At 41.6% G+C, this 144,179-nt stretch overlaps 2 protein-coding genes across 4 annotated transcripts; both read right to left on the reverse strand.

Moving 5' to 3' along the window:
* Positions 1 to 27,509: 27,509 nt before the first annotated feature.
* Positions 27,510 to 29,988, reverse strand: LOC109144711 (inositol 1,4,5-trisphosphate receptor-interacting protein-like 1). The gene has a single exon (XM_019286316.2). The coding sequence runs from the start codon at positions 29,801 to 29,803 to the stop codon at positions 27,599 to 27,601; it is 2,205 nt and encodes a 734-aa protein (XP_019141861.2). The 5' UTR covers positions 29,804 to 29,988; the 3' UTR covers positions 27,510 to 27,598.
* Positions 29,989 to 32,834: 2,846 nt separating this feature from the next.
* On the reverse strand, positions 32,835 to 77,320 carry RNASEH2B (ribonuclease H2 subunit B). Of its 3 annotated transcripts, none has more exons than XM_039567288.1 (11): positions 77,225 to 77,320; positions 64,962 to 65,033; positions 61,931 to 62,038; positions 59,578 to 59,654; positions 56,904 to 57,021; positions 50,411 to 50,475; positions 49,101 to 49,206; positions 45,984 to 46,062; positions 45,204 to 45,246; positions 40,104 to 40,184; positions 37,410 to 38,154 (listed from the first exon to the last, which is right to left on the reverse strand). In XM_039567288.1, exons 1-11 carry the CDS (start codon positions 77,304 to 77,306, stop codon positions 38,047 to 38,049), a joined length of 939 nt encoding a protein of 312 aa, XP_039423222.1. In that variant the 5' UTR covers positions 77,307 to 77,320; the 3' UTR covers positions 37,410 to 38,046. The 3 variants fall into 3 exon arrangements, with proteins under 3 accessions (XP_039423227.1, XP_039423222.1, XP_039423214.1); XM_039567280.1 differs by having other exon boundaries at positions 56,904 to 57,024; XM_039567293.1 differs by lacking the exons at positions 37,410 to 38,154; positions 40,104 to 40,184 and adding an exon at positions 32,835 to 34,810 and having other exon boundaries at positions 56,904 to 57,024.
* Positions 77,321 to 144,179: the final 66,859 nt, after the last annotated feature.

The following is a 144,179-nucleotide window of genomic DNA, read 5'->3' on the forward strand; positions in this document are numbered from 1 at the left end:
ACCCCACCCCCCACCCCTACCCTGCCCCAGCACACACACACAGAAGCTTCACAATTTGAAGTTTTTACTCTGGATGAAATTATGATCCAGATGTTGAATTTGGTTCTTCTGGTGTAAATCTGGAATCATTGTGCCTTGACTAATATTCTTTGAGTTTTACAAATCTATAGGAATATAAATCATTATTAAATCTTGCTATAGATGTTACCTTATGTGGCATATTTTATACTTAATTTTCCTCTTGATGTGCTAGGTAAGAGGTAAAATGTAGGTTGAACCAGAGGGAGAAGAGAAAACACATTTAATCAATAAACTTGCGTGGGATTTGACACAGAATAATTTACTTTAATCATTAGGACATAATATGAAGCTATGACTGCTTTTAAATGAAGCCATCTAAGAGTCTGTTGCCAGAGTTCTTCAACAGCGAGTGCCAGTGCAAATTTTTAATCAAGAAGAGTGCAAAGAGGGAGAGAAGCATGTAGTATTTCTTGTGCTTCAGAAGCTTAACAGCCCAAAGAGGAAAATAGGAATAGACACAAATTTAGCAAATGGAGGCTTTCATAAAGGTAATGATTCAATAATTTACAGAAATGAGGAAAATTGCTTACAATTTTCTATTCCAGTTTGGCATTTTTTTCATCTACCAGAAATATTTCAGCGATAACACACATTATAGCCTTGAAGCCTAAAGAGGGATGGGCATGAATGAATTGGATTGTCTTTTATCTTGCCATTCACACAGGGCAATTGTCTGTGAGCTAAATCAAGTCAAGTGACTGTATTTTATACAGGTGTAAACGACTGACGGCTACTTATCAAGTGTGATTCAGCTGTCATATTTTGGATGTCTATTTTCAGATGAGATGAATTGCACTGCTGAAATGCTTGTTTCTTCTTATTGGCTATAAAGGGAGCCTGGGGTGACCAGCTCAGATAATGGGAAAACATAACAAAAATGTGCAAGAGAGTATTTGAGAATAAGTGTATGAGCATGTAATGAAAGAATGCATCATCACCCTTTTGCAGACTGAAGCAAAATGGATCTTGCATACACCACTGCCATCTCATGTTTATTAAGTGCTTATCTTTCAGCCTTCATGTTATCTAAGTGCATCATGTTAAAACAGTCTACTAAGATGATTCATGTCATACACAGGAACATGTGCACACTCACATATGCTCTTCTCTATGCTGTTCCCAAGACAGCACAAGCTGAAGCTTCACAGCAGACAAAGGTCTGTTCAACATTGTCATGAAATTGAGAAAAGAAATCCTACTGGGATATCATGCAGAGTGTGTGAAATTAAGGCAAGGTGAGAGAACATCCTCTTTATCTCCTGTACAAGGATCAAAATGAGTTATGGGTCTCAGCAGTACAGACACTTTCCTATGAGGGAGACAGCCTGCTGAATATAAATATTGCAAGCAGTGAGTCACCAAAGGTGATGTCATTGATTTATGCAAGGATTGCAGAGTTTGGATTTGGTGGGAGAAGTTTTTATGTCTAAATGCAGCCAGACCATGATATGCAGTGAGTTTATTTTCTTCTGGTTGTCGCAGACTTTTTGTTTAGCTTATGTTTGTGGTGTGTTGGGTTATCTTCTCAGGAAAAATAAGTATTCTGGATCCCCCTTTGCTTCTTTCAATTATTTTGTGTACGTGTCTCCTGAAAGGCAGTTGGTTTTTTAGCAGTTATATAATTGCTGTGATTGCTTATACAACTAGAGAAGGAGACAAGAATGGTCCCATTAGCTTTCCAGAGAAGTGTCTGAAGTGAAAAAATGCAACACATCTTTGATAGCTGTTGTCAGACAGGGAATTGATGTCTGGAATGAGGATGAAGAGGAAGAAACTGTTTATTCTTTGTCAGAATGGTAATTCCTTAAATTTTAGATATGCACTGTCAATGGCTGTCTACTACCACCACTAGTGCTTATATGCACAGGGACATACATGTACACTGGCTAAAGGAAAGATCCCAGTTTCAAGGACCATTGACCTAGAACGTGCTGGGATTTATGTACAATATGTATACATTCCCAGACGTGCTACAGTTCAGCGTTTTTGGGGGACTGTCTTTGGCTTCTTTTTCTTCTTTTTGAACTCTTCCACTGGTCAGCCACAGAACTTCAGTAGGCTGTGGCAGCCAAAATGCTGCCTTTTCTACCAAACCACATGAACTGCAACTATTGCTTTTCTGTGTTCATGAAGAAAGAGTCATCTCACGAGTCACTGGAGGGAGGCAGTCTCCAGTGTTATACAAAGAAGTTCTGTATAGCAATAAAAACCCCATATTTGTGTTACTATGTTCAGGATCTTTTTCTGTCACCATTTTCACAAAACTTGTTTTCTGGACTTACTACAACCTCCAGAAACCACTGTTTTCTAGTTTCCCATAAAAATCATCCCATGAAAAAAATTGACAAGTTTTTACAAAACAGTTTTGTTAAGATATTCTGTTTCGTGGAAAATAAAAATATGTTTCTATTAATCAGCTGAGACTCCGGTACAAGTTTATTACAGATAAAGAAGGTTTCCGAAGCTACAAAGAACAGAAGGACATTCAACACCTTCAGCAAGGCTTTTTTTTTTTTTTTAGCTCCATTTATGCCTCTCAAAATCCTCTCCATGGTCTTCGTGTCCCTATTTTGTCTTATTATGTTCTTTTACAGAGAACTTTTAACTTATTTTTAATCCCATTATTCAGAGAAGCTTGGGGCTAAAGATTAGAGATTCTGCTGTGCATTTGCTTCCCAGTCTGTGTTTGATGGAGCAGCAGGCCAGTATATTTATAGGTTAACATGGAACTTAACCTTTATTTCAAAGACACAAGTCTATGGGCTGGCTCCTTACCTGCACAAATTGCCCCAGCCTTCTGTAAAATTAATGCACTCTTTCTTACCGGGTGTTGGAAATCAAAGAACACCACATTGTCAATTTGCTGCTTGCATTAATGTACCTGGGAAATGAAAATCAGCTTAGACAGCATTCCTAAAATGAGATGTGTTTCAGGGCTGGGAGACTGGGGCTCTGTCACCTTCATCATTAGTGTTTCCCAAGGGAAGGGGCTGAGTCTGATAGAAGTCTGGTGTCTGTGGAGACACAAATCTGTTAAAGATTGAAGCACAGAAATTAAGGGTTTGGCTGGCCAAGGACCCCTCTACAGTCAGTAGGGAGAGGAAGATCTTCCAGAACATCCTCCTCAGAGGTTCAGAGTTCAGAGCTTTTCAATTGCCTGTCTTTATCCCTTGATTACAGAGGGAACTTAGAGGGACCATTCATTTTATTGTGTGATGAAGTCCTTACATTAAGTGGCTTAAGGTGGCATGAACAGTCCTGATATAAACATTGGTCTCCTGAGACCTTTCCTCAGGACAACAGCAGCAGCAGGCCCTTCCAAAGTGGGGATGAGAAACAGGGCTGCAGGTCATTCAGTCTTCCCTCCCCTCCCCTCCCCTCCCCTCCCCTCCATATTTTGCTGTCATCCATCTACCAATTACCTTCCCCATTTTCAGCAGGAAAAATGTATTGTCAACTTTTTTTCTCAAAGCAAAGGGAAAAAAAATTAGTCTCACACAGGGAGAAACACTGTCCATGCTAAAGCTCAGAAGTATCTTTTTGCTTGTGTGGCTGTGGAAGAAATCAGAGAGAGGAGAAGATTAAAAAAATCCCACGACTAAACAAAAAAAAACAAATCTAACAAACAAAAAGATTGAGCAACTGAAGAATTTGTGAAGATATGTTTTATATAAACTCAAATGTTATGCAAAATATCAGCTTTTCTGGAGATTTTTTGTTAGCACCATCCATTCCCAAGCACCTGAGATCCTAAATGTAATTTTCTGACATGATATGGGGTTTTTTGTTGTTTCATTACATGGTCATGGCAGCTCCCAGTGAAAACTTTAGTTCTGACGTCAGTGGGAACAAAGAGAAGTTGCCAATGAACACATTAAAAAATCTTTTCATTAATGCAGCATTACAAATGAGGTTAGCTCCACCTTTGTTCTTCTTTTGGAACATCCTGGCCATGTCTCCATGAAAATGACAGGTGTTGATTAAAATGCCTGGAAAACCTTCCAGGTGTCTTTGATTGTCCTCCATGAAACAAGTCCTGCATTTATTGTGTCATAGGGCAGGAACTGAAGATAAAGTGTTGCAGCAAGGATAGGATTTGTTTCCTAGAAAGCCTTTTGGGTATACAGAGCTCTTCCTGGATGTGTAGATATGGTCTTCTTCTGTTCTGTGGCCAGGTGCATCAGCCAGATTGATAAGGAAGTTGATTGTCTACTTCTAGGACATGGAAAAAAAGAGAGAGTATAGTGTCTCCAATGAATGAGGTATAGCTCTCTCTGTGGAGGAGTGTGATGAGCTGAAGACACAGCTATGCCTCAGCCTGTGCAGGAGGCTTTCCTCAGTTATTTATACTACCTTGTTACTGCAACTTTCCTTCCAAGGAATCTTGGGATAAGTATAAAATAATAATATTAAGCATAGCTAGACTGTGTTGTTTCTATCACACACTAATCCATGGGTTGGAAAGGTGTAAAGGAGCAAAAAAAGTGTGCACTAATATGTCATTGACCCATGCTTTTATTTAAAGGATAACCTGGGATAATCTGGGTGGAGTCCATGCAATGTATGATGCACTTGTGCTCCCTCAAGATTTGCAGTTTGGTGTAACTAGAGGAGCTGAAGGTGAAACTGCCTGACACTGCACCTCATGATGCGGCAAAAAAAAATCTTCTTGTGATGAACCAGTGGCAGCTGGCAGAGATAGAGCTTGCAAACCATCTGGAGAGGAAAAATAGAAGAGGTCCAAGAATTTGGAGGCCGAAAAGACAGAGAACATGCTGTACGCCATTACACATTAGGTTAAAGAAGCTGAAGGAATCAGCTTAAGGAAGGGAAAAAGGTGGATGCAGGTATTGGAGGTTCCTTCCTTGTCCTCTCCTTATGGTTCTCCTAATATATCTGGTCTTAAACTTTGCAGCTCCCTCTGTAACAGCGCATGTACCAGAGCAGTTCCAAGGTATTCTTTTTCTGCACACGATGAATTACAACACCCAGAGCATACAAGCATCATCAGGGACACTTGCAGCTGTGATGATGGGGAACAGATGGCTGCACATGAAGAACAGGCCTTGCCTGGGAACTCCTGCTAGGAGAGTTGCGTTGTAAATTCACGCCTGATACCACTGATACAAAGCTTTTTAAAAGAGAACCCTGTTACGAAGTAGAGGTCGAAGTAGATAGTTCGTAGCAGGAAGGGAGGGCATTTCCGGCATAGGAATTGCTTGATCTTCAACCTGGAATATGCCAACTCAGCAAAGTCCCATACAAGACCTGCTAAGCAAGCCCTTTTTAGCCACTCCAGCTAGAGGTGTCTGATTGCTTCTTGCTTAGCGCATAGTAATTTAGTGCCCACTTGTTGCGGGTTGGGTTTGTAACCAGGCAGAAACACCAATTTAGTGTAGTGGTTTGGTCTAAAATACTCATTACTGTTTATCTTCTGTGAGATAAGAATTAGGAGAAATGCAAAGCAGGCACCAAACTTGAAAGAATATAAAGTTTATTAACAGACCTAAAAGAGGGAAAAAAAAAAATTATACCACCTTAAGAACTCTCCTCCTCCCCCCACCTTCCTCCCTTCTCCCACTGACAATGTAAAAAGACAACCCTTGAGATGTTCAGTCTGTTTACCACTTCCATAATAACCTTGTTCAGTCCATTTAGAAAGAGACGTCTCTTCTTGCTCATGCTATGAAAACATTATCACAACGAGACAGCTGCCCACTTCCAAATATTGTTCAGTCCATTTAGGAAGAGGAGTCTCTCTGCTCGCATGTGAGTCCCTTCCCCCGACTTGCAGCTTTTCCCGCAACTGCTTTCGAGGGTCCACTCTTGAAGGTTTTTGGGGTACAATTTTAAGGTTGAGCTGTTCAGAAACAAAAACAGAGGCCCTTCTCCTTCCCTGGGAGCAAAGGGTCTTCATCATCTTCATCGTTAGGACTATCTCTGGGAGCATCTCTAGGAACTGAGGTTTCTCCTTTCCCATTTGGAGCAAAAGTCCTCATCTGGTCCATCTCTAGGGACTGAGGTTTTCTCCTTTCCCATTTGGAGCAAAAGTCCTCATCTGGTCCATCTCTCCCTGTCCAAACTTCTCATGAAATTACAGCTGCGTCAGCATCTGCCTATCTCAGCGCAGGTGCTTCTGCTCACGAGTTGAACACTCCACCCCCCATATCTTCATGAAATTACAACGGGTACTCTGATATATCATAGCTTCACAACAGAATTTCAGCTTTAAGCATCTCCTCTCTCTCTTCCCTCAGGTTTTCAGCTCTTCACAGCAATAAAAGGGTTACTCTCACCTCGGCCTTGCAGCTTTGCAGCTGGAATGTTGAATGTTATCGCAGTGGAGAGGGGGGAGAGCCGAGCCGCTCCGGCTGCCCACGGCAAGGCAGTGGGGGGGGTTCCACGGCTGGAACAGGTCCATGGCTCCAGGATGGCCGTGGCCCAGCCTGGCCTGGCCTGAGCAGGGCCTGGCCGGGCCCGCTTGGCCCCCACACGGGGCCCGCAGCCACCTGTCCCAGCGCCGGAAACGAGAGAGAGCTTGGGGGGGAGTTTGCCTATTCTTAAATGTGGATCACAGAGGTGATCACAACTTTAAGTGGCTTAGAGAATTGTCCATATTCAAACTGGCCAGCTGATAGGTTCTATCAGGTCCCAGAGGAAACTGTAAGCACCCCTTAGCAAGGACAACCCTTCCGGGACTATGCTTGCTAACCTATGACACCACTGTGCATGTGTTTATTTGTGTTAGAATTCCGAGCTTCAGTGTGTCTGCATAAAATGGGGAGGGTGGATGTGGAGTTAATGCTGCAAATTTATGCCTCTAGAATAAGGTCCCCTGTGTGGCTCTGGGCACTTGCACTTCTTCAGGCAGCTCCAGTCTATAAACAGATGCAAAATAGATTTGACCCAAATTCTGTCCAACATGGCTGAGGGTATTAGAATACTCAGGCTGGGATGTCAAACTTTGAAGGGAGATGTCCATACTTCAATCAGTATAATTCAGCTACCAAACAGGGAAAGATGGGAATTTTTCCTATCCTTACAGTAAGCTTTTCTTCAGCTATCCAACCAATTAATAGAGTTTTGGCAAGTTACAGAAATCTGTTGTCAGAGTCTATTACTGACTTAGTCAAATAAGAATAAAAGCCTTTATGGAGAAATGTACATCTAAGAGCTGACTTCTTCCTCATGAGAATTTAATTCCTGCATAGTACTCTTCAGTGATTTATGACAATCACAAATATCTATTCTGTCTGGGAGCCCTTACAAACAGTGGCTATGATGAATTCAATGTATTCCAAGTTTGATTGATTTGGCAACGTCCATCGAATTTACAAAGTAAATGTTTCCATTATTGTTTTCTTTGGTGGGTGACCCTTTTTTGTGTGTATTTTGTTTGTTTGGGTTGGGTTTATGACAAGCTTTCTTCTGTCTAACCCAACACAACCTGATGTCATCACAGAAAGTGAAACCGGCTGAAAATGTGGGGTGTACAGAGTTCCTTCAGAACTTCAAATATCAGTTCTTGTAAATACTCTTTCGCTCCTTTCAGTTCTTTGAGATATGAGTTTAGAGATCTCTTGGATGTCCCTTTCACTCATCTATGTAAAAAAAACCCAAACAAATCCAGCTAACTAAAACCTTGGGAAAGTTTTGAAATTATATTTTAAAAATTGCTTGTCCATGTTAAGGATAACTACTTATCCTTTCAATGGCTGATACCCATGCCTTCAATGACAATGGAAGCATTTAGCACATCCTAAGACTGGGACATTGTCAGAGTCCATCTCTCCCCTATGGGAGCTTTACCATTAAATTCAATGGGTCATACGGATTGAGCATTGCTTGACTGTAGATTCCTGCTATTCAGATGAAACAGTAGGAGATGATGGTTGGAGGCATCACAGTCCCCAACATCAGCCATGCACGAAGAGCAGCCAATCTTGTATTTGGCATGGGAATTGCCTCCAAGAGATCATGAACCCCATGGCAGAGGAGCCCAGTCAGGGAGGTATGACTGGATTCTTGCTCCTAAACAGATGCTAGATACCAGCAGATATTCAAGCAGGACTTCAGGTTCCAGTGAATGTCAACATACGTGTACTTCAGGTTGATATTCATGTGTAATGCCATGCTGAATTCAGGCTGTGATACTCTAATTTTGCAGCAGGAACACCTTCGCAGTCCAGAATCCAATAATGCACTAAAACATGCTATTAACCATAGCCAAGTAGACAGTTCACTGACAATTTAGGGAAACAAGTACTAAGAAACAAACTCTGTCTTTATTGCTATTTGTGCTCAGGGGTAACCAGAAAGTCATTTAGTAACTCACGCACAGATGCAAAATAATTGATGTAATGATTTATTTTGCATGTGCTTTTTGCTTGCAAGAGCTGCTTATACAAGGACACATTAAATTGCTCATTGAAAATATGCAATTTTACAACTCTTCATTAGCCAGCTACAAAAGCAAAACATTAATTGTATAAACACAGAAGGCTGACTTTAGCATGTTGGGTTGTGAGGGAGAGAGAATAGTTCAGTGGAGACATGTTCAAAGTGATGTTTCTCATGGGTGCACTGGGGCTGTAATCCCTTCTTCCCTTCTACCAGGATGGCCAGAATTGCTGTCCCCAGTGTGACAGTCACAAGATGCTAGGAAAACAACTAAGGTGCTACAGTCTCAATCATCTTCTCCTTACAAACACTGCCCTCTCTGTCATTAGCCCAAGGCTATAGCTTTGTTTCTCCAAGGAAGTGCACAGGTTCCTACAGAGGAGTAAGTTGTTACTTAGGCCCTAGAATGCCAAGTGGGGACCAGCCTGTTCAAGTTTCTGCAGGGCATGGCTGTTTACTTTAGGACTACTAAATATTCCAGGTAGCGACAATGAGAAGCTGATAGGATATTTCCTTTTTGATTCTTTACAGCTGATCAGAGTTGGGATCTGCTCTGGACCAGTTCTGGCTGGGGCTGGTGATGAGAAAATGCCACAGCACTGCTTGTTAGGAGACACTGTCAACAGAGCTTACTGGAGAAAAAGTCATAGTCTTCCAGGAGCATCCACCTCAGCTCAGCAGGTTTTAGGTACAGAAAAAGAAGTGCAGATGGAGCAAACCTACCTGAGTATCTTCTTCCCTGTCGCTTTTTGGCTAGAGCAATCATACAGCAAGGGTAATTTTGGAATTATCTATAGCAGGCTACTTTGGAGATTTCATTTTGGGGATGTCCCTAAGGTCAGTCAAATCAACATGAGTCAGTGGAAAAAGGTAGGTGATTCAGGGGATAATCCAGCAAGTCTAAGAGAGACATCAAGGGAAGTTGTAAGTGGAGGTGTGAACACTGCCACCCACACACACATACCATGTGAAGAGAATTATTTTCACATTACTTAATATTTCCACCCACCACCTAAAATCCAGGTGCTTAAATGGAGGAGTAAGATTCTCCTAACCCTCACCTTGTAAAAATCCTAGCAATTGCTTTACTCACACAAGAACAGATTGTTGGCAGACAGATCCAGACCTCTCAGCAGTAGCGTGCTTCCCTGCCTGGACAGGTTTCCCTGGGCTCAAGGCCTCTCAGAATAACAGGGTGTACTGAGTGAGGTAATAACTTGGAAAGGGTGTAACATCCACTGGCTTCCGTGTTTGGACTTTTTTGCTGGCAGGCTCCTCTCTTTCTGCTCAGCTTTCTACCTGGAGAAATTTGAGCGACACCGGATCTAGAGATTCCTTGAGTATCTTAGACTTGTCCTCTCTAGAGCTGCTTGGAAGGAGTTCTGCAAGATTGGTGCAATACAGCAGTGCTAAATGCAGGACAAATGAGTTGGAACCAGACTTTCTGTGGATGTCCAACAAAGGGAAAGCACAGAATAGAGTGGTAAAGAAGGCAAAATATATACAGAATGCAGAGGAGTTTTTTGGGCACATAAACATGAGTTCTCAGCAGTTACCTAAAGATTTTGTGGAATAATTGAGGCAACTCCCTTGAAAACAACAGCTTTGGATTTACACTTACCCATACCTGCAGAAGAAAAAGGAACCTATTTCCTAGTAGTCTTATTCTGGTTTCCTATTTTATATTCTCAGGGTCTCCAGCAGGAACGTGTTGTCTTTGATTTATGATTCGCACATTTTTTATTGGTCATGGTCTTTCAGAATAATTCACAGCTAAAGCAATTTTTGGGGCATCCAAAAGAGGAATGCTTAAAAATAAAATTTCCATGACCTGCATTGATTTAGTACCTGGCACAAATCCTAACCAACCCCAAACTCAGCAATAAATAACTTACAAGAACAGTTTTCTTACTGTGGCATTACTTCGTCCCCTAGTGAACAAATAAAGAGTCTTACTCTACATTCCACACCTAAGCAAAATTTCTGTTGATGTTAGTGGGACTTTTTCCCTCAGGAGCCTAAAGTCTGGTCTGCAGTTGTCATAGTGGTGACACTGAATTGAAGATGCTCCACTCTGCTCCCTGTGTAAACCGGAAGTTCTCATCTGGCTCTTAAATCCCAGTCACACTGGGCATCACTTCAAATCATGCAACCCAGAACGATTCTGGGTTTATCTGCAGGAGAGACAATGCCCAGTTTGTGAGATAAAGTCATTTACTCGTTGTTGTAGAAAGGAGGAAAAAAATGCTCTTGTAATGCACTTTCAGAATTGAGCATCATGAAGTCTTTTTGACTTGCTTTGGGCATTACTGACACATGCTCTTGCACGAATAGACAGAAATACTGATGAAATAAAGTCATGAAATGCTGCTTGCTGTGCTTGACATATAATACCTTCACATATTTCACACCATCAATAACTACTGTAAAGTGCAATAACAAACAGGAAAACAAGTGTGCAAATGAAGACTTAAATGTCTAGAGCAGATCCCTTTCTGAGAAGCCTTGCAAAGCTCCCTTCTGCTCAAAAAAATTGCTAGCAACAAATAATTTTTACTAGCACTGCAGAGCTAATGGTGCTGTAGGAGAGAACTCTGGATTCCTTTCTGATTCATGCTTCACAGTGGAATTGTTAAATTCCAGTTGGAGGATTTTTTTTTTCTGGTGATGATGTATGAGCCAGAAAAGAGCAGAGGCCAAATGGTTGCAGAGCTGGCATTCATGATAGCGATTTCCTGGTAGAAACTGAAAAAATCAGACCAGAATCCACAAATATGGACCCTCACACTTTCTTTTTTACCGGCTCATTTTTTCCTGGTTTATGTGTGAAATTTGGATACTTACACGAAATATGAATTACAGAAGGCTTTGCTGAGCCCCAATCCTGCAACATGACATGCCTGGTCAGAGTGCTACATGTACAGGGAGGAAGGCAGAAGAACTCCATGTGGTTTAGCTGTCTACCCATGTGCTGTGCATTAGAAACTACTTATTGAGGGGTTATTGAATTCTACTTACTGAATTCTGCTTGAATTCTTTTGTACAGCTCTTTAGTATCTTGAAATCCTGTCTTCCATCCAGCTTTTTGGTGTCCTCTCTCAAAGTAAATGAGTTTTTTGGTATCTCTTCCAGTGCAGGTAGATCCTTATCAGAAGTAACAAACAGTGGTGTATTGGCTCCTTTGAGGTTTGGGGCTGACACTACCAGGTGCTTTTATGCCATGCTGTATAAAAGATCATAGTACATAGGAAGATATTTGCACCCAGAACCAACTACAGCACAAACTGACCTAGAACAATAAACTATTGCCTTGGGTACCACTGCCCTGGCCATCAAAATGTACACAGCAGTAATGATGGTGCTCTGTCATTTCAGTTAATTTCCTTTCAATAATTTTTCGTCCCCATGCTGGTATAGACTTCCTTATCCTAACTTCCACATTTTCTCTTGTGCAGACATCTGCCAAATGGCAAACTTTAAAATAGATAGAAGAAGAGAAACTAAAGAGGAAGTGAAAGGGAACAGGGCTTTTCAGGGAAGTATCTGCATGCAACTGAGAATGAAATCAAAGCCTCCCTGCAGCCAGGCTGAACGGAAAGGTTCATACAGGAGGCCTGCTGGCCCAATATAAAGCAGCTAAAACAATATTGCTCTGGATTCTGGGAAAAGGTAGCAAGCTCAATTTATTTTGAAGTGTCAAGCAATTCAGCCATTCTCCATTTAAGGCCCAAAGAAAATCTCTCCAGAAATTCAATTTATATTCCAGTGCCCAGTTATACCTTCTTTTCCCCTTTCCTGTTGGCTGTCAGTGAACACACTGGATGATATGAAAATGAGATAGCAGGATGTCTTTTGAAAGTAGGTATAGAGGAAAATGAATGCAGCAGACATAGAATTAGATCTATGCCTCACCATGCTGTGGAAACCATACAAGAAAAAAGGGGGAAACACTGCCCTGGCCCAAAACCAATAGTGACCAAGCACCTTGAATTGGAGGACACAACACAAAACCTGTGTGAATAGGATATGAAATTACATAAGTGCTAAAGTTTCTTTGCTGCAGTTACTTCAATATTTTTTGAGTGTCAGTGGAAGGGGAGAGGAGAGCCAGAAAGCACTCAGAGGCAGGAATAGGGGAATATGTCTTGAAACAATCTGGGTAAACCAGTAGAAAGACATGTAGAAGGACAAAGAAGCAGGCAAAGAGCTTGGCAGTGGGTCAGGAGCACAAATAGAAATTTTCTGCAGGGTATAGGGGAGGGAAGTTTAAGGGATAATTAAGATTTAGAAACATGACTCAAATGGCTGCTTTTGAGTCCTTTTCCAGCCCCAGGACATGGAATATGGACTGCCCCTCACCTTCACAGGCAGCAGCCTATGCTTACACAGACAGGTGTGTCTCACTGGACCATGTACACCCTACTTTCTGCCAGTGGAAGCCAGACAAAATCTGTCTGTGACTAACACATCTCTGCCCCTGAGAGGAGGGGATTTCACCACATCACGTGCTTAGTGATTTGTCTTTGAAATACCCATGGGTGAGGCATTGACTCCTCCCCTGCCATAAATGAAACAAATGTCAGCAATGTACCATGAAGTGTCCCGTGAACCTTGGTCCAGATCCAAACACTTGGCCTGTTTGTTGGCTCATACATCACTGCATGTAGGGACGGGACCTCACCTTAGAGTGAAATTCTGATGGAGCAGGAGCACTCATGGCAGAAAGCAAGTCAGCAGGATCCCACTTCACATCTAGAGAGATGAAAACCTATTGTTTCTGGCAAAGACAGTGTTTTGAACCTCAGGACTGTGAAAACAGTAACATATTTATGAATTCCTCCTCAATGCATGCAGCCACCAGACTTTAGCCAGCACATGTGAGGAACGCATATCCTATACAAGCATTGAGCATGCTGGGGATGTTGCTGGTGTTGAGGAGGACAGCACTTACTCCCCACCTTTTGTGTCCATGTTATCTACGGGAATAACAACATGAAATTGGCAGAACATGATCAGAACAAAGGTTTGTCTAGGTCAGCATTCTAGAAGGAGGCAGTAGAAAATCCTTAGGGAAGATCTTTAAGAATGGGAAATGCAGAGACTCAGGCTCTGGTTGGCATCCTGTCCTGGCTTCCAGCAATCAGCAACTTAAAGGCTTTCTAGGCCTGGGGTTGTGTCCAGACCACCAAGTTTAACAGCCACCACAGACTTACCCTCTCTGAATCTGTCTAATCCCTTTTTGGATACATTACTCCATAGCTATGTGATAGCTGCACACACAAACTCAACTTGGCAACTACACATGCCTTTGTGTGGATGTGAGGATCCAAGCAAGCCTGTACTCATTAAATGAAAAGAAAACGTGAGAAAATTTGGCCCTTAAAAACCTTTCTTCCCTCCTGCTTTGGAGTCTGTGTCTTCCTGGCTTCAGGGCACTGTGTTTTGTCACCCCTGCTTTCTTCTTCCCCTAAGCCCTTCAGGAGGCAGGTGGTGCCAGAAGCCTGGACAGGGAAGTGGTCACTGTTACAGAGCACTCTGATGACGAGCAGCTGCTTACCACAGGCGGCACTGCCAGCAGGGAGTTTGTCAGAGGCTTGTTTTAAAATGGTCCTGATACTTTATTTCACACAAGGGGAGGTGGGCTGAGGATGATGAGATGAGCCTAGTAAAGCCAGGTCATACCTCATCTGGATGCTACAGCAAATAGCTCCCTGAGGGCCAAATTCTTTTTCTACAGCATTTATGTGCTCCACTCCTCCTGATTAACCTGGAAGAGAGGGAACTAAGCCCCCTTAAAATCTGTCCCTTTGGCTTTGCTACTGGAGTCCCCACATCCTTAACGACTTACCTCATCTTGAGAGACTGGAGAAGAGATGGAAACTGTGGGGTTTTTTGCCGACCTGGGTTTGTACCTGGGCCTTGTCTGTTTCTAGGGCAGAGATTCCTGATCACCAATGCCAGTGGAAAGCTCTGCTCCAGGTTGGCAAGCTTGCACAGCAGCAGCGGGATTTGGCAGATGGATTTATGTTAGTGCTGAACCCAACCATAGTTAAAGGGCATCACTACTAAGTTCCCATCACAGAAAGCCATGCTAAACACCAGATTTCCAACTCTGTACCATGTGGGACCCACAGGTGGAAGCAGCTTTATAATCTGATTTGGCCTTTTTCACGCTGAACACTGTGCATAAAATACATTAAATACAGTACTAATCTGGTCTGATCGCTGCAGAGCTCACACCGTTACAGGTTGATGATGGGTGACCATGAGGGCGATTTACATTGCGTAGAACAAGGCATCATCTGCCTCTCCATTAGCCATTTGCCTCGCAGCAGCCTCACGTCAAAGTCACAAGTCACCTTCATCACTGAGTTTTCAAGAGTGTTATTGAAGACTTTGGAGTCTCCTGGAGACATTGTAAAATTGCTACTGGCTACATGGGGAATCGAAGGTAGAACAGTCAGACAGCTCAAAAGAAAAACAATGGCTCTAAGGATGTGGACACCTTGTGCTTCTACAACATGGCTCCCTCAGCTCCGGTCTGCTGGGTGATGGCCACAAAAAAAAAAAATTTCTAGGGCTTTGCACTCCACTTCTTCATTCTGATATGGTCCTTCAAACCACCTCACATGCATTTGCTGTGCCTGGTTATGGTCCACCTCCACCTGTCTTCCTCCATCTTCCATAAGGCAGTTTCTAGCACAATTTTGCTTTGAGGTTTTTGGGTTTGCTGCTTTTGCTATGTGACCTGTAGTATTGGTGATATCGCAGATGACGAAATCAAAAGCAAAGTAGCAGCTCTGTCAGACAGAGCTGAGTGCAATGCATCAGCCCTGCCATGGAGAATGAGCAAATCCCACAGGACAGCACATGCATAGAATCATCACAGAGTCAATGAATGGTATGGTTGGAAGGAATCTTAAAGATCATTAAGTTCCAACTGCCCTGCCACAGGCAGGGACACCTTCCACTAGACCAGGTTGCCCAGAGTCCCATCCAGCCTAGCCTTGAACACTTCCAGGGATGAGGCACCCGCAGCTTCTCTGGGAAACCCGTGACAGCACCTCATCATCCTCACAGTAAACAATTTCTTCCTAATATTTAACCTAAACAAAACTCCTTTCAGTTTAAAGCCATTCCCCCTTTTCCTACCACTATATATCCTCGTAACAAATCATCCTCCAGTTTCCTTGTAAGCCCTCTTCAGGTACTGGAAGGATGCCAGAAGGTCTTCTCTTCTCCAGGCTGAACAGCCCCAGCTCCCTCCACCTGCCTTCATAGGAGAGGTGCTCCAGCCCTCTGATCATCTTCGTGGCCCTTCTCTGAACTTGCTCCAGAAGGTCCACGTCCTTCTTATGTTGGGGGTCCCAGAGCTGGGCGCAGAGCTCAAGAAAGTGTCTCATCAGTCTTACCAGAGTTTTCTCCTGGGGTGGCAGACATGCTAGATCTGTTCACACTGAGGACTGCTTGGAGATTTTCCTGGCACTTTTTTAACACTTCTTTTTGTTCTCACTTTTTATCTGCCAGCAACTAAAGCCAGTTGGCTTAATGGAGAATGAAAAAAAAAGGAACAATGAAGAGTGGCTTTCCAATTAGCAATGGCAACAGACATTCTAGGATTAGTGTTTTGTCATAATACATGGAAAATAAGGAACAATAAATTGAAGAAAGCCTGATATTCGGCACTTTAATGAAAAAAGATGATGAGTTTTCAGTCCAGACTTTAGGAATGCCAATACTGTGCAATAAAGGTAAACAGAAGTGTTCAGTGCTTTTGTTCTCATGTCCCAAAATGAAAAAAAGATGAAGTTTTATTACCTATATTTTAAAAATCAAATAGTCTACAGCCTTTCTCTTTGGCTGCTAACATAAAGCTCAACATGAACTATAATGTCATGACACAGTGACTGCCCTTTAAAAGAGGAAAGGGCCCCCAAATTTCAGTTTGCTAATACGACATTCACTGAGAGATTATTTTAATAAAAAACATACAGCAAGAGGGCAGGTGTCTTCAAGCTGGATCTGGAGCCATAATCCAAGTCCTTTGTGTGAAACAGGAAGTTCAGAGTAACAATGACCATGGACTTTGGCTCGCCATCCTTAACTTCATTCACAAGTGAAGCAGAGCACAAAGTTAAGCATGATGAGCCAGAGGTCCGGTAGTAGGTGACCCATGTAATACCTTGGCTAAGAAACTGAGATTGTGTTGTCCTATAAAGTCTGGAACAAGAAGCACCTAGGAGTCATTACTTACAGCTATATCAGATCTTCTACCTGAATTCTTTGAGACCAGGAATGCCTCTTGTCAGCAGACTTAAATTCTCTATAAAGCAATATGTCTTTCACTCAGAAAAACTATGAGGGATCTGTAAAAAGGAAGAGAAAAGCTGGAAGTCTTGAATCTACAGAATTGCGTACAGCTATGATTACGGGCCCTGACAGCTGCATCTCACGGTGATGGGTTCTATCACTCCTTGATGTCTGCACTGACCCATGTGAATATTTTGCCAATGACTTCTTCCTTTCCTGCTGCAGGCATTTCCAAGGTCAGACTCTATAAACAGCTCATGGTAGCTTGGTTGCTCCTTGAAGCAATTTAGATCCTGCATTGTAGGAGCTCCAGATAAGTGACAGAAGGAAAATCCTGATGCCATCTCATCTCTTCACACTTCTGGGGGATGCAGAGATGAGTTTAGAGAGGAATGGGGTAATTGTGGTACAGCTTATGGGCTCTGATGGGGTTGGAGAAACAAGAGACCTGTCAATAGCATTATAGTGGATCAGAGAAATTCCCATGTTATGGACCAGCTCAGTGGGACAGGCAAGGAGGGGACCAGGTGTGGTTGGATGGCCACAGCCATATGGTGAATAAGCAGCCAGCAACAGGAAGGAAGAAATGGACTCTCAGGAAGGAGATGTTCACCTCTAGCAGCCCAAGCTTGTGCCATTCCATATATGTGTTAAATGAAGCAGAAACATTTTTGTCTTCTGGCATCTGGAGTTGACTCCAATGCCTCTGAAGGATATTCCAAAGAAGTTTTTCAAGCTCTACCACTATATATGAAAAAAAGAGCTTGGCCTCCTATTCTTGGAGAAATGTTGTCTCTATGACACAAGGGGAAAAGATGAGGATGTTGTAGTCACTAAATCATTAAATTATTCCTAAAGGGAAGAACTTTCACCCCAAGAGTTGAAGAGGGATATCAGTTGTGAACTTCAGGAGTATTTTAGCTTCTTGGATACTCCATTTCTATTTCCTGTTCACTGTCTTATCAGAGGGTGCCAATATAAACAGAGAATAGGTCAAAAAGCGTTTGGATTATTTACGCTAATTACAAGAGTTGGTGGCTAAGCTGCATTTTCTTGCAATGTTAGATCACCTGTGATCATGAGCATGAAGCCTCTCCCATAGGACACCCAAGTACCTTCTCCAGTTATCAAAGACAGCATGCCAGAAAGCCAGGCAGCAGAGCAAAGGCCACAGCCCTAAACTGCAGGAGGACTCATTTGGGAGCAAGGAGTCTGCTGCCAAGGCACCCCTCTGCTGTTTTGTGACCACCAGGTGATGAGCAAGCTGCTGACAAAGGAGGCCAGTCCTTTGAAAGAGGGGCCAGAGAGTACAGCAGAGTGGAACTGCAGATGTATGACTGGAGGGCAACAGGGAGCCCTGAGGGGGAAGCCAGATGTGGGACTTCCCTGCTCAGTCAATGAGAGATGCTGTGTGTGCACCCAGCGCATACACTTTTGGCATTTCTGTGATACAAACCAGGCCGTGGGAGGAAGCAAGGGACTACAAACCTTCTGAGCAGAAAAGAGTTGCTTGAGTCCTTTGAGATGTTCTTTACTCAGGAGAGCTGAATGACCTCCTTCCTATCTCCCTCCTCCATCTTATGGACTGTATCTGATCTTAGCAACACTGGTAATGAGTGTGCCTAAATTAAGGCCACTGAGAATTACTGATTTTCCACTTGGGTAGGAGACTATCCATTAAACTGAAACAGAAAAAAAAAAAAATTCCCAATATTCAGCAGAATGAAACAATTAATTCTGTCTGACTGAAGAATTTGAAGTGACCCCGAACAAATACTTTACTTCCAATGCCTTGGGCTTTAAAAAAGTCAGAGAGGAAAAGACAGACAGCCAAAGAGGGAGGCTAGATATCCTATCCAAAGCTATCAAGACAAATGCTATCATTCTCCTCACTTTGTGGCTTAAGGACTTCAGCAGTGATGGAGGGTGGGGGGGGGTCTTGCCTGGGATGTGTACAAATGGGCTTCAAATCTTTGATCTGCCCAGTTCAGGCTAATGAACTTACACTGACATCTTATGAGAAGATGAGAGGATGGACACATGCTCTGGGTGTTGATATTTTTCCACTTTCTAAAAGGTAAATGTGTGATGAGGAGGACTTGAGACTGGAGTTGAAGGAAGTGAGATCCAACTGCAGACAGCAAACACCCATCTTCTTTTGCCTGACATTGAGGATGACTAAAAACCATAAATGAGTTAGGACAACTTTGACCAGGATTCTGGGGAGAACATCCTGATGGTGGGAAGATTCATCTTGGGAGTCCCTGCGCAGAACCATGCAGGAGGCAGAAGGGGTGTTTTAACCTCTCTCCTCTGTAGTAGGTAGACAGGGAAAGTTCCAAAAACAGCCCCTCTTTGCAAAAGGGGCCCAAATCCCCCTGAGAAACCAAGTTCAGCAGATGGAAACAGTTTGTACCAGAAATGTCAGCACAGAGGATAAATAATGCTGGTGGCCACTCTCTGCTGTCTTTTGGCAAATCAAAGGCATGCCCAACTCCTCATCTCAGAACACATTCCTTTTATCAGCATTGTCACAGGTACAAAATGCAGGACAAGCACAACATGAGAATTTAGTGAGACTTTCAATATACAGTGTGATGGCACATTTGTTACCTAGACCCACTGGCTGCTAACTGTGTAATTTACTTGGGCTGCTTGTTCTGCAATCAGTAGAAATGCGAACATATTTCCAATTTTTTACAGGCCTTCTTATATTTTGCTTCTATGGAAAATACATTTTTCTGTCATTTTGTACCCGGAAGTTTTCCTCCTACACATCATGCAGACAAATAAACAACCCCACAATCCAGCCAGGGAGGTTGGCAGGCTTGATACTGTGCTATGTCTAACTGAGCCAGTCTTTTACATATGTTATATATTCACCTTTTCTCTGGCATCTGCATTGCACTTGGGAAAATACTCGCACGCAAAGGGATGGGCTCTGGGGAATGGAGAAACATTATCTAGCACGGGAATACTCAATTAATTTTCAGCAAGCAGCTTTTATAATACATAACATACACTTAACATAATACACTTTGGTCTTGTGCCAGAGATTCTAAATGATTAGGCTGTATCAATTTACTCTTGAAACACTGATTAAAATCTTAAAACTTTCATAGCAAATGATGCATGAACCAGAATCTGAAATGTGATGATTGAAATATTGCAATGTCAGAGATTCATCACACAGTCTTTCCAAATCCACTCTCAGTTTCAGCTGGCCCCTTAAATGTTCTACTCACACGTCCTAGTGATCAGCTTTTTTCTCCTGCTCTGTCTCACCCTCCCCAACCCTCTGCCTCTTGGAAAGATAATAGCCAGGCCTTAATTGAAGCTAACAGGTCATTAAAACAGTAATTTTGTAGACATTCGCAATGACAGACATTCATTCACTGCCAAGGACAAGTAAAGAGTCGAGGACTGGATATTTCACGCACATTAATTCTACCATAGACCAAATCAAAGTGAAACGTCCTCCTCACTTCTTACTGTGAGAAATTTCCATTGGGAACAGAATTTAAACAAAGAAAAATGAAAAATAGCTATTCAACTCTTGCCCTGTGAATGGTGCCCTAGCCTTGAAGGAGGTCTTAACAAATGGTGTCACAACTTCTCCAAAGAGAAGGAAGATTCTCATCTCCTGTTTTTTGGTGCACAGTCACAACTCATCATTTGTTGCAGATAAGAGAGGTCAAATCACCCCGATTATTTTTACAACCTCTCTGTAGGACAACCCTCATCACAGTGTCACTAAAATGCACTTAGTTCTCACTGGAATCCAGAAACTCCAAGCAAAATTGCCTGCTGCGTGAAGCACATTGTCCAAAGATGATGTCTCTCCTAGGAACCATTGTACCAGAGCTTTTGTGAAATGATACTTTAGCAGCAAGCCAACACTGTAAATCTTGTATTGGGTCTCGAATGCCTGTACAGATAAGTGCACTTGGACTTCTTCAAACTGTCAGCTACAGGTCTCTTCCTTCACTGTCAAACTGTGGTGTCTCTGGGGAGAAGCCATGTGTGATTCAGATAGTCTGATGGTGAGGATGTCCTGACCTGCTCTGGCAAAGGACAGCACTCATCACCCTGAGGGGAGACATCTGAGCCTGGACTCATCCCATTTCACTTCAGGCCAAGTTGAGAGTCCTATTACACTAGGACTTTTTCCCACAGTTTGTAGAGAGAGGCACCACCGGACTCCTTGTCAACACTCAAATGAAGACATGTTTTTGTCCCCAATGACCCTGGAGGAAACTGCTCCTAACTAAGTGTTCAGTTAAATGCCCAAAATGAGATGAGGTGGCCTGGACCAGGCAGCAACCTGGTGTAGCTGTCTCCACATGAACTGCCAATGTGCTCCAGTGCCAAGTCCAGTCTTGGCAGGCTAGGACCAGGCCATGACTGGCATCACACTAGCATCTGAGGACACTAGGAACTGGGGCCTTGGGGAGATGACCTCTGCTCCAAATATTTTAGGGACCATCTGAAGCAGGGAGAAGTCCAAGGAAGGAGCACATCATCATTTTAAGGTGCAGAGTAGACGCCTGGCTAGACCCAGTGGCTGTCCCCCAAGGGCTCCCCTCCTCTCAACTGGCAGTGCTTTCCACTGTGCTATTGGCATGCTTGAACCTGTGTCCGGGAGCTTTCCTGGTCCACCACACACCACCATTAGTGGACAACTTCTGTGTTCTTTTCAGAGCTTTTACTCTGCTCCAGCTCAAACTGTACGCATGCAAGGAGGAAAAAAAACCCAACCGAATGAGATCATTTTTCTCTTCTCATCTCAGACATTCAGCCTGCTAGCCAGGGTTACTGGAATAAAGCAGAGAAGCTCTTTTTCCATAGCAAGCCATCTGGTTGACATAGACTCACACTGATGCTAATCTGTTGGTTTCTTTCTTTTTATTATTTTTTTTTTTTCCTGAGGAACACTTCATCTGCAGCTGTAAATTCAGACCTGCTCCCTCTGTGTGCAGAGCATTCATTTTGCACACATATTTATTACCACATTATGCCCCATTGTAGGTGTCAGGAAATCATTGTTATCCTTGGTGTGTCTACGTTGTTCTAATGTCAGGGATGTACTTTCAAATGGAAATTAAGCAATTATGTTTCACATGGGGAAACCTGACAGACGCGTAGATTTTTACACCACTGGCAATGTTGCTGTCACAAAAGCAGACATTGTTCTCAGTGGACTGTCAAAGAAATATAATGTATTTCAAGAGCACAGTGGGAGAGGGAGGAGAGCACGAAGGGGGAATGTGGGGTAATTAAGTGTGTGATTTGAGTTCATAGATCACGGAGCTGTTTAACTTCAAAATGCAGAAGCGACTTGACAATGAGGCTACTTAACTCATCCTTGAAAAGGAGTCTTCCAGTAGCCATTTAAAACACAAATAAATGCTTTCAACACTATCTTCAACTCCTGGATAAAACAGGATGCTACTGCATGTTTACTATTTGTACCGCTTATTTAGGAATTGGTCTAATTAGCTACCAAGACAAGCACTGTAGGAGCAAAGAGCCATGCTGGTTCCCAGTTTATTGAATATCAGCCCCCTAGCCGAGTTGACCAGGTGGTGTCCTTGGGACAGGGAGCTGGGCAATCCTTCACCTGGCGAGGAACGTATACTGCAGGTTGGTGCCATACATCCTCTAGGGATGGGAACCTTCCCCTCTCCCCCCGTGGCTCTATCATTGTAATGCGGCACACAGGGCCCATCTGGAGCCTCGTGCAGCACCACCCGCCTTCCCTCCTCCTCCTCCCACCTTCCCCCAGCTATTTTCGGTTTGTTGCAGGCTTTATTCAGCAGCTTTTTGTGTAACTCTCCTCTGCCCTTGGTCATTAGCTTCATACTACTCCCTTGGGTTTAATAGACCAACAGCAGTCCAAAGCCAGAAGCCAGTGAGCTCAGGCAAAGGGCTGTACTCGTGCCCAGTTAAAAGCAATAGAAATCTGGGGCCCAAGGAAGAGACTATCTTAAAAAATGAAGTATTTTAAAAATATTTCAATCAAATCCTCACATTTTAGAAAAAGGTCTGTTAAGAAGCACAGCAGTGTACATCCAAAACCAAGCCTTCAGTTAAATGGATTTCTAGAAAAGATCAAAAAAGCACTTAGGACTCTTCAAGGAGAATTTATTTGTTTCACGGATGCAAGAGGGGAATAAAGCCCACAGCTGTTTGTTTGGGTCCAGCTGGCTGCAGATATCCTGGGCCTGCTGCTCCTAGAGATGCAGGGCAGAAACACTTGTGGGCACCTGGACACTTCTGCTGAACATGAGACCTTGCCCCATCTCCGCAGCCCAAGGAGGCTCAGTGGGCAACTGTGCCTACTGCCACCCATAGCTCTCGAGCTGGGAAGCAGTGTTGATATCATCTGCTTTCAGATGTGAACCCTTCTTTTCCTGTCTTCTGCCTCCTCCTGCCTACTCACCAACCCCAGTCACAGGCTTTAGTTTTAATTATTTTCCTGCTCTTGTTCATTAAGACACACCATTCCTCATTCTTCTTCCTGTCTCATTTATTTCTTTCTCTGTCTCCTGCAGAAGATAAACCATATGAGACCTGGAAGTGCTCCTTGAGAGATTGAAGATCACTGGACAAACAAGTGCTGCTCTAACACCAGTAGATTAATACTACATAGCTTCATCAACAAGAGGGAAAACCAGTGTCCCACAGATCAGGTGGGAAAAATGAACCAACAGACACAAATGATAGTGTTCCCTGTAGGTGCAGATTGAGAATCAGTATCAGCATCAGCTGGGCTTCTGTCAAGCAAGGCTGGGATGGAGGGACACAGGACCTTTTTTGGCCCTCTGCAAATATGTATTTTACAACAACTCGGCAAAATGTCCAAAATGTTTCCTAGGAATACTTGCATCTGATAGAGTGCTAAAGGAGGTAAACAAGTTAGTGACAGTGTCAGGACAGTGGGCCACAAGCAATCCATGAAGTGCTGCCAAATCCAGGTGTAAAGAGCACAGGCCATGCCAGGAAGCAATGAATGTGAGAAAAAGGTGTGGTGTGGGCCCAGCATACTACTGATGGACCACCCTCACCATCCACAATACTGTGGCCAGCAGGGAGAATGTGATTCTTGGATATCAAATTGCAAAATCCTGAGTAGGATCCAGATTTTGAATGAAAATCTCCAATCTATTCAACTTTGCCCCAAAAAGCTGAAAAGTGACAACTTGGGATACAGAGGGTGGTTATATTCTTCACCTCACGAACAAGGAAGAAAGCAAGCCCATCTCTTCCTCAGAAGAGCTCCATACATCCAAAAGGCTGCTACACATAGACAACAATCACTCTCTTCATCTTCCCTGCTTTGCTCCTGAGCTTGTATCAATCCGTCACAATTCTCCACTTGGGCAAACTCTCCCCTTTGTCAGATGGGTCCCACCTATTCCTATCGGGTCTCAGTCTGCAGAGTGGGTTCCATAACTGTCAATGTTGGCAGGTTGATTCCTGTTGGCACCAGATGTGCAGCCAGGTGTTTATCCATTGAAGCTCTGTTCCTTCCCAAGCCCTTGCCTTCACTCATGGAGACCAGATATTGTGAGCATAATGGCTTAGGTTCTGCCAACCTAAAAACAAACTGTTTATACACACTGTTAGTTTAAGCTCAATGTTTCCAAACCCCAGGGCAGAAGTCAGATACACAACTCCCTTTCTGCCCAATAGGATTTGTGTGGTTACACTTTGGCAGAGTTGAAAATACACACACATAGAACAGAACACATGGACACAAGTATGAGGACATCTGAGAATGTCACAGTTTGTAGTTATTCTGTAAGTCCACTGGGATAGATACCTCATCTCTCAGTGGCTTCAAAGCCAAGTAGGACTCATTTGTACACTTTAAAAATAAATACTCTTCTATGAAGAACTGCTGAAAAAAGCCTTGGCAAACTGCACCAAGAATCTTTCTGATCCTTGTAAGTGCTACTGGCAAACTCATTTCTATGGTGGTTTTCTCTTAAAAAGGTCCAGTAACATTTTCTTCTTGTCATGGAGTAGCATGTCCATTCTAATGAGTTACTGCTTTTTAGTAGTTGTCTGCTACCTAGTGGTTTGCACATACCACTGGCACAAGTAAAGAAGAACATTTAAAGCACAACTTCCAGACAAAATGAGAGCACGGAAAAGCACTGGCCCTCTTTGCTTCCCTGTGCTATCTAAGCTCTCTCTTCTCCCTGCCCTTCCTACCTCTACTCCTTTATTTCTAATCTTACCAGAGTGACAGAATTGTTGGGGTTGGAAGTGCCCTCTGGAGATCATCTAGTCCAACTTCCCTGCCCAGGCAGGGTCACCTGGAGAAGGTTACACAGCATGCATCCAGGTGGGTTTTGAATATCTCCAGAGAGGGAGACTCCATGACTTTCCTGGGCAGCCTTTGAGCCTTTTTTTTTCAAGCATATCTTCCTGCAAAAAAACCCCCAACAACAAAAACCTCTGATCTCTGTAGATCATTTGGCCCATGCTGCTTGTCACTAACCAGTAATTCTGGAATGGAAACGTTCAAGTCAGGCATATGCACACAGGGACAACTTGCTTTGGAAATAACAACCACAGCAAATAATCCTGTTATTCATGAAAGTATGGAGTTGGTTTTTGCATGGTTGAATGCTTAGATTTTGTAGGTTTAATTAATTAAGAGAATTAAAAATAATCATTTAAGTGGTTAAACAGGGTTGATAATTGTTGTTGATCCTTGTTATTCCCTGTTAAAATTGTTTATGTCCCCTAGTTACATGTTTGATGGTGATCACTGTTCACATCCTTTTTGATTACCAAGTTTAGTGGTTATGTTGAAAATTAGTAATGAAGTCGTGTTGGCTGGGTCACTCCTTGCATTAAATCATTTATTGATTACAGTGTTTAACAGTAAAATTAATAGTCCTTTGTAAGTGTCTCCCCCCCCAGAGACTTCAAACCATCCCCACAGGCAGAACCCCCAGAGCTATCCCTGAGGGATTGCAACTTGACTCCACGACAGCCATGCATAGCAAGGGAAAGCCTTTCCCGCCACAGAAGGAGACGACACCGCCCCTTCCAGCTGTCCCCTAGCAGCAGCGAGCCATTGGAGGAAAGACAGTACATCAGAAATCCCCTCACCAATCATCTGAAGCCTTGGAGGCGGGACTGTGGGTGGACTGTGGGCATATCTGGGAGGGCACAGAGGATATAAAAACCCCGACACCGACTAGCCGCTGGAGAAAGCTGATGCTCAAACATTCGGTCCTGAATCTCTATCTAGAGACTTTATTAAAGAATTCTGGCCTCAGACTAGCTGAGGCTGACCCAGCATTGCTGGCTCACTGAATTGAGGCATATAGCCTGTTCAGCTTAAAGGCTTTTCAATACCTGCGCCTGGACTTTTTACCTTTTATTTTAACCTTTTCTTCTCCATAATAAACTACTTGTTCTTGGACTACCACACACCAAGAGTTGTTGTTTTTTATAACAATCCTCCCTGAAGGTCTCCTTTCTGCCAAAGCTGCACTCTCTAACCAACGGGCTGGGAAAAAGGTACATACCACTCTTGCTGCAATTCTTTGGTGGCACAGCCATTACAGATTTAACTGAATTATAGAACAGCCCATGATGGAAGGGACTTCAAAACACTGTCAAGTCCAAACTTTTATGGAAAAAGAGCCTAAGTGGGATCGTCTAGCACCCTGTCAAACTGCCATCTTGAAAACCTCCAGTGATGGAGTCTCTACCACAACCATGAAAGGTTGTGCCGGTAAATGATTGTTCCAATATAAACAATTTCTTTCTATGTCAAGACAAGCACTCCCAGTGGAACTTACACTTTTTGCCCCTTGTTTTATCCATGCAACACCTCAGGAAGAAAGCCACGATTCTCTTGGTGGAATGTGTCCCTGCAGCACCACTAACTTGATGCAAGTGGTACTCACTAATTAGGAGCCCTAAAGGCACTGGTGGCACCCAGATATTTTGAAATAGGACTGTTCCAGTTTGGCCAAATTTAGAAATATATCCTCTGAGAGAAGGCACAACCACCCCTCCCCCCACCAGGTTCGGGAAAAAATAAAACTTTTTTGTCATCCCAAGACAAGGACAAAGGGCGTGGTCCAGTGGTTGCACCACCAAGAGACAATGTGATGGGACAGGATGCTGGGGGGAGGGAATTGAAGCCAGGAGAAGGGTGAAACACATGTAAGGAGTTGTGGACACCACACAAGCCGCCGGCGTCATCTGCCGCTGCCTGGAGATGATGTAAGCTCTGCACAGGGCATGGCACTTGGGGATCTACCTCATATGGAAGAAACAGCAGGATTGAGCTCAGTGCTGCTGCATCTGCATCTGGAGCAAAGGTGCAGCAGCAAATTAACAGTAGACCGATCTCTGTATCCGGCGTGCCCACTCAGGTGGCACCAGATGCCTGGCGAGGCCGTAGTGTGAGTGATGCAGTAGAGAAATTCAGCAGAAACTAACCCACCCGCCGAGTTCCAGCTCATCATGTGCAATAAGATGGGCTGGGTGCAAATAGGCTGAATTTCTGATTAGAACCAATTCAGCACTGTAGGTCTGGCAGACTACATAACCACCTGCAGAACCCAGATTTTGGAATAATACGTTTTATTGAAGAAACGGGAAGGCTGCAATACATGCACTAACTATCCCTACTGGGGATAAATCCACTAACTACATGTTAACTACCTATCTATTGGGGGGCGTTAAGTGCACTATCTACCTATTAAATACTTAAACATGGACTACTCCTTTTATATACAGAGCCTGTCTTCAGGCGTGAGCCCCCAGCAGCTCATCTCTGTCTCTTAGCACTGGCCTTCATGGCTGCAAGAAGCAGTTGTTTGAGCTGATGTCGCAGCCTAATATACTCCTGCACCACCTCTCTGTAGGCGTCTGGATCACACGCCAGGTGCTGGAACAGGTTGGGCGGTTCAACCCTTTGCAGCTCTGGCGGCAAACTGATCTCCCTGGGAAGCCTCTGGTTGCCTATGACAAAGTGGTCAAGGCGTTTCTTGTCCAGGGAGCAGCGCAGGGAGTCCACAATGTCCACCAAGCGCTTCATGAAATCCCTCCTGCTCCACTGTGACAGGGGTCTGGTGTTCAGGAGGTGCATGACGACTGTCTTCAAGGCGTAGGCAGAAAAGCCTTTGCCCATTGCAACGCCGGTGAGGAACTGCAGGCATTTGCAGTGCCAGCTGTCCTGCGGCGCCCGCCTGGCCACGTGCCTGAAGAAGTTGGCCTCAGCCACGGCGTAGGTCTCGTGCCAGGTTGTGCTCGGCATGAAGTGGACTTCCGTGGGCTGACTGCTGACATAGATGTCCGAGTCGCCTTGCCGCACCCCAAACAGCACCTCTACCACCAAGCTTTCCTTGCCCTTGCTCAGCTGCATCTTGCAGGAGCGGCTGGAGGGCAGCAACATTAAATTAAGCCTGTGGGAGGACTGAGGCAAAAGCAACCAGTCTGCTCTCACCAATCGGTACAGCCAGCGGGCAGTTTTCTCCACATCCAGGTAGGGTCCAGTGCAGAGGGTGTCTAGGAGGCTGGGCTCCTGCTTCCTGCTCAGCTCCTCCTTGGAGTGGTGGAGGAAGCACAGCATGGCGTTGTCGCCCAGCTGCTCCCTCACACAGGTGCACTCCAGGTCCACGCGGACACGGAAGTTCCTCCCTGGCATTTTTACTCCAGTGTCCGGTTCCAGGTGGAAGGCGTGCCCCGGGGGTGCACTCAGGGGTACAAGCACGTGGTACAACGCACCTTCTGCGCAGGGCCTCCAGCCTTCAAAGGCATTGCCCACCCCGATGGCTTGTTGCAGAACTGGGTAGAAGTGATTGGACGAGCCATATCCAAAGGCACGTGTGAAGTTGTCCATCAGGAGAGTTACCGTGGCACAACCTCTGTCCAGGTCCACGAGAGGCCATTGCATGTGCTCCTGCACAAGCCTTTCAAGCTTGCCTGCAAAATCCCACTCTTTGTCTTCATTTGTGTCAGATTTCTCTCCTTCGTTGCCAGCAGCATTGTTCTTCTGCACATCCGTGTTGGCATTCACTTCTTCCTCATTTGTGCCCTTACTGCATTTTTTTCCACCATGTCTGGCCTCCTTGTCTTCTTCATTTGTGTCAACATTGCCGCCTTCTTCCTCATTTCCGGCCTCAGTGTTGTCTTTGATGACATTCTCATCATCCTTTACTTTTCCAGTATCTCCATCCTCATTGCCTTCTTTTTCCTCATTTCCAGCATTGTCTTTTTCATTTGAGACAGCATTGCTGCTTTCTGCCTCCTTTCCGGCCTCCTTGGTGTCTTCCTCCACGTTGACATCATCACCTCCTTCTCCAGCTTTTGCCTCCTCAGTGCCTTCTTCTGCTTCATTTTCAACATTGTCTCTCTCATTTGTGACAGCATTGCTGTCTTCTTCCTCATTTCCGTCATGCTTCTTATCTTCCTCCACATTCACATCATCATTTCCTTTTCCAGCTTTTGCATCCTCGCTACCTTCTATTCCTTCGCTTCCAACATTGTCTTTTCCAGTTGTGCCAGCATTGCTGCCACCTTCTCCGCTGTCATCAGCATTGTTGTCTTTCTCCACATTTGCCAAGGTGATTTCTCCTTCTTTCTTTGCCAGAGCATTGTTTTCTTTATCATTTGCCCTCTTGTCCACATTGCTGCTGGACTTCGTCTCCTGGCCACTGCTCTCTGGCTCACAGCACCTTTTCCGGGGGACAAAGCACAGCACCAAGAGCAGGGCCAGGACTGCAGCAACGGCCCAGAATGGCCATTGCTGCAAGGCAGCCCAGAGCATGGCTCCCCAGGGGCCACCACTCTGCTCCAGGGTTGCCTGCTCCAGCTCCTGCAGCTCCTGCAGCAGCCGAATCCTCTGCAGCTCCTCGTACTTGGCACGCAACTCCATGAGCAGGCGTGTGTCCTCATCCAGTCCATCCCCGACCATCTGCGGGTATTGGAGAAGGCTGTGCACAAGCAACACCAGGAACATGAAGGCTGCCATGGCTTCCAGGGGGAGCAGAGAGAGAGGAGGAGGGGAGCTACTGGCGTGGAGGTGGGGATGGGAGCCTCAGGGATGTGGGGACGGGAAGAGAGAGAGCCAGGCAGCTGGCAGGCACTAAGGCACCAAGGCCCAGCTGCAGCCACAGCCACAGCAGCAGCAGCAGCTGCGCTGTGCTGTGTCCAAGGAGCTCCTGCAAGGGGCTGGGCCCTGAATGCAGGACGGGAAGCACTCTCTCGGATGCCCGAGTTTGTGCTCCGGCTCTCGTCCAGCACAGATTCTGGCTTGCGTGAGCACTCGACGCTCGCCCAGGCTGGACTGGGGCAGCGCTGCCTGCTGGTGTTGTTTCTATGCACCTCCCATTGTGACATGCCTTGTGATGACACAGACACCAGAGACACCACAGCCAGGCCAGCCCCGCCCTTTGTTCCCACCCCAGCTCAGCCCCTCAGAATGGCCCCGGGCAGCCAAAGCCCTGACACCCACAAAATGCAGACCCACGGCTCTGGAATGGGCCCCCAGGGCTTTCCTTTACCAAACAGGACAAAGCCCCCGCAAACCCTTGTCAAATATACAACTGCATGATGAGATCCAGGGCTACTTTGCTCCTGGACATCCCCTGCAAGGAGATGGGATTGGTTCCCTTAGTGCTGAGCCCTGTGCTTGTGGGGGTGTTCTTGGGGCCTTTGCTACAAGGCTCCAAGTTTGATACAAGTCTCAGGGAGGACACAGACAAAGGCAAAGAGACATCTCTTCCACCTCTTTTGGGAAGCTGTCTCCGCAGCACCACTAACTTGATGCAAGTGGTACTCACTAATTAGGAGCCCTAAAGGCACTGGTGGCACTCAGATATTTTGAAATAGGACAAAGGGCGTGGTCCAGTGGTTGCACCACCAAGAGACGATGTGATGGGACAGGATGCTGGGGGGAGGGAATTGAAGCCAGGAGAAGGGTGAAACGCATGTAAGGAGTTGCGGACACCACGCAAGCCACCCGGCGTCATCTGCCGCTGCCTGGAGATGATGTAAGCTCTGCACAGGGCACGGCACTTGGGGATCTACCTCATATGGAGGAAACAGCAGGATTGAGCTCAGTGCTGCTGCATCTGCATCTGGAGCAAAGGTGCAGCAGCAAATCCCACTGCAGATAACAGCTGCCCGATCTCTGTATCCAGCGTGCCCACTCAGTTGGCACCAGATGCCTGCCGATGCCTGGCCAGGCCGTAGCGTGACTGATGCAACAGAGAAATTCAGCAGAAATTACACATAGTCTTTTTCATTTGCACCAGCATTGCTGCCCCTTCTTCGTGTCCAGCTCCATTGTGGTCTTCTTCCACATTCACCTCATCAGTTCCTTTTCCACTATTTTCCTCCTCACTGCCTACTTTTCCTTCATTTTTAACATCAACTTTTTTATGTGAGCCAGCATTGCTGCCGCCTTCTTCATTCCCATCCTCACTGTTGTGTCTCTAACCGTTCTGCTGCGCTTCTCCAGCTTAGGATTGACTACAGATAAGGATTGACTACAAGATAAGCGTAGGATTGACTACAAGATAAGAAAGTATGTCAGGCTGGGGTTTTTTTTTTCACTTTCACCCCTACTGAGTCAAGTCAAGTTTTGGATGAACCTGTAGCAATGCCAGCTTGCACCAAGAATTCAAGAGGAAGTGGTAATGATTCTATTCACAACCAGGGCTGCAGAGAGGTTTGATTTTGGTTGTCTTCATGAATGTGGATTCCTGTTCTCATACAGTTTGCTCGGTTAGCCTGAAGTCAAGGGGATATGGGGCTATAACAAATTAGCACCTTCTGAAAAAGAATCAAGCTCTCAGACTGAAGAGAGACAGGGTGAACAAAACAATGAACATAACCCTAAATCAGAACCCAAATTTTAAAGCAGAAGTTTTCACCTTTCTATTACTTTCCCCTTTTAAAAACTGATGAGCCTCACTGGGGCAGTGTTATACCTGACACAGTATTGCTTGCTTTGCAACTATCTCAGGGTATGCAATGCATTTTAAAAGGGAGCTTTGGAAAAATTAGTGCAATTTGCAGTGCCTAAAAAGACAGACCCTAAAAGATGACAGTTGTGCAGAGAGGGGGTACTAGAGAGCTCAGCTGGAGACACCTGGGCTATAGAAGATCTTTAAGAAAGTAAAGCAATGTGCTCTTTTCCTTAGTCTTTGCAATGCCGCGCGAGATGACTTCATTGAACTAAGAAGTGTAAATGCTACTTCATATTTAAGTAGACACTGCCCTATTGCTTTGTCGTTTGCACTTCTCTTTCTTTGGGTAAGCGCTGGTGAGTGATGGGTATATGAAATGGTACAAACCTTACTTCTTTTCTTGTTTGGTTTTCATTAATACCAATAAACCAACTTGACAGCCAAATAAAATACCCACCACCTTTGCTTTGCCCCTTGTTGTCTTGATTTTATAAATGAAATGGCTGTAACTCTCCTAACAGCCTTGAAGCCTCGTGTCAGCACTTAGAGTATCAGGGTGATACCAGGATAATGTTTTGGCAGAGGAACAGCTTTCCCGCTGTGTTTGATTAACTGTCTGCCATAAAAACCATGGAAAATAATTGTTTATCAGTTCTCTGTAAGTCTGTTACAGAGCACCTATGTATCACATATGTGATGGCGAAGAGTGTGAAATATGTAAAAAGTTACACAAGTATCACATCATTTTCTTCACCCTCACTCTCCTCATCCCACCATTGCTCAGGGATTCACCACCACATTCACGAAAATGAAAATATCCAGAGTACGTAGGCCAACAACTGAATGTACACAGAGATGGGTTCTCTTTAGAACATCTGTACAGTAAGGTCCTCAGGGATTAGCCTAATTGCATCACTGAATCTGTCTTAATGAACTTTTAGATTCATATTTATATCAGGATTCATTATTTCCTTCAGCTCAGTCCAAGAATTACTGACTACTCTGTGGAGGGTAACAGCATCAGTAGCTGGACTGCACCACATTTTTCTTTGCATTTCTCTGTGATGCTAGTGAAGAAATAATCAACAAATTACTCCAAAGGAATTTATTTCTTTCTTGTACATGAATTAAAAATAAAATCTTACAAAAATATGGAACCACATACTGAAATATATCATCTTAATTCATACATCAAGCATTTTTTAATGTAAGCTAGAAAAATAGAAATTTCATTTTGGACCCATATAATATTCTTGCAGTATTCCCAACAATTATGTTAAAATAAATACTTTTTTCCTTAAAAAGGGAAAGTACACATTGCTAACCAGACTAACAAAAATAATTCAGTGCAAATTCCTAAAATAGGCATTCAGATTACATTTTCTTTCACATATGATTTCTAAATAGTTAACAGTTCAGGTTTTTCATATTTGGAAACAGTTGAACAGAATCAGTTGAAAAGAAAGTTGAATAGGCTATTGCCTCTTGCCTTAGAATTTAGTTTTCAGAAAGGTAATGATAAAGTCTTCTTCGAGCTTTTCTTTACTCAAAGTTAGGCAAAATTTGCCAGAGTTGATGTAAAATATTTGTTTACTTTTTACCTAGGATGCTTCAAATACATTCAAGCTTTACCGAACATTTTGGTCATTTGCTGTAGGCGTCTGTGAACAGGGGTGACAGTTGGAATTCACAGAAGTAAACATTCATTCTGTTCAAAATCCTGTCAATTATTAATTTTAAAAAGTTTTCTAGCAAAGAGTTAGATATTATTAGTAGTTTGATATACAGGTATTTAAGTTAAGAACATCAGACTGCATCTGACAGAAATCACTTCAGGATCTCATTAACATCCACTTACTGCATGTTTTATGTAGACTCAGGGTGACATTTTGGTTGAAGTTCACTCCACAGAAAGTGTCACTTACATTAATAAAAAAAGGATAATTAAATCTTTTTTTTTTTTTTTTTAACCTGAAGGATTACATAGGTTTTGGTTTAGTTCTTAACACAAAATGTACATGTTATTTTATACATGTTTGTTAAGGTTTCAATTCCCTAGAATAAAAGAAGTAAAATAAAAAATACAGCTTCTCCATCTGCCCTTCTGAACACACAACCTACCCAATGCTTTAGTACTTAAGAGTCAGACTGTCCACACAACCCAGGCTAGGTGACACCTTCTGTATAACAGGTCAGCATTGGACAAAATCATGTAAATGAAACTCAGTGAAATTATTTAAAAAAATGCAAATGTCCTAAAAAGAGTTAACATAGGGGGTTTTTTCATTTTGGCTGATTTTATGTCTTAACATTGGACTCCTAGTCCAAAAAGGCCACTTTCTGAATTTGGATAGATTTTGAAAAAGAAAGAAGAAAATTACATACAACATATTTTCTATACAGATTCTAAAACGTAATTACGGTCACTAAAAGCGTATATTCTATTAAAAAAATGAGTACCAAAAAAAAAATTCCTAGAAAATCAAGCATTTAAGACTTGCTCAAGGACGTAGTTGGTCTGACCTTGCAAAATACTTAGGCAGGTGCTTAATTTTAAGCATGTGAGTCATAGTGCCAAGAGAGATTTTATGGTGAACACTAATGCACAAATATTAGACTGGCTCTTCCACTTCAAGATAAGCATGGACGTAAGTGCTTTGCTGGATATGGATCAGGATGCTCAGCACCTAACAGGACTTCAGGCGCCGATCCAGCAAAGCACTTACCCACACGAACAACACGGCTGACTTTAGGATCCCTGCTCATGTGCTTAACATTAGGCATGCTCGTAAGTGCTTTCCTGGAAGGGCCCGATAGACCAATCGAGTGTAAGCTATAAAATTTGAAGCAGTGTATGTTTAACACACCGCGTATTTAACAATGCTAATCTGCTGAGATTTGCTTTTTCTTGGAACAAGGCATGTCCAATGTCAAACATTTATTTTTCAGAAAGTGCGTAAAAAAAGCCTTCAAAAGCAGCTCTGTGATTATGGCAAGTTAAAATAATATTAGTGAGTCTCCTTATGCTCCTTTCATTTCTTCTTTGCATGTCTTTTCTCAGGCATCTACAAAGGAAAGAGAAAACCCTAGTCAAAAACATTTCTTTATTCAAATAACCATCCATGCATTTAATTTTGCTCCAATAAACATCACGTCAGATGCAACTGAACACCTGAAAACAAGCACACTGAATCCTTCCAGATTTCAGATCTGAATGCAAGTTCTGCCAGCTATGCCACCTTTTCCACTGAAAATATTCAAATCACCAACTGTCACTTCTACAAATAGAACTAGGTTTTTAGAACTAGGTTTTATTACTTAAGACTGAAAATTATGCTCCAGTTTGACCCTTACATGTCCCCAAGTCAGTGCTTGTATTTTCATGTTTTCCATGAACACTGATGTCAATCCATTTGCTATGCAAATCTAAAAAAGTGAAAATGTAAGAGTTGTTTAATCCCAAATAAACAACTATGAAAGCATCACATCTCATCAGATATTTACATGAACATGTAGAGAAGTCATGCTAACCCAGAAAAAGAAATAAAGTAAGACCACATTTCTATAATACTGCTGGCATATTGCTCCATATTATGCTAACCAAGGAAGAAATAGCAAAGCAGCACTTTGTAACGACCTACTGCTACTGCTGCCCAGGCAGAGTAACTATATTTAAATCCTTATTGTGGTAGGAAATATTGTTTTATGCACTTGGCACCATATGCTCTTCATAACTTCTCACAGCTACATGTCGAGGAAGTTTCAAAGTTACTAAATGTATTTCATGCTTTCCTAAAGGGAGAAGAGTTTTTGTTTTCACGTGAAAGCTCTAATGGTTTTTGGAAATGGCTTATTTTTTTTGTCACGCACAAATTCCTGCTCAACCAAAAACACAGTCACTAATAAAATTACTATTGTGGTAAGTTACGACATAGCTGACAGCTGAAGTAGAGATGTGGCACTAAAGCACAATGCATCCTTGCACAGAGGAAGAACTCTAGACTTAGTCCTTGAGCACAGCAGCAGATGTGAAAGTCATGTATAGAGCAAGAAAAAAGCTCGTACCCCAGCTCAGAAGTCAGCACGAAGGACTCTCATCTCTACCAGATTTGTTCTGTCTGTCCCAAATTCTGAACAGAGTAACTGGGACTTTTTTGTAGAAGGTTCTTGAACAGTTCAGTCAATGGAAAGGTGCATTTGCAAAATGTATTTCACTAAACTTTTGAACTGTTAAAACCCAAACCCCTAAAACTAGCATATTTAAATATCCAGAAGAGCTTCTACCATGTATCTGTTCTGCTTCATAGTTCCTATTTCTAACATAATTCTCTCCCATTCTTGGTTTTCCAACAAACACCCATCCCATGCTTGTCTGCTTTCTCAGCATCTTCTAGTGCTGAGCTGGCTTTTCATTAACAGATACAGAACTCCTTTTTTCTATCAAAACACTCCCTAACTTGTTGCTTACTGCACAGAGCTTCTCCATTAACATGACAGAATGTGCCTGTTCTTTTTCCTTTTTTCCCCGTAGCATTATCCTGCATTTTTGACAGGTGTTTTTCAAAAGTTGCCATTACTTCTACATCCCTTCTATTCACATGAGTTTGGGAGGTTGAATGTTTTCCAATATTTAACCCTTCCAGTTCATAACCAGAATTGCTCATTCTGGGCTCACCAAACACTACTTATTATCAGAAATAATAATTCTATCAATTTCCAAGTATTTTACTCTATCTGGAATCCCAACCATGCTGACTCTCCGGATTTACAAACTACATCTGACACTTCGTAAAAACTACCAGTTTGAAAGGCATACAAAGCCCAACAACAACTACAAAAATGCACAGAACACATGGCAAGGCTTCTCTTTCATGTCTGGTTGGAAGAGAGTGCCACAGAGCTTTTTAACCTAACAGACATCATTGTAATCCAAGGGTTGTAAATGGCAGCAAGTAAGTCTGAAGTGCAAAAATGACATAGTAACAACTCAAACAGGGGGATTTCCTAATTTCTCTGAAACTCACATTATCAAGGGATACAAGCAGATTCTCTACTGAGCTGAAGTAGCAAAGAATGACGTGTTTTAAGTCTTCCAAAAACACACACTGTAGTTGATCCATAGTAATGACTCAGTACGTGGATGACACCGAGTATTGTGCAGAACTGGCTAGATATGTACAAATGATCCCAGTGACTCCATCTCTTTTTCAGTTCTGTGATTCAGGGAAGCTGCAACATCAGCAATCCCTCTAAATACACAGGAATACTCTAATGATGAAAGAACACAGGAAAGAGTGGGTAGTGCATTTTAAGTAACAGTCCTACCTTGTGCAAAACTTTATAAAACTAAACCTTATCTGATAAGACACTCATACTTAAGCTTTTGAAGCCAACTCCGAACAGGCTTCTTAAAAAATCCCCCGCCCATTTTTGCCTTTAAATCAAATTTTCCCGATTATTTTCATAAGGACCTCTTGACCTTGGAACTAAACATAAAAATGCCCCTCTATTGCTGTGTGCTAAGAGATTTATCACAAAAGCCAAGGAGATGCCATAACTCTTTAAGGATTAAAATTTATTAATAGGAAAATACCAAAACCGCTTAAAAATGTGCTGAAACCCAACCTAACTCTTGAAGCATACAGTAAACACAGCAAGCAGAAGTTTGTTACACAAAGCACTTTATTGCATTACATGTACATTCACTGCCACTGGTTTCCAGCATATTGAAAACAACACAAATCCCAATACAGACTGTATCTTTGCCTCGATAAAACGCCGCCAATGACAACGCTTACATCAGCACTTAATACTTGGGTCAAAATAAAAATGCAATGATGCCATCCTACTCTGGTGTAATACCGGGTAAAAAACTTCAGAAAGTCTAAAAAATAATGTTCCTTATCAATTAAAAAAAAAAAAAATCACCAAAGGTGGGCACATTTTCAGCCCAGAATAAAGTGTAATGGAGAAAACTCTGGTCAGCTTGACTAGGCTTGCTCTAGAAGGAGCAGCAGCACAGTATGGTACCCCGCTAAGCCTTACTTCTCAGCTCACCACACCATGTTATTGCAGCTGGGCCATCTTCCCAGTCCAGGATGGAATATCTGATATCATGGTGCTGCCTTGTCCCACTAAGGCTCAACAGCTCTGTGCCCTGCCAGCTCACAGACCTCTCCATCACACTCCACCATGTACCCAGACGTGCCCTGCATACACTATACTAACAAAAAACTCCAGGAGGCATCTTTAGCTTAACATAAAAATAACCACTGTATAAAATTCTTCCAAGAACAAGTTTTTATTTTGATGTTTTAGGTTTGGAGCTGAAGAAAGCAGAAATGGATTTCATTCCACTCTTATCAACTTTGGCCAGAGCCTTCTGTGCTGCAGACATCTTGGTGTTTGCCTGTGAGTGAAATGATAAACAGAAACAGTTAAACAGCATCTCCATAGGGGGGAAACAGATGCTACAACCTCCTAAATACAGAAGTCAAGCACTAAGTTGAATTGAGTTTTTAGTATACAGCCATAAAGATAATGCTATGCAGGCTTTGAATTGTAGGACAAAATCGTTAAAGAACAAATTTGAGATTATTCAAACTGAAGAATACTTGTTGTGAATTACTTCACCTTAGACAAAGACAGAAAACCAACGACAAGGACATGGACATGAAACATCTTTCCTTTCTGCACAATGAGGTATCCCAAATCAAACGTTTACTTTGGGATAATCCCTGAGTGTACATTAAGAGGAATAATGCATACAACAGAGCAGATGCATTCTGTACCCTCCGACTCAATCTCATGATTATGCTGTCAGCAGGCTGAATTACAGACTTGCATTACAGATGATGAATAATTCACACTGATTTACTATCAAAGACTCTATGCACAGTGAAATCAAGGGAAAAGAGATGGAAGAACAAGGAATGAAGAAGGTAACTAACATTTGCAAAGCACTTTTGAGGCCACTGGGACAACTTCCCAGACTCCTACACCTAAAACACATTTTATGAACCACATTTTATAGAGCCGACCTCTTTTCTTTCTTGTATTTTATAGCGTTACATTTTAAATCTCTAGCTGGTTTCCCTATTAAGAAGACTTTGCATTGACCTTTCTTTATGATAATCCTCAGTCTGCAGGACTTCACAATAACAGTACTTGGGATCAGCTAGATGGTTATGGATAGGATGGAGATAGACAACAACAGTATGATTGTCTGTGTTACTCTACAAACAAAACCACTGCCAAAGGATTTTAAAAAGAGCAGTATACTGTACAGAGTCCAAGGGCTATCTTTTCTTTCCCATATTCTCTCATCAATGTGCTTCATTATTTCAGAAGTAAATCATATTTAATGTTAAAATGAATTATCTCTCTTCAGTTTATTTCTATCCTTATGCTAAGTTCAAAAGCTATACTATATAATGTGGAGTGGGGGAAACATGCATATTTTAAACTATTTATCACCTTCACTTAGGGGGCAATCCTCTTACTTCAAAACTAGAATGTGCACTGAGTACAAAAAAATCTGGGGTTTTGGGGGGAGGAAGGAATGCATCTGTCACCAGCTGCTTCTCTTTGCAAAGGGATAACGAGTAGTCAGCATTAGACTGAAGGTCACAAGACCAGCACAGCGGGCCTTTTCGGTTCCCCACGGATTGGAGGAAGATTCATTTTCTTTCAATGTTCAGAGAAATAAGCCAGTACAAGCCTCACAGCTTTGGCACACACAGAGAGGATCTATTTCTTTTCACATCTCTGTTGCTCTCCTAGGAATAGTACAGTGGCAGGCACTGCTGGACTCAGATTTGGACTGGCCTCCAAACATGCGTTGGAGCTGGCAATCAGTAAGTTCTGTGTTGATTTAACTTCATTAAGTTGACATAAGTAAGTGCACAAGCAATATTTCTAGGTAAAAATAAAGCATGTCCTAGCATCCCTTGGAATTTAAGTAAATGCTGCCATCCTCGTTTCTTTTTCAAGTAACTGAAATTTAACAGTTGCTATCACTAAGCCATAGGATTTCTCATTTAAAGATCTCAAAGAGCTTTACAAACATTAGCTGAGCACCTTAACACGTGTGTCTGAGTCTGCGAGGCTCACTGGAATGTTCACTGGTCAAATATAGCCCAGCAGAAATAGCACAAAACAGTTAAGAATAGGAAATTAAAATTGTCAAAGTCATATTAAATCTGAATGAAAAGTTCAAAGAGATATAACTACAGACGTCAGACAATTTTGTATTTAGTTTTGTGATGTGTTTTGAAGGGGAAAGTTAAGCACTCTGTGCTAATAATTGCTATTAATCTACGCTTTCGCAAAACGTGTATGAATGCAAGACTTGCTTACCTTTTTGGTTTTCAGATTGTCACTGTTAAATTTAGTATAGTCTTCTTCTGGTTCCACAGGGACATCTGACCATTTCCTTTTCTGAAATGTTAGAGTGAGGAAGTTGCTCTGTCAACCACTTTTATGATGTACACACATGGAAGTTCAAAGCTTTGGCTTTAAAACGTAACCATAGCACCAAAACAGGACTGGCAGTCAACTGAAGAATCAGCAGCAAGAGTGGAAGATTTCTGTCTGCAGTCGTCTTCTTTACATGTGAATATTTACCATCTTTACAGCATTCAGAAGAGACCATTCAGTGTCATGGGAAGCATTTTCTTCCCAGCCTTCTAAAGAATGACTGTTAGAAATCAGCCATGATTGGGACTTTGGTATCAGTCTATTTAGAGAACTTTCTGGAGCAGCTGTTGGAAGTTAGTGCCTAACAGTCAAGGAGCTGTGGTGCTCATGATCTCATGGACCTGCGCAGCAACTCCAGTGTTGTAGCTATCTGCCAACACAAGTGGATCATCATCCACTCTGTTGTCTGTTTGTTCACAGCCTTTAGAATTAATTAGCTTCTACAAGCTGGCAACAGTGAAACACTGCCATAGCTCCACTGACTTGATTCATCACTTGAATCCAACAGTATATTAAGAAGTTTGATTCTGCATGTGCTGTGTGCCTTCTAACTTCAGAAATAATACAAGTGAACAGTTCTCGGCACTTCATATGATCAGGCCGTAAAAATGAATATTTCTTTCCATAAACTGTGAGCATGTGTTTAGTTTAAAGGTGAAAACTTTCTGGTATGTTTCCAAAAGTGAAAAAAAAAGTATGTAGTATTTTACAACACTGTATTTTTATTATTATTATATATCTGATATTACTACCCTGTCCTTAATATCCTGTGAAATCTAGACTGTGGCCTTCCCAGCTTTTGTGCCAAGGAGAGTGATTTTGCAAGCAACTTGGATGGTACCACACATTTTAAGATCCTGTTTTATTCATTTTGTTTATGGTGCTTGTGATATCTCTCTCTCTCCCGCTCCCTCTCTCTCTTTGGCACACAAGCCAGGTCTGCAGCTTAGATTTCTCAGCTCTTGGAACCACATCCAACTGCAGCCTTTTCTTTTGATTTCAATGGAATCTGGATCAGCCTCTTTAGGAGGCTGTTTACTGTGCTGTGATTACATTTTCAAATGACAATCTAATGAAAAATTACTTTTCTTCTCTTTTTGGAGTCTGATAAACAAGTTTTTAAAACTTACAACAAAAATGTTTGCATTTCAGCAAAACATTTGCTGTTTAGTTGTAGCAAAGCCTACGTACTCTTTGTAAATGTCTCTCATCATCTGCCAATGGCCAGACTCCCTGTGCTGACAAACCGGACAGTGCGATGATTACAACACAAGATCAATGGCTTACAATTAATACAAAGAACATGCAATTTTGATTTAATCATCAAGTCACAAAGTCCAGGCCATACCCAGTTTGCTCTTGTTCAAGAAAAGAATGTGTAGTTGTTTTTCTGCTAATCACTGAAGTTTCTACATCTCTCCTCCCTTCAGAGTTTAACATAATTTCCAAACATGCAATTACTTTTCCGAAATAGGAAATACATGTCAGAACCTTCTTACTTGCAATAACCATATATTATGTCTGTTAATACACCTTGCCCTCATGAAGAGAAATGTCAACACAAGTGATTAAAAATGGCCTGAAGGAGACTAGAAGTTTCCGTGTATAAGCCTACCTTGCTCCTCTGAGATTGTGAAATAAAGGAATGTTTTAATCTCTGAAGTTGCAAAGACTTAAATACAGAAACATCATACACACCCTGGTCAGTGCTCTAGAAATTAATCAGATCCTCAGCAAGATCTCACTGCCCAACAACTGAACAGTTCTAGGCCTCATTTCCTCTGTAACCAAACTGCTGAAATAAAACTGTTTTTAAAAATAGATTCTCAGAACTATCCCAACTGTATAAAAGCTATTCGTACACAATATGGAATGTACATCACATGCAGTTTAATACAGTTGTTTTAACATGGCTATATAGCTAATGACTATCAGTTGGCTCCTGATGTGTGCTTAATATTTCTTACAATGCATAAAGATAATTCTTAACTGAATCAAAGGGCCAAGTAACTCTGCAGCCAGAACAACTGTCCAGCCACATGGAAATAACATATCTGCGGATATCCATTGGAGAACAAATGCTATTAATAACAGTAGGGCTCAATTATTCCTCTATGTGCTAGCTGACATGCTGCTAAACAGAACAGTCAGTGAATCAGCCAGAAAGGAGGTTATTTTAGACTTTGTTTCGGTAAGTAGCAGGGACATTGCAGGAAAGGCCAGTGTGGTACGTAATCTCCTTTCAGTAGACATACGGTGCCTCAGTTTAAATTAAATGGAAAGGATAATCGAAAGAGGGGTTATTGGTTCTAGGGGGACAAACTTTGCAAACCACATGCCTTACTTGTCTAAGGCAAAGCAAAGGGACTTGATGTGTGAGGAAGATGCTTGGAAGGTAAAAGACAGAAGTAGTGATTTTGGATCCTTTACTTCAAACAGGGTGAAAAATCTTGGAGGGAAAGCTTCTCAGACTAAGCAGTATAAATGCGGCTCCTGGCTCACACAGATGCACGCATATTCCACCACCCACCCCCATCCCCCAAAAAATCCAACTGACACTATGTGTAAGCAGAATTCTGCAATGGATGGGGAAAAAAAAAGACTGGGGGAAAAATAGATATTAAAAAAAAAGATCAGTTTAGGAGTCAGGTAATACTGGGATTAAGTAAGAGCTGCCAAAAAGTCAAGCTGAGTTAAGACCTTGGAAAGGAAATTAAAACAAACAGTACAAGGTTGTTTAGCCACAGAGGCAAAAAGGGAATTTAAAAAAGAGAAAGTGAAGCTGCTATACTGTAAGGATTGGATAGATATTAAAGTTAACCTATGTGTGGACCCAAAATGGATGAACTCCTTTGCCTCCGTAAATCATTTTCAATAAAAATGATGAAGTTAAGCACAGGGGCAGAAGAGAGGACAAAAATCACTCTATTCAAGATAGAAGTAAAACTCAATATGCTGACCCAGCTGGAAGACCTCATCAGAAATCACAAGATGAGAGGCAGAACCTGGCATATGTTCTATCAGGCAGGGACCATATTAGTGCAGAATAGCCAAGGACCCATCTCTAATGTAAGAAGAAAGAAAAAGTCATAGTAGGACTCAGGAGAACAGGGTGGGAAAAAAAGTGAAAGAAGGAAGAATAATTAAAGAGTAAATGAAACACAGAATCATAGCGTGATTCGGGTTCAAAGGGACCGTAAAGATCATGTAGTTCCAACCCTCCTGCCATGGGCAGGAATATCTTCCACTAGACCAGGTGGCTCAGAGCCCCATCCATTCACCCGGCCTTGAATGCTCCCAGCGATGGGGAGTTCACAACATCTCTGGTCAACCTGTTCAGTGCCTCACCACCCTCACATCTAATTTAAACCTACCCTCTCTTTCAGCTTAAGGCCATTGTCCCTTGTCCTGTCACTACATGCCCTCGTAAAAAGCTTCTCACCAGCTCTCCTGTAGCCCCCTTTAGATACCGGTCTTCCTGGAGCCTTCTCCAGGCTGAACAATCCCAACTCTCTCAGCCTGTCTCAGCCTGAAAACTAAACACAGGTAATGCCCACTAACTTCTCTTTATTTTCTCAAATATAACACATTTTCTGGTGACAGAATGTGAAGGACTGCCAGAGGACTTGACATGGTGCCACTTAAGCAGCTGAAATTACAGAAAACAAATACTGCATAAGTATTTTAAGGTAGGTGAGAAACTGGGAAAAAGGGAAACAAAGGCAAATAATGCAGAAAGGGATTGGATCAGATGGAGTTTACTAGTTAATTGCTAATTGAAGATAATAATAGAATGCTAACATTTGCTGAATGTACACCACTGAGTAGCATTATGAATACCTAAACACTTTTTAACGCTGTGAAAAAAAGCCAGGGAACCTTCAAGACTGGAAATATTAAAACCAGATTAAATGTAAAGAAGAAGTAAAAGGTCATGTACACAGCAACTGACTGCATGAATTTCTTGTAAATCTGAGAGCTGATCAACTAAAAACTGCAGTGGGAAAAAAAAAAACCCCAACTGTGTGTCTTAACTATTCACAGCATGACAGAGAGCTATCTGGTACATCACACATCAAGAGAGGCAATTGGGATTCTAGTCTGTAATGGGACAAAGTATTTCCAGTTAAGACAAGAAGGGAAGAATACCATCATATTGTATGAGTAAAGGTTTTATCAGAAATAATTACACACTTTTCTGGTCACCTGCTTTGAAACAATTGAATTCAACTTGGAATAGGTGTAAAGAAATGTTTCTAGAATGAGGGAATGGAGAACCCATCTTACTCAACCAAGTTGGCTTCTCAAAATGAAAACGCAAAGCATATATGTTTTCCCTTTACACATTGAAAGAACTAATGTTAGGGAGAAAAGAGAAAAGAGCCATTTCAATTTGAAAAAACAATGATAAAGTTAGCACAAAAGGGCAGGGGAATAAATTGGCCATGAATAAATTCAAGGTAGAATTTACAGAAAGGTTTCTGAGCATCAGAGGAATGAGGTTATAAAACACTCTTCCAGGAGAAGTAATGGAAATAAAAAAATCCTAATGAGACTTACAGTGAAGAATGGTCAGTGTATGAGAGATTATCCAACATGGTTGTCTGGGAATCCATGACCCAGGAGGTCCCTTTCAGGGTCCTCATAAATTATATATGAAAGAAAACCTATGAGGTCATATTGTCCCATCAACCTCAATAAAACTAAATAAGCAAAACATGTATGAAAAGACTGTTGACCAAACCCATAAAATATGCCTCTCTCTTGCCCTCCCCTTTTTTGAAAAGGAAAACCAACCAAAATATTCCTTATTAAAAAATATGAGTTACCTGCTAAATTTCTTGTGTTGTTTTAGACTGGCTTTTCACAAGGCCACCTTACTTATTGTACCCAGTGCTTGGTCTGGTCCAATTTCAATAATAATTCAGAAAACTTAACTTACAACACAATGTATCTATCAATATCTTAATGTTCTCCTACCTTCAGTGGTGGCTCTGGTGCTGGGCTTCTAAGTTCTGTGAGGCTGCAGAACAAAAGATTTTAAAATATAAATTAAGACAGATTAATTGCATGGTTATCAGCTGTTCACATGTGGCAAGCACTCACAAAAAAAAGCAGCTCATGGACTCTGTATTTCTGATTTACGAATCTGTTCAGCTATGGGGCTTCAACTTTTCCAAAGGCCACTATAACAGAAGCCTTTGAACAGAACTGAACTGATAAGGAGGTGCAGAGTCCCAGTGATGCTCCAAGCCAAGTCTGCTGCTGGCAGGGAACACCAGGATGAGGATGTTGGCTTACCTTCCAGATTTAAATATAAACTAACACAGGTTAGATAAGTAAAGTCAAACCCAAGCAGCACTGAGTGAGTAGGGGAAAAGAAAGAGGACTGGGGATGAGGACTCTACTCCTGGCTCTGCTGTTTGTGCTTGACAATTCTGGACAAACTAGTTTTTTGGATTTTCTTCCCACTTGCTTTAAAAGAGGATATATCACTCAGGGTTTCATCATGCAACAGTGATAACAGACATATCTGACTTTAATATTACATCTCCCCCAGCTCACAGTCCTTAACACCATAGGAAAACCAGAAAGACATAACCTACATTTGAAAAAATCACATTTGAAGTGTCGCAAATATAATCTCATTGCGTCATTCACTGCAACCTTGATGAACAAATCTCAGTATTCAACAGAAATGACTGAATGGACATTAATGCATGACATGTATAGCTATAAGCTAGCTGGAACAATACTTACCCCAAGTATTTTAACAACTCCTTACTCAGATCTTCAGGAATATACTCTGATATTAACCCATGGGCATACCGTACATAGTCTTCAGGAAGAGGTCAGGGAGTGGGAAGAAGAAAAAGAACGTTCATGTTACATAGTCATGTTGCTTTAGCCATGTTGCATGTGCTACCATGAAGCATAAGGTTGAATCAATAGTAACAGACTTCTAATGGATACACTGTGATGCTTCTCTGTGTTGAGTAGTTTATGTTATATGACACTTGTAGGTTTATTTAAAAAGTGAAGACTTACTACACTCACTTTGTCAGCACATGTTATTAATATCTGCTGCATGTACTTTACAAAAGCTGTTCACTTTCTGAGAGTACTAGATATCATGTATTTTTCCAAAGAAATTAAATTTTAAGAACCTGCAAAAGTAAAAAGCTGACTCAACAGAACATGCAATCATTAATTTTAAAGCATCTGGATCTCACAATTATTTGGCAAGGGATTCAGTACTAAAGAACATTTTCTGGCTTCAACTGAAAACAATTAGATGAGACAATGAGTCTATTTCAAAGTCTTGTACTTAATTTTCAGTACTTTATAGAAAATGCCAAGGCCTATCTAAACATCACTGGCAAGACAGGATAATTATCTGTGGAAATATGAACTACTAGAAGCTGTTTTCAGTACAGGGCACTCCTGCTATAAATGTTTTTCTGAGAGACTGAGGAAAAAAAGTGACCCTTTTATAACATGAAGTCCTAAACCAGATCTTTTCCGGTCACGTTCTACACAAGCACTTACTGATCGTGGGCTGGACTTTTTAAACTTGCTCTTGTTGAGGCTGCCAGGGAGTAACTGCACCCATGCACAGGAAGCATTTGCTAGACAGACATTAAGTTAAAATCTCACCTCTGAATTCCAACTCCAATAGGCCAGTTTATCTGCTCATATACCTACAAACACTTAAGAGAGTTCAGAAGCAAATGGTATACCAACCTTAAGTTGGCAAAGAACTATTTCTTTAGTGCCAGAGATAAATTTCTCCCTTTTTTTCTCCATTTTCTTTTTTTAACCTAAAAAGCCCAATGCGAACTGGCATTGAAGAAGAAAGCATTAAAAACCTGACAGCAGCATATGCATTTCAACTATATTGATAATAAATTCTTGCTATCACCTATCTGCACTTCTCCTTCTTTCATGGCCTAAATTCATCATGGATTTGCACCCTCTAAGCCCACTTTAGGCTCAGGAGAGAACAAGAAATAATTGCAACCCAAGACAATTTCACCTCAGTACTTAGTATGTCCAATTTATTGCTTAAGAAAAATATTCCCATAATTTCACTCTTTTCACTGTGACACTGAATGGTGAGTCTAAGTCAACTGCTATTATTTCATACTAAATACAAAATCCATTCCTTTTGCATTTCTGACTCGAAGCAATCTTCACTGACTTCATTTACAAATTTGAAAATACCACTATTTGCCTCCTAGGGAGTCTGTGTTCTCACCCTAGCCTAGCTTTGTTATTAACCTTTTGTCAAACATCAGGCATGCTTGCACACCTCCCTTCTTTGTCTTCTGAATGAAATATTCAAGTCTCATATGATAAACCTCCCCAACTTCCGTATTTGCTCTCATTATATCCTCCCCTAATTTTGCCCTACAACATTTGTAGATGCTAACTACATATACCCACCTATTTTTAAGGTACTGAAATTTCATAATAACCCCTATGAAAGCAATTCTCCACAGAAATAAATTACACTGTCACAGCAATGAAAGGATCAGACAAGAAAATGAGCCTTATTAGAAGTAAGTGTTGAGTAATGTCCATATGACTTCCTGTCATTCACCCTGCCACATACAGTGGGACTACCTCCAAAACTCACCTGCTTTCAACCACAGTATTCCCAATTTCAATGTTGCTCTCTTATATATGAAAACCCAAGGTTTTTAAAAAGACTATTATTACCATGTCACTATAAATAAAGAGAAAGATGGAGAAAAACCACTACAGATGAAACATTTAATTACAAATTTCATAGAAAAAGTATTTAAGCACAGTCAGGATGGTTGTTGCCAGGACACTTTCCCCTTTTTTAAAAAAACAGGGGTTGGGAAAAAGATTAAAAGCTACTGTGAAGTTAAAGTCACAAGTTTTGCAACTTTGTCTCTTTTTAAAAACCGTATATTACATCTCTTTCTATAAAACTATTTGCCTCTTAAATCTCATTTATGTTGTTTCCTTTGATATCAGTACTTGGTAGCTCATTTTCCACTTTGTCAGCAAGCTGCTTTGTTTCTCCTTAATTTTCAACAGCATGAAGACTTCTGAATGTCTTTGGAACAAGAAACAATTTGCTTTGGTTCATCTTGCTCTAAACTTTTCTTAATTTTCATTAACATTTGAAGATTTTATTCTGAGTCCATTTTCAGGTTTCTCTACAAAATTTGGTACCAGTAACATTCAGGACATTGCCCTCCTCAGCAAAATGGTGAACAGAAGCAAACAGGATCACACCAGACTTTTTGGTAACAGCATTGTTACAATTTAGTACACATATTACTAAAATTTTGCCCTTAATAATTACAGATTTGTGTATTCTATGCATTTGTTGCCTAAAGTAATGTTTGGACCAGGAGCTTTTTCTCTGTGATTATGACTTCCTAAGATCCCTTCACCATTTTGAAGAATTCTGTGAATGCTAATATGCTAATATTCCATGCATCCCAGTAAAAATAATAATAACAAGACACACATTCTAATACAGAGAGACTTACTGGGTGGGAACTCATAAATATGTGTCCTATTATTTAAGACAGTCTCAATTCAGCAAAGCACTTCAGCATATATTTCACTGAGAAAAACATTTTCTCCTTGAACTGTGGAGAAGTTAAGAGAACCCCAGCTGAGACCTACTGTTAATTACAATGTCATCTGATGAAGATACCAAAGAATATGGAAAAGCCAAAGCACACAGTCACAACTTACATGGAATTTTCTGTACAAGGAATAAATTTACTGCAAAGGCCAATTTCAATATAGTTTAGTTTCTAATCATGTGTTTTATCTCAACTTATGTGACTTCACAAAAATGGAATTCATTACCATGTTTAGTTTTCTTACCTTCTTGAGTGTCTGTGATCTGTTTACTGTTGATAAATGTACTTGCAAGCACCCTTTCACCTACTGATATACTGTTGCTTTTAAGTGCTTTCACTGTTTGATTAACCTACAGAAAACCAAAGAATGAAATGTCTGTATCAGTATTGTTATGCACATGCTAATGCAGTGACAAAGCTCTTGTAATTTTGTTTCAAGCATATAAAACACTCAAGTTATGGACTGTGGTGAAATTTAATATACATTTGTAATGACTAGCATATGAGCTCAAAACACTCAAAGAAACTAGCATGTCTTTGAACATGTTGCCTTGGAAACACAGAACCACTTTTGCAGCACCCTAAGATGAGCTGAGCTACTCAGATCCAACAATCATGATTATACAGGTGAGAAATACACCTGCTCAGAGAACGCCTGAGCTCAGGAAGATGGCAAAGGCAGTCCTGGTGGAAATCAAAGATTAAGGACTTTAAAGGGCACTGCTGCACTGGATCCAACAGAGAGAGAACTGTCAGAAGCAGGTATTTTCAACAACACAAACAGGTACCTGTTCACATGTATATATTCAGGTAATCATTGCAAAATAGATATTTCCCATCCCTCATCACTGTGGAAAGTAGACCAGATTTTGTGCTTGTATTGATTAATTTAAATGACAAGGCCTTCACATCATGTGATGCATACCATCTTTTTCTACAGAGTGCCATCATATTAAGGGCACATGTGCATGAGTAAAATGAAATTCACCTTCTTTATACCAAAACAAAGACCCCATCAAGCTTAGCTTTAACACTAGTTTACTTCTGGCATACTGTACAGACCTCTTGAACAGCATGATTGGATCAGGATAATAGCAACCAAACTAGGACCATTCTGAGTGAACTCTGCCAAACCTTCAGGAAACACATTTGTAGCACAAAACCAAGGCAGTTCCGTCCAGCTTCAAAGCATGGCAGAATTTAAAAGCTCTAACAATCAAAACTCTCCTCTAGCCCATCTAGGAAAGGGACAAAGCAAAAGGCAAGCCCCTCACCTTATGCAAAGCCTACAGCAATAAGCTGACAACTTCCTCTTCCTACCCACATCCCTTTCATGGCCAGTCCCATCAAAAAGAGAAATGCAACAAGCTTTTAATATCTCTAACACCTTATCACATTCCCAAGCGCAGCAACTTTACTGTGATGTCTGTCCTTCTTGGACAGGACATGTACCTTGAACCTTCGCACATGGCTGAAATGCAAATATGGACAAGCTAATAAGCATTTCCATTTTAAACATATAGCAATTTTTAAAGCAAAAGAGAAACACAATACCTTTTTCTTTAACCACTTCAGTGTCTTCTCTTGGCTGTATTTGTGGAATTTCTGACTGCCAATCTCTGAGAAAAAACAAGCAAGGGGAAAAAGTCGTGTCTAGTTTGGATTCCATTTTCAATATATTTAAAATCTTTTAACTTGTAGATACAATATAAAAGTTAATTTGCGTTTTGTACATGTTTGATATCAGGGCAGTAAGTCTCAAAAATACTGGAAACAAAAAAATAAACAGACTGAGCTGATATGAACAGGTCTGAACAATATGACAGTTCTTTAATGAGGACCTAATCCAGCAAAGCATGTATTTTATTTATGTGTAATCTTGGGCTGCCTGAATTCACTAAGACTCTTCTGAAACCCTTGTACTTTCACTTCACCTTCACTGTCCTGTGTCACCAGACAGGTGATTTTAACTACATAGTTCACAACACAAAATGTTGGTACCACAATTTTCTTTTTTTTTTTTTCTTTTAACAACATATTATCTTAAATCTCTATGTGCTGAATCCCAGCACCTAGTAAGGGGCCAAGACAGGGAGTTGGTTACTGAAGCTAAACCATCCACCTCTTCAATAAACTCTTTCCCTATCAGTTCTTCTCTCTCATGTCAAGAGTGACTAAAGCAGAATTTTTACTTCTATCCACCTTTTACATAATTCAATGTAATGTTAAAAGAAAATACGGAATTCAAAATAGCGAAACACACTCCTTGTGGGAGGAAGTACATGATTCACTCATGATTTATGGAGCAACACAAATTAACTCAATGATGTAAGAATTTCAGAGAGTGCTTCCCCTGCGATAACGAGGGTATCATGAACACTTGCTATTCACAGGTGATCAGCTATCTGGAGATACGTGGGTTCAAAACACTCAGGCAAAAGAGAGAAAATTACAAAGGCTCGGGGAAATTTCAGTATAAAAATTCAGAATTAACTCGCAGAAAGCTACATTTGGGAGATGGAATGAGATGCCTAATAAGATTTCACAGGAGATTTTGGAGCGTGCTGCTTCAGTCTTTTTCTTTAACAGGTATTTCAGTAAGTTTTAATCTCCTCTATACCATTACCATGAATACCTACATCTGTTTCATGTCATTTACTGATACAGTGTCATATTCCAACAGTCATTTCATGGATTTTCCTTCTCCCTGGCAAACAACAACATATTATTTATGATTCCTTCAGCATTTCCTTCTTTGGAGTTTATCTTGGCTCCTTCAAATTGCACACAAATAGTGAACTATTATGTGCTCTTTCTGTATGCATGGCAGGGGGTATGGAGAGGTTGAGGAAAGCTATCTGCAAGATAAAAGTTTAAATCTGTCTCAACAGTTGGACAACAGCAAAATACAAAAATTCGTCAGAGCAAAAATGAAAAATACACTAATACACATTTTGCTTTATGATGAGTTGCAGGTAAAGTAATTAGCTGTGGCTTTGTTGGCTGCAGCCCTCAGGACTTAGAAGTCTTTAAATGGCTCTGAAAATGAAAGAAAAGAAGCAGAAAATGGAGAAACGGTCTGGATACTTGAACCTGCTTCTCAATGGGCTAACAGAGTTTGGGTTCAAGTACAGTGAGTACAATTCATGGATTCCTCTCTTATCTAAGAAAGTTCGAGGAAGAGACATCCTCCGGGCACCATTCCCCAACCCATGCTGAAAAGTAATTCTGGCCTGGATTCCCAGGCAGACTCCCCCACAACAGCATGATTCAGAGTGACTCAGTTAGGGAAAGGAAACATAGAACTGTGAAGCCGTTTTCATTAAAACATGTGAAAAATAATTACACTGAACTCTTCAGAGATCACTTTGTTTGAAAATATTTTGTGTGCTTGACAGTTTTGACTATTAAACTCTAGAAACTGACAATATTTGAGACCTCTGAAGAATTAAACTGAGTTAAGAAAGTCACAAACTGCTGACAAAAGGATTCAATATTGGAACATGGATTTAACATGTGATGCACATTTGATATTGGTGAGAGTTAGTGACTACGTTTGATAATATGAGTGTATATTGGAAAGCCTTTTGTTCCCTAATGTGTCTGGTGCCTATAAAACTGGTCTGAGACATCTGGAAAGATTGGGTTTGAGAAATACAGATGGAATATAAGTGGTTCTACAATTAAATAATATGTTCAGTGATCGGGTAATCGCTATGTAGACTTGGAAGTTTCCCTGATGTATTGTTGAGCAAACTGCCTAAAGCACATTTTAAAATCTATTTCTTCAGTGTTTTCCATAACTCTGAAACTTATATGGCCCCTTTTTTTCCTTCCTTCTGGGAATACAAGCTTGGCAATATTATTTAGTTATTCTAATCAGGTAAGTTTTCTTGGCTCTTCATGTTAATCACATCAGACAAGATCACAGTGCAGCTTTTGCCTTGCAAAATGAAACAAAGAGTAACACTCTAGAACTGGAATGCATAACCCTTTCCTAAACCATCTCTACTGTACTTTCAATCCAATGTCGAAATTTATTAGCAAACAACCTGCCTCACCCAGACTTAGTGAGCTGCAATGCACCCTTTCCACAACTACTAAAGCAAGTAATTCAGAATTTAATTCAGCTAAATGAATTTTCAGTGCCCTTCAAGAATGAGGCCAGGGAAGGTGGATTTTCTGCTAATTCAGTAAGTGTAAACTGTGAGTGCTCTGGGGTAAGAATTTGTTGGACAGATGTTAAATGTCTTAAGACTGAATGAAGAGTGAAATAATTATGTTGTTAGGTTCTGTCAAGCAGAACAGAGCTGCAGAAGCTTTAACACAACTGATACTTCTTGCCCTAATGCTCTACTCCTTAAACGAAAAAGGCTACAAAGTGGACAACAGGTCTTAAGAGCGAGAAAAGAGTGAGTACCTTAAGTCATAATGCTGGTATTTTTTACAGGCAATAAAAGACATGAGAATATGAAACACATAGAAGTGGATTAAACAGAAAGGTGATGTGTGCATGACAGGCAAGCAAGTGCCAATGGTTTTGTTGCATAACACTACTCTTGGTGTTCTAAAAAAAGAAAGAAATCCTAAGAACAACCCTCACTGTTACTTTGAACCCAATCCAAACCTGAACAAGAAAAAAGTAGCATGTACATGCAGGTACATGCCTGGGAAAATCCAAGAATATCACATAAAGCTGATGTGCGTGTGTGTGTACAGCTTTTATGACAAAAGCATTGTTCACCTCACATTTCAAAGCAAAACCCAGCAAGTGAACACAACTTCCTTAACAGCTAATATAATCTGTTGGCAAAATGACACAAACTTAGAGGTGTACTTAATACATTACTGAAAGTGAAAAAAAAACAAGCAGTAAAGCATCTTCACTACTGTCTAACAGAATACAGTTTATGGGAGGATGCTCCAACAGGTAACAACTGCAAACACAGTATCAGAATGGATACAGAAGTTAGACAAAGACACAAGCTATTGTCCATAGCAAATACTTTTTTCTAAAGTTTTGTTTTGGGAGCATAGATACTGCCCAAAGGCTGAACTGTTGTTTGGAGGAAGTGCCCCTTCAAAAAAATAAACCTAAGTTCCTGTGCAGACTTAGGTTTGACAGCCAAAAGGATGTGGCACCATATTTCACCTTCTCAGAAGGGTGACCAACCTGGCCTCCATTATGACAATGTGATCCACTTAGTGTATGAGGGGAAGACTGTGGATGTTGTCTATCTGGACTTCTGAAAAGCATCTGACACTGTCTCCCACAGCAGTGTCCTACAGAAACTGGCTGCTCATGGCTTGGACAGGTGCACTCCTCACTGGGTAAAAACCTGTCTGAATGGCCAGGCCCAGAGAGGGGGGATGAAAGCAGTTACATTCAGTTGGCAGCTGGTCACTAGTGGTGACCCCAGGGCCAATTCTTTATCTAGTATCTTTACCAATGATCTGTATGGGGGGGATTGAGTGCACCCTCGGTCAGTTCACAGATGACAGCAAATTGGGCAGGAGTGTTGATCTGCTGCAGGGTAGGAAGGCTCTGCAGAGGGATCTGGACAGCTTGGATTGATGGGCTGAGACCAACGGCATGAGGTTCAACAAGGCCAAATTCCAGGTCCTGCACTTGGGTCAACAAACCTCTGCAGAACTATAGGCTGGGGACAGAATGGCTGGAAAGCTGCTCAGTAGAAAAGGACCTGGGGATGCTGGTTGATGAGGCAGAGTGTGCCCAGATGGCCGAGAAGGCCAATGGCATCCTGGCCTGTACCAGCAATAGTGTGGCCAGCAGGACCAGGGCAGTGATTGTGCCCCTGTACTTGGCACTGGTGAGGCCACACCTCAAATCCTGTGTCCAGTTCTGGACCCCTCACCACAAGAAGGACATTGAGGTGCTGGAGCAAGTCCAGAGAAGGGCAGTGGAGCTGGTGAAGGGTCTAGAGCACAAGTCTGATGAGGAGCAGGTGAAGGAGCTGGGGGTGTTTACTCTCAGTGAAGCTCAGGGGGGGACCATATTACTCTCCACACCCATCAGAAAGGAGGTTGCAGTGAAGTGGGGGTCGGTCTCTTCTGCCAAGTCTCAAGTGAAAGGACAAAAGGAAACGGCCTGAAGTTGCACCAGGGGCTGTTCACATTAAATATTAGAAAAATTTGTTCCACTGAAAGGGTGGTCAGGCCTTGGAATAAAGTGACCAGGTCAGTGGTGGAATCACAGTCTCTGGAAGTGTTCAAGAGGAGTCTGGATGTGGCACTTGGAAATATGGTTTAGGAGTGATTATGGCAGTGCTAGGTTGACACTTGGACTAGATCATCTTGAAGGCTTCTTCTAACCTTGATGATTCTGTGACTCTGTACACAGAAGTTTAATATATCTTCTCTCACCCTGGCTACTTATCCAGTGTTAGACAAGTTGCAGGGCACAGCAATTGCCTGAAAGCTTAAAAATACTTTTTAATGGACATACTTATCACTTCATGAGAAGGAAAAAGGGGTTTTGCATTTCAGATGCACCTGTCTTTAAAGAAGCCTTCTCCAAGGTCAGAACTCACACAAAGAAAAAGGTTGTTTGGTCCAAATGATACCAAATGTCACTAAATGTTTTCTATAGGTTCTTTCGGAAATCCAGCAGGAACAGTAGTATTACTCCACAATTACGTGCTTATGGAAGCACATAATTCCAACTACCCCACTCCCAAACAGAATTTGACAACAGCCTTGCTACTTAAATTTTCTTCTCTCTTGTTAGTGAGCATTTTCAATGGAAACATGTCCTGCTCTGAAGTTCAAATGCAGCTTCCCTACCTTATTGCATACGCACCATATCAAGTCCGAAATAGTTAAAAACTTGTGCACCTAAATCAACTTACAGCTTCCATCCCACACAAATACCTTAATGTTCTATACAGCTAGGAGGAGGTCTGGTCTTTTACTTAGGAGACTTTTTATTCTTCCATCGCCTTTCCTTAGCCACTTCCCAATTATCTGTAGATCATTTAAATATTTCTTCATATATATATATAAATGACAAGGGCCAGCTTGCTTCATGAAAGAAAATTCTTAATGTAGGTAGCTTTCAATCTATCCTTTAACTTTAACCTCAACTCCTTGGAGGAGCTCTAGTGCATAAGAATCAGACCGCTTACTGGTTTTGCACTTGATGGTGCAAAAGATTCCTGTACCTTCTCCTGTAGATCTCCATGTGCATGCAGGGAGATCTCCATTCCCTATCAAGGAGTTAGCAAGCCTAAGCAGAATGCTATTTAAAGGACCAAAAATAAAAACTGAGGTCTTGCACCCTTTCAAACCTGCAAAAATTATGTCATGCTCCTTTTCCCTTCCCTAGAAAGCACATTTTGTCCTCATATAAAATGCAAGCCCCCACACCAAAGGGAATTCTGAGCAAAGGTTGAGGAAACTATGTATAGAATTGATAGCTTGCTAACTTTTTCCATTTGAGTTTTCTCTCTCATATCCTTATGCATCCCAATCAACTTTTGTATTTTAAAACAATTAAGTCTTTAAGCTTAAACCCACACTAAATTATGCAAAACCAGAAAACTTGTGTTCTCCTTTCTCAGCAGCATATGCACTCTTCTCCAGCTTTTTACTACTTATTGTTTCAATGCTTTGGAAGAAAAGGGTGAAAAAAAGTAAAATGGACCACTTCTTCCATGCCAGACTATCCTACACTAAATAAAGAATGTAGAGAGGTAAAATTCTGATCCAAGTCAAAGAGAGTTCACAACATATACAGTAATGTCAAGAAGCCAGCTCTGATCAGTTTATCATTTGTATGACACCTAGCAACAAGACTGCATGAGTTTTGCAGAGTTGCAGCAGATAATCTGAGGTCCACACATTTCTATTCACAAGACTGCGATGACAAGCTTTAAACCTAAGCTTCTGTTTTTAAAGTACAGCTGTGTCCAGCACTTTGGTTGTTTAGTAAAACAAAAAACAATATTTAAATCTTTCTTGTAATGAGGTGACACTAACAAATTGAGTATTTTTTTTTTCTGCCCTCCCCCCCACCCCTTTTTTTCACCTTTTTCTTCTGTTACGTGCTGTATGTACTGTTTAACATCTGCACACTTCAGCAGCAATGGGCAGTTAGGGTATTCCGAGTCTAGCACAACTTGATCAAGTGGCTGGAACTTTCCTTGCTGCTGAAAATACATCAAAGGGATTACAAAAGCATTACTAAAATGTTAAGACACATATATACACACTACACATATATATATAAATATATATGCATGCAATGGCCATGATTTTAAAAAAAAGGATTTAAAGAACATCATATTTTGAATGGTAACACATGACACATTGCGAAACTGATTACAAAGCAAGCTATAAATATTTATTTCAGACCAGTAAATACCTGCAAAATGCTGAACTCTTCAAACACTGCACTTAAAAGGCCAAATTTAGAACAACATGGGGAGAAACTAATGTGAAGTACAGCAGGATTTTTTGGAAGATGACATAAGACACAGTAGTCAGTGTGTGCCAAGAGTGTTTTAGACCAAAACCTGTTGGATTAAACCCAGTGTCATAGCTTCCATTCAAATTTTGCTTTTCCTTCGACAAAGAAATCTCAAAGGAGCAGGGCAGCTTCTGGAACACAGTGTTAACCTTTCACCTCTGCAAAGTCAATTCCAGTTTCGCCAGAGTAGGGATATAAAGTGATTTTGGCACAACTTAAATAGCTCCACACATGACAGAACCATCTAACAAATTTAGCCACTGCCAAACAATGCATAATCATTCAGCATGGTTTGGCACAACTGGCAACCTTCCCTTTGGAAAGATCCCTTAGCGCATCAGTACAAAGACTCTGTGAGCTTCTCATGCTTAAGAGAGTGCGTGGTCTCTGGAGCCAAGGCTGAACTCATTATATTGGTCTGCATGAAAAAGCCCACTTGGGGTATACTGCTTTCATTATTAATTAATTCTCTTGCTAGACAGTCAGAGGCTTAATAAAAGCAACCATCTATTGTTAAAAATCACAATAAAAACAAGAAAAAAATCCCAAATACACAAAAAGCAAAACCAGAAAGTATTTAGAGTGTTTTTTCTCCTTAAAAAGGAAAAGGCACAATAACAGTGGCAAAAAGAAGTTAGGAGACACAAAAATAAAACTGCAATAAGCTCTTTCTTATAGATAACTTGCCCTGCTTGTGTCCCAAAGCAAGGCAGCTGCATTTACATCATGCATGGGCACAGAGCCTAAGCCAAGCAAGGTGCTGTATAGGAGATGGCTCCGCTCAGAGACATACTAAGCAATCCTGCATCACACTATCAAAATCAAAGGACAGTGCAAAGGATGATCCTAAGATATCCAGTGATATCCATTAGTTCAAGCTAGAAGTGATTGTGCTGCATTCAAGCGAACCTTACAACAAGACTTCCCTTTACTTAGAATACACTAACTTAATCAAGGTGCTGCAGGAACGCATTTGCCCTTTTTTAGGACCCAGAACACCACTGTGCATTTTTCTGGCATCATGCCTCACCTAGAAACCAGAAAACAATGTACTGAAAAAGTGAAGGGCAGCACAGGACTCTTCCTATGCACAGAAACAGCAGCAGGAGTTGTCCTTTACTCAGGCACCCCTCCACATAAAGAGAGGAGATTTACTGCTTCCCTAATTTAAGTTTGATATAAAGCTTTCAAAGGTGTGATGAATTCAAACAGCGCCCAGGGAACAAGCTGAACTACTCCTTGTAGAATGACCTCTTCTGGTGGACCATCTTGACCACAGAAACATAGAATTCATCTATATCACACCCTATATCTTAAACCATTAAAAACGATTACAGAACAATAAGTTACTATTACAAAGGTGTAGGAAGACTTTATATCTTCACCATAAAAATTGTTCTCCTGCATTTTCCACTTGCAATCTAAAGCAGAAAATAGCAAGCAACCTTGTAGAAATTCTTTTAGAGCAAAAACCCTTAGGCTGCATAAAGTGAAACTATTGTCTCCACAAGACAAAACAAATAAAAAAAAAAAAAACAACATCTCCATTTCATTTTGTGCCCTTTTTTTCACATGCTGTTTATAAAAATAAATCAGTAAATTTGCCTATGACTTTTGACATATTTCAGAAATTTAAGTGAGGTTTTGCTACACCCACCATAAAGCAATGAAGCCATTTATTAATTACCCAACTTTTGGATACTCGATCATCCCATTGCTCTTCTATGATACAGCACCTCTACAAATACTGTTTCTAAAAAGGCAAGGTTTCTTTTTAAGTTCAAACTGCCACAGAAATGTTCCTCTTTCCCGCTCCATAGCATCCAAATTTTTCTTTCTTTTTCCCTTTTTCCCAAAATAACCAGTCTACTGATGTCTCAGAAAGGGCACTAGTTTGTTTTGATCTGATGACATGTCAGCATTTTAAATTCAATAGTTCTGGGACAGGCTCTCACAAAAAGACAAAAGAGAATCTCTTATTCTCTTGAAAAAGGAGGTGATTAGTGCTTGTTGAGATTGAAAGCTGACTCTTGTAACATAATTTAGCGACGAAAAAACTTGATGCAAATAAAAATACTTCTAGGTATTAAGATAACTCTGCTTTAAATGCAAATCAAATTTCCATTATTATGGAAGCCACTCTTTGTAAAATTAACATAACTTCTCCAGAACTGAAGTCAGAAATAATGTTTTCTCCTGAGAATTAGAGAGAAAAAAAGTAAAGCAGGCTTACCTCCTTGTCTGCCTTTATGAGGTAGTAAAGTATCAGAAATAAGGGGTCCATTGGTGTAACAAACAGCAGGCGCCCATCTAGGTGACAGAAATACAAAAATAAGCTTACACAATATACTGACTTTTTTGAGGGTTTAGGATGCTTTTTAGGAGTGTGAAGAGCCCATTTTTTTTTTTTTGGAAGTATCCCATATTTTAATAAAACAAACAGGAGAATTGTATCTGTAATTTTACATTAAAAATACGGAGATAACTCAATTCTCTACCCTGCCAAACCAAAGCAAAAGCTCCACTTCAGGACTTCTGGCTTCATGTACTCTGAGTTTTCCCTTTTTTCTGGACTGTATTAAAACCAGCAAAATTGGAGCTGCCCTCTATTGGCAGATTTGGGGGCAACAGAGATTTGGTTTGGGATACCGGAGAGATTCAGCAATACTCAACCTCCAACACTGGGCAAGGCAACACTGTGCTGGTGGAAGAGACAGGCAGGACAAGAAAGAATTTCAAGAACTAGTTACCTTAGAGCTGCCTCTCATCAGTAAAGGCAGCATCTGATGCAGACTCCTAATGGAACACCCAGATGAGAAAATATGGCTCAGTGTGCTGCATTCAAGGTTACACACAAAGAAAGACCGTGGTCTCCCATTGAAACAGACACCTCTGCCCATCTGGAGTTCATTGCAGGACAATGGCTTAGTCAGGCTTTTTGTATAATTGCAGATAATTGGAAACAATGTAACATCAAGGAAATTCACTAATGAGACCAAATAATTGATGACAATTTGACAGTAATTAGCAAACCAAAAGCAAATAAATGTAATCTTTTTGTTTCAAGTCACATGACTAAGATCATTAGAGAAAAGGAAATGCTATTATGACGGCCCTAAAACTAACAAAAGATCATGTTGGAAGAATGTGGTTTGGGCAAAGCTGATATCCAACCTAACGTGTATTACTAACATGATGCTCCATGTGAGGCAAAGCAAGCATCAAAACTACTTACAAACATGAAAGCTTTGATATTGAAACTGGAAGGAAACAACACCCACTGCCACCTTCTCAAAGCTTCTACTCAACTGCTTTCCACTGAACCTCCAGGAAGAGTTATTTTTCTTTGTTCTAAAGATTCAGACTCACTAGAGGTGTATAAAGACCTCTGCCCTTCTCTGCAGATAACCAGGTAATTTGTTTTAACTGCAAACACACAGCATTTTGTGCTGTTCTTCTGACCGTTTCAGAGATACAGCAGCCATAACATTCAGGAAACATTTTTCCACTGTATTTTAAAAAAAAACCTGAGGGCATGATTCCTTAAGGCAATCCAAGTTCCTGTTTTCCAAGGGCCAAAATAAAGGTTAGAAAGGGAGAGAGAGAATACAATGTGGACATGACTGGGAGAAGGGAGCAGACCCAGTCTGTTGGCTCATCCCCAAGACGGAACAAGGAAAAGCTCAGAGACATACTGCTTGCATTGCTTTATGTGCCTGCAGAGGATGTTTAAAAGTTAGCACACACTTTGGGACATTACCATTAAAGAAGGCATATGTCTGGAAGGGCTGCTTTTATTTATTATTATAAATGGACTTTTCTCTAATGAAAAGGAATAAAATAAATATACCTTAATGTCCCGAATTAATACTTATGGACATGCTGGTCTGTGGACATGGTGGCAGAGAAACACTGCTACAATAACATCCTTACTGAAAAGGCATTGTGAAAGCCGTCACAAGCAGTTACACAAGTTTCCTCCTCATTTTCAGAACAGCGAGCAGGATCACAGAATGTCCAAGATGGTACAGACCAGCTCACTTCAGAGAGAACACTGAAATGGCAACTTCAGACAGCAGGCCTCTCCTGAGAGCCCAGCACTCAGGCTGGGGACTAAAGACATAATTAAAAGAATGCAAGACCATACATTCCAGTGCTTGGAGCTCTAACACACCACTTTGCTCAGCTAGCTAAGGCGTTCTAGCCCTTTTTTTTCTTTCCCATAGGATAATACTTATTAACTTACACAGAGGACTTGCTGGTGTGATTGACAAGGAAAGCTAAGTATTTTATGGCACTTCAGTTTAAATACAATTGAATTACTTACCCCTCCTTTCCCCTTCAAAAAATGACAAATGAACATCTGCCTAATTGAGGCTGCCAAAGGCAACCTTTTAAAGAGAATTGACAAAGCCCCAAGCCCTGGTTAAATCCATATGGCAAATGAGTCTATCAGAAGGTAGGGATATGATGCAGCATGCCTCAAACAACAAGGAAAAACACCTGTAAATTTACTAGAAGAGAGAGGGAAGGTCTGTGTACAAACATTAGTTAAAGATGGGGGAAAGATTCATTATCCAACTCACCTTGTTGAACAGTCTGACCTATAAACCAGGACCGATGTTCCTCGTGAAAAGCTTTTACTTCAAACAGCTGCTGTGCACCACTGCTGAATAAGTAAAGGGTTGCTTCCCCTGTTGAAAAGAAATCTGGTTTGTGTTTGTAAGCTTTCACAAAAATCAAAAGAATACCCAATATGTTTGAAGAATGTGCCTTATATACATACAGACACACAAACATACACACTTTCTACATAAACTCACTACAAAGAGAGCTCAGACAAAAAACACTATTATATACAGATGTTCATTTACCAGCTCTATAAACGAAACTGAATTTGAATCAATAAATAAGATGTGTGAATAGTTCATCTTACAACACAAAGCCTTTGATCCAAACCCAAATCAAAATCACTCAAGAAATCAGCTTTTTTTCTGTAGTGAAGGGGGAAGGTGGAAAACAAGAGAATTCCCTCTCCTTCCATCACATTTGTCTTGAAGATCAGACTCTGGGTTAGGGGAACAAAAGTTTCAAACCATTCATGGACAATTTGAAATACTTTTTCTTTGTGCACCAAAATGGATTGTGATGACTCAGTATGGGTAGATGCATAAAGTAAACAAGGAAGCTAGAAGAAGTTGGTTTGAAGTGCCCATCCGAACCTTAAAAGTTTGGAAAGGAAAAGACAAGGTTTATTTTAGGTCACCCCATAGCACAGCTCTTTCATTTCACATTAGTTTTGGGTTACAATGAAAGGGTGACAAACACATTGCAAACAGGACTGGCATTTTCCATATCTAAAATGGGAAGTTGCCACACCTACAGAAGGGGCCACTGAAATGTGGTCTGCTGAGTCTGTTGGCTGGTCTGCTTCTGTCTTGGCTATCAATCTATCTTCAAGAAACAAGAGCAACTACAGCACGGCTGTCCTGCTCAAAACACATAAATTGCAAAGCTGCACTGGCTTGCAGATCATGGGCTGGCTCAGAGAAGTCTCAGTGTAAGCCCTGAAAGCTGACATCAGCACTGCTCTTCTCAGTCTGCAGACACCCCCAGGTGTGGAGGGAGGTCAGCTAAAATGGGCAGACACATGAATTCCCAAAAATCACTGATAATGCATTTTTTCCCCCTTTATCCAAAAGGCTGGCCAGATGTTTAACCTCACTTAAGGATATAATTTCAGTTCTCTGATAATTTTTCTTTTGGGTAGGGGAGGAAAGGAGCAACGAGTAGTCGTAAGGGGGAACAGAGGTTTCAATCATTACCATGTGCACCCTCAAAAAGGGTCTACACCACAGTTTGATCAGCACCACATCAAACTACTCACAGAAGTGCTGACTGAACAACTTAAGACTCCTACAAGTGAGTGTGCTATCCAAATCCAGTGGTGAGCTACAAAATCTTAGGAAAGGGACCCTTCTTATTACCTAAGTACAGCTTCTCAATTTATGTCATTATGCTAAAAGGACAGTCACCACAGTACTGTTAGACAGAAATTCCAGGGGATGGGGAGAGAACTTGGGCAGCTTTGCTCACAACTTCTCCAACGTTTATTGTGGTACTTCTGAATTGCAGTCTGATTCTACTTTATAGTCTTTGTAAGGGATAGAAATTTGTCCTTTTTACCTGTCTATATAAAGGACGAAGCATGTTTTTATTTAATAACGTGGTTAGCATGAATTCTATAGTGCTCTGAGCCCTTCAGTGCCTATCTATACAATATCTGGCATCAACAATTCATCTGTTAGACCCAAAGGTAAGGAAAATACATTAATAGTGTGGTCTCAGTTCTTCCATTTTCAGACTTCGTATTTGTAACAGGCAACATAACTGAAAGTTTATGCAGGCCTATAAATAAGGTCCTGTAAATGCTAAAGGAACACACCCAGGCAATCATTGCACTTTAGGTTTTCCCCAGAAAACTTTCCCAAGATCTCTGATTCTACAAGGTAAACAGATCTCTTTTCACACAGAGGAAAAACAAATTAACATCTGTGCTTTTAAAAACATATCAAACTACAAAGTCAATATGCTACAGCAAGAAATAATAACACAGGTGGAAAATAGATATGGCTTTATATTCCCACTGTAAATCTGAGCAATCAAGAAATAGGTAACAGGATGAAGAAGTGATTTTACCTTCTGTATTATTATTTTGGACAATTTTCCTCTTTCAAGAACAAGTACGGTTCCTATACTGTCACACTAAAATGTATCTGAAGACTTCAGTTACACATATATATGTAAATACATAGAAATACAAGCAGTCAATTTCAGACCAACACCATAAAACTTAAATCTACAGAAAATAAACGAGCTTAAGCAAAGATAAAAAACCAGCATGAAACATCTTGCAAGCACAGACATTTTTCAAACAGAATGTTAACCCTAACAAAGGCTTACTGCAAGTTTCTGTTGCAGTATCTTATACTCCAATTATTAATTGATCATAGAATAAAAATCCTTGGCAAAAAGAACGATCTGACTAGAAGAAAGTAACCACGGGATGGTGGTGTCATTTTATTGCCTGCATTTGCTGGTCTTTCCAATGTATTTTGAATTCAAAGTGCCTCGTCCTCTATTAAGGAGAAAAGAGACACCATGATCTGGGCCAGGAAAAGAAAATTAAGACTTAAAAATGAGAAGACCCAAAAAGCTCGGTAAGTACAACTGAATCACTTCTTCTAACTCTATTTATTTTAAAGCATAAAATGAATGCTAAGAAGACCAAATTTGGATTAAAAAAAAAAAGCCTGGACTCAACACCCAACACTGTAAGCTCCCCAAAACTAATGCACTTAAAAACAGAACTTAAATTACACCCCTTTTTTTGTGCTGCCAATATTCCTGATGAATAAACAGTTTGACCAATTAAAATTATAAAAGAAATCCTAAATGTTTGCACAGCATTAGCTATCTGGCATAAAGAGCAGTATCTTTGGCACTTAAAACTTGTATCTATCATCATTATTTCAGCTTTGCGAAATATGAATCTTTTGGTGGTGGAGAGTATCAACCAGAATTTTAACAGGCTCATGTCACAATTCCAGAACTTGCCTGTGCTTGGATTGCGCAGTTTTGTAAACAAGGGTTCGCTGTCAGGTGTCTTAGGGGGGTCAATAGCAGCCTCTGTAAGGGGAGAGGAAAAAGTTATGAACTATTAAGTTGTGAAGTATTTCACATCTGCTTCTCCAAGACATTCAGAATTAATTGGATTGACACTTTTTGAAAACACACACACACATCTGCCTAAAAGTTATATGCCTCAACCCAAATTCATCCTACCTGATCAAGGCACTTAAATTATGATTCCAGACTTCCTGGCACTCTCTATCTGTCACAGGAAAGATATGCACCTGGGGATGATTTAGATTTTGAAAACCACTTCCCCCTAGAGAGCCTTCAGGCAAGAGAGCTCCTAAATTTGACATCCCAGTTAAGTAAGATGAACTGATATGCTGCCCTGATTAGTCACAAAGACAATGAGAATGCTTTGGTTAGTTAGGCCAAGCACAATCTGGACATTAAAAAAGTGCAATAGGTAAAATAAACTTGGGAAGAAACTGTGATCCTTTAAAGCTTTCAGGAAGTCAGATTATGCAGGAATTAGCTTATTCTAGTTGTTACATCTGTGAAAAACATGCACACTTATTTATCTGTTATGTACAAACTTGAAAAATAAAGACTGCATTTAATTCCCCCCACAAGTAAAAGATGCTGAGAGAATACAGCACCTCTGGCTTAAGCTCCTTACAGTTATTCTCTTTTCTGTATCTTTGAACAAACAGAAGACAAAAAGCAGAGCCACAAAAGTATATTTTTTCTGTGAAACTGAAAAAAGAAGGAAACAGCTACCACAAGGACGCTGACTCAAGTACAAAAAAACACATCTATAAGTAGTTAATTATATTCTATCCAAGTCCTCTTTGTAGGGAATGTCTAACTTATATTTATGAAAACAACTTCCCACATCTCAGTAAAGAGCACCATGACAGCATCATCCTTCTTAGCCTGCACACTGCCAGTTCAGTCCCAATTCCTTTCATACAGGCATTCATCAGAGCAAGGAAAATTACTAAAACATTTCACATATATAACCAGTATCCAGACCCCAGAGAATGGACTGACAGGGATCAGGCTGATGTTTGCGTTATAGTGCTGCCGAGGAAAGCAGACAGGAGCAATAGCAGCAGACCGCATGACTATTCAAAGGAACAGAAGTGCCACACTGTCCTTCCCCTTTCAGTAGCATCCAGCAGGTTTGTGAAGAGGGAGCTGGCAGAGCTCTTTGGCAAACAGGGAAGTAGGAACAACCGAAAGTAGCTGTCCTCCACCCTGGCTGAAAGCCCCAACATACCTGAAAAGGACAAGTGGACTTCTCACACTTGGCTGCTCATTGACACCTCAGGGGCAAAAAAAAAAACCCCAAATAACTCTCAACCTTCATATTCACTCCTTGTTATTCAGTTGTGTCACCAACAGAAGTTGCCCAGATAAAGACATATGCAGGACACAAAAACCAAATGTATTTAGTGATAAAAGTGCTGGAGAGTAATAGTTCTCAGAGTGGTTCAGAGGATTTAGAGTAATTTTCTTCCCTTCAAAATTTAAATGAGTCTTCAGGTGGCTTGAAAAACTGCTTCAAAAAGTTTCAGTAAAAGTTGAGGGCTTTTAATGGAAAAAGTCCATATTTGCTAACCAGACTTGCTTCATATGCTGATACGTAAACACACGGCTGTCAAGCTACATTTGCCCTGGCAAAGGCGACCTTCCAATTTCTAGAGCTGTGTATATTTCAATTCTTGACCACAGTTTAACATTAGTGTATTTTTTGTTACTTTTTAAAACACTGAAGTGATTAATGATAGTGAAAGAAACATGCTGCATGTGTTTACTTTGATGTGTTTCACATGAACATGTTAAAATATACACAGTAAATGTGAGTTTCAAAATTTAAAACAAAAAGCAAAACAAAAAAAAAAACCCCAAAGGAACTTTCAGCGCTCACTTGCTCTGCTTTCTTCATGCATAGATTGATGAACACTGGGAATGAGTCCAGCTGAGCCTGAAGTTGCATCTTGTGAACAATTAAGACGACAATCCTTCCTAATTTGCTGTTTTTAATGACATTCGCATCTTTACTAGGTTGAGATGTTCTCTTCTGAACACTGAATTCATCCATCTCTGCTAAGCCTGGGAGACTCCTACAGGTAGGGAGCACTCAGTGTAACAAACCCAAGGATACATTGTCCCTTCTATTCCTCATCAATCCTCTACCTTCCCAGCCCAGATAACCGCCCTCCATCATCCAGGTCTGCCCCATGCTATCCCCCAGGCTCAGCACCCTCTGCTCTGCCCCTCTGGCCCTGCCAGAAGCTCCTCCCCATGTGAAGAGCACTGCCCATGGAGTTCTTTGGTGCTTCTCAGGCTCCAAGGGGGTCACCACTGCATGAGGACAGCAGGGATCAAACCCTAACAAACAGTCTGAGTTGCAGGCTTCTGTCCCACTATCTCAAGCCGATGGGATCAGAGTTTATGTCACACTCTCCACACAGCTGCCATGGAAAACAGTTTGCCTGAAGGGACATGCACACACACAAGAAGAAGGGAAGGACTGGGCAAAGGCAAAAATGGTTGCTTTGAGTTTCTTTAACATTCAATTTCCTCAAAATGTAGGCAATATTCCACTCCATTTCCAGGGGCATCTGAAGAATATTTTTGTTATAGATTGGCTTTACTATATGTCAAGTTGGCAGACAAAAAAAAGAGGCAGCTGGGAGAATGCCTGCTTGGAAAACTGGATGCAATATCAACATGGCCTTAAGGGCAAAGAAGGCCCTATTTATCTGAATTTAAATACTTCATGGCTAGGAAAATGCTGAGCAAGGGATTTTTGATGTTAGGTGTCCAAACCTAACTTATTTGTGCTCTGGACTTTATCCAGGAAAGGTAACTGGATTTCTTTAATGCCATTACATTTATCAGTCCTTGTATTTCAGCAAGGATCTCTCACAGCTAAGTAAACACAGACTTCTTTAAAAGCAGTACTGTAGCCATTTTCTAGCAAAACTGAGAGTTAAACTAGGTTGGGAATTTGTTTTCAATTTTAAAATTCACATCCAGATAAGAAATCACCTTACAGAAAACAAACAAAAAAGTAACATTACAGGAAGAGCTGTTTTGTTAAATTCTAAAGGAAAACATCAGATGACTGCCACTACGGTTATTTTAACAGTTCCCATAGCTCAGCCCTGAGAAACTTGCTCATCTACAAGAATACTTAGGGAGAGAGGCAAGACCTTTCTGGAGAGTACACTCTCTACCAACAGTGACCCACAGTCAGGTCACCTTACTAACGTGTCATTACAGCATGATTTTCTCCTAGGACAACAGACTACAATGATATAAAAAACTGATAGAAGGGTACAGAGGGGCTAAATTAATCCTGTCTCAAGGAGGCCAGCAAGCAAGCCACTCTTTAAACTGCCTGGAAAGACAGAAGGCAGACACTTCCAGGAGGCAGCTGAACCCACCTAAAGCTTAATTCCACCTATTATCATCCCCTGCAAGTGTATGGCTCTGTCTCCTCGCTTACAGACACCTCTGGCACTGCAGTGCTATCCGGATGCAGCACCACCACAGCTACACCAGCGGAGGGAGTCCCGAGTTAAACACAGTCCAGGACAATTCCAACACTGGGCCAGTAACTATGTCCCCTTTGCTCAAGTTACTGTCTACTGTTTGTGCACTGTTAACCAGATCACACAAAGTCCACCTAAAAATGTGCACGATGTATCCAGCAGTTTGGAGTCTACAGACACATCCTCAGAATCCTGAAGCTGAGCAAAAGAGACTATGGAAGCTTAAATGAAGCTTTCCACTACAGAAAAGGAGAAAAGATTATTGTATTTCATGGAGGTCAGACATACAACCAGGCAAATTCTGTAAGATACATAAACAGAACAAATTGAAAATGAACCAGCTGTCAAAGGATTTCTGGCAATAATTTCTTCCACAATGGATAGATATGAGGCACTAATGAATTTGGTCACTGAAAGAAAAAGTGTTACCTGGTACAGGAACATAAATACATTGAAAAACAACGTAAAACTCCCACTAAGATCTGTGAAACTGTTATGGATGATGCAAAGTCTGTTCACCTTCTTTTTTTAAAAAAAATGCTTATAGAATACTATATATAACAGACTAATATCAAGTTATATGGAATTCCCATGCAAAAAGCTGCCAGCCAAGCAAGCAAAAAGGCTGTAAATATCTGTCAATTGCGTAAGAGGAAAAAACCCTCTGAGAGCACAAATTTCCCAACCACCACCACCCTGCAAAGAAAAAGGACTATTTAAGTCTGGAAATATAAAGTTAAGATTTCATTTAAAAACAGATATTAAACCATACGTCACCTACACAAGTCTTTTCCATTCCCTTCTTAACTTCTAACTGTGCACGAAAGGTGTGTCAGATGGAGACATTATGATGGAGCCCATTAAATAGACATTTTATGGAAGACTTTAAACTATGTAGCCTAAGGATATAGATAGGTTAGATCTAATAAACATTTTGTTTGTGTTCTTTTTAGAATCTCAACCCTGAAGAAAATGGCTTCAATTCAGTGCCCATGTCCTTTGTTGTGCAGTATGCCCTGAAAAAAGCCCAGTGAAAATTAATTAATAAATCCAGTACTTTGTATCACCCAAATTTTTTATAATTTTTCTATGTTACAAGGTAATTAACTGTAAGCATAATACATGAATTCAGGTATGCACAGACTGAGGATACAGTTTCATAAATGGCTTCAAAGGATCAAAGACCACAGGCTGATACAGATCTGGGTTCCTACAACAGGCCATAGAAGAGTGCAGTCCTGGGGTCCCCAACTCTGCTCCTTTTTTGTTTTGCATCTCTGCTGCTTTTTTCCACCAAAACTAGCAAGCTCACGGCCCCACAGCAAATCAGCTCAGTTCACTGATCCAGCTGAGAAATAACCAGCCACAATGAAGAAGTAGTTTTCAATCCTATCAGTAAGCTCAATGGAACAAGAGACAGAACCCACGGCAGGAGCAGATGGTATAGAATATATCCTACTCCGTATGTGACACAGGTGTCTTTGACCAGTGTAAACTAATTAGAGAACCAAATCATACGTGAATTTACAGAGTTGAGAAAGCAGGAGATGAGCCACAGGACTACATTGCTGCTTCCCTGGCTCACAATACTCAGGGAAGCATTGAACAGTACCTCTGCAAATAGCCGGTATTTTGCAGGTGCTTACATAGAGGGTAGGGGCTTGTACTTGCCCACACTTGATTTTTGGAAATATCTTAATTGTTATTCAGTTATGTAAACCTGATGTTACCTCACCACCTTACTCTTTCTTTGACTGTACATAGCACTCGCTTCAGTAAGGGGACTTTTTGCATGCCTATTGTAAGACATAGAATGATTATCAGTTTGGTTATCATGGCATTTATTATTTGGGGCCGTAAGGAAATAACGTTCAATGTGACATAATATAGAACATTCTACAGTAAAAGATAGTATCTAAAAATGGCACTGTTTTCTATCTTAACCACTGCTTCACAAAGAAATGCTACTAGACAGTTTGAATGGTCTTTTGCTCCAGGACACAGCTATGCAATACAGCTAAATTTTAAGACTTATGCCTGAAAGCATCTTTTGGCTTCCCCTTACGCTGGCACAGTTCACTTCTTATGTCAAAAAAAGAAACAAAAACATGTTCATGGACTCACTAGCAATGGACAGTACTAATTTATCCATTACTGAAGTCTAGATGCTTGGCAGAATGTGTACAGTTTCAGCTGAATAAAGGGGAGGTCAGTCTTGAGAAGTTCAAGAAGTGGTTATCACTCGAAAGGATAAAAACTACAGACTTCCCTTCTCAATATTTATAGGGTCACCACTGGTGCAGCTGTATTACTGGCTGAATCAGCCCTATTCCCATGCGCAGAGAGGCCTAAGTTGGCATAAGCTGGTCTCTTCCAAGCCAGATGGCAGAAAGCAGAAGTGGGAGATGGTGTTACACATTAAAACATCTCTTTTCAGTTATTTTATTTGCTATGCTTCCTTCTGGCTCCTAAGCTTGCCAGTTTTATCTGCTTTATTCACAGCAGAGCTCAGTATGCCTTTTAGGAGATGACATGTAAGAAATAGTGCAAATTACCTGCAGGCAAAAGGCTTTGTTCAGGAGATGCAAATGCCAGTTTAGGGGGAGGTTTAGTAAAATATGCCCACAGAATGCTAACTTCTAAACTAAGCATATCCACATTCAGCTTATTAAAAAGGTATATCAATATGTGCACATATTTTATATAGGCTTTCTGATGTTTTGACTCAGCTGTTAAAACCAATACATATTTGTTTACCATAAACATTATTTCCAAGTTCTTTACCTAAATTATTCTGGAAAGTATTAATGTTCAAGTGTTCTGCCCAATTTTGACAATCATTACAATTTTTGATCCAAGTACCCTAACATCCCAGCAGTGTGATCTACTTCGTAGCAGATAAACTGAATTGTTTTTTAAACACTAAATGAAAGCATGTATCAAAGTGCAAGGATGGAAAAAAAAAATTAATGCAAAACCTACCTACTTCTGTTTTTAAAGCAAACTACTTTCATGAATTAAGTATTCCACAGCTTCTTTTGCTATGATGCTTTCTCTCACTATGACCCAAAATTTTCAAGTCAAATACTTCCTCGGTTACTGCATGGAGACAAAAGTTTCTTAGTCTCAATTGAAAGGATGGAGGATCAATTTAATATGTGCTGATGCCCCATGGTTTGGCATCACAGTCCATTTATTTCTGTCTCCATTTGACTTTCGGCATATATGAGATTTGTTCAAACAATTTGCCAAGTCTAATGTGAAACTGCTCCTTTTATTTTTGAATAAGTAATTCCTAAAAATAATAGGATTGTTAAATTTCCCTCCCCTGTTGCAACCCTTTCAGTTCTATTCATATGGCAGTTCCCATAAAACAATAAAAGAGCTAATCAATTTACTGTTGAAGAAAACAGCAGACTGAAAAAATGTGCTCAGTTAAACTTGTCTAGCTCAGAAAAATAAATGTTGAAAATGATTTTCAGCATGCAGCTAACCCCTACTTATTTTCCTAATAGAGACAAAGACAGAATATATTAAATATATCAGTCTTAACTCCAGGTGTAGAGTGGAACACCACACTTAGAAAACTGCCTTCAGTTCCTGACCTCTTTGCTAAAGCCAGTGAAGGATATAAATAGTTCCAGTTCTGACGTAACACCTATCCCTGAGGAATACTGAAAAAGAGACTGTCCTTCACACCAATCCTGTTAAGCAGCTAGTGTGATTCTGGTTAAGACTGGTTCGAAGCCATTATGTAAGAATGTTTATTTGTTATACAGAGCCCAGATCAGATCTATGTCATACACAGTGACTTTACCACAGTATTCAAGAGTTTTCCAAAGCCCTGACCTTAGATTTAGATAGCCCTAAAATTACATGGGGTCTCAGCCGTATTTCTCAGTCTAGAAAATAACTTCTAGCTCTTATGATTTTCAGAGAACACATAAAAAATGGTAGCTCCATGGGCCCAGCTCAAAAGGCAAGTAGAAATTTCCTATATTCACACAAAAAAGTAGCAGGATTTTTTTTTTTTGAAGTACATGGATACTGAGTAAATACAGACAGAATCTGCTCTACTAAAGCACATCATTAGGAACTTTGTAGCCATGAGAGAGCCACGGTTTAATCACCAGGAGCTACTACTTTTCTCTTGTACCTGTTCAGTAGCTAGACCAACAACAGAAAGCCTGTACAGGAATTTCTACATTCTCAAGGGTAAAGCAGAATTTGGATACATGGGTAATGTAACAGCCTTGATTACCCAAGTACCACTAGAAATGCAGAAAAGCACTATCTGGAAACTCAGCCGTCCACCGATGAAGCCCGTTTGGGTCCTTCAGGACTCGTTAGCACTTTGGTGTCTCTGTACCATGATTCCTCCAGAACTCCAGATTCGGGAGGTCTTCTTAACCATCGACGTCAACTACTCTGCACAAAGCAAGCTCGGATCCAGATTTCCAGCCAAGCTAATAAAATCTCCTGGAACATGGAGCACAGCACAGAAACACCCAAGTGGGTCTACGCAGAGCCAGCTTGGTCCATCAGGACTTATTAGTTCAGACACTGCCTGAAAGCAGCTGCACAGCAAAGCTGGTTCTGGAAACAGCAGAGATGTGTTAACATGGCACAGCACTTGAACTAATAAACTGCTAGTTCTGAGCCGAGCCTGCCCCAGGCTAAATGTGGTGCCTGTATATCCACTGCACAGTTAATCTGCAACTGCAGAAATAGCCTGAAGAGTTGACTCTATTCCAAGCCCAGCATGCACAGCTCTACCACTACCAACATGCCCAAGTTTTCTTTCCTTTCACCTTCCTCCACAAGACCAATCCCTCCATCTACCCTCTTCCTGTTTCTTCATTGTTTTCTCTCCTAGCCATTCACATCCATTTCTCAGTCTTTCACTACACATTCCCAATAAGGCCGCACAACGTAGATCAGCAGCTTCCAGCCTCTCTGGAGTGATTAACATGGTTAACCACTCTCTTCTCACCCAACCTTCTCAACCAGACCAGCACTTCCTAACTCCTCTCACACCACTTCTGGCTTTCCTCTTTGTTCTTCCCTTGGTGGTTCAATCCCTAACCAAGGAACCATTATGCTTTGTATAAAAACAAAACAAAAATATGATTTTATTTGCATGTCGAATTGTCCTGCCTTCATGGAAAAAAAGCAAGTATCAGCAGAAACGCTATCACAAGACATCTCAGCAGGCCAAGGGCAAGCTACCACTTCTAATGGTAAAATTTGCTATCTCACCTAGAAGTTGCTTAGCAGTCAGCTCAGATATGACTGTCTGAGACTCTCCTTTTCCCTTCCTACTTGGGACTTCCCTTTGTGCGATTCTCCCATGCCAAACAGCCCAAGTCTCTTGGTGTGGCAGAAGGGTTGGCGAAGGCAAGGACTGTCACCAGCCTGCTGATAACAACAGTGGACAAGGAAAGAATGCCATAGGAAAGATTGAGGGCAGGCAAATACTGACTGAAATGGAGCACAGGAAGACTGGCCTGCTGATGGAATATCAGCTCTGTCTCTCAGCTCAGTCAACTCTGCTTCCCCTCCCCACCTTCACCCACCTCTACAAACCATGCAAATTAACTGCTGAGCATATGGTTTGTACCTATGTCTGTGATTTGTAGGCATGAGAGGGTCACTAATTATCAAATTTTTACAGTACTGGAAACATGACAGAATTAATCACTTGCTACAGAAAGTGACAGTCTGTCCCTCTAAAAACAGTTCACAGCATTGGTAAAAAAACCCCACTCTGACTGCATTATTCCTCTAGCCAGAATCATGACTTCAGCAGAGAACATGGGCAGCTCTACCTGACAGAAGAGATTCCTTGTTTCTGAGCTGTTTCCAGAACACTGAAACCAATATAAAAACTACTAAATCAGAAATAGAACTGAAATTTATCTCCTCAGTCATCACACATGCTCTGAATGGCAGAGCAGCAATTTATTGTCCATGCAATATAACAGCAAATAGGTGTGTACTGAAAAAAAAAAATAGTAGTAATTTCATAACCTTCAATACTAAAGCAGACAGCATACTCTGCTCACTTTCTATGGCAATTAGGAAATGAAATCTGTGTGCTTTCTAGCTGCCGTGTTTGGTATCACTCTGATGTTGTCAGTCACTGAAAGCCAAGTAAGAAAGGATCTCACCTTTGCTTTACAAGTATTTTTCACAGCTAAGTGTTTCTACATGTCACATCAGCAGTCAAACGGATTCTCAGCACACAGTAACTAAGGAATCAGAGCAACACATGCACCATCACTCAGACCTCCAGCTGTATCTTTGCCTTGTTCTAGGAAGCTACAGTAGAACTTCTAAGTCTGAATGACTGACAAATCCTGACACTTAAGATGGCAAGCTTCAGTTCCCACTGTTTTATTTCTATACTCCTTACAGACCTCATTCTTTTTTAGACTAAGATATCTAGTCTTCTTGCAGAACTAGTCACAATCAAAGCAAGATAAATGACATACATCCAAGTGGAGATGCTATTAGGTTGGGCAGGATGGTGTATGTTATGAACCTTTCAAGGTGTTCTGGGAGACAGGCTACCCAGGTGACTAGTTCAAACTAACTTAAGCACTTGAAACCAAGACCTTAGAAAACGCCTTTACTTCAAGAAAAGTCTTGGAGCTTCTTGCTTAGAATGAAACCACACCTTGCCTCTTCTTCCTGCTATGCACAGGATAATGGCCACAGGTACAAGAACATAAACAGGCTGCATACAACCAGAAGGTGCTGGTAGACTCAGTAACAAATGGCATTCAACTCACATCCAGAAACAGATCCTGTACTTATTTGCACCAGTTGTTTTTATGTATGTATGTAGCACAATGCCATACAGGTATGATGAAGATACAGATTGTCATATGAATAGAATTTTACCATCAAAGGGCATTTTTGTTCTAAATCCAACTGCAGCCATCTTTATTCCTGAAAGTAATCAGGTCTTCCTACTACACATTCTGCTAAACAGTGAATGAAAAATTTCTGAGATTCATTCAACAAAGCAGTTAAGAAATACAAAAGTCTGAAAAGTGGTAACATTAACCTAAACTCTTTTCTGAAAATGCTAAAACCAAACTAAAATCATTAAATGTTTCATTTCAGCAGTCTCATTCATATGGCTGGCTAGTCTCATCAGCTGTGGAGTTCTGAATTTATCAGCCACAGACTTTTTTTAAAATCACCATGTGCTTTGAAGTTCAACTAAAGCTTAATAAACTTTCTTACAGGTCTGGAGTACTATATAAATTTTGTCAGAGCTGCGCTGGCATAATTGGTAATACAAACTGTCTGGCTTCATGAAAGTTACAAGCTCTGGCTCCAATCCTGCAAACACTTACTGAAGAATTTAACTTACTGCACAGAACTGACTACTCATGCATAAGCTAAGCATATTTGTAAATATTTGCACAGTATGGACATCTGTTGGCATAACCAGTCATCTGATACAAGATTCAGCTTTAAATCCTAGTCTGCATAGAGTCAGTATTAAAAAAGGAATTCCTCACTTTATTAATTCCTTTCTTAGGCACCAAGCATGTCACATACCAAAGGGTGGAACCAAAAACAAGAGGAAGAGAGGAATCAGTGAAATCATGACAGCTGGTTCTGTTTCTCATATAACTAGAGAAGCCTGGTTTCTTATGGGTGTATGTCTCAAGACTGAGCTCCTGCCTTCAACCTTTGCTGAACGAAGCTCTTGCTATACCTCTCCTTCAGTGATGCCATTTACAGCATTTCTCACATCATCACAGGCAAAGCTCATAAAATTACTCCAAAGAACTCCTCCTTTTTATCACGTTTGGTTATTAACACTTTTAAGTTATGGGTGGGGCTAAGATATAGCCACAGTACAAAGCCAGCCCACAGATAATCATGGAAGTCACATTTCCTTAAAAAGCAAACTAGAAAAGGCAATTATGTCTCCTTCCTCTTAGTGTCTTGGCATTTGAGCACATCCTGTTTCACTCATCCTCTTTAACAGAAATGCATTTTGTGATCTCCTTGTTTAAACCTGATATATGGCAGAAATACATGTAAGGGAGCAAAGGCATCCTCCCATTGATTCAGGGCTGAGTGGGAGAGACCAAGCCTCCACTACACAGAGCTTAAGGCCTTGGTGGTTATTGCACCTGAATATGGCAGGTGGATACCTGCAGAGCTGCCATGTGGAGCTCTGCTGCTTCAGAATAAAGACAAGATCTCACTCTGGCTTAGGGCTGAAGCTAGTTTGACAGCTGTGGCTTAGGGCACTAAACCGTTTCCTTCAAAAAATGCAGGAATGGACTGAGGGGATGGAGGCAAGACAGGCCGCCAGCTCCAGGGAGGGGACAGCGAGACCCATCAGGGACATCGGTGGCAAGAGCACGTGGCAAAACCCTAACAACACGTACTAATCAAACGCACTGATCCAGCGAGGGAAACCGGGTCCCTGGAGGGGAAGGGCGGGTACCCTGCGGGGCCTCGTGCAGAGGCCGTGTCTCAAATCGGCCTTACCACACCCGGGCGGGGACCGGCCGCACGCAGCAGCCCCGGCACCTGCCCCAGCTCCCGGGGAAGAGCGCCCGCCTCCGGCCCGAGCCGGCCAGCGGGGCGGGAGAGCTCGGCGCTGCGGCAGAGCCGCCCCTCCGCGGAGCGGACCCGCCGGGTTACCTGGGGCAATGAGCACCCACTGCGCGGGGTGCGCGCCCGCGGGACGCCGCTCCGCGCCCTGCCCGCTCCGTGCGCCCCGCATGCTCCGTGCGCCCGCCGCTCCCGCCGCCGCCGCAACATGGCGGGCGGGGCGGGCCGCGCCGGGAAGGGGCCGGGCGGCAGCGGGGCGAGGGGACGGCTCCGGCTGCGCCACCGCTCCGCCTCTTCCCCTTCCCGACACACACAGGGAGTGGGTGGTACGGCCGTGGAGGGCGGGGCCGCCGGCGGCAAAGCTCCTGCTCTCCTGCAGGCCCGCGGGATTTGGGTGGGTGTGATGTCGCGCCCGAAAGGCGAAGGGAGCACCCAGGGCTCGTAAACGCTTGTGGTCCAAAGGAGCGATAGAAGTCACAGGGTCCGCGAACAGTCAGAAGGTTTCATTAGTGAATTGCTCGCTTGGCGTGGAAATTGTTTTGTTAGTCCCTGACCTGTTATGTAAGCACACGGCTTAGTGGGTTTTGGATATAGGGGTAGGGTGAAAGGGAAGAGAGAAAGGAAAAGATGAGTTAAAGAGGGGGAGAGAGAAAGAGAGAGAGAAAGAAAGAGGAAAAGAGAGGGGAGAAGAGATGGCCAGACCTGATTCCGGCATTGATCCCGCTCATGGTCCTGTGGGCTGCTGCCCAGGCTTGGGAAGGGTACCTTTTTATGGATAGGTTTTCTCCACCCTGAAGACAGGTTTCTCACTTCCCATGTAAATTAGTTACCAAACGCAGTCCGATCTTTCAGACCTTTCTGGAAATGGGTTGGAGGGCTTTGGGGGCCTTGGGTGGTCTTGACGTCTCTCTGCAGTCCATGCCCACTCCCTGGCTCCATCATTCCCGTGCTTGCACTGTACTCTGTTACGCTCATCTTTAGGAACTAGAACAAGTGTGTTTGTCCAGGAAAAGTGCTGCCCTACCTTCGCATGGCCCCCATCTCCAGCCACACCTTGTTCTTTCTCACGACTTGTCAGTACTGTAGTAGTTCTTTCTCACAGTGTGACAGGGCTTGACACAAAGGGCACAAACTGAAATAAATTCCATTTAAATATAAGAAGTGTCTTTAGTGGAGCAGGTTGTCCTGAACAGCCATGCCATCTCTATCAGTGTCGGTATTAAAATCCAGACTGGGTGTTCCTCTGAGCAGCTGCTGTAGCTGGCCCAGCCCTGAGCAGGGGGCTGGACTAGACCCTCTCCAGAGGTGCCTGCCAGCCTTAGCCATTCAATGGAACCTCAGTCCTACAAGGCTGGTTGTGGGCAGAGCCACAGTTCTCTCACAGCAGTCATCCTACCCAGTGTACAACATGATCCTGCTAAATAGGTTCTTTGCCTCCAGATCGCACTGAGGAGCCATAGCCACAACACAAAATGCATATTTCATGCATGTGTATATATATGTACATAAACTTGGCTTTACCCACATAAGACTGGAGGGATGGCCACCTTCCCAGAGATTTAGGAATAAATATTATGTTATCAAAAGTATTAAAGTATACATATCAATTGTAAATCTCAGAGATATGAAACAAATATTAAAAACATACTAACATCTATTCCCCAAAACAGAGCAGAATTAACCAAGGCCAGCATATGCAAAACAGCTGAGCTGATGTAAGGCTGAAAAAAATAATTTCCTGAAGTTTGAGCATATACCTTCATCACTGAGATTACATTAATCTAAATTTGTTTTATTTTAATTTTTCTGACTTTTTTTCCACTGATTGAAGTAAGGCAAGGTTTAAGTGCCAAAGACCGCATTGCACCATGTGTTTTGAAGTCCCCAGAGAAATCACTTGCTCTTAGAGTGATTGCAATTTGCTGTGGCGTATGCCTGGATTGCAACACTCACTGATGGGTCTTGTAAAACTCTCCTCACTACTTGTGTTAGCAAAGAGAGAAAGATGCTTGCCAGTTCCACTGTAATCTGTACAATACCACAGGATGAGCAGAACAGAGCTGATTGCTGTGTTTGAAACCTTCCTAGAAGGAAAGACTTCCATGCGGAAAAAGGGTTCTCCATAAAATTTGGCTTCTAGTCCTGAAAACAACAGCGATTTTAGCATGTTGTATACCACTGAGCTTAACAAAGCTCTGGAAAAGACAGGAATCCAAGTCTGCAAGCCTCCAGATGCAGTGTGTGTCAGGATCAAGTCTAGAAGCATAAACTGCAGTTGTTCCAGAGCTCCTATTTCCTCCCTGAATGTAGTGGGTGATGGAAATACTGTAGCAAACATTGCTGAATGTTTACAAAAGTGACTTATTAAGCTCACATTTTTCAAAGTACCAATCCATCCTTATTTAGGCATCTGGTAAGTAAGCTAATTTTCAGAGGTGCTGAGTACTCCTACCATTAATTGAGCTGAATGAACATTTCAGCTGTTCATTTCTTTTGATTTATGAGCATCTCCCACAATCTCTAGATGTATATTGGCCTTGGGATCTATAATGTCTTTTTCCAGGAACTTTCAGATAGAAATGTTTTTCTCAGATACTTTGAAATGGCCTAAACAGAAATTCTCAAATAGGCCTGGACAAGGCTCTAGAATGACATCAGTTTTGGAATAAAAATAATGCAGTAATTTATACATGTTAAATATTTAAAACTTTCTGTTGTTACTCCTGCACACTTGATATAAACTGTTCCCCTTTATAAACAGAGGATATACTATATCATTATAAGCAAAAGATAAACTAATTAGGGATTTCTGTCAGGAGCTAATGATACTAAAATCTTATTTGCTTAAGAATTAAATACCTTACCTTCAGGCTTGCCAACATTTTTAAACTGTAGTGGTGTCTCCCTGAAAGAAAATGCTGAAGTTTAAAACACTAGACTGATCTGAACTGATGTGGTGGTATCATTTTAAATACTCAGATCTTAATTTCATGCACATGGGTATTCTCATTTGGGTCCATATGACTCATTAAGTCCAGAAAGTTAAATGCATCCAATATGGGACTGCATCCAATCTGAGGACAATTGTTTTCCACATTTCAGAACCATTTGATTTGCATTCAGACTTCACCTGCATGCTGTCTGTTCATTCATTTCTCCTAGGGCTCCTTCTTATAATCCAAATATCTGTGCAAATACAAGCATCCCTTTTTGCCAAACAAAAATTACTTACTTTTGCTGCCAAAGAAATGCTACTTCTGTCCACCTTCAGCTGCAGAATTTACCTCTTCCTCCTCCCCACACTAGTTTTAAGTGAAGGCACTTTTAAACTTTGCTCGGAGCTAGAAACAAAAGAATGTATAGAAAGAAGCGTGATTCATTTTTAAGTCAAGGTTGACATTTAAAAGACAAAAATATTTCCACATGATTATGTTTCATTGTACACTGTTTCAACAAATATGGGCCATGTTTATCTATATTATGCTTCAGTGGTTCAAACATTTACATGCATAGCTTTAAATCCATTGCTCTGCACATTTAAGGGTCACCTATATATATGGATGCAAGGGTTACCTTTAATCCCAGTAAAAGGCCTAGTGATACATATAACTTTAGCTGATGTACCAAGATAATTATAATTCATTTTAAGTTATCTAGTATAAAATACTGCTCTAAGTTCATCACGGGCCAAATTATTGCTTTGTTTGGTTTTATTCAAAACAAAGCATGTGCGGCATTGAAACAAATTGAAAATATGGAGGCCAAACACAGAGGTGGCATTGACCTGAAAGAACACATACCGGCATTGCAAACCAATAAAACATCATTTGAATTTCTAACTGAAATTTCAGTTCAATCTGTCAAGCTGAAAAATAGTTATTTTAAATAGTTGTTCATAACAGCATTCGTCTAAGCAAGTACTTCTCTTATTGAAAATAGTCCATTTTAAGGAAAATAACAGTATTCATTTAAAAGCACTCAAGCAATGGTGAAAAGTATTCTAACCAGCTCTGAGCAGAAATCACTTTGTCCTTTGCAGTAAACAAGGTTATAGCCCAGTCTCCTAAAGAAGTAGGGCTTAGGGGAACATATTGTGTATTTGTATGCATGTCTGAGTCCTCCATCAGTAAGTGGTCACTGACTTCAGACACCTTTGATGCAGCTCCATATTTTATCAGAGCACACACCTAGGCTGAGGAAAGAAACATCCTTCAGGTGACATTGATCTCCCCCTAAAACAGACACCCATCTCTGGACAGCCCTTCAGCACTCTAAAATTCATGGCATTTGTTGACTGCAGGCTCAATTTGGTTGCAGAGTGGGAACACCTGGCCACCCGATTCTGGTCCACTAGGGCACTGCCTCTCATAGGTCTTTTGTCATAATCTCTAGTTGCATGTACATGTGTCACATACTTTAGGGTACCTTAGATTACATTAGCGACCCTTCTAGGGAAGAAGAGGGTTGTGAGATAAAGAAATACAAATTCTACATGGCTTAGTAATGGGTTTTTTGATGTTCAAATGCCATAAGGCAGTGGAATATAAGTATCACAGCCAAGATTTCTCCCGTGTAATTATTCTTTCTTGTTGTCATGCCTTCAGCTGCAATAGGGTTCATTTTCTTCTGAGTAGCTGGTACAGTGATGTGTTTTGAAGTTGGTATGAGAATATATGTTAATGTTGACAACACACTGATGTTTTAGTTGTTGCTAAATAGTGCTTACTCTGAATCAGGGACTTTTCAGTTTCTCATGCTCTGCCAGCCAGCAGGTGCACAAGAACCTGGGGGGAAATGTGGTCGGGACAGCTGACTCAAACTGGCCAAAGGGAAATTCCATACAGCAGAACATCATGGCCAGGATTTAAACTGTGGAGAGCTGGCCAGAAGAGGCTGATCACTGCTTGGGGACTGACTGGGCATCAGTCAGCATGTGGTGAGCAAATGTATTGAGCACTGCTTGCTTTTTGGGGGTTTATTTCTCTCCCTTTCCTTTTTCATTACGATTATTGTTTTTATTATAATTATATAACTTTATTATATAACTTTATGTAATTTATAAATATAGAATGTATATATTATATTATATAATTTTTATTATAATTAATATTAGTATTATTAATATATTTTCTTTTGTTTGAATTGTTAAACTGTTCCTACCTCAGCCCATGAGGCTGAAGATTTTCCGATCCTCCTCCTGACCAGGGAGGGTGGGAGTGAGTGAGCAGCTGCAATGGTGCTCAGCTGCCAGCTGGGGTTAAACCACAACACGTGGAGGTGTGAATATTCCTGAAGGCTTCCCAGCTTTGAATAATAGCATTTGTAAAATGGCTAACATATGCATGGATTATGTGATGTCTAACAAGAACTTGAGCTTGTGCCATAGTTCAAAGGAAATTTCAATCACCTACAGAACTCAAATTCATTAGAAAATTATCTTCACTGGTGAATTTGGAACTACTGTTTTGTTGTTATTCTAAAACCCAAATAATAGCAGGGGTTATCTGCCTATGCCTGTCTGTGGTTATGCATAGAAATCCCTCCATGGGGCCAGAAGTGTGGGCTGCTTAGTGGTTGTGTGAGAACCGAACTTTGCCTACAGGTGAAAGCAGGGTGAGCTGTAAGCAGAAGGCACAGGCATGAGTGAGTTTAGAAAGAACAGGAAGGTCTATAGCAGTTTGAGACACCTGAGTTTTAAGTCCAAGAAGCTAATTTAACGCAGAATACAAACACTGCCCTCACAGATGAAGAAACATTAAAAACAAATTGTTGGTTCTTCCACTGTTGGAGTGGCCAAGTCCCACAGAACACAGATGGCTTTGCCTGCCTCTTCCATTATTCCTGGTTGTGACTTCTTTACTGTAACTGTGAGTGATATCAGGAGAAGTAAAATAAACAGGGTTAGAGCATGGCCTCAAACACCATCCAGAAACCATCTGTATTGTCTAATTGGTAGCAACTCCAGGCTTAGTCCTGTGCCAACTAGTAAACTTCCCAGACACTGCACTAGCACAATGCCAGGGACAAGACGACTTTGCCCCAGTAAGTAATATAAGCAGTGTGATTTGGGTTTCCATGGTAAGATTTTGGTACCAGGAGGGGCTACAGGGGTGGCTTTTGTGAGAATCTGCCCATGTCCGAGAGATCCAATGCCAGCCGGCTCCAGGACAGACCCTCCACTGGCCAAGGCTGAGCCCTGCAGTGACAGTGGTAGTGCTTCTGCAATAACAGAGTTAAGAAGGAGCAAAAAGCTGCACCATTGCAGACAGAAAGAGGAGTGAGACTGTGTGAGAGGAACAGCCCTGCAGACACCAAGGCCAGTGGAGAAGGAGGGGCAGGAGGTGCTCCAGGCACCAGAGCAGATTCCCCTGCAGGCCCTGGTGCAGACCATGGAGAGGCAGCTGTGCCCCTGCAGCCCATGGGGATCCATGGGGGAGTAGAGAGCCACCTGCAGCCTGTGAAGGACCCCACCCAGAGCAGGTGGATGTGCCCAAAGCAGGCTGTCACCCCACGGGAAGCCTGTGCTGGAGCAGGCTCCTGGCAGGACCTGTGGCTCCATGGAGACTCACACTGGAGCAGCCTGTTCCTGAAGGACTGCACCTCATGAAAAGGACCCACACAGGAGCAACTCATGAAGAACTGCAGCCTGTGGGAAGGATTCACGTTGGAGAAGTTTGTGAAGGACTGTTTCCTGTTGGAGGGACACTACACTGGAGCAGGGAAAGAGTGAATCATCCTGCTGAGGATGTGTGATGACAATGTGTGATGAACTGACTGCAGCCCCCCTTCACCATCCCCCTTCACTGCTGGCAGGGAAGAGGTAGAGAAATTGTGAGAGAAGTTGAGCCCTGCCTGGAAGAAGGGAGGGTGAGGGAAGGGTGTTTTAAGAATTGGGTTTATTTCTCGTTTATTTCTCATTACCCTGCTCTGTTTTGATTTGTGATAAATTAATTTCCCCAAGTTGAGTCTGTTTTGCCCATGACAGTAATTGTAGAGTGATCTTTCCCTGCCCTCATCTCTATCCACAAGCCTTTCCTTATATTTTCTTTCCCCTGCCCAGCTGAGGAGGCGAGTGACAAAGTGGCTTTGGTGGACAGCTGGCACCCAGCCAGGGTCAACTCACCACACAGGGCCACCCTGTTTTGTGGAAAAAGTACAGCATCAGCATCATGCTTCTTCCCTTGGGTCCGTGGAAGGCGCTCTGGGTTGATTTATTTACTGGTTTAAACACAGCCATTCTTCAGTATGGCTCATAATGTGCCTAGTGAGAATTTTTGCCAAATAGGACTCTACTGCAAGCAGGCATGACAGGTCAGTAGTCAAATAGATCTTGCAAGGCTCACCCATTTCTAGGACTTGTGAGTGAAGATTTCATAGAAATGGCCAGTTAATGCACTGTCAGCTTGACATTTCTGGAAGTGCAAAACTTACTGCATATGAAGAAAACTTACTGTACATCTGCATCTGTAATGTGTGAAATAGACTGTGGAACAGCTGCAGATGAGTGCAGGTACTGATGCATGCACTGTGTCCATTTGCCCAGAACTGCCAGCCCAGGCAAAGTGATTGCCATGGCTCCAAATGGACAGCCAGGCATGCAGGAATCCTTGACCATGTTCTTCTTTTTCTGACTGTAGAAATTTCGAGGAAGAAAAAGGGCTCTTTTCTGTGGAAATATGAAGATATATCTAAGAATTTAAGATTTTCAGTTGTTTCTGAATTAATGGTTTCAGCTCCTATACCATACAAAACTTTTCACTTCAGAACAGTTTTTCATTTATCTTTTGAAAGTCTCCTGAATTCATGTGCAAAATGAATCTTACTGGTAATTAGGTATTTGGTGAATTCTTAGCTTGCTGCATGTGTTAATCATATTGAAACTAGCTATACTCTAATGTTGCTTTTAATTCAGACTGAAAATCAGTATTCTCAGTTGAATTGTGTATTGGCTTATGAAGTGTTGTGTCTTCACTACTGCAAGTAAGTCTTATTTTGTGAGCTCTGCAAAAAGATTATATTGTTAATATACATAAAATTTGATTTCAGCCAAGTATGTTCTCAAGGGGAATTCCAGGAGGCAAAGGGTCCTTGTTACTTGGAACATCATTAACAGTATTTTGTGACCTTCAAGGCAGATAATTAGAAGAATAAGTTGTTAAGGTTTATGTACCATCCATAGCGTTATTGAAACAAAGGACCTGTGTGAGATGCTTTTTCAAAGATTCTGCACAGATCAAGAATTGTTGTCTTTGACATAACCCTTATCAAGAACATCATACCAGAAATGAAGAACTGGCAGTAAAACATCCCCTGTACTGGATTTGGGAAGTAACCAAACTGATTACAAAGAAAGATTGTAAATTGATTTAAAATGTGAAAGGGTTGTATTAAACCTAAAGACTGCTGTACTTGTTCCATATCTTTAGAAGTGACTGGCTGAAGACTGACTTGCCCATAGTCTGAAACAGACCTTTTATCATCTGTCCGCTGGATGGAACAATACAGGCATGTTTCATTTATTTAGGATATGGCCAGGGGCCAAAGAAAGATTAAAAATGTAAGCAAGAGTCAGTGCAATGGTTGTTCCTGTAAGAGTTAGGCATTTGGATTGCAATATCAGCAAATCCGCCCACAAAAGATATATTCCTACAACAGAGGATTTTCATTTATGTCCTGGAAAAGCTATTGGTATGGTAAGGACAGGCTTACCCATTACTCCAGCAGCTGAGTTTGGAATGCATTTGGCATTTACGAGAGTAAACAAAAGCAATTGACATACTTGAATAAGTTGTTTTGTGAGCAGCAGAACTAATGAATGCAAACAAATTCTAAAAGGAACAAATTGTTCCTTATGGAATTCTGTCTTTGTTCTTCAGCCTCCCTCATCATAACCCCAGCTCCCCTGCCCAGGTCCTCTGCACTTTTTGAGCCAGCTGAGACTCATCACATGCTGCAGCTTACTCAGGGCTGGGGTGTGCTGTTGGCCCCCTGGCCCTGCCATAACTGAGCTCACTGCGTCTCTGTCTCACTGAGGGCAAGTTGTCTGAGGACCTCTGTCCTCCAGAGAAACTTCATTGTTTTGTAGATGCTTGAGAGGGGTTCAAGCCTGCCTGAGGGACCTAACTTGAGCTTAAATTCAAGAAAGCCAGCCTTGTTTCAGTTTTTCTGCCCTACCAAAAGCAACAATAGATCATCACTGCTTGTCTGAGACCAGGCATCTAATTTTTGCAGACAAGGTCTGCCTTCAGAGAGATCCAAAGGTATTCAACTGTCTACACTGACTGTAGAGGGAAACTTTCCTTTAGGAGAGCTTATTCTTCAGTTTCCTGAAATGTTTGGTCAAGGTAAAAACCTAAGGTAAGACTCCAATTTGAGCCTTATTTTTTCTATTTTGATTGAAACTGTCCCTGGAGGTCAGCAGAGGCGGACAGACAGATTGCCACATTGTGGGAATTATGGGAAACTATGCTAAAAGTAATAACAATTAGGAAGCACGTGTATTTAATTGTAATGGTTTATCTGCTTGAATATTGCTCTAGATAATGTAGAAAAATACTGCAAAAATAGAATAAATTTTCATTTAGTTTCATTAGAACTTTTTTTTTTTAATAGTTGAATACAAGTCCAAATCTTGTGTCTATCTGAAACAATTTAATTCAAAAATGTAGAAGAGTTCAGTCCAAGATTTCATTTCAGGTAAGGGAACTGATCCTGCTACATACACTGTTAGTGAGTTGAACAGAAGACTAAAACTTCTTGAACGCAAACTTCTGTAGAAAAGCCATTCACCAGTTGAACTCAGCTTTTCTAATATACCCGTGTCTTCTGAAAGTACCCAGACCAGTGGCTGATGTGATTCCTTAATCTTTCTCCAAAATACATTTTTAATTTTTCCTTGACACTCAGGTGGATCAGAGCTCTACTATTTTATGATTTAATTCTCTTCAGCTCTTTTGGAACATGCACAAAAGAACTGGAGAACTGCTGGTTCAAAGGGATAGTAACAGAGCTGGAAATAAGTCAGTTTGAATAAAAGAAGAAATCAGCTGAGCCTGTAGTGAAAAAATCTGACTGATTTCAAGCTGAAATCTTTGGCACATTTGGATAACAAAGAACACACTATAAAATGACGGTTTGTGCCTTCTTGTCCTCTTAGGATGAAGCCAGAGCAAGGAGATACTCTGATGGCCATTCCACTGTGCTAGCTCAACCACAAATGTGACTGGGAAGTGGATGAGGTCTCACAGGAAGCCTGTTTTGAGCTCAATTTTACAACAGAAGAAGTGAGCTGTTTAGGAGTAAGAATACCTAATTTTCTTCAGTGAATGTCTGAAGACTCTGCTATAAGACCTTGACATTCACAGTATGGAATGCCTGTCTATTTGTCCGCCCATGCTCACTTTATTTTTTTTTTAATTAAGTGCTGGTTTGGCCAAGGTATGCATTCATGAAAAGTGCTAATAAATCTCTGATCACCTGGGCTGGCTTTGTTTCACAGACAGCACTCACAGGAGTGCTGAGTCTTCTTCTGTGAGCAGTGACATTGGCACAAGGAAGAGCAGTTCTCCTTGCCACCAAAAACCAACCTGTCTTCAGAAGGCAAGCGGGTGAGTTCCTTCACTTGCAGCGAGGCTTTGCTTCTTCTCTTCTCTACCATGCAAGTACTCTCTAAGCCTTCTATGGTCTGGCTCTAGACGCAACTGCAGTCACATTTTTCTTCACAGAGTTGAAATAAAATTTTACAAGTCAGTTTTGCTTAAGCAGCAGAATGGTTGGGGGACCATCCTGGACTCAAGGAGAGGTATTTCCACTGAGGTATTAAAACTACTGAAGTATTAAACTATTATCTGAATATTTCTGAAAAAGAAGAAGCCTAAGAAATATGTAAAAATCCACTTGCTTTATTTGTGCAATATATAATTTGTGAATTACATAAAACACATCTAGGACAGTATCAGTCCTTGGGGAGGATATCTTAGTTCTGCCTCACAGGACTTCCACATTTAACTTAGGAGTAGAGTGGTAAACCAAAGCTAACACTTTTTTTTTTTTTTTTTTTTTTTTTTTTTTGCTAAACTAAGACTTCTATGCTCAAGTCCTAAGTGGTTTAATGTGGAAATTCTGAGGGACAAAAAGCAGAAAAAGGAAAGAGCAATTGTAAATAAACCCACAAGAAATAAGGAGGATTTTGGCAAAGGAGGATAAAAAGAGAAAGAAACAGAGAAGTGAAATACGTCTAGTGAGAGAGAAAGAAGGAGTAACTGCAGGGAACACCAGACGTTTCCTACCCATGGGACCATGTCAGTGGCTCAGACAGAAGCAGCTGTACTCAGCAGAGACCCAGATTTGTCTGAGACCCTGGGGCTGTCTTGACAGAAACTAAACCCAACTTTCAAATGCCAAGCAAAACAGGGTTAGAGATGAAGAAAGCTTTTTACCTTAAATGAAAAGCTTTGCCTTAAATAAAAACTTTCAGAGTTCAGAGTTCTCCCTTCTCCTCTACTGCATGAAAAATAGAAAACTTTAGCAATCAATGGCTGTTGGGCTCTGTTGTCAAGGTCTTGGTTATAATGCAGCTTGGACAGCCACGGTGGATGAGGCCAACGGGGGATTCAAATGGAATGACCTTCTTTTGTTGCATTTTGGTTTTCAGTTTTTATTTGAAAAAAGCTCTTTAGCTTAGGTCTCTACCTAGGTTTTTTTTGTAACCGAGATATAAAACAGTTTGGCTCCATCTTAACTGGCCAGCCAAACTGTGTTACAAGGTCAGGCCATAAACAAATTTAACAACTGTTGTTAATTAAATAGTTATTGTAGTATAGATGGGGTCAAACAAAGGGTATGTGTGGGAGGGGAGGGAAAGAGAGGGCCTAAGTGGCAAAAGGTGGGGGAATCTTGGCTCCTGACTCAGAAGGCGTGAACAAGCAAGAACTCTGTGGAAAAGACCTCTGGGACATAACAATAACAGTTAGCGTTTCAAATTTTGGTGCAAATATTAAGAAATTAATAGCAAAAAACCCCAACCCATGTTCTCTCATTTACACTTTCCTATTATGTGAAACCATCTTGGTAAGACTTGGCTTTTCTCCAGCAGAAATCCTGTATCTGCCTCTATCAGTGGTATCACTTCAATGACATATTAATGCCTCCCAATGCCAGGATGTTGTCCAAGTTCCAGCTGTTTGAAAGAGTTGTTACAGAATGGGAATTCCAGTTGGAGATTTATAGAACAGCAACAGAAAAAAAAAAAAAAGGGTTACATTTAATTTTAATACTCAGAAATGTGCTTTCCTTGTCATGAAAGTGGAACCCTGCCTGCATGTCTGCAGCCTGCCTTGCATACTGATTTTGTGTGTGCCTAGCTAAAACCAGTGCCTGTGATATGATCTGATTTTGACTGTACAGAAGAAGGTAGGAGGAGCAAAATTTATGCTTCAGGTCTGTAAGGCATTTTAAAGTTAATCGGGTCCTTTGGGTCTGATATAATTTGTGTAAGATTGCTGTTGATGATTAGAATAGCTATTTAAGGTTTTTGTTAATAGTCTGTTACATGGACCCGGTGGAAAGATTCCAATAGCAGTCTGTTAGTTTTTCCCTGTCACATTCAGGTTACAGACCCTTCACAGATGTTGTAAATAGACATCAATACTAAAAGGGAATATTACACAAATTAAAATCATAAGTGTGCTCGAAACTGCCAACATAGACATTTTGTTAAAAACATCTGTCACATAAAAGCAAACATTTAAGGCCATTATATTTATAACAATTGTTTTCATTTTTAATATGTACTACATATTTTTCTTTTCTTCTGTTATTATTGATTTGAATATTTTTTCTTAGACTTTAATACTTATTTTTTCCAACATTACTTATGTTCTTGACCATATAAACAATAATGTGGACTTTTAATGAAAAGAAATAAATCTCAGTGTTTGGAAATCTAGTGGATACTTGCACAATGAATGAGTCAACTGAGAATCCAACACCATGTTCTCCAAAAAAAAAAAATATATAGTTATCAAATGTTACAAACAAAAGTATTAAGCTGGATGTCTGTTCAATTACATCCAGTTATTTAATTCTGTTCTGAAATAATTTCTTAGGTGAAAAGGATAAATGACACATAAATGTCCTCTTCTGGGCCTTTTTGTTGCATTACTGCTGATGCAGCTGTTCCAATTGTACAAGTACTCACCAAAACACTGTGCAACAGACCCCCCCAAAGCTGGACAGCCTTGAGGTGCTTTCTGACTAACACACCTACTGCACCGGTGTTATCCACCCTTCCTTCCCCCTTTCCACCGCTGCCTGCAGTTTCTGTGTGAATCTGTGAAATCTCTTAGCCCAAGCTGCTCTAGGCTCATCTCACCAGTGCTTTTTCTACTACAAAATAAAAGAGAGAAACCATCAGTGCCCCCATTTAGCCTGCTTACAACTCCTCTCTCCCTCATGTTTTCTTTGGGGGGAACTATTTTGAGCTAAGGCAGAAAAGGAGCTAGCAGTGAAGAAGTGGGGACAACTGCACCTCATGCTCAAGCTCAGCCTTATCTCCTTCCATTTGTAGCAGCACACCTTCACACTTCCTAACAGCTTAAATTTGTCAGAAGATTATATAAATACAATGAATTGTCACAATCAGGAAGAATTTCCTGCTCACGGAACAATAGTCTTGGTCTGGTTAAAATCAATACCTGCTATTTTTTTGATTGCCTGTGTTCTGAAAACCACTTAAATACATGATCAGCTTTAAGGTAATATTTAGCTTTTCCTTAAGCTGGTGATATATTTCTCAATGTAAGGCCTCCATATAATTAGATGCAGTTGAAGAAGGACAGCTGCAGTCTCTAGAAGCATTGTTATTTGTGTGGCACAGAGGGTATGCTGGACCTTTAAAAATGTAGAGACAGAGCCCATGGCCAGGGTAGTAGTTGTTGAACCAATTCAGACTCAAAAAAAAGTTACGAAAAATGTAAATACTGACTTCAGGTTCCAATCAAGAATGGAACAGATCTCTTGAAGAGATTATGAAGATGCTCTGTTGTGTAGGACTGAGTAAGCCGGGCCCATAGCATCATAGAAATGTCAGTTGGAAGAGATGCCTAGAGATTTCCTGGTTATCCAATGTAACCTCCCTCTGGAAGCACGATTACCACCAGTGCTAGAGTAGCCCTTAGTCTGAAAGAACTGTGGGTTTTTTTTTTTCATTGCTGTGCATGATAGGGTATCATTGCCCTTTGAAAGTGTCAGGTACAGCTTCTTCAGAATTATCCCGCATGTCAGGATCAGGCCCAGATCACTCAATAAAGACACGATATGTTGAAAAGTGCAATTATTATGATCACAATAAAGCCAAAACCAGGAGTCACTGGGCTTCACTGAGTTGGTGAAACACAGTCAAGAGTCAGATAGTAAAGGGTATCTTTGCAGCATCCTGCTGCTGCTGCTGCAGCGTTCTGGTTTGCTCTAAGTCTGATCTGAACTCTCTGTCACGTCTGCCAGCCTGTATAGATGCCTCTTTATGGAATCTCAACTAGACACCTATATTTAGGAACTCCATTGACAGTAGCAAATAGATTTCAGCTGCCTGCAACAGGAGCTTACACAACATGCTCCCAGATAAATACCTGCATATAGACACCTGTAGGATCCAGGTCCTACCTGCAGTTGAGAAGTAGGAGGCTTCTGGAAGAAAAGTTTTGAGCCCTGAAGAACAATATGTTCATCACCCATCTTTATTGTGGAGGTACATATCCCATGTCCCTAAATTTCCAAATGAAATATTGAGGAGGCCATGCTGTATAAGTGTATGTAGTAAACCAGCCTCACTTCTTTCACATATTCTACAGGGTTTCTATGCTGTCTAGCTAACACTTGACTGTATAATCATTGTAATTTTTAAAATTTGAGTATTTAGTAATAAGTATTTAATAGTATCTGTTCGATTGTATTATATTATTTTTCATTTAACAGAAGATCCCGGAGAGAAACAATAAGAAAAGATAGTGAACATGCATAAAAAGAATGAGCTATTACAGTTTCACCCTCAAAAAATGACATGATGTATTTTTAGGGGTTTTCAGTGGGAAAATGGAAACACAGTGGGTCAGAAATAAAATGTTGCTGTCAGAATAACTGCTTTTATGAACTGCAAACCAGAACCACCACACATTTGGGCACTGTGTAGGTAAGAACCATCAGCATCGAGGCACTAAATGGACAAATTCCTGTAAAGCACACAGCTCCTAGGTATGTGACCTGCATGGGAAAAATACACAATTCCTGAAATATGTCAGTTCCTCTGTTTTCTGCTTGTCTTAATTTTTCTGTGTGTCTTACTTCAAGATGATTAATTTGCTGTGTTCAACATTAGTTTCGGCAATGATTTCTCAGCATGTGTGTGTGCCTTGTCCCTTTATTTCCACATTTTGCTCTGTGGACACAGTTACTGCCATTTGCAACATCAGTTCTGGTAGTATTGTCTATCTCTGTTCTTTATGAGCTTAAAAGTGCATGAAGTCAGGCATTTATCTACATGTCTTTCTAATTTATTGTCAAATTATGCTGTCCTCTAGACCATACCAGGTATGTCAGTAGAGATTTCAGAGAACAGATTTAGAGTGCTTGTACTTCCAAAATATTTATTTAGAGCTAAAAGAAAGAAGTTTTTTTGGGGTTTGTTGTTGTTGGTTGGTTAGTTGGTTGGTTTTTTTTTTCCTGGGCAAATGAATGGGAAGGTTTGGCAGGAAACAAAATGTAAGAATCAAACTTCTAGGTTATTTTTTTCAGAAAGAATGAAACAATAGAGTCTGTGTTGAGAGGTAGGTGAGGGCCACTGTAACCTGTGCAGGGGTCTGGGGGAGATTTCTCCCCTAAGTGATTTAATTGTAATGCAGCTTTGCTTTGCTACTAGACTGTGCTGGGACAGAAGTAAGCTACCATGGGGGAAAAACAGCATGCAAATGTTAGCTGCAAATCCACTGACATCATCTCTCAGTAACTCCACGTGCCCTTTTGTCTTGCAGAAAAGTGGTCCTTTGAAATTTCTTGCCTGTCAGCCAAAACCAGGTTGAAAAGTAACAGTCCCCTGGTACCAGAGGGGAAAGGCTGTGCTGGCCAGCAGACTGGCAAAACATAGCTGCTAACTCTGCTCTGACAGGTTGGGAAAACACAATCTCTGGGGCTTGTTCTAGGTCCTTCCAGACCTCAGTAGGAATGTTCATGCCTTTTCTGGTGCTGGCTGAGATCAGCTATGCATAGATTTTCCCAGTACTCGGTTCAGATCCTATTTCAGACACTCCCTGGCAAACACAATATTGTAAATGCTTTGTAGCACTCTGCCTTTGTGCCTGAGTGTTGTGTCTATGGCTGATCTCTTCCTTCGAGCATACAGCTGCACAGGAACCTGTATTTATCCTCATATTCATTCTGCTTTCAACTGTGTTCAGGTCTTACAAGTGTCTTCTATTTGTTATTTTTCTGTTGAAGCCTTTGTTTGCCTAAGTCTTTGATCTCACATATCCAAACATAAATATTCTCTCTAACACTGTACTCAGATGGCCAGAGGAAGGAACAGTCTTTGCAAATATGCATTGTGTCAGTATCTCAAAAATCAGGCAAAGTCACATTCATAAAGCCAAGCATTATCCTCTATTTATAAGACAGTAAAGAGCAGGGAAGGTTCTTATCACTGCACAGGAGGGGGGAGGTTCCAGAGAGGATCAGTCCTGTGCTGGTAAGGTATTGTGGTGACATGGTGGGGATGAACAGATCCGTGGGAGGGCAAGAAAGTCATGAAACCCTTTTCTGTTCCAGTCTCTTCCCCAGCAGAAGGCTGAAGTCCCTTACAGTCCCCATACTGTGGCTTTGGGGTGGCAGTGATTAAGACCAGTCGGGTGTGGCTGGGGAGTGCTGTGTCTTCCAGGTACACTTCATGGTTGCTACGAGGGAGGCTCTTAGAGCCAGCTAGTTCTTTGGTCTCCCCAACAGGACAGCTGCCACGTGGAGTGGGAAGGGGCAGTTTTTGCTATTGCGACTTACTTTTGTGCAGTAAATTCGAGTAAGAGACAGAGATGCGTCTTGCTTCAAAATACCTGGACACTCTGGGAGTCCTGTAAATGCTATGACTAAGCTGTCATTTCATAGGGGAGAATCAGAGGATGGGCTATTTTGGCATCATGACTTCTGCTGTGGCATATTTTTGCTTTCCAGTAGAGGTCTCTTACAAAGATGACCTCCCAGTTTCTTTGGAATAAACAGAATGAATGTGACTAAAAGCCACCCCCACAAAATGTTACCTGATATGATAATAAATTAAATGAATTTTTAAAATGAAATGTATATGTTTTTTCATGCCCAGAAGCATTAACTGAGATCTGTTTTGTTAAGGGTCTCTTTAAAACGGATCAAATTCTAGACCCAGTTCCTCCTCTGGCATGAATTTCCCTAGATGCCTATGCAAGCACATCTGCTTCCATAAATTGTGGATCTGCCCCTGGCAATTTAAAGTGTAAGTTTTAATTTTGGAACAATTAGACTATCTGTCTTCTCTGGAGAGAGCCTAAGTCACTGGGGTTTACATGTTTTCAACACCTAGAAACTCTTTACCCATACACTGGTAAAAGAGGAGGGGGCTCAGTGACTGGTCAGAAAGCAGTGTTTGTAATAAGTCAATTCTAGTAATTGCTCTTTAGTTTTAAAAAACCACTAAAATTTGGTTGGCAATGACAGTGCCAAAGAGTGTTAAAGAAAAGGACTCTGGTAGCCTTCAAGACATAGCTGTGGAGTGCATTTGCAAGCCTGCAAGCCTCTCTCCAAGGAGGATAAAGAATCATATAGTCATAGGATGGTTCAGTTGGAAATGATCACCTAGTTCCAGCTCCCCTGCCATGGGCAAGTACACCTTCCACTAGACCAGGTTGCTCAAAGCTCAATCCAGCCTGACCTTGAACACTTCCAGGGATGGAGCATCCACAACTTCTCTGGGCAACCTGTGCCAGTGCCTCACCACCCTCATAGTAAAGACTTCCTTCCTAATATCTAATCTAAACCTACCCTGTTTCAGTTTAAGGCCATTCTCCCTTGTCCTAGCACTACATGCCCTTGTAAAAAGTCCTTTTTCAGGTCTCCTGAGCCCCCTTTTAAGTACTGGAAGGCAGGTATAAGGTCTCCCCAGAGATTTCTCCAGACTGAATATTCCCACCTTTCTCAGCCTGACCTTGTAAGAGAGGTGCTCCAACCCTCTGATCATCTTTGCCACCCTCCTGTCACCCTTTCCGACAGGTCCACGTTCTTCCTGCATTGGGGCCATTCTCTCACACAGTGCCTTCCCGAGCCATGGCCCAGCATGCATGCCATACTGGGCAGTACCAGTGCACCAGCCATGAGGAAACCAGTTATAATGAGAAGACGAGCTGTGTTTTCTTTGGCAGTGTACAAATTGCCTAAGTATGGTTGCTACAGAAGCAGCTGTCAGCTACCTCATGAGTTTGCCATGCAAAGTGGGTAAGAAGCTCAATCTTTATTTTGTGTCAGTGTCCTGAATAAACCGTCCACCACTGCATATGGGATCCATAGGGAAGTAGGTTCTGTGGTGCCTCACCTCCTCTAGAGCATAATTTAATCTCTCTTCTGCCCTTATTCACATGCTGCCATTCAGGCTTTCCCTGAGTACCTCATCAATGGAGAGTAAGTGCAGCACAGGATTTGGTCCTTTCACTTCAATTTTTACGGTTTGTTCTTATATAAACACATTTAAAGGAGTTTTACAAAAGCTGCATAATTCAAGATAGCTTTTGGCATGATGAAAAGAAGTGAAAAGAGAGGAGAAAAGATCCTTTCACTCTGATTTCAAAATGAAGGAGTAAAAAGTGTCCCAGACATCTGAGATGGGAAGGTCCAGAAAAGGCTTCTTAGCAACCCCTATCTACATAAACAGTGAGACAAATGAGCCAGTATGAAATACTGTGAAAAGTCACAGTTGCCCCAGACTGTACTTTTCAGGATCTCAGAGGCTGAAAAAACCCCACCACTTTTTCAACATAGAGCTTGTTGGGAATTTTTTACTTGGGCTGACCTTCCAGACAAGAAACAGTACTCTGCAAAAACCTATACTGGAAGGCACAGCTTTTGTTAAAAAAAAAAAAACAAAAACAAAAAAAACAAAAAAAACAACAGGTTTTGTTTGGAAAAGTCTAATTAAATATTTCATTTGAGGTTATTTATTTAGTCACTTAAAAGTTATTCAAAATCACTTGAAAAAATATAAGTACAAGGCACTGTAACAAAACATTAAAGAGTGCACATTGTTGCTTAAATGTAACCATACAGCGGTGACTGAGATGTGTTGCTGTACCTCTCCTGCTTTCCAGCTGCTGCCCTAGACAGGTGCAGGTGGCTGGTCTGCCATAGCCCCGTGCCTCATCTGTCAACCCTTTGGGGATGTCTTCGGACCCTTTACAGCACCCACTCTCCTCAGAGGCTGCAGCTGACCCAGACCATTTCTTCCTTGCCACCCTTTTTCAGGCCCAAAACTGAAACTCGTTCACTGATGCATGTTCTGTGGAAGCCAAAGATGAAGTCGCAGAAATCTGACATCCATCTGGTCGCTCTGTCTGGTCCCCACTCACCTGCTGAGCAAATTGCTAGGTCTGGTTTGGGAGCCCTGTTTGACTGGTTCTAGCTCTGCCATGAGTATGACCTACAGAATTAGCTTTACATATATTTCACACAGTCTGGGTGGAAAATTCAGAGCAAAAGCAGACAGATACCTGGACAGAGTCCCACATCTTTGGGAGGGGTCAGGGAGAAGATTTCTGCAAGTTTTTTCTACTTGTGAAGAGATAGAATATGTATTGTATCCAGTGCATGTGTTTCTTTTACAAATGTTCTTACATTAAGTAACTATAACCATCCATAATATAAACTCTAAACTCTAAATAACCCACCATATGGTATGCATCTATAGGTAAGTAAAATCAGAAATGGTTCAAATGAAGTCTGCCAGAACCAAAAGTTTCCTTTTTTTTTTCCCTCCCCCTGCCCCCCCTTTTTGGCCTGTAATGGAAAATAGAAAATTATACCCCTGGACTTTTTACATCTTCCAATTAACTTTCAGCATGACCATGGGGCATTCAGGTGAGTGAAGATACAGAGGATTCATTGTAAAATGTCCAATAGTGTATTACAATTTCAAAAGTGCATGAATGAAGATCTACACAGGAAAATTAACCACTTCCTCCAACTATTCAAAAAAACTATAGCATCTTGCCTATATGAACAGGACCAAAACATGCATATGTGTTTTACAATCCTGTTAACACATCTAATAGAATCTGATTCCATTTAGGCACATTGCCTTAGTAGAATCATAGAACAAAAAGGAGACATTGTGTTTTGTCTAAATTTCCACTCTGAGGAACTCAGTGCTCTTTGGTCAGGGACATACCTTAGCAGTGGCAATTTAATTGAATTACAATTTTTAAATGCTTACCTGTCCAAACCATATTGCATTAAATTAACAGAGCAGCAAAAATAAAATTAAATCTGGGTTAATTTTCATATTATAGTAGTGGGATGTTAATTTATAATTACATTAAAAAGCAAATCATCTACAGCAAACACCAAGAAGTTGTCAGTAATTGAGGAGGGTTTTTTCCTGTTGCAAGGACTATTTTATGAGGGACTTTCAGGGTCAGATATAGCTCTGATCTGGGAGGTGGCCTGCAGTGGAGCTACACAAAGGCTCCCATGTTATGCTGCTCCTCTGGCTGGTGATAATGTTAAGAGCACAGCCGTATCATCCTCACCTTCCCTTGTAAGTCCATCCCTGACTCCTGCCATCAGTTTGACAGTTGTGTTTTGGTTTTTTTTTTTTCCTTTTTTCTTTTCTATTCACTTTCTTCAATTTGTCTATAGAAATTGCACATTTGATTGTCACACATCTGATTGAAAAATACAATGTGAAAACAGGTAATGCTGTATTTGTGGAAGGGCTGGCATGCACTTCCATGGATCTAAGCCCAATCCTGCAAACTGCAGGCTCTTACCTGAGATGCAAAGCCATACTGAACTTAATAGCAGCTCATGACAATGTTTGCAAAATAAGAACATGCACTGCACAGGGCCCTCTTTCTAGAGAAATCAGTTTTGTATTTATAGCCTTTGTAACAGCCTCCATTTTTACCTTTAGAAGAAAAACAAAAACAAAACCCAAAGTTCAGTATTTTAAGCAAATCTCTAAGGAAACTCTCAACTAAATTATGCAAACCATCAAGTTTATGGCTATGGCTGTTAAACTCAGTTGCTGTCTAATTGTATTAGTGCTTCAGCTTTAGGAAAGGGACTGAGCCATAATATAATTGGATTAAAAATATAGTGTGCCCCATGTAGAGACCCTGGTCCTCTCCAAGACTAGATGATAGAGGGATTTGGATGGAAGTGAACGGGCTGTCATCACTTCTTCCTATACTGAAAAGCTAACTGCACGTATAAAATTTTTCTTCCAGACTGACCCTATTTTTGCCTCACCACTTCATAATGGATTCTTCCAGCTGTTTGTAAAAGGTACAGCCTTCCTTCTTCCCTCATTAGGCAATGGTGAGGCATGGGAGTTTAGGGACTGTCTTTTCTGAAGCTTCAGCAGCATGGGCTGGTTGACCTCCATACCCTATATGTAGTTACCAGCACGGCCCCAGCTGTAGGGTCTGTGATATGTTCCTGGCAGCAACATCCACCACTACTCCAAGAAAAACTAGGGTTCATTTGAAAAGCACCTTAAGCTAAAGGGAAGTCAGGGCATAATCTGAAAGTTGGAACAGATATAATCTCCAGTTTCTATTAATCTGGACCCTGTCAAAAGGTCTAACTAGATTAAGAGTGTCCATTTAGCAGGCAGCAACTGGCTTTAGTCTACACTGCATGGGGCAAGCCTTCTCCCAAGCCATGCCACCTTGGCTCAGGATTTCCTGCAGGCTTCATGTTGTAGATCTTACCCTCAGGTGTCAGCATTATTCTGTGCAACCTTTTCAGCTGAACTTTGCCAAAAAAGTGTAGGCCAAGCCTGCAAGGCCACCAGTGATGTTTTTACAGCAAGACTGTGAGCCTGACATTTCATGCCCTGGACTGTGACATAAAAGTATATGGGGGAGTTTGACAATGAAAAGTCTGCTGGAATAGCATTAAGGAGTGGTATAAGATGGAGAGAAGCAAAGCTTGCACAGGCTTGACTAAAACCTGTGATTGGGCACTATCTTGGACAGAGCTATTTGGGGTCCAAAATAAAGCCAGGGAGAAAATAAACCAGTATTTAATAGAGTGGGTAAATAAAGGATCCAGTACTGGAACTCATTCCTGGTTCTCTGTTCCTTAGCACCCCACAAATACTCGGAAGTGGCATTGCATAGCTGTGTCTGCTGCCTGCAATTAGTATCTGCAGGCAAGGACAGTCTGTCTGTAAGTTACACTGGGCCAGATGCTCCACATCACTGCTGGATTTAAGTTGTGCTGCTTGTACACAGGCATGAAGAGAGTTTATCCTACCCACTGAGTGCCCTGTGCTGCCCTCCCAGCTCAGAGAGGCTCTCCAGCAGCAGGAGCAGGGGTGGAGGGACACAGCAATTCAGCATTTAACTCAGCTGAAACTGTGATTGCAAATAGAGGCAGGTAGTTATCCACCAGGGTCCCACTGGACCATATTCCCCAAGGGCAGAAGTTCAGGCTTGCATCCACCTTCTTGCTTCTGGACTGCCTGTGGCGAGTCCAGACCCCCCTTTCTGGCATGAGGGCTTGGCAGCAGGTGTGACACAATCCTCACATACTCACCTGACCAGCTGTTGGTGGGTTGATGATGAGGACAGCACTAAGGTCAGAGGGATGGGCTTGACAGAATTCAGGAACCTGATGTGTACATCCTGAGCTATAATAACCCTTGAACCCATTTCTGTGGGTTGAAGCAACTGAGCATTTGTGCACTCACTGCCAATGGCTTCGCTTTTCTACTGTCTTCCATTTCTTTCACATATGACTTCCTGAAAGGACTGAATAAAATGAACTGTATTACAGTTTCATGAAATAACTTTGGTTTATGTTAGTACACACCTCAGGATTGCCAGCATAAGTCCCATTTCTGGGTATTTTTAGGCTGGAGTGGACAAGGCTCTGAAAAATACACATGGGAAACCATCAGAGTTAGCAGAAGAGATGTCTTCCTGTGAAAAATAGTGACACTGAGTGCTATCAAAACCAGCTTAAAACCCCTCTCAAAAGATCCTTGATTTAATCTCAATGGCTTAGAGAAACCTTTCCCATTTAAATGTTCTCTAATTCTGTAAATGAGCAGTATTATTCATCTTAGGTCTGACAGATAAAAAAAAATGTGCATATGAATTTAATCCCTCAGTTGGTTTATAACCTTAGAACTCAGGCAGGAGAGTCACAAATCCATGTAGACATCTGAGTGCTGACTTTTGCATTCGGATTTCTGATTTAGTTGAAAAATATATAAAAAACTTCTGTAGCCAAACAGCTCCCTATTGGCTACACATCTGTACAGGCTCAAGAGCATTGTATATTTCTGCAAAGATCTGGAATAAATTGTGCTCAATGGATTGGCCCCTTGCATGCTTGTTCCAAACAGGAGACTCGGATGAACTCATGTATCGTGGGAGCATCAATGGCAAAACAATACCTCTTTGGTCAAATCTAGTGGGGGCTGCCATCATAAATGTGGAAGATGGGTAGACGCAGAAATAAATAATTTTGGGGAGATGGAAATGTACTGCATTAGTGACTGCAAGCTACATTCAGCTTCTCAGGCATTAGTTTTACATTTGAAAACTCCACAATGACTCTGAGGAAAAGTACTTTCTGTGGTTGGGATTCATCTACTTAAACTCAGCCACCAAGGAAAAAGGTACCTACTCTGAGCCACCCATCTATAAACATCCTTTATAGGGAGTTCTGTGACAGTTTGACAACGCAATATGTCCCCATGTGAGATTGCCTCTTTTTCCTTTGAAAAAGGGAAAATATACATGACTCCATTTAGAGTGGTACACTAAAGTTTTATCCAGCTAAAATCAGGAATCTACTGATGAATGTGTACTCAGTTGGCCCCTTACCCAGCCCACATGCATAAGTGGCAAGTGTACGATACTGACAGCAGATTTATTAATGTTTTTGTTTATGTAACTTCTTCCACACCCCACTCTGAAGTCCTGATTCAGCCCCTTTTGTTATATAAACAATGTCTTATCCATTTTATTCACCTGACCTGACCTTGTTTCTTTAACAGTAGGATATTTGTATGCCATTCTTTTCCTGTGAACATAAACAGCTCTCTGTTTGCAGTCACTAACTCTTAACCAAGAGGCAGCCTCTTGTTCAGCTGCTCAGCTGAGCATTCACCCATAGAAACTGCTCACATGTTGTTGTGCAGATGTCAAGCATGAAAGCTTAGTTTTCTTTCATGACTGGGATTTTTCGAGAGCAGGTAAAAACTGTGCACAGATTTATGATTTCTGCTGTTCACCCAGCCTAAATTTTGGCTCTGCTTCAACCTCTTTCTCTTCCTGTTTTCCCAAGAACATTTCCCCTTTGAAAGCCAGCTTCATTATTGCAAAATTCCAAATTTTTCAGAGACTCCCTCCCGCCTTTTTACCCAGCTCATATCCTCACTAGGAGACTTACAGGTCTGTCCCTACTAAGCCAGTCTCCTTTCCAGGCCCCTCTGGTCAGAGTCAGTTCCTCCTCCACCATCTGATATCCTGTGTTCAGCACAAGCTCAAGTCTCTCAGGTCTTTTAAGCTCAGTTTCCTCCCTCTGGACTCTTTGCTGAATTTAGGTGACCCATAATGTTTCCCAGAAGGTCCAATTATGAGTCACTTGCTCTTAACATGTGAAACATCCTTCAGCACATCTGCAAAGTGAACTGTGGCTAACACAGGTGAGACTGAGCCTGTAGCAACTCCCTTCCATGCCAAATAATGTGTATTTAGACTTCCAGAAAAATGTGAACCATTCTCATGGCCCCTCTTCTAAAGACACAGAACTATATTTATGTGTGGTTTTTAAGAAATAAATACCTACTCCCACTATTACTGGCTAATATTAGTATTTCTACTCTTAGGTTAGTTGTGGTGACAGTCTGATGAACACTGTAAATTGGCAAAAGTATTGCTAAGGAAAGAAATCTCTGATATTCCATCACTTGTTCATGCCTCACAGCGTTCCTCCCTATGCTAGCACAGCAGCCTCCATATCTGCAAAATTAGCTTTTCTGGGGAGGGAATCCATCTGAAGTGTTTTTGCTGGGTAGGTTTAAACCTAGATCAGCTTCTCACTCCAGTTCTTTGCACAACTACGGCGGAGGAGGTGATGCACAAGCAGGAATGCGAGGTCAGATTGGGAGAAGGTAAGGCTGTGTCTTTCAGCATCAATGCCCCTTTATACTGACTTTCAGTGACCATTGAATTGCAGCTTCCATTAATATACCTGATGTTGCACATAAGGAAAATTACAGCTCTTTCAGAGACACAGAAAATTTTAAAAAATAATAACCTTCTATGGTGGAAACTGTTCTGAGAACAAAACAGTCACTTCAGGTAATTGCATTTTCTTCAATTCCTGTCAGATTTTACACCCTAGATTTTATGTGGAGCTCTTAATGGTTTCAAAATTTAAAAAAAAAAAAGTTTCTGTGACTTATGAACCTTCAGTTAGTAATTTTAAAAAATGTATACAGCATATGAAACAGTTAATGCAGAATGATAAAGTTGTACTTCACTCATCCAGGAACAATAACAATCCTTTCTTTACTCCAACATCAACATGTTTACCACTGGGCTGGAGGGAAGACAACACCCCTAGGTATACTCGAAAGTTATTTTCACTTGCAGGAATTTTCATTACTTTTACCCTCACAAATACAGTACAGATGTGGATATTAGGAGAAAGCATCTGAAAAGCCATAAAACTGCTACTCATTTTATCATGTACTTATAGTGTCTGAATGATTACACTGTATTTAGCTACAGCAGTGCATTAGTCAGCTGTGCTCAGCACTGACATATCACAGATGAACCACTCTGTGAGCTGCTCCTGTGGTGCTCTAAAGCTGATAAAACTCAGCAGCTGTTATTTTCACTGGCTTATGCAGCACATAGTGGGTGTTCTGGTCACTTTATAAATATCACCTTTACACTTTCAAATGCTTATAAGCACATTTGTTTCTAACAGAGTATCTCCACTTAGGTGTAATGTGTATTTAGTTGATGTTATATAAAAAGGTCAGCTCTGAGGGCAAAATGTCTCCCCAGAATGACACATATGAGACTGAAAATATTTTTGTGTTTGTATCCTAGAAACATACACCTAAGTCTGGTCAAGTGTTCCCCACAGGAAGAGCCACAGTGGTGGAAGAGGCTGCAGCACCCAGCTGCTGTGCCTGGCCCTTGGCTGCAGAGTCCAGACCCCAGAGCTGAGCCAGCAGAGCCAGCCATGTGGGCTGTCTGCACCACACCAGAGCTAAGCCACCCATGCTAATTCAGTTGTTCATAGTTTTGTGAGTGTACTGGGCTGACTCCATGCTTTCAGGAGAAGGGACAATCCCAGCTGGCCCTCTGTGGGGACACTAACCTGTAGAAGGAGAATGGGAAGAAGCTGGAAAGGAACATTAGGAAAAAGAGGTCTGCAAAATGCTGTCTGCCGAGGAGAAGGATTGACTGTTGACTTGTCCCTTTCAGTACAAGACAGATCTGCTATAAGGGAGCCAGGTTAAAAACAAACATAAGGAAGTGATTCCTCAAGTAGCCAGTGGGCATGACTTTGTTGCCAAAAGACATTGTGTCTGCACAGGTTGAAAGGGACAGTGGACAAACACTTGGAAAGGGATCTACTATGGGTTACTAAACAGAAGAAATTGTCACAGGCACAAAAAAATGCCTCTAGTTGAGAAAGGTCAGAGACTGTGGAAACACTTCACAGCTTACTTGCCTCTTCTCGTTCATCAACAAGCATCCCAATGCAGACACTGTTTTTCTTTTTCCCTGGGAGAGACCACAAATGTGGACCCCCATTGCCACAATTCTGGGAGATGAGTTGCCTGTTTTGGGGACAGCCGCAGGATGAGTGCTACCAAAATGCTAGGGATGAGCCTCATTCAGGGAAAACACTGAGGGTATCCCCTGTTACTCTGGGAGTTGGAATGTGGGCTTGAGTTACTCAGATCTAAACCATCACAGCTGTCAGCATCCAGCCAAAGCAATGGACAAGTAAATGGCAGAAATTATGTCTGTGCTCAAAACCATGTTCCTGAAAACCTCCATTTGTTTTTCCATAAGCATTTTACTGGGTCTCTGAAATTCTCTGGAACATCTGTAATTGTTCAGCACCTGGCTTATGCCTAAGCTCTGTTAATATGCACTGGGCAGGTACTTCTCTGGACAAATACCTAGAGGCTTATCTCCATGGGCAGTTGCACAGCAGCAAAGCAATCCCCAGCATCTCCATGCTGGGCAGCAGTTTCCACCCTCCTTTGTATAATAACAGGGAAGGGAAGGGAAAGGGAAAGGGAAAGGGAAAGGGAAAGGGAAAGGGAAAGGGAAAGGGAAAGGGAAAGGGAAAGGGAAAGGGAAAGGGAAAGGGAAAGGGAAAGGGAAAGGGAAAGGGAAAGGGAAAGGGAAAGGGAAAGGGAAAGAATTAGGACAACCTAATCAAGTTCAAATTAGAACAGCAGAATTCTGGGAAGACATGTAGCACATTTCCTGGAAACATAGTCTGTCCTGAGCATAAGTACTCCCTAAGGTCCTGCTCCCCAGGGGCCATGCCACCAGCACTGTAATGTGCAAAGATCAAAAGCAGCAACCAAGAGCAGTGCAGAACCCAAATTTCTGATAAATACTACTATCACCAGCTGAGGACAAAGGCTTACTGACTCACAGCCACTTGAGCTTCTTTGAAATTAGTATCAGGTTGGACTGGGCTTTGGAGCCAACTGCTACAAAATCTCAGCCTCCCCTTCCCTCCTCGCAGTCCAGACACTCAAGGGCAGGGAGAGCATCCCAAATCCACACCACCAAACGCTCCAGCATTATGTCTGCAAGGCCTCATAGTCCCGATACCTTCAGCGTGTGCCAACTCAAACAAGAAACAGTGAGCACGGTGCAGGTGGGGGAAATGTGCTCCTCCCCATGCGCCAATGGAAAAGGAGTGGCACACAGCACCAGCCCGGCAGCCCCTCCTTGTCCAAGAGGCACAGAGCAGGGAGGGCAGACTGCTGCAGGTGCAGGAAAGACACGGAGTTTGAGTCTCCCTGCAGATTTCCTATGTTCCTTCCAAAGTCACAGTATTTTAATTGATATTTCTTATGAGAATTCAACAGGTGCAACATAAATCCCATGGATTGTGCTGAATCCCACAAAATCTTGACTTTCATTTTGGAAGGGCGAGGGGGGAAGAGGACTTTTCTTGCTCTTTGGGTTTTCAGCCTTGAGCGACATGAGACAGAAAAAATGCTGTATTTGCTCAAAGTGCTGCCAGATTAAAATAAGCAGCTATTCATCTTATTTTTCTGAAAGGATGGTTAAGTCATTGAGAAAAACTCATTGAGTATAGAAATACTTTCAGTTACAGCACAAGTACACGGGACAAACCTGGCTCTTCCCTTTATGTCCTGGAGTAGGAGGCAAAAGCTCCTACATCCATTTCTGCCCCTTCAGGCATGCTTGGCAATGCAGATGGGACAGCAGCAGTGCCAGGAAGAGAACCTCTGGGCTTGTGGATACCCACTGGAACCATGCTAAAACCAGTTAACTAACCCGTTCTGCCAAGGTTTTTGTTGTGAGGTGAGAGGTGCTAGTGGCAACAAAGGTAGTTGTCACAACATATGATTTCTTTAGCATTAAGTCATGATGTATCTCGTCATGGTTTACTCTCTACTTGACCAATGGCTGAGTATCTGCAGGACTCCACATGGCACATAGATAAACAAAGAGCAAATAGGGAGGCAGATGCTGGAAATAAAGACACACTTCCACTTCTCATTTTTGCAATTGGCCTTGTATAGTATTTCTTTAAGAAAATTCCTGATACGGGTTTGTTAGATGGTTTGAACATTTTTAAGTTTCTGTATTAAAAAAAGTATTATAAAAATGTTCATCCAGCCCAAAACTTCAGACCACCTAGGAAGACCATACTTCTAGCACTTAGAAAGTGATCAAGCTGATGAACTGCAAATCTGCATGTTTTTCTCCCCACTCCTGTACCCATTCTCTACTATCTAGCACATTTGCAGTTTGGTTTGAGTGCCTGACATGGGAAAGGACTGAAAGTCCTCAGTAGGAAGGAACAGATATCTATCTGCTGACAGATCTTTATCAACTGATAGATGAGGTTTACCTCTTTAGGAAAACAACTATTTTCTTCTAACATCAACACTAATGCTCAGCACCACAACAACAGCAACAGTAAAACTGCTGGCAGTAGTAATAAAATGCTAACATTGATAATAATAATGACAAGCTTTACTGAGAACATACTGAAGACCCTTAAATCTTATCATACTGAATTCATTTAGTACAATCAAACATGATTTTAAAGCAGAAATAAAAAACTAGGCAGAAAGGAAAATCTCTCATTTCCTTTCATTATATGTAGCAGAGAGGAAGAAATGGTGCTTTTTCATTCACCCCCCCAAAAAAAATCTGAGATTTTTCACTAGAATAAAAAGTTGGAATATCAAAAATTTTTTGTAAATGAAAATCTAAAGCAATACAAAACAAAAAATATGGATCAACACAAGAAAAACATTTATCTTACTCCTTCTTGGTGTCTTTTGTCTATACCTTGACTTAAAAGCAATCTAAAAAACTAGCACTAAAATAAAATAAAACTTTCCAATATATGCTTGGGTGTTTAAATGCATTATTCTGACTTTCTGTGCATTTTTCCTGATTTTTAAACCAAAAAAAAAAAAAAAGAAAATGGCTGTTCTCCAGCATATAGTGCATGTTCATGAATGCAGAATTTTTGACAACAAGACAACTGCTTAATTCTAAGTCAGCTTTGCCCTCCTCTAAAAGCCTGATTAACTCCAATACCTGAAATTTTCACTGTGCAGGTCCTAAAACAGGCCACCATGGGAATCAACATCATTATTCTCATTTGCCACAGCAGAAGACTGAGGGACTTGCCCCAGGACAAGCAACAGACCATGGAGTTGAAATGAGAACTTCCTCCTGCTAGTTGCAGCTCAGTGCTCTTTTGTCTTACCTGTGTAACCAAAAAATGGTCTCTGAACTGATTGCTTGTAATCTAGCCCTGATTTTGGAAGAAACAGTGACAATAAAGCCCTTCTCTAATGAGCAGGAGAAAGACCAGCACTTCTCCAGTGGGAATTATTGTGAGCAATTCTGCTGAGCGAGTGAAGCAATGTAGTGGAGGGGTCTAAAGAGATTGGGACCTGGCTAGCCCCTCTTAATTTCCCCCTAACAAAGCAGATTTATCTAAATTTATAAAAAATTTAGCTGAGAGAAGGTAACCCAAAATTTAAGTAGGAAGCATATGGAAAGCTTAAATAAAAGTATTTTTGAGGAAAAATAATGGGCAGAATTACAGCAGAAACAGTTGCTATATGGATAAGGCAAAATATTTGACAAGGAAAACGTGTCTGAGAAGAAAGCACAAGGGTAGAGCTATTATAGCTCAGAGGCCTTTTCCCTCAGACTTCTTATTTTATAACATATTTCTAAAACACAACACCCACAACTGTTTTTCTTCATCTATCAAAGCATAAAATTGCCAGTCCTTTGACCTAACTTAAATGAAGGAAGTAGCAATGTTAGGTTTAATTAAAAACAGCAAATATTTGTACAGCTGTCCCTGGTTTCACAGCACAGAAATAGGTTTAGCATCAAATCTTACAGTTTTAAGTCCTCTGGGAACTATATACAAAAACATATAGGATCCTTCTGGCTGACTTGCTAAAGCCAAAAATACGTTTTTTTGAGTTATTTCAGGTGGGGCTCATTCAGCCTTCCCGTTTCCAACCCACTGTTTTCCTACTTCAGACTTGGGGTTTTTTTTTTCCATGCTCCAAACGGGGTACTCTCAGCTTGACAGGCTTGGATGCATTTGATGGGGTTGTGAATAATAATAATAATAGTAATAAAAGTGAGGGTAGTCTGAGAAGTTTTGACTTATCAGCAGCCTTTTGGATGGAAACCCTGATGGCCAGACCATCTGGGCATTTCCAGGGATCTCTGCCTCTCCATGTGGGTGTCACTGGGAGGCACCTGGCATGGGATGCAGCAGTATCAACAAGATCCATCCCCAAAACTGGGAGGGGTCTGGAACGAAGGGGTTTGCTCCTGGTCCTTGCTCTTGTTTTAAATTACACATTCAAATACACTGTAAAATCCTTCTGCACTGAGCTTTATAATGCAGGCTCTGGAGGGCTCACTCCACATGCACCTCACCGCCTTGACTGGGCCAGCCATGGCAAGCCCACTCCCAGCAGGGACCACGGGAGGATTTACACCACCTTGTGCAAGAGGCTTGGCAACCCCAAGCTTTGGACTCACCTGCCTGTTCCTCCCAGGGACCCACAGCTTTCAGCCTTCCAGGGGGTGCTAGAGAAGCAGGTGGGGAAGGTGGCTACCCACCACAGGGCCAGAGATAAGAGGGAAGAAGGAGAGAAAGGGCCAAACTGGGTTTAAAAAGCCTCACCCAGTTCTGGAGTAGGAAGAGAGGTGGGAACGCTGATGGCTGGTTCAGGTGCTCTGCTTTGTCTATCAGGCACCAGGCAGGGACTCTCCTCATCCTGTGGGCTGCTGCAGCCCTTCAACTCCCCCACCACCCCCACAGCACCCAAACCTCCAGCAGCAGCAGGTCTGGCCCAGCTCAGCACAGACCAGAAGAGGAGGGGGTGGTGTCCAAGCATGGTGGAGCTCAGGGGCTGGAAGGAGAGAAAAAAGCTCTGGGGAAAAGCCCCAAGGAAGGAGAAGAGAGTAGAGACCTACCTCTCAACCCTGGTGAGCCCAGGTCAGGTGAGCTGGCCCAGCCAAGGCTGGAGAGATGTGAGACACTTCAAGAGAGGGCTCTGTGCAGCAAGATGTCCCTACTAGTAGCAGCAACTTCTCATCTTCCACATGTAGAACATCTCCTGTTGCCTTGTCTACAGCATCATCCTCTTCCTCTCCACCCAACCCTAAGTAAGAGAGACACAAGAAGTACACTGATCTTGGGTTTCTGACAAAATGGCAGTGGACTGCACCCATTAATTGCATACACTGGGTCTTGCCACGTGAACTGGAAGAGTTTCAATTACAGTAATTTTCAGTTAAGTAATGCAAGTCTAAAGCCTGCAAAACAGAAAGCTACTTGACAGTTAAGTGCAGCTGTATCACAGGAGTTCAGGGGATAAAAAAGGTTTTTTGGCAGAATGAAGGCTTACTGACATGCTCAGTAGCCTGGAAAGATTATTTAGAGCTTTCTCAGAAGCCAGTTTCATATGTCTGAATTTCTAGAAATACACATGAAGTCTTAAACTGTGAAGTTTAAGATGCCTATTCATGTTCTTCTGAGCTCCAGTCCTCAAGGAGCCAAAAAGCAACACATGATGCAGAGATGTAACCTGCAAGTAGAATATGACTGACCTCACAGACCAGAGTTCACAGTTGTTCAAAACTGACACACTATATATCCAGCATCAGAGGCCAAATGAACATATACTTGGAAAAATCCTCAATTTTCCAGTAAATACAACTGTTATGCATATTAGCCCAGGAAGCAGTCTAAGAAAAAGCCTAGGTATGGGCTTGCAATTCATAGGTTTAGTTGTTAGAGTCCAATATCACTCCAATGTCTTCTCCCCAGTCAGTTTACTTTGGCATTCCAAAAGGTTTTTACCTTATTATGTCTTGGGTATACCATGTAGAACAAGATGGCAGTTCTTATCCAATTTTTAGTACCAAAGGTGCATGCCACAGAAACACCATCAGTAGAAGACAACAATTGCTGGGCCAGGTGAGCTAAAACTAAAATCTGCTCTTTTGCTTCTATGCCAGCCTTCCCAGTACAGACCAGTACAATGTGGGAAACTGGGGCAAACTGAAGCAGCAAAGACGTTACTACTTTAAAGTCTCATCTGGTGGATAAATACTTGTGAATGAAGTTTTGCTTTTTTTTTTTCTCAGCATCTGGGTGATGAACTTGACATATTGCAGGATGCTGTTTTCATGTGTACTGAGTACAGCTTTGTGATTGTTCATAATTTGTTAAAAATTAAATCCAAGCTATCTCAAATCAAGATACGACTCACTCATAAGCTCAAGTCACCAAGAATAAGAAGCAACCTTTAAACATTTAGATCTAAATATTTTCAGTCTCCAGGAAGAGCCACCCAAGATCCCACTAGAAATAAATACATGCTGAGGTGGAAGGGATGATACTGGAAACTAAAAGGAGTGTGTTAAAAAATCAAATTAAATAGTTAGACATTATTCTTAAAAATGAGAGAATAGTAACGGATTGGAATCCTGCAATACCAATTTTCCAGTAAAACTTCTTTGTTGCTCATAATTTAAAATAAACAAGGCTAATGACATTTGGGTTTTGCTAGCTTGATGAAATACAGCCATCTCAATGAAGGTTTTATTTTCTTTCTCTTCTTTCCCAGAAAAGCTTTAATATCTACTTGTATGAAAGCATGTATTTAGATACCACTGGGAATACAGTTTACTTTGGGTTCTGATTTTCATATTCTACTTGAAGCTAAGTTAGGTCCTATTTTTGCTGAAAACCCATCATCATGAACCGTTGAGCTCTGAGACTTTCCATCCCAATCCTTCTTCAGTGAGGGTATTCTACAACAGGTTTCCTCAAACGCTGTGTCACAGGTAACTAACACCTTTAATTGCAAGTAGTTTCACTGCTGCAGATTTGAATTTGAGGTAAATTGGATTCCAAAGGATCCATTTATATTAGAACCTGTTTGTAAATTCCAGTGAACAAGCCCTTAAAGGTAAGCTCTAAGCTGATGAATTGGCCAAAGTCCCTTCAAAACGGCAGCCCTTGATAACATGTTCCTCCACTCATTGTTTTTGAAGGAAAGCTCCAGGTTTTTGTCTCAGAGACACTCACTCATGCTCATAGTACTACTCATAGTAGTACTACTCATAGTAGTCAGTATTTGATATTTCTCATTTATTGCTACAGTTCCATCTCTTTCAGTTCCTTCTTGGGAACCCTGATTTTCCTGTTAGGCCTTTGCTTTGAGGTTGTTCCTTGTTTTCCCTTAATTATTTGATTTATCAGCTGAACTGGTTCAAAAAAATCACTCTATAAAATAGTCCCAAAACAGACAGACATAGGCTTGAAGAAAATATAGAATCAAGGAATGGGAAGAACACACTGAAAATAGCTCATCCTCTGTAGGTCCTGGGAACATCACTGTGTGCTGCACTCCGGTGCACATGAGACAGTGCTAGTTCTCAACCCTTAAAAGGCAGGTGGTCATTTCTGATGAAAAGTGACACCCTCGCAAGAATTCGGAGCAAACCCTTTGCTATCGACAGCAAGCGTGTTGTTACCGAATTTGCAGTACGACTGTAGAGATGGCTTAGCCAAAGGGAAGATGGGAGATGGGGAAGGGCAAGGGGCCTCTTCCCCCCATCCTGGGACCCAGGTGACCCCTTCACCCCGCTGCCTACCCAGCTGATTACTGGCATTGCACCCGCAATCAAACTCCTCGTGCCTTCTGCCTCCACAAAGGCGCCCTGTATTAATGTCCACGCTGTCTCTCTCCTGTAATTACACACTGCCAAGGTGAACAGAACAGACTCTTTTAAAAATAGATTCTGTATTTTAAGCAGCAATATGAGTGCTTTTGAAAAGGAAAAATACAAGGCATAAAAGCTTCCCAAAATAGCAGCGTGCGGCTTGCCCTGGCTGTGCTCAGGTGCAGCTATGCATTACTCCAGCTTTTTGATAACATCCTGTCTCTTGTGCTGAAGTTACCAAGGGGTTGTGAGGGCGGTACTAAATCAGAAATGTGTAGTGGATAGGACTGGTCCAATCTCAACGGCAGCCAGAAGGGAATGGAATATAAATCATGCTAAGTTAAAATAGCCATCCCAATTGCAAAACAGTCATGGTGTTTTCTTTAAGGGGGAAAAGAAAACAGTGTCCTTAAAAGGTGCCAGATTGGCAGGGAGGGATAATAAAAAAACTTCTGACTGTGCAAGTTTCTCCTGCCCCTACGCTATGATGCCTCTGCTCTGCCAAGCGCAGAGGAAGGTCAGGGCAGAAGGCTCGGCACTCCTAGACAAAAGGAGCAGCATCAGAAGGCTCACATATCCACCTGTAGCTCCCTTGCCCTGGATCTTCCATCCTGGTGAAACAGTGCAGTTGCTGTGAAATCAGCCCTTAATTTGTACTGAAAGTGAGTCACACCACCAAGACTCAAGAGATGGCAGAGGCAGCTCTGTCAGGCTCCTTGCAGGCAGACGGGGGGCAGTGCATTGCCTCTGCTAGGTCTGCCCACAGTGGTGCCAGACACAGGCTTTGTTTTCCTGCTATAGAGAGACCCGTCCCTAGGGAACAAAACAGAAACCACAAGTTCACTGAAGGCCAAACAACAGCATGTCATCAATTGCTGGCTTTGGCCACAGGTGAACTGAAGATCTGGAGATGCCCTGCTCCTCCGGAGAGGATCAGTGGGGGCTGGTGCTGCCAGGCAGCTTTGCCAGCTGCTCAGCACAGCATAAGCCCAGGGCTTTCACCCAGGGGATTTGCCCATTTTGGGTGAGGAATATGGAATGCATGGCAGTTGCTAGATGACATTTCTAATGGTAGTTAATAAGCTGGTTTTCTGGTTCCTGATTTCCTGCCACAAATCAGAGATTGGTTCTCAGACCAAACGAACTCATTCTTCTTTATGCAGGAGATCTGATGACTGATTCATAAATAATGGCTTCGGGTCGGCGGAAATGAGATAAATTGCTTTCATTAAAATTCACATAAAACAGCAGCATAGTCCCTGTTTGCCACCAGATTGAACAAATGTGCCAACATGCACGTTTTTCATTTTGCAGCCACTGATACTATGAAGTTGTTCCTGGACCTAATAGTTTTGAATGTTCATTTTTTAAAGTAATTAATATAAAGAGTGATGCTGGAAAAAATTGCCTCACCCTCCATAAAGTTATTTGCAAGCTGTAGGCATCAATACTCGTTTGTGTGGCTATTTTTTTTTAATACTGAGAAATGCACAGTTTGAACTTTTTCAAGTGAGGAAATGCTTCCAACATCTTTCTGGAAGCTCAGAGGAAATACGCTTAGGTGATTCCATTTTATTAATATAATAGTGCTGCACTCTGCATGAATCTGTACCTGCTGTGTTAGAAAAAGGCTTTGCAGTTACAAACTGCAGAACTAACTACATGAGGGGCTTGGGGGATTTATTTTTTCCACAGCAACAGAAACTTTACAAGAAATTATTAAAAACTCCACCATTCTCAGAGGTATATGTCTCAGGAGATATCTTCAAAATGCAATGTTTTTAGAAAACAGACAGTGAGAGACAACTACAGGCTTGAAGTGGGGCTTATCTGTCCCATGGATGTTTCCCAAAGACTGAGCTGCTCAAACCATGTTTCCCTTTAAGACCATCAGAGAGAAAGAGGCACTCCAGATTCAGTCCATCCTATAGCAGCCATCTAAGCTGGGTCAGATAAACCATTCCTATTGCTCCCCACTGACCCCATGCAGAGCCTTTGGGAAAAAGTTTCAGCTTAGAGTTTCACGTACCCAAATTATGCCACAGGAATCACTTTCTAAAATGGACATTTTATTCCTCCAGAAGTTGAGCTATGCTGAGAATTCATACTGGAATAATATAAAATAGGTCAGTGGGGGTGGTAGTGCTGAATTACCAGAAATGGACATTAGGAGCTCTGGCACTCCAGCCATGACTCCCAGATTTTGGCCCGCCAATCATGGAGCGCCTCCAGCACCTGGACCAGGGCACCACCACTGCCACTCTGCCTTCAGTGGAAATTTTGTCTACCAGAACGCATGGAGACTAAGAAAAAATGTTGAGGGTTGGCAGCAGGCCTGGGTCTAAAATCTGAGTGTGTGGAAGAAAAAGGCAGCTGTCTGTAACAGCCAGCTGTAGGAATCTGTTTGATGGGTCAGGTTGGCATCTCTGAGTAAAACAAAAGATGGAAGAAAGCCGTTTGTATCTTCTCCAAGGAAGCCTTTATAAAAGTGGCTTCTTCATAAATGCAGAGCAAGTTGGTAGATAATATCAATTTTATGTTAAGGTTCAAAAATAAAAGCTGGGCCATCAGAAACATCGTGAAACTTCAGCCTACCACTGAGTGACAACTGTATGAAACAGACCCAGAGCAGTGGAAAAATTTAAGCCATAAATTAGCCTCGAAACTAGTAGGCCATATTGATTTTATTCTGGGGGAGCTTATTTATTAACTCATCTGTCTAAACATATGGATCTTGACAAATGAAAGCTGCAGGGCGGATCTGCTCCTGTCCTGCAGTTGAAAACAATTAAAATTAAATTACTGCAAATATTCCTGTTACCCTCTCTTAAATGGCAAAGTACCACAGGAGCTGTTGCTCTCTATCAGTTCAGCTCACAAGGGGCCTATTTCCTGAAGCTAAAATGGAAAGAATTTTTAGTCTGAAACTTTTTTTTCAGTTAGTTACTGCACACTTTTACTGAAAGGAGATAAATAAGTTAAGTTTTTGTTCTCTGTCATGTATCCTAACACTCCCATGTGCTGGACACCTGCAAAAGCTAGCAAAGCCAGCTTGTTTTCTTAGTGCAATTTATTTGACCTTTTAATATATTTGAGTAAGGATTTTATATCTAAGGCAACTTTACAGAACAGATTTGAAAGGTGACCTTCAAAGGGAACATCAAAATCTTTCTGAAAAAGGAAGCTTTGGAAATATATGTGAAAAAGGCTGCTTTTCAGCTAAGCTCCTGACTCAGGACTCCCTGGCTTTTTGGCACAGGGACATACAGAGCAGTGAGTTCACCTTGCCTACAGCAGACCTACAAGGGCTATCATACAATACCAAAGGGCCCAAGAAAGGTTTTGGATGACCAGTTCCAGAGTTTCCCTAACAAATGTCTTCTGTCTGCTGGCTGAGGCAGTCACTCAGCACTGGTTTTGATATTAACCTGCATTTTAATCCTTCACTGCAAATCGTTTTTGCTTTTATAAAGCTGGGATTGTCTAGGTCAAATGGAGCTCTTTTAGGGAGGGATAGGAGCAGACAGAGGCAAAGGGGAATGTTTTCTTTTAGTCATTGTATAAATGTGCACTCCCTTACAGTACTCACAAACCTGTGCTGGCCCAGGTCAGTGGCAGGCAAAAGGCTGCCCCTGCCATAGGCAAGGTCCTACAGCCAGCAGCACAATACATCCTTAGGGAAAAACTGGCTCCACTTGGCTTTTATTTTCAGCAGACAAGGGGTTCCATGAGCTTCAACATACAGTGTTAGTTTGACTGCATTAAGGAATGTGTTTGTCCCATGCAGAGCATTTCCCCATCACAGGGAGATATTGGAGCAGCACTTTCCATGCTGCAGGCCATGCCACCTCTGGGGGATGAGGAAGCCTTCAGAATTTGTTATGGTGTGCAATGGCAGAGCTGTCGAGTTCACCTGCTTCACTGGTGATCTCATTCACATCACAGATGAGGCACACTGCATGGAAGTGATGCTTCAGCAAGGGCTGCTGTCATAAAGTCCCTTCAGGAGCCACTGGGAGCTCTCCAGAGACCTCTGGATATAAAATTTCCCTGAGGTCCTATCCTTGCCTGACAGGGTAGAGGGAGTTAAATTGTTTGAGGACAGATGCAAAAGGTCTGTCTGGCAGAAATAAAATTTTTTAAAAATTAATTGTTGAGGCCTGGGAAAGTAGGTGCCCTTTAATACTGAGCAGGTGCAATTGCTATCTAGGGCTTCTTGCCAAGAAAGCTTGCAGTGGTATTTATTGGTTACACACATTTATCTCAAACCTGAAGATCTTTCACACTAAATCAGAGAACATTCATAATTAGGAAATTTCTGCTTAGAAAATCATGCCTAGAATGCTTGTGGAGCAGTATTTTTCCATCACTTCTTTCTGTTGTTCTTTCAGAATAGCATTGAGTTAGGAACATCTGTAGTCATATGGCTTTACAAAGAGAGGGACAACAATTTGAGAAAGACTTACATGAAGCTCACCAGTGTTTGAAGACCATCATTGAGAAACTCATTTGTTCATTGGCAATTTTTCCCTGCTCTGAGACAAATCCTGCAAAATCCCCTGCCAATGTGAAAGAGCAGGCTGCTTGCCCAAGGAATGGGCAAAGCTTACGAGCTGTAACAGTCCTATAAAAATAACAGATATCTTGAAAGGTGAATCCTGCAGATTTCACTGTAGCAAGAGCTCCTGCTGACTTTACATCAGTGAAGATTTCCCAGAGGAAATGGTGCTCCTGCAAAGTAGTGAATAGCCTTCTCATATCAAACTCATACTGAAATCATATTATTAGGAGCTGGGAATGTCTCCATAAGTTGGTCTAGAGGAGCAAGAATTCATTCTTAAATAATAAGGTCTCAAAATGAAATGTGGAGGCTGAGAAGACAGCCATCAGAAATCTCTCTGTTTTCATCAGAGCTCAGGAAAATGTGTTTGCAAGTAATTATTATGGAGTGAACACTTGAGAGAGAGAAGATAGAGTGCTTAAGTTTGGACTCTTTCATGAGAAGGTATACAGCCTGATAATGTTGCAAATAAAGACTACTAGATCTTTACTGAATTTTACCATAATAAGCCAATTAACCAGTGGAGAGGTGTAAGTGCAGTATCTTCTGTTGAGAAAAGGAGAAAAAAAAAAAAAAAGAAGAAAAATTTGTGGGTCCAGTGGGATCAATCACTTTAAAGCAATAAAAGGTCTTGGTAGATGATCCAGTGGAGGTGAATGGAAAGCAAAGCAAAAGAGGCATTAACACGGTGAAGTGAAGGTATTTATAATCCGAGGTGAAACATTTGTGAAGATTGCTTTGCAAAGCTTTCTCAGCCCCATGACTGTGCAGCAGACAGCATAAAACTCTGCTCTTCTACTGCCAAATCAGGATGGTTTATGAAGTCACTTACTTCTGTCAAACAGCTGCAGCTGTAATGCTGAGGAGAGGCATTCCCCCACCCCTTTTTGCAATAAGATTTAATGTCTGTGTGATTGCTAAGCAGGAATAATGTCTTGTTAAACCTTTTTTTTTTTTTCCTAAGGAATAAATTAAGCTCCTTTTAACTGTGACTTGGGTAGTAGGTGAGGGAATTTTGTAGACTATGAGATAGAAAAGTATCTCTTTCCATTGGCCAGAGGAGTAAATTTCCACAGGTGACTTTTAATTTTTTTATTTTTTAAAATTTGTTAACGTGTGATCAGGATCATCATCAGCTGAATACTTTCCGAATGTGGTTCCATACTCTGATAGATTTGCCATATTTTATGTTCACACTTTAAATGTTACACTGGTGTCATTCTCACAACTACAATTAAGGCTACCTCAAAAAACTTACTCACTGGTTCTTGGTGTGAATGCAGACAGCTGCCCTGGGTTGAAATTTTGCATGGGATGTCCTAGCTTAGGAATTATTTGAAAATAGGGAAAAATGCCATGAAGGTCCAGCCAGCACTAGATACCTGCTTTCTTTTTTTCTTTTAAGCATGACTCCATCCCTCCAGGGAAGAGGGAAAAGAGCTCTGTTGGGAGCACAACATAGTGGTGTTTGCTGAATGTTGTGATCTCCAGGGCAACGCTGAGCATAACAGCAGGCAGCAAATAAACAGAGGGAATGCACACAAAGGTGTTATACACATTCCTACACAGGTCCTAGTGAGTGTGCACCTACTGTTGTTGGCACAACTCTTCGCAGAGAAGGGACAGAAAGTTGAAGAAGTCCTAGGGAATGAGTCTTTTGGCTATTTTTCTAAGGTTATCCTCTCAGAGGAGAGACACGTGGGCAGCAGAGAGGCCGGGGGAGGAAACCTGTGAGAAGGCAGCTGCAGCTGCAGCCCTGAGATTGCCCTGCTTTGCAGAGCACAAAGTGGTGCCACTATCCCCTCACACTTTGGTGTGACAGCCACCCACCGGAGCCCAGACCCGTTACCTGACTGCAAGGGGCTCTTTTGTTATTTCCCAGCATTTAGACTTTTTATAGTTGTTTCGATTAGTTGATTCAAACTGCTCTCGTACACAAAAACACCCTATTACAGGGCCAGAGTTCCAGTTTCTTCAGCAATGCATTAGCCTCAAGCACAAATGGTTTTTTCTCCAGTTTCATTAAAAAGTCTTTTAAAAGAAAGACCTCCCCAAAGAATCTCTATACTCCTCACTTGTTGGGAGCTCAGTGTGCTGAAATCCTGGTCTGAAGATCAATAGCAAGAACCCATCGACATCACCAGGACCAGCATCTGATCTATGCTGTTCAGGTCAAATCTCACCTCATCACTGCTGCTAACAGGGTTGGCATTGAAAACAAACAAACAAACCAACCCCTGGCGGATTTGAACTCTGTCAGGTCACATGCATGTGTACAGAAAATTAATGACCAAATTGCAGAGAAGTATTTGGCAGATAATTTTCTCCTCAAGCTAATTAGAAACCAGCAAGTCCAGCCACAGCTCCACCAAACTGGACAGGTTCCCTTCCGGATGGCTCAAGGCTTGCAGAGATTCCTAGCTGAAGAAATACGAGGCCCAGAGACCTGGGGGAAATGTAGGTCTTCTGAATATCACTCTTCATGTTTTTTTACAAGAACTAGTGTTTACGCTGAAAATTTCCAGAACTCTTTCTTTCCCAAACATTCCCACTTAAAATGAATGTTTTGATTCATGGTCATTTAAAAAGAAAATATTGTTAAATTCTTTGAAATTCTGGCTAGAAATTCAAGAATCCCTTGGGAGACTTCATCTTGCATCAGAGTATACAGCACAGGTTTTCAATTCCTCTCCTTGTCCTCAAGATGACGGTGCAATGGAATGGGAGGGCAATGGGTTCTCAGGCCCTGAGTCTGCAAACACTTTGGGTACGGTTTCATGACTCAAAGTGCTCACAATACTGTGGTTTAATAAGTTACCACCCATCAGCTGAGCTGTGGAAACTGCTTGTGCACATACAATTAGCTCACCCTAATTGCAAGTTGTGCAACTCACCCCCTTTCAGGAGATCTGTGCAGCTGCACATTTATCTCAAGTTACTCCTTGGCATGTTTGCTGCTCAAGGTCCCGTTTCATCATGCCTTAATTGAGATGAAGTGTGCTAGAAGATGCGAGCATCTGACGTGCCCCTGAGGTGCGGATTCACAGCTCTCCCAGCCTCGTGGCCTCGGCAGGCTGGCAGTCCCCCACCAGGGTGAGCAACCCTCGAGCCAGGGTGTGAGCTACTCTCTGCAGTGCGTTGTGTTTGCCATGCAGCCAGTGAAAATCAGAGCAGCAGAGAGAAAAACCTATATTCTGCCTCCCTGCCTTTGACATGTGCAAAGGAACCTGCTGCCCAGAAGCAGCTGCCCTCTCTCAGTGGTGACTTTCACCAGCTCAAGTGCCACACACAGTGCTGCCACACCTGAAAAAGCTCAGTTTTTAATGATAGGATATTCCACTTTGGGTTCAGAAAGAGAACAAACACTGTTTGCACCTCTGTGATTTCATATACCCACCCCAACATCCTGCACCGAAGCATCTTTGATTCAGAGCTCTCTGTATGCATCTTTCTGTTGTGCTTTCCAAATAACACCACCCAATTTAGCACAACTGCTGTGCATATGATCCACAAAATCAGCCTGTTTGCTTGGGTTATGTATTCACATCTCTTGCTACCAAGCATTTGATGAAACAGCTTCCTCCTCCTTACCAGTCCTTTTGGGCTTGGATGACTCAAATCCTTACTCATGTGAGCAGTCCTTGCTTGAACATACACTCTGTTGTTTCAGCTGGCTCTTCCTACAGTAGCATCTAAAAGATCAGGATGTTTCCCACCAGCATGCAAGGTTTCAAACACAAGATATGCTTGCTACAGCAGGGAACTAGTGAATAAAAACTGAACCAGCAAGGAAACCCTGCGCATGAATGTATCAACAATTCTATCTGATAAAAGTATTCTCCTATTGTATTCTGCACATGAGGCTCAGGTTAACAAATGGGGCAAAGTAGCCCAGCAAAATAAAAAACTTATATAGCAATGCAACAAAAATCTACACATACACTCTTTTCATGGCATGTATAGAACTACTTGAATTTTGTTTTCAAAACCTAAGATGAAATTTGAAAATCGAAAAAATAAATTAGAAAAAAAGTTAATGATTTTTCCTTAGGTATTTTTTCTAAATAAATCTCATGCTAACTACTCTACATTTTATTTTAGCTGCTTGGAACAGTTTGAGATTTAGATCAGAAAAGAAGTCTGGAACACTTTTTTCCAGAAGGTGATGGTTTTGCTCTGACCAGTCCTACCATTTAGGTAACCTTTCCACATCCCTGTCGCACATTTTATCTGTCGTTTACCTTTGAGCAGCACACCTGCATTCATGCATCCCTGCTCCGAGATTGCTTTAGCCTTTCAAATTCCTGACCAGCTCCAAAGAAGCACAGCTGCTTGTTTGTCAAACATTAGAGTGTATTTCCTTCACAGCCAACTTAAAATACTCAGTGCCAGGCTAAATGTGCAATATCTGTCGGACCACCACAGCTAGAAATTGAGTATTTTTAACAACTTTAAGATGAATATCCCATGGCTTAGGAGTGACCATCACTTTGAACCTCTCCAGACAATTCAGAGGTTGCTTCATTTGTGTTTAGTTATGTGCAAACGTGCACATGCTAAGAAAATGTCACGCAAAGCATCTAAAACTTCCCTAGAAAAACTGATTTAATAACTGCCACCACGGAATGCTCCGGTTTCTTTCTTAGTTGTGTTTGTGGTCATTACAGAAGGTCAGCGTGCAGTGAGCGCTGTTATGGCAGTGGCATCAAACACACAAAGTAAAGAAATAGTTGTCAGAGTTTGACTTTTTGCCAGTCCATCAATACGCTCCCTTTTGCCCAGGCACAATGTGAAAGTTTTTCATTCCAGACTCTGTCCGAAAGCTCCTGCCCCAGTGTGTACACAGGACTGAGAGCGTTCCCCGAACTAGCATCCATCCCTGTGATCTCCAGTGCCGCGCGTAGCTCCGTGTTTGCCGCCCGCGGTGCCGCACGGCCGCTCTGCGGCGGAGGAGTTGCGGCACACGGTGGCACTGAGGGAAGCTGCCCTCGGTGGGCCCAGCCACAGGGCACCCCAGCTGCCACAGCCCCTCGTCATCCCTGCCACGGGCAAGACGAGGCCAGGCCTGGGCTCAGCCTCCGGATGGGAACGGACAACCCCGGACGGCTTGAGACAGGATTACTCGGGCGTTTACCAACTTTTCACGTTGCTGCCCAGCTCTGCACGTGGTGGTGCGTTACTTCAATGCCTGGTGTAACTTTGTTTCCCCAGAAGAAAACCCGCAGGAACTGGTGAGGAATCCCGGCCACCGTCCTCCAGGAGCCCCGCGGGTGCCTCTGGCGCCGGGCTGCGGAGACAGGCGCAGCCCCCGGGGTGACGGACTGGGGCTGCATCGATGTCTATCAGTCCTCCCATCGCGGCTCCGCTCCGGAGCGGCCCCGGAGCGCCCGCGTCCCAACTCGTCCCTGAGTCTCCCGAGTTCCCAGAGCGCTGCGGGCGGGGCGCGGGGGCTGCGCGGAGCCACCCTGCCCGCGGCCGCCCAGAGGGTGGCGCTGGCGAGTCGCCACCGAGCGCGGCGGGGCTGCGCGGGAGCGGAACGGGAACGGGAGCGGGAACGGGAGCGGGAATGGAACGGGAGCGGGAACGGGAGCGGGAACGGGAGCGGGAACGGGAGCGGGAGCCGGGTCTGGCCCGGCGGCCCCGCCGTGGGTGGCCAGAGGCTGCGGAGAGGGTGAGAAACTGGGCGCGGAGCGGGCGCGGGGAGGGAGGAACGAAAAGGTGGGAGGAATTAAAAGTGGAAAAAGTGATGCTGCCGTGGGGGCTGCGGAGGGCTGGGCGAGTGGTGGGAGGCGGGGCTGGGCCGCGGGGGTATGGGATGGGGCGGGGGAGGAGAGGAGGGGAAGGGAAAGAGGAGGCAGGGAAAGGAGGATAAGAAGGGAAAATAAATAAATAAACAAAAGGAAGAAACTTCTCTGCGCGTTTTCCTCCCCAGCTTTTTCAGAAGGTCAAAATAATTAAGTTAACTATCGCTATTTTTTATCGCTATTAAATTTCCACCCATTTTCACGCTATCTGCAGGGATTGAAAGAGCAGGAATTCAAACGCCACGGGAAGGCTGTTTTCAAATACAACGTTTGCTGCACTCCCCAAAGCGCTGGAAATCTACAGCTGTGGCAAGGCATAGACTTCTTCTTTTGAATCACACGGTTACTTTGGTGATACCACAAGTGCAACTCTGCCTTCACTAGTGGTAACATGTACCAGTATAGCACCTACCTCTCCCGAGGAGTCAAAAATTACAGCAGAGGAGAGGAGCCTTACAGCTGGTGCAAAGCTAGACTTACCTGTCGGACTGTCCCACTTACACTGTGCCATGATGTCCAACAGGTACATTTTGTGTTCAGAGTCACACTAATAGGCTCAATACTTGCCAGCAGCATGAGACTACACAAAATAGAGTATCATTGGGCATTCCTCATTTTAATGGCAGTTCTGGAAATGCTGAAAGCTTTCTGCATAAAACCAGATGAGGGAAAGATGCTTAGTGCTACAATAATAGTCTTTAACCCAACTTTACTAGCTTGGGTTTTGGGTTTTTTTTTCAGGAAATCATGTTTTCCAGCTTTTGCTTTCCTGTGCATTGTCCCTTGGAAGACTGTTAATATTGCAGTGTCTGAGCCCTGAGTTTTGTTTGGTCCCTGCCATTGCACACCAGTGAGGGTGGCCGCAGTACTGCCAGGAGACACAGCAACACCCACCTGCACGTGAAGGAAAACTACAATAGACTCTTTCCAAAAGAATCTGCTAATCATTTTTGTGTTACCTTTTCAAATAACTGCTAGTGATTCAGGCTTGACATGGCTCCCATAATCTTCACACATAATTAAGCAATTTATACCTTTTATCTGTGGGTAGACACTGCTGTCAACACTCAGACCTGTTCTGGAAATTGCTCAATTGCTTTCTTTGGGAAAAAGAACTAACAAACAACAACTACCTCTTGCTTTCTGTAACCTTTGATTAAATAAACTTAAATAACAAGACTGTACTGTAGGGAAATTTGCTTGTGTGGGCCATTGCTTTTGAAGCTGATGTGACAGCTTGTTGCACGACTCTGTACGCATTCTTCCATTTCACTGTGACAAATGCAAGAGATGAGTGGAACTAGAAGTTCTTCATTTTTGTTACTCTAAATTGGTAAAACACAGCGCTGTTGGCTCTGATGTTACACTGACATCAGTGTTTCACACCTCAGCAGTCTTAAAGGGGCCATAGTGTCTTCAGGATGGGCTGAGGAGCCCCAGAGTGGACTCCATACAAACCCAGAGTCTTGCTGGCACCCCTCTTACTGCAGCATCAATGTTAGAGGGAGCAGGGAGAAGTCTTGCTGCCTCCACAGGTTACCATTTGCCTGTGTTAACAGGATATTCTGAGTAATACATGTGTTGTCTTCAGTTTTCTGAACTTTTTTTTGCATGGACAGGGTTGTCCCAAATATATGTATCATCAAGGAGCCCTGCAAGGGCCCCAGGACATCTGGACTCTGAGAGAGAAATAGGAAACTTGTGCTGGGGGTGAAACAGGCTGCAGTGTCAAACCAGACATTTAAAAGAGATCCAGACTCTGCAACACATGGACATAAATTAAACTGGGAAAAAAAAATAATGTTAGACTCATGGAATCCTCAGTTAGAGGTGAAAAACACTCTTTGTTCTTCTCTTCCCCACAGTGAAATAGGATGATTTCTTTCATAACTGCACTGTCCAAACCACTTTTTAGGTTCATGGCTTATTTCCATTACTTTAGCAAAGGTGTGTGTCATTCTGCATGTAATATTTGAAATAGGAAGGACTTGGTAGCACATTCCAGGTTAGCTAGTCCATAACCACACAGAATACTATCATGAAAGAACAACTCCTCAGTCTCATGCAAAGGGAGGAGAAATTGAATACAGTTAAGAAAATACAGATGTAACCCAGTTATTGGGAGGATTTTTCCAGTTGTTGGATGTTGCAGATGGTGGAGGAGTCCCTCCAGAAAATATTGGTTCACTCTTCATCCTGGCACATGCTGAACTCATCTGCACAAAGCTAAAGGAGACACTAGAATTAAGGAATCAAACCGTTTTTCATAGAAAATTCATAGACCATTTTTAGGTATTTCTCGCCCTTTTTTTTTTTTTTTTTTTTTTTTTTTTTTTTTTTTTTTTTCTTTTTAAATGAGAAAAGCAGTTATGTTAAAAACATCATGGGGAGTAATTCTGAACTGGCAGAGAGATGGGATAGATGATTGAATAGATTCTTTCCATCTCCACATTTTGTGATCTATGAACTCACCTTTGGGAAACTTTTCTCATTTCAGATGGAGTTTCACTCCCCCAGGGTTGTCTGAAGAAGGTGAGATATTTAACCTAAGCAGCATTAACACTACCACTGTGTTTTGGCTTTAAAAGCTAGCAAGATGTCTCAGCCCAAAGAAGCCATCACAGCGTGACTCTTCTCTTGTTTGCTTTCTTCCTGGAGGTCTCTCCACAATACTTTCTGCTGGTGCTTCACACTGTAAGCCAGAGGTATGTGCTGCAGAGCACATCCATCCTGAGATGTGCTGCACCAAGTTCCCTGTGGCTTCCTTTTGCATCCCGGCTTGTTCCTCACAGGGAGAAAGATCACATGAGGGACACCAATGAAATATGGTGTCCAGCGCAATTTTTAACAAAAACTCATCTTTCTTCCCTGCAGGGGCTGGTCCCCTTGCCAAGGACTGTCGAGGTATGTGTAAGCCCTGAGAAGTCCTGCAGCTCTGTGCTGCTTCCAACACCAGGTTGGTGCTTAGTGAGCATGGCAGTGTCCTCAGCCAGTAATCCCATTTAATGGGGCTCATTATAATGCACGGGAACTGGGTGACAAGAATTCAAGTAATTCTTTTTAACTGAGGAATCTGCAGAGAAGTTCACATGGGATCTAATGACTCACAATACAGTGTTTCTTCAGAGAGCAAACAGCAAATTAGAGGAGAGCCTTCAAAAATGAAAGGTGTGGAGGAGAGGACTGGAGTCACCAAAAGCAGTCCAAAGCACTTGATCAAGCACCTGGGAAGAGTGAGAATAGTTTGTAGGAGTGGCAGTCTGTGCACATGTGGTGATGTATTGCCAGGCTTGCAAAAGGATCAGGGACATCTCCAGCTGTAGAGCAACTGATTTTCCTGGCTTCATTCGCATGCAAACTATCTCTGTCACAGTACCCAAGGGTTGCTTCACCTAGGTTGCTTTCTTCTGGGTGGTTGATTTTACTCCAAGAAACTGCGTTTATAGCCAAAAGCCTGGGATCGGGAGTAATGTTTAATTTAGTTTACAGTCCAGGGGATGTAAGGAGGAAGTAGTGTGAATATCAGTTCACGGAAAAAACCAATACCCTGGAAAAAGAGACATAAGAGGACATTCACCCATTTCAGCTAGAACATGGTGCTAAGAGGACAGCGTCAGACTGATCTCCAGTGGTCTACAGGTTTTCTTTATATTCTTATTAAACTTTCCAAATTAGAGACAGTGCAAACTTATGTAAATAACAGTATGTAATACATAACTATTTTTGGTGTAAAAATGACTCCTGTGGCCAAGAAACAATTAATATTTGAAAAAGAAAAACCTCAGAAAAGTCTCATTGCATTTATATTTCTTTTCAGACTTGAGCTTTGTGGCTTGGAGAATGGATACACTGGCCTTTTGCTGGTGTGCTCTTCAGCTCTTGCCACAGGCATCTGAGTGCAAGGGAGCTCAGTTGTCCTCCCCAGACCCCGACACATGCAGACTCCTGTGATCAGGAGCCTATGCTGGTCTTGCCACAGACTTCCTGTGCGGTCTTGGATAGGAAGGTGTCTGTGTGCCTCAGTTTTTCCATCTGTAAAATAAGAGCGATGTTACATTGCTTCACCAGTGCAGCTAAATTTCTGCTTTAAAAGCACTCTGTGACCTTTGGGTGAATGGTGGTAATGAGCTGTTTGCCTTATTTATAAGTATCATTTGCTGTGATATAAATATTTTTTTGTATTGTTCATACTGTGTTTATTTTGTGCAAGTGAATACAGTCCCAATGAAAGCAGGAGACCGAGTATTTTGCTTTCCCATGTAACTCAACCAGCATTCCCAAATTCTGATCTCTAACACCTCTGCTATTGCAGTCCTGGGCCTCTCTTGAGCAGAAACTGCTGATCATGCCAAATTCTCTGGTGTTTTGTAATGTGGGCTAACATGTGCCGAGGTTTGGATGAGACCAGTAGACTCATTTTCACTTAGGGCCTGCGGCAGAACTGAAGCTGGAGAGAACAGAAGTGAAAGGTCAGTGTTTCCCTTCCCTGAACCACACAACTCCTGTTTTAAGGCAAATAAAAATATCATGTGACTCTTATGGTTTTTTAAATTTTTTTTGACAGCTGTAGTGCCTTTCTTCCAACTTTACACCAAGAGGACATTTAGATGTTATTACTTTTGTATATTTGCATTGTTCCTTACTTGGAAGGTTTGTTTGAAATAAAAATAACTGTAGACCTACTACTTCTCTAATTTTTCTAATTTTGTGTGTCTCAGTTTATGTGTAGAGTGTTAGCCAATATTTAGCTGGCTTTCTGGAATAAAGTTGGTGAATATGAGCATGCACTTTGAGAAAATAAGGTCTGAATAGACATGGACAAACAATTAAGTTACCGCAACCTAAGGAGTGTCTCTAGAGAATAACTGAAGTGAGCACTTAGCTTGGGTGAGCTGGGATCATGTGCACAATAAATTACTATGGCTTGGAAGATGACGAATAAATTGTTAAATCACAATAAATTGAAAATTTACCATGTCCATGTCCTTCAGGACATGGCAGTATCCCCTTTCCACTTCCAAAGGATGGTTTCAGCTGCTTTTCTGGGCTTCCTCTGGAGTCAATCAGAGAGGCACACACAAGCAAAGAGATGACCCCACTTATTTTGTGCATTCTGTTTTGGAATGGTAGAAATCAAACACTTTGATGGCTAAAGTTGGTCAGACGAATCTTACATAAAATACATAAAATGGTATTATTATCAGAACCCTTTCTTTTCTTGAAGGGGTGTAGCCATTGAATGATAGAATCCCAGAATGCTTTGGGTTGGAAGGGAAAAAGAAAAAAAATAGTTTTGTGTTTTCCACTGGGACTTCTGCTACAGGTACTCACATTACCATGAGAAATGTGAAGCTGCAGAAGAAGGAAAACTAGCTGTCGTGAAACTTTGAATTTATTTAACTGAAATCAGGAGTGCAAGCTAAGCGTTGTATCAGAAACTAACCTACTACATGATAGTCTGCCTGCCACTGCTCTTATTCTTGGTGGCTAGGGTTTTTCATGGAAACAGAAATACAGAAGTTATTGTTATCCTGGGCATAACAGCTCACCCTACAATAATTGCATTTTGATTGAAATGAGGTTTTGACCTGGCAGAGTTTATAATGAGCCAAATTTGAGCAGTTACAGTCCCAGGTCCCTTGAGCACCTTACAGGGAGAGAGCAGAAGAACTTGATGGTGACCAAGCAGCTGGCCAGGAAAGCCCTGCTGGTGGAGTCCTCTGCACTTGCTCTTCATCAAACCTCAACAAAAGTTTACAGAGAACAAGCAAATGGAGGGGTTTTCAGCCACTGGGAGCTGGCAGAAGGGGGTTTAACCCCTCGTGTGCCGACACAAGCCCAGAGGTCAACGCTGAAACCCCTCTGGAAGGCAGCACTCAGTGCCCAACACACAATGAAAAAGGGGTACAGCTCCTCACCCAAAAGGGGCTGTATCCTTCTGTCACTGTTAAGCAGGAACACAGGCGAAGGCAAAGAAGTAAAGAGAGGGGACTCTCCGTATGTGTTCCATGTGAAATCACAGGGACAAAGAGGCCAATTGGTGGGAGCGTCCAGAGACCTTAAACTGAGTACAGAATAGGTGGGGAAAGGGATCTCAGCTAATGGGATAGAGACAAGAAGGTGGGATTGACAGGAAGGGAACCAATGGGAACAACACATAGGAGGGACTCAGGGAAGGATCCAATGGGGCGTCGAGGAACAAGGAACTTTCTAGAACTAATACATATTAAAGAAGGAAAATGAATATACATAACTGCATACATAAAACAGAGAGACAAAATATTAACCAATCAGGGGAAAACATATAAAAGACAGAATAAGGGACTCATGGGTTCTCACCATGGCTGAAAGTTACATGCTAAACTTGGGTTGCTAACTAGCACAGCAGGTTGTCTGAGTTCTCCTCAGGAGAAAGAGTAGTTGTAGCTGCCTGCGCCGCTACAAGCAAACAGTCCCTTCCCTACTCAACATAGTCTATTTGCATGTGATAAAGAATTAGGTGGATTCATTTTCTGCTGTAATTGAGGAAGAAAAGGATATCAGGATATACTGTCTGCTGTATGTGTGATATGCATAATGGCATAATTGGAAAAGGGGCTCCATGTTTCTCCTCCTTTCTGGAAATAAGTTGCTGTAAAAGTATAACCAAAGGCAATAAAAGTGTCAGTTGGGAAAAAAGAAAGAAAGAAAGAAAACGGAAGTTCTTTAGTAAAGACAGTAAAGCAAACAAGCAGGCATGGATTTATCAGTGTGAGAGGAAGAAAAGGAAAGAACAGGAATAAAATAGAGGGGAGAACACAGAAAGAAAATATGGCACTTGTCTGCTAGGAGAAGGATTCTTTTTCCAGAGATTAAGGGAATCACTTTGTCTCCTACCATTTTTTTTCTTAAGAAAAATGAAGTGGCAAAACGAACAGAACTTCTCCAGAAGCAGGCTTAGTGGAAACTGAGGTGAAATCTCTGTGGGCTGCAATGGAAGTGTCCATTGGTGAGGAGGAGGAGGAAGAGTCAGCAATCCAGCATGCTGGAAGGGGAGGCAAGCCTGACAGATGGCACTTTGACAGGCATGGCCATGGGGAAAAGCCCGGAACAAGCAGTCATGAAAGGAGCTCAGATCCACTGACCTCTGTGATCAGGCCGTGTATCAGAAGCTAAAGTGAGTCCACTAACAAAACCTCATCACATGTTTGCTAAAATTTTGCTGAAGGCATTTTAAAATTCAGCTAATGAAAAAGCTACATGCTCTTTTCCAGACTTGCCCAGGAGGAAGTTTCTCTGTCCCAGAGCTCTCCTCAGAGATACTGGGGGTAGCTCAAAGTATCACTACAGAACTGTCATCTATGGGGTGCTTCGATTTTTTTGTCCACCTTGATAGGTTTATGTGAAATTCGGTGTGGTGCTCTCACTGAAAGTACCCTTTCTTTATTGTTTCCCTACAAGAACTGCTACTTGTGTACCACGTCAGTGAGGGAACATGACAGTTCTCAACTACAACTACAAATCACTTATTAGACATGAACAGTAGTTTGGGTTAAATTTACTTGGAACAAGTTATTTATGAAAATGTTTATCATCAATACAAAAAGAAGGCTGGATAATTCTAATACACATGAACACCTTAATTATTTCAAAGCTTCTAACACATTTAAATTTGTTATCTCTTCTGGTTTATATCCTCATTTTGGTTGACACACCTATATGTAATATTTAAATCTTCTATCAGTACAGTTTCTCATATTTTATGTTATTTTTATTCTATTCTTCAAAATTACCTTTAATAAACCCCCAAATTTTGGTACCACTGAAATTATCAAAAATATGTTTATGAGCTCTATCTCTTTAAGAGCAAATATAAAATCAAACTGGATTTCTTTTTACTGTGAGCCATTTTCAACTTCTAAATGAACAAGGAACAGTTTGAAGAAATTTTTGAAGTATTGTCAGAAATATCTTCTTACTTAAAACAAATCCATATCACATCAGCCTTAAACTTTACAAAAATATTCTCCTTTGCCAAGAGACCACATGTGAAGCTTCAGGTGGGAAAAAATTAGGCTTACAGAAGAAGAAGAAAAAAATATTGGGTCTTCCAATAAAAATCAACATGGAACTGCTACTGTAGTTTCATTATAAAGACTCATAAAAACATTTCCAGTTGCTCTCTAGTAGGTCTCATTTCCATAAGCAAAATCCCTCTTTATTTCTTCCACAGTTTCTTATAGGTCTTTAAGGAGCTATGAAAAGTCTGTTGCCAACAGGGAATTTCTTGCAGAAGTGTCTTAGGAAACATTTTTTTATAGATCTGGAAACATATTAATGATTAAAGGCCTGATCCTTCAGAGCTGAGTGTTTGCACTTTCCATTGGCTTCTGTGTGAATTACAGATGCTGGGCATCTTTTCATATCAGATATAATATCTACATACCTCAAGTGTTAGATGATTGTACCAGGCTTGTCAGAAACCTTAGTGCTTTGCCTTCTGAACCACACAACACAACAGAGGTTCTCATATTGAAACCCAAGAGTTTCAAATTCAGGATTCAGGTCCTTGAGATCATGGGACAGACTTAAAATTTGTGAGCTTTTTCAGTTTTTATGTGAATCATAATTTTGAAATTTTTTTTAAGTATGTTTCTTGCCTTTTGGGTTTTCCCTGCAGAAATCCAGGCTGGAAATGCACTTTTCTTGAGAATAGAATGGTTTACCTGCTGTCACCTGTCTCCTGCAGCTGGGGCTAAAGAAAGATGACAAACATTTAGAGTTGCACTACAGGCCTCAATGTGGCTAACTCATTGTCCCTCTTGCAGGTCTGGTGACGTGCTCCTGCCTGTCTGTCCTGGCACAGCCCTGTCCTTTCTCAACACTTAGCTGGGGACACAGAATCAGAGCAGAAAAAAAAAATCTGTGGGAGGCAGAGCTGCAGCTGCTGGAGGAGCTTATTTTATCTGTCAGCAACTGTACATGAACCCTCTCTACTGCAGGATAAAATCTGACAGAGAGGCATAAGTCCTGACAGAGAAAGTTTTATGTACATTAAAGTCCCCATCAACCTGTCAATGCATAAATGGCCATGTGCAATGTAAGTGATGATTAAAAGTGATCCAAAAGAAAGCATTTAAAAACCAAATGAACCAATCCACTACACCAGATCTACACCGAAGCTTCTTGATAACTTAAACTGTTTTTAAGTCAGAGATCAGCAACAGAAGGCCTGACTGCCAAAAGGCATTTTAGACATTCAGCAGATTTCCTATTAAAATGTAAGATAAGAAACCATCAAAATATAAGTGAAAAAGACCCCAGTCAACTGTATAAAATTTCTTAAGGAATCAAGGAAAGTGTGTCCCATTTGTGGGACTGCTCCAGGGCCTTCTCCCTCTCCTTCAGCTTTTGTGTTTTTGTGTTTATGGCAAAACCAGTTTGGAGTTGGAATGGCTGCATTCAGCCTACAGTCCAATAGCAGCTCCTCTTGGAAAGATGTTTATTATTCCTGCTGCCTTTAATTGCCTGGTTAATCTGTGTAACCAAGGACTGTAATCCATGTAATCCCATGGCCCTTTCACTTGTCCTTTATTGACCAGACAGGTATTTGTTATGCTGCTGCTTGTGTTCTTCCCTCCACACAGCCTGTCAGCTCTTCACACATGAGGATTTCCCACCACACTCAGTGTTTGTACAGAGCTGGCACAACGGGCCTGAAGCTTCCAAGGGCTACCAGCTAAAACAAACAAATACCCCTGAAGCCACCCTAGTAATTTGCTGAGGTTTATTTGCCTGTTTATACCATTGAAGCTGGCAAAGGCCAAGGGGATGAGAAGAAAAATGATACTTTGCTTAAAAAAAGAAAGAAAAAGAATATAGAAGACAAAAGTGTTGTAAGGAGCCAAGCTCCATCCTTTTCATAGTGCTCTCTGACCTCAGGGTAGTCACCTTCTGGGAAGGTACCAGAAAAAACCTCTAATTTTTCAAAGATGAAAAATCAACTTTATGTATTTGGTAAGACAATGGCAATTAAGTCAGTCATATTTCCTTAGAACCTTTCCATCAATATAAGACACTGATTTAACACTCAGATAATATTGCAGTTGTGGGTCAAAAATGTAATTCTTCATTCTCCTGCATTTGCATACCACTGAGGTTAACAGATGTACCTACTCCAGTGATATGTCCATATGATGTCTGTTCTAGGCCTACACACAGAATAAATGACTGAGGATATTTGTCAAGCTGCCCCTGGGAGTGGCCTCATATTTTTTGGATAAGCTTCAGATAAAAGTCTAAACATCTGGATACTTATAAAAATCATCCAGAGCTCCTGGATGTCAAGTCTTTTCTCTCATTCATTTGGACTGAAATTGTCAGTGGGCACGGAAGTGTTGTAATGTGAGGAGTAATCAGCCAGTGGACAGAAATAGGAATCAGATGTCTTTCAAATAAAACTCGCCTCTCCACCAGCAATCCTCCAGCGAATCTCCCACACCTGTGGATGAGGGTTACACTGCTGTAACTGCCATTCAGAACTCTTTTAATGCTGGATGTATTTTTTAAAAGACAGCTCTTGCAGCTTATAAAGCAAGGTTTTGGCTTTGGCTAATGAAAAGCATTAGTGTACTGTGGGAGGTTCAGGGAGAGAAAGATTATAATTAAATCTCTCCACTCCTCTCCCGTCTCTAAGGGCTTGGATAAGAAACAGTTCTGCTGGGCAGCTGAATTTTAGCTAAATAAGATAGCTGGGGGAGGGAGCCTTCTTGGTGGTTTCATATATGCTTGCACATGTGGTAGGGCCAGGGAACATTTCTGATGAAAATAAAATTGTTCTGGGCTCAATCCAGCTGAAAATAGCGGCAGCCTGCCGGGTCCTGCAACTTTCATAAGGTCGCAGATCCTGGCTCCTAGCAGGAAGCTTGGCCCAGCCACCGTAGAAGGCCAGCAAGCAAAACAATAGTTTTGTGCCTGAAAATTGCACATCAAATTGGGAGAGGCAGGAGGACGTGTGCCAATGTGCTCCCTCTCTCCCAACGCTGCTGAGGTTGGGCTCCTTCTTGTACCTTCAATCCCCCTTGCCCCACACCCTATGAGCACAGCCAAGAAGTTACGTAGGAGCCCAAAGCTGGGGGCAGTGGCTCCTCTGCTCACAAAGAAGGGCTGCTGGGCCTTGGTGTCTCGTAGGCTGTTGGTGATGACCAGAAATGGTCTGCTGTAGGATGAACATAGTTCTCCTCTCATCCTCCTGTGTGTTCCTTTTACTGTCAGCCTCTCCTGAGTTTGATTTGGCCTTGAAGAGCAAATTGTTGTTGAAATGATTTACGATTTACGTTAATTTATATAGCACCCTTTAAGTACATCACAAGCGGGTCTTTATAAGAAGTAAGTTTGAAACAATGTAGTTGCAACATGCCAAAACAATACAGCTATTGAAAGCAGAAGACTAAAAGACACCAAACAGCGTTTTAAAACTTCTGAAGGAATTTGATTTAAACCCTTTTTTGGAGTATAGGGGGATGTTGAATTCCATGGCTTTGGATTGCCAGGAGATGTGTTTAATACACTCTTAGGATGAGAATGGAGACTGACCTTATGTTGGGCAAAAAAAATAAGCTCATAAGCTTGGTCAGATATTAGAGACATAGGCAACAAAAATGCTTTGAACTTAATGCTATAGAAGTAATTCCTGCAGCTGTTTGGACCAGACTCAGCTCTGCATCATCTCAGTATTTGCATCTCATCACCCTAAAATCACTGGTGGTCCAGAACTTCTCGCATCATGACAAGATGCCCTCTTCCAGGACCAGAAATAGGGGCAACATGAGTGGGGTCAGTTCACCTTTCTGACATACAATTGAACACAGCTACAAAATTTTGCTCTTAAGTTTCTTTTAAAGCAGAAAAAGACAAGTTTCTACCAAAACACAACTGTGATCCAGGCAACTCTGTACCTTCCTCAGGATTATACTGCTCTGGAGGAATGGAAAGGCCCACAGCCACACTGATTTCCACCCCTAGAAAGTTGGTTTTTTTCCAAAGAGGTGGGTTTTTTTTTCAAAAACACTCCTTACAAGGAATGTTCACAAGCACAGAAAACATGGAATATAATGAAAAATAATGTTGAAGTAAAACCAGGCTGTTAGTGCCTCTTATCTCTTTAATCACTGATTAAGCCCTTGCACCCACAGCCATTTCATGTAATTTAAACCAGCAGTAATTAGTCCCCATCCAAACGAATACTTAGAAACATACATCAACCCAGCGTGAGGACTTACACCCTGAGATGCTACACACACACTTGCACACTGAACTGAAGCCTGCATTTTCCCTTTCATGTAGGGGAGCAGCTCTTTTTCCTGTGACCATGGAGTTAACCTGAAATTTTGCCTGCCACTTTTTTTTTTCTGCTCTAGCAAAGCTTACTCAAATATTTCAGCTGTGGTTGGAGAGCAGGCCTGATTCTGTACTTGGGAAGCGACCAAAAATTTTGCTCTTGATTGCAGTGTATTCAGGACTAGGCCTTATCAAGCAGCAGAAATCTAGTAAGTATGTGTGTGACCTGTGTTTTCAGAGTTTCTCAGCATCTTGGACTACCAGATCAGTTTCTCTTTAGAAGCATAGATTTGAAGAGAATGTAAATACCATTTATATATGCACATGCATATACACACTCACTCCATGCATGCACATACATATAATGATAGTACTATTTTACCAGAGCTGTGCAAACCTGTTTCCTGATCAAAATACAAGCCAATGTTACTTTAATGGTGGAAATCTTTGCTTTTCACTGCAGTCGTCTTTGTTAGATTAAATGAAGACAACACTTTTGTCAGAAATATACATAGACATATAGTCCAAATGACACAGAGCCCTGTTAAGCACAGAGCGATATTTTACTTTCAGTTATACCAATGTCACTGCTGCTCAAGTTGAAAGCACCCCTCTGATCTTACACCAAGAAGATGTGCTTCTTCTGAACAAAATACATAAAAGACCTCTCAGACTTGTGCTCCTCAGTGGGATTTATATCTCTTTAAGTGGGCCTGTTTGAGTTGAAGATGTGTGTACATTCATTATGGGAGCTTTTCTTCTTCCCCTAAGTGCAACATATGGACACAGACATAATTGCATTACATATGAAAACATAATAAACTGTTTTGCTTGCAAACATGCAATAGAACACTAACACATAATTTTATGGGAGAATATTTGTGCATAATCTGATTCTTACATTATAACATGTTTCAAATATAGTATAATGCTCTCTCACTTTGAAGCAATAGTCTGCATAGAAAGATGACTCACGTGATAAGAGCCCTTTGCTCTTACAAATTCACTCTAAAAACAGGCTGGAGCTCTCAGAAGAAATGCACTGAATGAGTTTAGACCAGGGGCTCACTGGTCTGGATAGCACTTCATTGGATCTTGGTAGCATCGCTTGAGAAAGACCCAGGACCGAGGCCCCAGCAGTCCATAACTCCCTGGAAGAGCCATCTTCCCTTAAGGCCACATTGCAGCTTGGCCCATAATGGATAGAAGCTATGTACAATGTGTTCCACTTGTATAAATGGCGCCTCCACACCAGATCTTTGATGTGCTCTCAAAGGAAGTGATAATTAATTTTGAATAAACACTGTGGGAAGGCGCATCTCCCTCCATGTCCCATTCAGCTGCTGGTTTTTGCTGAAGTGCCAGTCTTCATGCATCGCACTGGGAAGCAGTGTGTTATCTCCAGATAGTCCTGCGAGGGCTCTGAGAGGGCTCTGCCTTGGGCCAGGGCAGCTGGCAGTATTTCAGACCACATAAAAGCTGCCACATGATGGAGTCAGGACCATTTGCAAAAAGCTGTGAGTGCTGTGCATCAGGACAAGGGTGCACTATGAGCAGGGGGGACAACATGACAAGGGAGGGAGGCAGCGAGACAGCAGGGACACCATGTGCCTGGTGCAAGTCTGAGGTAGAAGGGACACATCTGCACACAGAATGGAAGTCAATAAAGTCGCAATGTCTCAGGAAGCCTCTTGGAATAGGCATGGTAGTCCTTGTTGTATGTGTGTCTAAAAATGCATGTTCACAGCATTAGTGACAGACTTCCACAGACAAGCAAAAGGGGTTGCTTCTTCCATCTTAAAAATAATTTCCTTATTGTAATGATGGTACACAATGACACTGTTCTCTCAGTATTTAGGTACTGAATTCCCCTTTTTTGGAAGGGACTTAAACTTGAGTGACCTGTGGACCCACCATCTATGTACTGAGCCCTCTTTGTTATTTGTGCTTTTTGGAGAGATTATGTTCTCATGATTTATATAAAGAGTCTGCCGTCTTAGAGGGGATTTCATATGACCCCATGATCCCATTATTTAAGTACTAAGATCCTTCTTGTTAGAGGCTACTTTAACCACCATTTACACACTCAGCTCCACAGAATAGGGCTTTCCCCACCAGTGTCAATAAAGTTAGCTTTTGTTCAAGTGCTCTTCCTCTGCAATTAAATCACACTTCAATGGCAACAATCCTATTTTTTTATAGCATGGTCTCAGTCTGGCTGCATCCACCCATGCCAGTGGCACATAAGCAAAATCCAAACCCAAGAGTGGATTTTGACTGTGGGTTGTGCAGCCCTGACTGTGGCTGTTAGTCCTGTCAGTCAGCACAAGAGTGCCAGGACTGAGCATGGAGTGGTGATGGCATGCTAAATGACTGTGATGAACTCTTTAAATAATACATGCTCAGGAAAACCCCCAAATCATTGCCACAGCAAATTCACATGATGAAAAGAACTAACTTTGAAACTACTACATCCTTGCCTTTTTATCTCAAGCATTTCACATTTGTGAACCATGTGTTTTGTGTGCAGTTATGCTAGTGTTATACGATTAAAAGCTTTGGTTTAGCATGTTCAGGTAAAGAATGCTTAATAGAATTTTACATAGAATAAATACTAGGACAGTTTCAATTATAAGTGGAGACAGGCTCTTGCAAATCTCAGAGATCAGAAAGAAAAGCCAGGAAAAACATGGTAAGGAATAATGCTTTTTAGAAGACAAGTACTGCATGGACCAGAGCATTTCAATTCCACAAACAAGAGACAGAAGGAGAAAGATAACTAGGTATAAAGGAACTACAGTGATAATATATAAGATGTGGCAGGAAAAAGATGATGCAGACATGATTATGGCAATGTGGAAAAGTAATACAGAAAGTAAAGGCACAGGGAAATAAATAGGTCTTTCCATTGTAGAACTGTATAGGTGGATCATGAAAGAAAAAGAGGCCTATGAGGAATTCCTACAGGAATTTCATTGTTCAGAGATGGCAAAAATTCTTTTAAAGATGTAGCCAGTGATGTTTGAAATAAATCATTCCATGAGACACTCCACAAACAGTGGAAGGAGCTAGGTGCTGCTCACATGAGTATTACAGAGCAATGTATCTACGAGGCTATTAAAAATCACCTGTTCCAGAGGAAGATATATCTGAGGTAACCTTTGGTGTATTGGTCTTATATTTAGGAGATGCTTAATAGATTTTAGTGTATCAGGATAATTTCAGATAACTGAGATGTTGACTTTGTGCCAGGATTCATGGAGGCAAACAGGTAACTATAAACAAAAGTAATTAGAGGTTCTCTCATCAGACAGAAATTTTAAGAAAAAAGATAGAGTAAACAAAATGAAAATCATCAATAAAGGAAGCAGAATAGAAGTCTTTTGTAGTCAGTTTGCAAGTCTATTCTTTAAATTGTTCTAGGTTGATGACTTAATAAAACCCCACAATAGATTGAAGAAATTACTTTATTTAACCCCCATAGAAATATTTTATTTGGTATTCAAGTATAAGATGTTGTTAAAATAAAGCTGAAGCAAATTTTGAAATTGAGCATTTCAGACTAAAAAATTCAAAAACTTAGTTTTTAAAATGTCAACCCAATACTTTTCAGCTATTTTTTAGGTTCTCCTTGTACCCATGCATATATGAAAACACATGTTTTCAGCTGTAATAATTTCAGAAATGTAGCATTATTTCAGAAAATGCATCAGTCTGTTTCAATTTTCATTTTTCGGGGGAAAAAGGAAGTTTTAAAGAAACTTTTACACTTAACTGTAACAAGGAAATAATAGATGAGAAAATATGGCCAATCAATATGGTTGGAAATACAGATATAATTTTACACTTGTACGTAACTGCAGGAACACAGATGTTGGAACTTTATGTACAGTTCTGGTCATCCCATATTTATAAAAAGATGTTGAAAAACCTGAAGAAGATGTAAAAAAATGAGCCAGGAGAAATATTCCAGTGCTAGGAAAAAACATTCTGCACAATGCAAGACCTAAAAATCTGATCAAAAAGAGGACAAATAAGTAACTTGAATGTGCCACACGTTCCTTCATCACAAGATATTCTGGGACTAAGGTGAAGAAAAGTACAACTAAAGAAAATGTTTTGGAAAGCTGAAGTATTTATTGGCCCAAAAATCTTCACTTGAAGACTAGATGTCTACATGGAAGACAGCGATTCAGAGAAACTCCAGGTAGAAAACGTGATATGGAACTAACTTAATTTAAAACAAACAAACAAACAAACAAACACAAAAAACCCCCCAAAACCAAACAAGTCTAAACAAAATCATGGCCTATTTTATCCTGGGAAATCAATCCTGATGATCTAACAGCCTTTCTGAGCACATCTCTGTGACTTGCTGACTCTTGTTTCTATGGATAACACATTGTGGAGCAGACCCAAGTCTTCTTGCACATCCAATTTACCTTTTTTTGACAGAGCACTGAGAGGAGAGATAATTGTGCAGCTATTGCCAAAGCTAACAAGCTTACATGAGACAAAGTCCTGCTTCCAGAGAGATTTAAGCTGAAGTGATGTATATCTTCATGGAAACAGAAAAAGTCATAAACACTCTGGAGCTCATTCTGCCTTTGGTTCCTTGCTACTCTTGCATGGTATAAAATAATAGTTGAATTCAGGGCTTCTGTTGCTCTCCATATGCACATCTGTGCCTTCTCATTTCTAATGCTTCATGGTATTGAAGAGAGAGAAGTTCTGTAACACTCTTGTCCCCCTTCTATAACAAGGCCATTATCCCTAAGACCTCATTTAAATCTAAATCTCTCAATTGATTCCTAGCAGTTTCAGTCAGTGTCTTTGAAATGTGCCCACAGTGGTTTGCTGTACCCAGAGGTCCCAGCCCAACTTGAGTTACTGTCTTCACAGAGGCCAGAGCCTTCAAAAGGTTTTATTTCCTACCCCTGTGCTTCCTAACTTGGAGTCTTGAGCTCCATTTATACAAACTGACAGTGCAGAAAAGGATTTGGGGATTATGTCTAAAATGATTTGGAATTTGACCCTCCTAAGTCCTTATCTGTTAGAGGGCTGCATTTTTCCTTTTCCTAAGAAAACAGATCAATCCCATTTCTTTTTGGAAGTCCAAATATCCTGGAAAGCTAATTGCAAAATAATACTGCCCATACAGACACCTGTGCATAGTGCTCCCTCCTGACTGTTGGCTGACATGAAAATGCAGATAATGAACACCATTAAAATCAATAGGAAAACTTGCCGTGAGAGAGTAAAGTTTGCAGGACCCAATCCTCTGCAGTGTTTCTTTGTTCACAGAGATATTTTGTGCTTCACTAAGTAAAAAAGTCATCATATTTCAAAGTGAAATTTTGCAGGCCATTGATCTAGAATGTGAGCTAGTTCCTTTGGGTATTTTGGAAAATCAGAAACAATGTATTTATTTAATTTAGAAAAATTACTTCCGTCCAAGGCTGTTTCTCAAGGAACATTCATGACAGCCTAAAACTTGCAAACTCTCTACATATACATGCCAGGCATAGCATAAAGATAACTAGCTCAATACTTTGTGAAATCTTGCTGAACAAGAATTGCATATTAGATTGTAACAGATCTTAAAAGAGCTTCCAATGTCCTGGAAAAATAATCATAGTTTTAAAAGGCTAGTAAATCTTTGCATGGTAGTTAGCAAATGTTTCAATAAACTGTAAAGGTTCCTTCTAACAATTTTCATACCTAATCACTGAATGATTAACCACGTTGCTTTTTCTAAAGTTTACATTAAAATAATAAGAAATAGACTTTCCAAACAGTAAAACATTGTGGTTCTTATGCCAATAGGAAAAGCCAAGGGCATTAAAAATTAAAGATGACATCTCCATTCTAGATTTTGACCCCAGCTAAGTAATTTTCATGCTTCTGGAGTCTCTTGGTCCCCTGAGCAAAATGGACAAAACCATTCTCCCCAAAGTACACCTGACCTAAATTCTTTCAGATTACAAACTTAGAGAGCAGAAACCCAGGTCAGCTTGGTTATTGAATTTTTTTGTGTTGTCACAGAAGGCATGGTACACTTTGCAGAAATAACTACTGAAATAAATAAGTGAATTATGAGCAAAATAATAGTCTGAAAAGAAAAATAGTCTGCTTGTGTTACTGCCTTGATTGTGTTACTGCCTGGCTTAAAGGAGTTTAAAATTTCTGTCCTGTGGTTCATTATTTTCTCCTTTATGTTTTTTAAGTATATCCCAAACTTGAAATTTAATATAGGTTGGGGGGTTTTGTCTAAAAAAAGGTCAATCTTTTGTAATAAAAGCCTCTGAATGTTGGGGGGGGAAGGAGGGTGGGGGGGAAGTGGTATTTGTTTGGGGGTTTTTTTGTCCCAAAAACCATAAAGATAGAACATGCAGAAGATACTCAGGTGAAAACAAAATTTTGCTGCCAGTCAGACAGCTCACTTCTACTTCCCTGGAAACATAAGATTAAAGGTTCATTTTGCCCTGAACCAGGCATCCTGTACCAAACATCAAAGAGCAAACAAACAGCTATTCTTCACCAGAATACTGCCTAGGAGTCATGGCTCAGAAACTTTCTGTGCTGGGGTTGGTGTCTTTGTATGTAGTAGCACATGTAAGATTTGTCCCCCAAACTTTTCTTGTTGTCTTGTGTGAAGGACATCCTCAGCTTAAACACACGTGAAAGAGCTTCCTTTTGCTTGCTCTCAGCCTGACATCTGCTAGATGTTCTTGTCCTGTGTGAAAGTGAAAGAGAGGGTTTTATTCACCTTCCCACCTCTGTCATTCAGCATTTCAATTCAAAACTCTGAGGTCATCATGGTGTGGACCAGAACAGGATAATTTATGGACAGCTCAATAAAGGTAAAATTAAATGTTATATTTACAATTAAGTGCCAAACTTTCAATGAGATTCTTGTGAAACATTTCCATTTTGTAAAATCAGGGCAACCTTTTCTGACAAAAAAAAACCTGTCTTCTGGAAAATTTTCAGGCTTCTCTGAGTGTTATGCTACATTTTTGGCTAAGAAGCTCAGTAAGGGCTCTTTATTTTTATTTTAATACAAGGTGTCAAAATTAATTATCAGAAATTTCAGTGACATAAAGGAAAATATTTGGGCCAGGGCATTCATTGTTATAAAGACTATTACCAGAATTTTCACGCTGCAGCCATAACCACATATTCATGTAGACTAACTAAATAAAATACAGATTTCAAGCAGGAGTAGAATTTTTGGCTAATACACAAGGCAATATCTTTTGTGAAGTTTGACTTTTATCAATTCATGTTGTTCAGCCTTGACTACAGATACTTTGGACACTTAACAGTCTGCTCCTTTAAAGAAGTTGACTGAGAAATGAGGGAGGCCAGAGGCCTGCCGGAGATTTTGCCATCCCTCTTACGGAGCAGTCTCAAGAAAGAAATGACAAAAAGGCAATTTTGTGTTTGGTATCTGTATCCTGCTTAAGCCCTACTTCAGCTGCCTAGAGCCTCCAGAAGACTCTTGGTTGCTCAGACATATTTTTCCCTTCATAAATCCATGCTGACTTCTCCCAGTCACCGACTTGTCCTTAATATGTTTGGAAATGGTTTTGTTTTATCACGTTCCTAATGATTGGGTTGAGGCTGACTGGCTTATAGTTCCCTGGATCCTCCTTCATGTCTTGAAGGATAAAAGTGAAATTTGCTTTCCTCCAGTCCTAAGGAGTCTCCTGTGATACCCATGAATTTTTCAAGACCATCAGGAGTGGCCTCACAATGACAACCACAGTTCCTCCTAATTCATGGTGGAGCTTGCCAGGTCCCATGGGCATGGGTACATTTGGTTTGTTTAAACATTCCCTAACCTGGTCCTTCTCCACCAAGGGAAGTTCTACCTTGCTCCCACCTTTTCCACCAGTTTCAGGGACCTGGGATTCCTGAAGGTGTATCTTATCAGTAAAGACAAGGAGGAGAGATTTGAGTACCTCGGTCTTTTTCCATGTCCTTTGTCACCAGGTCTCCTGCCCTATTTGGCAGTGGGCCCACATTTTCCCTGGTCTTCCTTTTGCTGCTGATAGGTAGTACCTGTGGAAGCTTTTCCTCATTACCCTTCACGTAGGCTCTGGCTTTCACAACCCTGGTGCTGCGTGCTTAGGCAGTCTTAGGCAGTATCACCGTGTTCCTTCTAGGTCCTCCCTCTGCTTCTACTTCTTTAATTGAAGTTTAAAACTTCAAGATTCTTTTAAAAAATATCAAAAAACATTCTAGAGAGGGAAGAATGAGCCTGACAAACTTATGGTAACTCACAGTGCTGAAGAGGCACATGGGCCACATTTCCTGAGTGTTGATGGTTCCTGTCATGTACCATGTTGTCCAGATGAGGAGTGACAAAGATATAAGAAACCAAGGCCTGATTTAGCCCAGAAATATCATTCAAAGATGTCTCTGTATGCAGGCTTGGAGACTGCAAAGGCTCCAAGGCTGCACTAAAACAATGGCCTGAGCTGAATGAATACATGTGTGATATGTCAAACACAAGATCACAGAACCTTGGAATATTTTCGAGGGATATGGGCTGGGAAATATGGAATATTCCTGAAAGGTTTGGCATTAAAAGTGACACCCATTATTGTGACTTTTGCTCATGAATATGGCAAGAATTGTTCATAGCACATATTGTTAGGCATGTAAGCTATTTAGCAGGAAAATTGAACTTTTTGTTTTTCTTCTTGGAAGAAGGAAATTCTACATGGGAATACTGAATATTGGTTTGTTCTCCTTGAAGATTCTGGATAAAGAAATGATATAAAGAGGATAAATTGGGAAATTTTTTTCACTTAATTATTAAAAAAAAATGTCCTTATTCCAGTGGATTCCAGGATAAATATTTTTCAGAAATATTCAGAGGGAGAGACAGTGTGCTTATCACACACTGAAATAGTTGATGATTTCTTGAAGCAGAAACCTTGGAGGGTGTAGACACTGCTTAAATCTCTTTCTCAGGGTTTAGGACCAGGGCTTGAGCCAAGTGTCTGAACCCCCAACTAAGCAGCTGCACCAAGAGGTGCTTCTGCAGGAGCTGTCCCCTTTCTCTTTGGAGGGAAGCTTGGTCTGGAGCTTCTGAACAGGAGTTTGTCTGGAAAGATCTAGTGATCTAGTTGTAATAAAGATTTTCTTGTTTCAGCAAATAGTCATTTTCCAATTTAAAACATGTGCTGTGGACTAAATTTCCTGCCTTGCTCCAAGGCTGGGTGTCTTCAGAGTCTGGAGATGTTCAGGAAGATGGAGAATGCTTCACACAAGGGGCAGAGGGCCCACCATCTCACATGACTACACAGCAAACACCGGAGAGGAATGAGCCCATGCCAGGGCTTTTTTGTAGTCATCCAGAACTGACCTGAGTTTGTTGTTGAATGCAGCAGTTTGTTTTGGGGAAGACAGTTAGTCTCTTCAAGTTATTGTCCTGTCCTGAAGGCTTGTGAAACTAAGGACAGGAATATGGAAGCCTGGTGAAACTTCTCCAGAAAAATGGTTATCTATCCAAAGGATTAAGTGAAAGTTGGCTTTTCTACAAAAGTCCAGGTCTGGACATGTGCATGCTGCTG

This window comes from Corvus cornix, chromosome 1 (genome assembly GCF_000738735.6).
Source record: "Corvus cornix cornix isolate S_Up_H32 chromosome 1, ASM73873v5, whole genome shotgun sequence".
In the NCBI taxonomy this organism is placed as follows: domain Eukaryota; kingdom Metazoa; phylum Chordata; class Aves; order Passeriformes; family Corvidae; genus Corvus; species Corvus cornix.

Excerpts from the sequence above, each read along its gene's own strand:
- RNASEH2B (XM_039567280.1), bottom strand. The coding sequence starts at position 77,306 with ATGCGGGGCGCACGGAGCGGGCAGGGCGCGGAGCGGCGTCCCGCGGGC. Across the intron at positions 59,655-61,930 it reads AGGTCAGACTGTTCAACAAG|ATGGGCGCCTGCTGTTTGTT; the intron begins GTGAGTTGGATA and ends TCTGTCACCTAG. Across the intron at positions 46,063-49,100 it reads GATCACAGACACTCAAGAAG|ACTATGTACGGTATGCCCAT; the intron begins GTAAGAAAACTA and ends CTCTTCCTGAAG.
- LOC109144711 (XM_019286316.2), bottom strand. The coding sequence starts at position 29,803 with ATGGCAGCCTTCATGTTCCTGGTGTTGCTTGTGCACAGCCTTCTCCAA.